At 39.3% G+C, this 105,222-nt stretch overlaps 2 protein-coding genes and 1 non-coding gene across 5 annotated transcripts; 2 read left to right on the top strand and 1 right to left on the bottom strand.

Moving 5' to 3' along the window:
- Positions 1-725: 725 nt before the first annotated feature.
- On the bottom strand, positions 726-98,732 carry LOC127369419 (contactin-associated protein-like 4). 2 transcript variants are annotated; one of them, XM_051410791.1, is made up of 24 exons: positions 98,497-98,731; positions 75,330-75,440; positions 59,912-60,105; positions 55,610-55,757; positions 52,858-53,064; positions 47,521-47,690; positions 47,202-47,348; positions 45,052-45,319; positions 43,512-43,661; positions 43,208-43,379; positions 35,467-35,573; positions 33,733-33,852; positions 32,831-33,031; positions 30,638-30,800; positions 28,987-29,114; positions 28,062-28,232; positions 25,119-25,337; positions 18,495-18,734; positions 15,289-15,513; positions 13,498-13,631; positions 10,117-10,204; positions 7,033-7,251; positions 5,444-5,515; positions 726-4,572 (listed from the first exon to the last, which is right to left on the bottom strand). In XM_051410791.1, the coding sequence occupies exons 1-24, from the start codon at positions 98,579-98,581 to the stop codon at positions 4,376-4,378; spliced, it is 3,936 nt and encodes a 1,311-aa protein (XP_051266751.1). In that variant the 5' UTR covers positions 98,582-98,731; the 3' UTR covers positions 726-4,375. The 2 variants fall into 2 exon arrangements, with proteins under 2 accessions (XP_051266751.1, XP_051266760.1); XM_051410800.1 differs by lacking the exon at positions 5,444-5,515 and having other exon boundaries at positions 98,497-98,732.
- On the top strand, positions 41,009-41,091 carry trnal-uaa (transfer RNA leucine (anticodon UAA)). The gene has a single exon. It is a non-coding gene; the product is annotated as a tRNA-Leu (tRNA).
- LOC127369543 (DNA polymerase III PolC-type-like) lies at positions 62,652-66,846 on the top strand. 2 transcript variants are annotated; one of them, XM_051411018.1, is made up of 4 exons: positions 62,652-62,988; positions 64,069-64,308; positions 64,451-64,502; positions 66,097-66,846. In XM_051411018.1, exons 3-4 carry the CDS (start codon positions 64,451-64,453, stop codon positions 66,627-66,629), a joined length of 585 nt encoding a protein of 194 aa, XP_051266978.1. In that variant the 5' UTR covers positions 62,652-62,988; positions 64,069-64,308; the 3' UTR covers positions 66,630-66,846. The 2 variants fall into 2 exon arrangements, with proteins under 2 accessions (XP_051266978.1, XP_051266987.1); XM_051411027.1 differs by having other exon boundaries at positions 62,652-62,835.
- Positions 98,733-105,222: the final 6,490 nt, after the last annotated feature.

The raw sequence follows: 105,222 nt of genomic DNA on the forward strand, positions 1-105,222 counted from the left end.
TGACATTTAAATGAAGAAGGCACCTCTTCTTCTAAGATGTGTGTTTGTAGTTGTGGAACTAAACAATGCAAGAATAACGGATCAAGTTTGGCTTTGTCATATTTAAGATACAGATACAACATATAAACACATCACTAGATCATAATCAATCCTGCTAGGGTGGTGGAGATCAGGATCCTGTGTGGCTGCTGCTTTATAGACAGAGTTGTGCTGCCATATTCAAGCTTTGCAACTCAACAACCCTGAAGCCGATTAGTTAGAGTGAAGGCATCTACGATGTCAGCTAAACATCTGGTCTCTGCCCTCAACCATAAAGAAGAGATTTAAATGAATCAAGCAGAGATCACTGATCTGAGTCAGTTGAATCATCTTATAACCTTGAGTGTTTAAACAGACAGTTTAGTGTGTGCCTATGACATTTCTCTCTGATAGTGAGCAACAGTAAGGAGATAAGACCTGGGAAATAACGGACAAACAACACAAACACAGAGGCAAGCACAGCATGGTTTAAAAATGAACAAATAATAAAGAACAAATGCCAGCCAGTTGGTTTTGACTGACTGCCACACTCTGATCCCAATACGACACCACAAGATTTTCAGTGGCCCCATCTGGCTACCCAATTGTGTTGGTATAATCAAATGAGGAGTATGTAACCACTTTATTGTATCTACATTTATACTTTAGGGTAAGAATCAACAGAATAAAACGAAAATCATACTCAGTCTCTGAAAAAACATTTTAATTTCATTAAACAGGATTTTGTCTGTAACCAAACAACCAGAATATGGTTAAAATCATCTTTTTCCATGGCATGTCACTCAAAGTCACTGACATCACTGTTATTCACCAATGACCAATACAAAGTACCATTACATTATTATAGTTACACTGAAAACCCTTAACTACGCAACCTTGCCAGAAAATAAACCAAACCACTATCAGAAAAACCTCAGTTCTAAAACTTTTTGGCAAAATGATTTTCGGTGTACAGGTGCACTCTGCAGGTCGAAATGATTCCATCTCTATATCACTGAAACAGTACCACATGATTTTATACGATGTTTTCTTCACTTTTGTATCAAGCAACCATTTATCAGAAGCAGGGTCAGATTAGAGAAATATTTAAGGGGTTGCAAGAGAGGGTGGCATGGAGACTTTAATGGGTGGCTGAAATATATACTGATTTAATCAATCACATATATGAATATTTGCTTGGAAACACCCCACAATAAAGACATTTGAACTCAAAAACTTATATTATTGTGGTATATTAATAAAGCATTGAACAGAAATATCAAAAAGTGGCATTAGAAATCAAAAAATTGTTTTATTTTGTAATCTTAAGACATTTTTCCAAATATGTGTCTTTTTTTTACTGAACTTAGTCAAAAATGTGGGCATAACAGATCATTAAATCTATTTCTGTTTTTAAAACATTATTTTCTGTGTTAAATTTGACAGCATTTCTTTGGCAGCTCCAGTGGCCAGACATTTGGATATAGATCTTTCCCTAAACAGAAGATGACAGAAGTAAATATAATTGGTTAGTTAGTCGAATTTGTTGCCACCCATCCCCTTTTGTAAAGCAAAAATTTGCTGACCCAACTGCATTGTTATCTGTGTTGGCATGGTTACTTCCTCACATTTGATGCAGCTGAGATGCACAGCACTTTCAGGTTCTTGTTAACACCAGTGACAGAAACACAGCAGAAAACAATGCCTGTCATCAGCTGTTTACTTGTTGAGGGGTGAAAATATATATATATATATATAAAAAAAATACACAAAGAGATTAAGTTTAAAGACACACTTTAAAGTTTTAACAATTTTTGTCATTAAAATCCCATCTGTGCGTTGGGGTCCTGCAGAGAGACGGTGGTGTGTGTGTTTGATGAACAGCTGCTGTCGATCCTCTTTCTGCTTCTCAGCCTCCCACTATCAGCAGCACTCTTTACACAATGAGTGATTCACTTCATTTTCAGTGTTAATATCAGAATAGTGGTTTTCATTACACCTATGTCTGCTTGACTCGGATTATCTGTTTGTCTCATTCTGATCATCTCATCTTTCCATGGAGTCGCAATCCACCTGAAATACTGAACCAGTATAGTATTTAAAAAACACATTAACTGCCTCTGCGTGCAGTGAACGAGGTGACAGACAGCCACACTGTTACAGAGCCTGTGTTCTGCCAGTGTTAAAAGCTTTACTCTTCAGAGACATTTACAGAGCTGGCAAAGGAAGCTCCCAGCAGGCGGCATACAGCAGGGGAGGAGACAACTTTGAAGTTGGGGTAGAAAGAAAACGCAAAGTGATCAGGATGGTGAAGGGTTTTAAGCGAACCACACGTGTGATAGACATGATCAGAGTTCATGGATGAGACTGGGTTTCCTGCCAATGCCACCATGTTTAGAAAAGAAAGAAGGGGGAAAGAATAAAGTGAATGTGTCAGTCTACCACTTCCCTGATTGTGGCTCAGATATTTCAAACCTTCACATACAAGATTCCTTATACATGAACCCAGACTCCGACTAGGAGCCTAGTTTAGTTGTTTGAATGGTCTGAACAATGGGAAGGGAAGAAGTTGCACTTTTTTTTTTTCTTTGGGAGAAACCGCTTGACAGCCTATGATAATTTTCAAAAAGCACTTCTCAGGTCACATTACATTATAATAATGATAAATAAACTTCTTTAATTCCTTGCTAAGAGAGGTCATTTTGATATTTTTTTAATAAACGTAGATGTCTGTGCAGTTTTATTGGAACATTTTTTGGTGATTTGTGCAGGGTAAAGGTTAATTAACTGACATTCTCTAGTATTTCTCTGAGGCCTCTCCGTGTTAGCTTCATGCAACAGTTTAAATGAAAATGTCTATTGACCCCGCTTTGCTTATAAATTACTTGATTATTTGTACGATTGGATTGTGTATATATAGTTCACTGATGTGTATCCAAAAATGCTATGTGGTTAAAGTAATATTCCTATCTTTTATTAATTGATATTATTCATAGTGGGCTTTTTCCAGAAATAGCCTTTCAATGTATTTACAATCTGTACCTTTCTTTTAAAGCAGCTTTGTGAGTGTCGGAGTCTGCCATTCCCGCCCTGGACTCAAATTGCCTCCCTATGCTTACCTACAGCGTACGTTTGTTTGGCTGCACTGTAAACAAATACACCAGTGAACAACATTGACATATCATCACCTTTTTAAGCTGATTCAGAGAACTTGTTAGCAAACAATTGCTTATTTACACATCTAGCAGTTATATAACAACATTATCATTCAGTCATGTTCCATTGTTCATTCTTCTTTTAGCTATGATTTTGGTCTCTATGCACTCTGAAGGAAATATCTGGCTCTTTAGCTGGTGAACATAGTGGAGCACTCAGCAGCAGCTGGTCTCTTAACTGTTGGTGTGGAGCAGGTAGTGTAAAGAGGGTTATTAGAGCTTTTATGCTGGCAAACAACTGCTTGCTGCAGCTGAAAATATGAACTAAAACAGTAAACTTGCAGGCAACACAGCTGAAATGTGTTAGAAAGCTGGAGGGAACTGCAGATTTGGGGGATAAATCATCACGAGCGACACCTTTTCACATTGTCGTTTGATACATTATTATTAAAAACACTAATTATAGCAGCTTTAAGGATTAAACTTTAAAACTTGGTAAATCCATGACTAAGCTTATAAATTTGGAATGTTTTTTGTAATATAGTGACAGAAAATTCTCCCTAACACTTCTTCTTCTAAAAACTGCAAGTAAGTGGGAGGGAGGGAAGTTGAAGACAAGAAATATCCCTAGAGGCATAGTGGGTGACCTTGTGAAAGGTGGGTGAAACCATATCATCTTAACTAAGGATCTGATGACTGAACTTCCAGGGCACATCCTGCCAATTACAAGTCCTCTCCTGTCTCTACATGCAAGTATCCATCTCTCTCCAAGAGAAACCCAACCACAAGGGGGCGTAGTTTCACATTTTCCCTACCCGTTCGCTATAAAAACACTAATACAGCCAGTATTTCCAACATTTCAATATAACAAAGTGATGTTATCCAGAGATTGTTACAAAGACATCAATTAAACATTTACATTTTTTTTTTATATTTACAGTTGAAACAAGGATATCAACACCTCATAAGTCCAACACTGTTGCCTGTTTGTATCAGTATATTCAAAATTTACAGTAAAGCAACAGAAAGACATCACTGTGTGAATTGTTCTTTAATGCCTCCACATGCTGTGGAGCCACTTCGGCCGGTAAAGTCTCTGAGGGGCTCTGAGAGCAGTGTAAAGTCCTGAGGCGTGACAGGACACCCCTGTGTGCACCCTCTGCTCCTAAATCCTCCAGTTCATCAGGTCATCAGGCCTCCGGTTAAATGAAATACTCCTTTGGGTTTTCACAGGAGACATTCTGCGAGTCGGCCTGGTTGTTGAAAGGGAAATCTGGGCTGTCCTCCTGTTTGACTCCCTTCACTTCCTGGTTCCGATATGTCTCTTTTTTCCGGTAGAGGAATCTGGCAGTTATCGCCAGGCCAGTCACAATCACAAAGATGACCACTGCTATGACACCTGTGAGGTAGAGGAGTTAGAAGATTTAAAAGGCTGAGATACCACATAATTATCTTTTCAAATTTCAATATGCCTGAATGCTTCAAAGACTACCCCAAAATCAGAACAAATGACATGCCTATTTTTCGTCAATTGTACTGCCATTTTATTTCCCAATGTTTTGATTATCTTGCTAGTCTAACTTTCAAGTACATTAAACACCATTTTAAGTCTTTTGAATCGATCAAGCTCCTCAGTTCTGTTGAGCGCACTTGGGAATACGAGAGCAGGTTTCCTTTAATTGGAATTCCAAAATACATCTGAAATCAATTTAATACCACATTACATTATGAAGAGACGGCGCTTTTTAAGATAACAGCAAAAAAGTTTTCCCATCAGCAAGTCATTCCTGCATACGTTTAATTAGGTGAGCTGCCCTTTGTGCACTGAGACAGAGTCAGGCCAGTTTAATGGACAGTTTTAAACGACTTTTCTCTGTCTCACCTTTTCTATCTACGCGATTATAGATTGAACCTTTTCAGTCTTCACTTTGAATCAATCTGTGCTGGCAGAGCAACAAAGTTTTAAATGAGTTTTAAATGGACTCTTGTCTGGCACATCACTCTTCTCTTTCTTGGAGCTCAACATCTGTCCACAACTTTGTTCACCCGAGCAAAGGTAACTTTTAAACTTTGGTCACTTTGTTAAAAAAAAACAAATAGGTTAATATCAATATTTGATAGATGAAATTTGATAGATGAAATCAGAATGGCTGACTTACAAATGATTGTCAAAAGGGTACCAAAACACAAAGGATCCTGGTTTGATACCGTTAAAACGAGACACATGTTCTTGTTTCAGTGCAGTGCAACACAGTGAAAAGGCTGAGTACCTCCAATCAGAGCTGAGTCAGTCCTGATGGCATTGACTAAAGGTTGACCTGAACCCACTGAACCAGACTGGTCTACAGCAGAGAAAGAGAAGAGAATAGTGGAGGAGAAGAGGAGGAAGACAGAGGGGAAAAAGAAACCACCAAGACACAGGTCAGATCAGAAAGAGACACAGAAGAAACATCTAGAGACAAAATCAGAACATCGTCATTCAGAGTGGATAGGGAATATTACATAAACTCACTACAAATAACTCCACTAAAGCATCTCAAACTGGATGAGAACGAGCCCAGAGGACAGCAATCCCAAAGGAAACGTTCCCCTCTGTGGTCCAAATTAATTAAAGCATTGATCACACTGTCATTAGTCTCAAAAAAACAGGGAGGTTACTGGATGCGATTAATGAGCTGGAAAAGCAGCTTTCATGCAATTTCGACACACAGAAATGGAAAGACAACAGGAGAGGCACGCTACTTTACTGTAGATTAAAGGACCACTCTTTCCAAACATGAAGGAGAAACTATGGTAGCTGAGGAAATAAGAAATATACATTTGTGTTTGATAATTTTTTTTGTTATTGTGGTTTCCATGGCAACTATAAAAGCTCCTGGCCAATTGCGCAGCCAGGTGAGTTCTTTGTGTAAGTACAGTAAAGAAATAGGTGTGCAAATTGAGCATTGACTGTTAAGTGTTAAGAAAAGCAAACACCATGGCAAGCCTGAATGAGTTGGGCAGTGTAGCTTGTCATGCTACATAATGAGGACTTCAGGCTTGACAAGTTAACCAAAGATACTGTAATGACTCCCAATCGAGCATACACCACTGCACCATTGTTGTTACTGTCAGCTGCACTTCTCACTGTGGCTTTTTCTTTAGTATGTAAAGATGTAGAATATTGTCGGCTTTATCCCTTGTTAACAATCCAAACGAAAAGTATAAATACTCAATCTTTCTGATTTCTCAACGCTTTCTGTGTTCAAACTGAAGAAGTAAATCTTTTAAAAACTGTTCACAAATATAAAGTTTCGCTTTAAAAAGAAAAGCTACTTTAAATGCATTTTTGGGGGATTATATTCACTGGCACGTCTTTAAACCTTCGGTGCTTTAGTGAGTATTTTTGGCAGCAGGATGGCGTCTGTGGGATTGAGTTAAAATAAACTGCAGTATGGGTGGTCATGGTAATGAAGGAACATGTCACCCGGTGCAACAGTGAGTTTTAACTGTATTTAGACAACAATTGAGCTCTATGGCACAGAAGAGTAAGCTATGTCAGGCTTTGGCTACACAGGCAACACTTAATAATATGATAATTTCATTGATAGTTTTGGGCTTTTCATGAAATTTGATCACCATATTTTCAGACTAAACATCATTCAGTTCTGAGCTTCTAAAACAGTCTTGTATCACTAACTTTTTAAATTCACAGGACCACATCTATTGGAAGTTTCTATGCAACAAATAAACAGTCAAAACACATAATGGACCTCACTTTTGATATGTGGCACTTAAACTTAACCCTAAATAGTATCCTTACCATCATATGAAGTTTGATTATTGAATTTTGAAAATCTTACCAACTTCCCTCTCCTACCTGACAGGTGGTGTGTGTTCTCTGCTGCATAGGGATTGGCCGAAGCCGAGGAGCCGCAGTTGGACTGGACTAAAGGTCCGGTGATGATGACAGGGCTGGTGTCCGGGTGGAGCAGAGCAGCTTTCAGAGGGCTGATGGAGTTAAACTGGACCACAGAGAGACAGCCGGCAAAACCGACAGACCCCAACCTGGCCAGGTCTGGATCTAAATCATCAGACCCTGTAGAAGGAAAATGAAAGAGAGAGTTGAATCCATTCATACAGATTAGAGCAAATGGAAATGACCTATACTGAAATGAAAGAGGCATAATTGCACATTTTCTGTCAGCTATGATTTTAATACTCATGGGCCATTCATTCAAGTAAAATACCATTTTTTTTTTTTTTCAAATCAAGCATATATTTTGCTGGATGGAGAGGTTTGACTTCTACCTTGTACACTTTATTGTGTTGTGAAATAGCATCACATTAGCGGAGGAGAATCACAATGCATTAAATATTACTATAATAATAGTACCATTATTGTATCAGACCTAATAACACATGAATTAAATTAGCATTTGTTTAAAAAAAAAATCAAAATTTACAGCTGCTAGCAGGCCGGCAATGGCACATGTTGACGCAGTTGTAACTTTTTCTATGGTGACTCATTGAATGATGCTGTAGTGCTAATGCAGTCACATCTTATTATACACGAGAATGAAGAAATTCACAGAAATGTTCCACCTATTCATATCCTGGCATGTCTTTCCATTATCCTGCAAGACATACACTGAATGAGTCGGGAAGGATTTTTGTGTCTTGCTCAAAACAACTCTGAGTCAGCAGTCCTTTGGGGAACAGTATCTTTCTAAGGTCCCTCCACTACCTCACTTTAACTCAATACATACCCATGGCCATGACGTTCATTCACTAACCGGTTCACTGACTCAGCTGCAGATTCCCGTTATCTCTCATTGTGGGAATGTCTGGTGGCAGTGCATTGACCTGAACTGATTAAGTACCTCTAAACATGTCATTCATTCATTATGCTGAGTACAATCCTTTTTATATGTTTCTAGGTTTGTTTGTTTACTCCACTGAGTGCAGCAGATGGACACAAACTGACACCAAGTCAGGATCCATAATGCTCATCATCATCGAATCAGAAAGAATGCCAAACAGACGCTCACCACGCTCATTACAGTAGACAAACTGTCAATGATTCAGTTTCCAGTCTGCGTCTATCACTCCTCAAGACAGATGTGCACTCTCACCTCTATCTGTTCACTTTATTGACTTAAATCCCTTCATCATTCACCTGCCCTCCTTCACAGCATTGTAAACAGCAGCTGCGAAAGCCGACATTAGCGCTGTAAACAGCTGCATCAGTGTCTGTTCAGATGACTGAGAGGTGACTGTGCTTTCACCAGAACACATCTGCATGTTGATGAGAGCAACAGGAAACATTACTGCAGCCTGTTTCAGCTGAAACATGCTTTACTCCATCACCTCTCTCCCTCTCTCTGCCTCTCTGTATTCCTTCCGGGTCCATTAGTTAGGCTGATGGATAACAGGGTTGGCAGGAAATGACAGAAAATCCACTTTCCTGCTGCTTTTCTGATCTTGATCTGACTCTCCACCTCCTCTAGGTTGACAGAGGGGAAGACCGGTCACATACTGACATAACGGGGTTAAAACCCACTGAGCTGAGTTACACCATCCTGCAGCTTTACATCCAAAAAGGCAAAAGATCTTGGAGAATTTGTATTAGTTACTCCATAAGATGTAGTGTGCTTGCCTCACATTAAATGTAGATTTTATTATTTTTGTTCGGTTGTTTTATTACAATATTTTCTAATAAAGCCTAGAAATGCAGGTAATTCGTTTTTGAGCACTAATGGACTTTTAGAAAAAAGCCTCTGAAACATTAATTACAGCCTGAGACACAAAAACTCTGTGTCGAATTGAATCAGAAAAATAATGCTTGCTTGTGTTGAATTCAACCACTGCAATGCTGAACACTCACATAAGAAATATGTAACAACAAAAGCTTCTGCATGTTTTCTTAAACTGCACTCTGTTACAAGACTCTAGTAAAGAGCCACTTGAGTAAGAAACTACTAAATTAAATATTATTAAATGAATAAAAACAACATTTTGTTGGGATATATCATTTTCTTGGTCTTGCTTGATAGTACTGATACAAGTCATTTCAGGTAGCTGACTCATGTTTTACTACTAATAGCCAGAATGTTTCCTTTTAAACTGACAGAGCAGTTAATGTGTCTCGGGCTTGTCAGAGCACTGCGATTGCAGCCTGCAGCCTCTCAGAACCTTGTGTTATTAACAGCTTATATCTCCGTCCGTCTCTGATGGAGCCATGACGGAGCCAATTACTGTCTCACCCCGACTCTGTTACAGGTCCCTGTCCAGGACTACACAGCTAAATGGATAAAGCATGGCACTAACATAACCCGGGTTAGTGACACTTTGCAATGAAGCATTCATTAAATGGACCTCTGTTCACTTCTGTAACAGGACTGAGGAGAAGAGTGTATATGAAGGCAGAGAGACCTTTGACCAAACAGTCTGACCTTTTGAAAAGAATAAAGGAATAAAGGTTTTAGTTAAACTGCAGTCTCTTCTCATAACCATTAGTATTAACTTTCACTTTAACATTTGTTTCTAGTAGGGCAGTCTGAAGTCATCTCTTTATCAGAAAGGCAGTAAAACAGGAAGAAATAAACTAGTCACCTTACTTCATACTTAAATAATCCAAACATTTTTGTGTGCAAATTCTGTATGACCTAATTAATAACTGGTTAACTTAGTGATCTGGATGCTAGAGAGAACATAACAAAGTCCAAGATGTGGTTCCTGCTGTGATTGTGCACGTGTCCAACAATGTTATCGTCAGTTCTACACCTGCTCACATGTTGTTCTAGATTTGAGTTTACATCAATTTATTTCTGTAGATTAAGAAAGCACATGCCGAGTGTCGGATGAGACCAAACATTTCAGAGCTGTTGTTCAAATGAGTGTAAGTCCAAGAGCTCTTTAACTAAAAAGGCCTTGTCTCTGCTTTTACTGCCTCCTCACTTACCTTGCACTTTGCCCAACACCAGTGACTTGATGGCATTGAATTCTCCGTCAGATGTCAGGTTGAAGTCTTCTCTGGCATTTTGGTCAATCTGAAACAACCAATAAATGTCTCTTATTATTTGTGGGTAAAAACTTAAAAACTACTCAGTAAATCTGACTTTTGTGCCACTACTTTTCATTATTATTCATTATGTAGAAGTCAAACACTGTGGTGATATCTGAATTTGGAACTCCATTCGTTTATTGTTGAATTTTTAGAACAGTTTTCCCTTTGTTTCATCTCGCCAGCTCAGTGGGAGACATGAGTGACAGAGTCCATACTTTCAGAGAAAAACATTCAGTCATCTGGGGTGAAATTCTCCACTGGAGATTATTTTAATGAGTGCTTCTCTACAGAGAGTCTCACAATGTGGCTGTGGAGAAGAAAGTAAGTCAGAGTCAAAACTGAAGTTTAAAACTACACTTCAGCATTTAAAGTCCATTTAACACCAAAGCTTGAAGAAATACCTTATTCTGCTTTAATATTTTACTTTTAGCTCTGTTTGACTTTTTAAGTGGGACTTTTAAATACTGATTACTTCATTGAGATATCTCTTGACTTGAAACTCTGGTTGACAGGAATGTCTGAATCCAATTTCATGGCAATCCATCTGATAGATGTCAAGACATTTCACTACAAACCACAAATGTCACCCTGTTACTGGCGCTAGAAGAAAAATCAGAGGATCACAGAAGTCAGTAGGATAAATCTGATGGACCTGTACAGTCCGGACCAAAGTGGTTGCCTGACAGACCGGCCAAAAGACCGGCATTACCATCCCTAAAGCCATGCCACTAGCATGGCTAAAAATTACATTTAACCCGAGGCTATATGACTGCAATTAATAAATGGAAAGAGAGGAGAGGAAAAAGTAGAGAAGGTCTGGAGTATAATAGAGCTGGCATTCCCTCAAGTACAGTTGGTGCATGTTGCAAGAACAGAACCCAGAACAGCAGTTAAATTCATGTGTAAGAACGGGAAATATAAGGAAAACTAGAGACACTGAATCTGAACACACCTTAAAAAGCAGCTTAACACTGTGAATGGTACATTGTGTCATCACTTTTGGGTGTGGTTGAAGGTGCAAAAGGGCAAAACTTCCAACCAGAGAGGGCAGTGAAATGCTGCATTACAGCCCGGTATTAAGTTACTTGAACAGTGGGGTGTGAAAGTGAGTTGAATGCACCTTTTGATAGAACTAAAGTGTTTCCTTTTTAAAGATGGATATCTACTATCCAAAAAAACTGACACATACACACACACACCTATAAATGCACATAATGAATATGGAAAATGGGTTTAAGTCCTGTTCCTGCTGATACTGAAAGATAACACCAACTTTTTTTTGCCTCAGATTGATATGATTTATTTTAGTTTCCACATTTTGGAACCTTTGTTTCTCCCGGGTCTTATGTTCTCCAGTTCTAGCGTAAAGATAAGGTTAAGGTTATGGGCTCACGGAACTTAGGACCCTGGGAAAATAGGTACGCTGCTGTGTCTCCTGCAGTGTCTGAACAGAGTGGACTAACTGGAGCATGCTGTGAGATCAACAGAAATCCCCGGAGGAAAAACACTGGCCACAGTACAAAAACAGAGGACAACAGTGTATTGGCAGCCCCAAGTGATTTAGGCTTCATTGAGTAATTTTTCAAAGGGACATCTGCACAGGGGATGGGATATGATACTGTCCACTTGTGTGGACTAGTGTGGAGGCTGCCGGCCATCGGGAAGCAACACACCGAAACTCTCGCCGAGGTTCACCCGATGTCTCCAGAGTATGTTATTAACGATATAATGATTCAAGATGATGGAAACTGGCAAGATGAGATGCACCTCATATTTCACTGGAGCCACACAACACAGTGAATCAGGAGGCTGCAGCCATGCAAGACGAGGTCACCTTGTATTTCCTCTCAGTGTTGATAATTATACAGACATTCAGGCTGCTGGCTCAGATGAAGTTAACCTCATATATCATCCGAGGCTGTTGTTAACAAGATAAGACATTCAGTAGATCTATATATGATTAAGACACTTCATATTTCATCTGAAGCTCTTTTAATGTCTAGTTTGTCCCTGCCGCCCTGCCGTAGCTCTGCTGTTATCACTGGGGCTGTATTTTTGCTAAGAGGAACAACACAGTACTGTAGAGAAGATGCTCCATTTTAAAATTATACACAAACACCCACACATGTGACGTGCCTCATGTGGATCATTAGTTCTGTTTTTCTAACATTTTAGTGTGTGCTATCTTGAGTGACAGCCAGCAACTCATTATCTCAAAAGTGGTAAAACAAATTATTTTAAATGTCATGTGCCCAAAACTGTCACTTTTTGGTCAAATTGGTCAAATTTGGACAAAAATAGCACATTATCTTCATCAATTAGGAACTAGTGTCCCTGTTTTCACAATAATGAATAGTAAGAGACCTCTATAGGCTTCAAGTGAACTTGGCTACAATAACATTTTAGCACAAAACTTGGGTCAACATCAGATCCAAGATCAGGTCAGAAACTTTAACACCCCACTGTGTTAGTAACAAAAGCATTTAGCCATACTTTGGAGCAGAGCATATGGACGGAAAACTGGCTTATGGTGCAGCAGTGGTTGGGTTGTTGCTTCTTTAGCTGCGACCAGCAGCTCTATAGCTCGCTTGGATTATCGGTCGGTCCACAACATATTGTTAGAACATACTGTAACTGACATCAACTCAAGCTATAAACTTTTTAAAGCCAGATCTTAAATACCAAAGTTCGTTTTGGAAGTGCATTTCTGCTCTCGTGCACATTTGTTTTCTGAGTTTTATATATTTTTTAAAATGTTTTGTGCTCTAGAGATTGCAAGAGGGAGGCTTTCTGATAAACCAGCTGCCACAGGACACATCTGGTTTTTAAGGGGATGTCATTTTGTCTGCACAGTGACAGCAACTAAGAGCAATAAGGGTTTCTATGTCTCCATCCGGTGGTTAAAAATGTCACAGCTTTGATTTTGAAAGTAGGAGAAGTTGTCTAACAGGATGTTGTTCTTTGTACTGCAAAAATTAAGCTCAGTTTGAGAAAGTGAGAGTGAGCAGCCTTGATAATTACAAGCAAGAAAAGTCTTATTGAGCTCTAAAATGTAGTTTCACAACTTTGTCAGGCTCAAATCGTCTGCTGATCTAATTCTGCTCTAATAATCTTGGCCTGCGCTCCTTAAAATGTTAGTATTTTTGTGCTCTTTCAAACATTGAATTTAAAGCCAACGTCTCCCAAAATATGGTATAGTGTATTTATTTTACTCTCTGTACATAGGTACATGGTGTAGATAATAACTATATGGTGAGTGTGTGCGTGTATTTTTACCTGCACTGACACAGAGTCTGTCAGTCTCCGGATGGTAACAGTGTGTAGTTGTCCATTGGCCAGGCTCCTCACTCTGCTTCTCAACACTTCAACATCTCTGCTGCTGTCCAGTTTGTATCTCACCTCCAGCTTATCTTCACACACACACACACACACACACACACACACACACACACGTACACACAAAGTTTTTCCAATTTAAACTTTTTCTCTTGATGTAAACACCCAGGTTGTCTTCTCTAATCTTATCTTTTTTAAGGATGTATTTTTTCACTTCAATGATGAATCCAAATGATGAGCATCTTAGTCAATAAAGCTTTGCATATTAAGAGGATTAGTAGTTAATTCCCTATCAATAACACAACTCAGAATCTAATTAATTTTACTAATATTCTGAGGATTAAGAGCAGATTTAATAAAAGCCCTGTGATGTCTGTGGGCTTTTAAGATTGAAATTACACATTGTCCTTCAAATGCATGTTAACATTTATTATACTTTTCAAGTATAGTAACTAATCACACAAAGAACATTTCATGATTACAATTCATTATATTCTTATTTTTATAACAAAGTTTTATTTATCACAAGGTAATAATTATTCGGTGTAAGAGCTCAACTAATTGCTGTTACAGATAATAAATGTGAGTGATTGACGAGGAATTGTTTTGTTTGAGCAAAGGAGGTTTAACTGCAGGAAATAAAAAAACTGAGGCAAACAAGAGAGAGCTTTAGATATTTAATTGGACACTTCAGTATGAGTGCATTTACCTGACAACTTCACGGTCAGCATGAAAACCGTCCATTTACAGCTAATCTATCAGCAAAGTGCTGATTTTATTAGACTCCTGGATGCTGAAAATGTAATTTTAAATTCTCCTACTACTCTTAAAAGCCAAACTCACAACATTATTATTTCACACAAAAGTGTATAAAACACATCAGCAAGTTTTCAGCTGTTTTATTCAGCGGCACACTGACCTCCCACCCATTAGCAGACCACCAAACTTTTATTCCCGCAGCATCTCTCATCAGGTCTTTTTTTTTTAGCCTGAGACAAAACATAATAGCCGGTCCGGCTGGACGGATTAAAAGCAGTAGAGGCTGACTGGGTGAATCCAGAGAGAGGAAAGATCTGACAGATCCTGATAGATCTGGTAAAGCTGAAGAGCACAGCAGAGGAGGAGGAGAGAGGAGGAGAAGGAAACGAGGAGAGGTCGATATCAGGAGAAAATGACAGGAATGAGAGCGAGGACGAGAGGAAGAAGGGAGGAGAGGTAAGATCAGAGGATGGGAGGAAATGCGAAGAGAGAAAAGTAATTGAAAAAAGATGAAGAGAGGCGAAAAGGAGAAGATTTTTGATTTTAGGTTTGAAAATGTGGACAGAATAATATAAGGGAGAGCAAGAACCAAGAGGGAGAAAACTGAAAAAAATTACTAGAAGGGGAGGGGGGGAGTAAGAATTTGAAAAAGGTGTTAAAGAGGAAGGAAGTTGCAAGTGAGAGGGAGGCAAACAGGAAAAGAAGCTTTTCAGAAATAACATTCAGCCTCAAATCTGAATGACCTGGAGCAGAGGAGACAAAGAAAAGGGATGTGATAATGGCACGAGAGAGGGAAGCAGATAGGAGGAGAGGTGTTTAAGAGGCGTTTAATAAAAAATATTGTTTAAAAATAATTTAAATCAATAAAAGCGGCAGGATAGAGAAGTCAAGATGATTTAAAAAGACAATATGACACTCCAGCTCAAGCTTGAGCAACAGTGAAACAAACAAATAAAATAAAAGCATCCTCACCATGCTTGTTGATGAGCAGGGCCAGGTACTCTCTGTAGTAAGAGCTGACGTAGAACAGCACAGCCGGACTCTGGTTGGTCCTGAAGCTCAGGGAGACGTTCTCTCCTCTCAGAGTCATGTCAGAGTAGATGGAGGACGGCAGGGCGCTGCTGTTCCTGCTCAACTCGTACGGCTCCTTGAAGGTGTAGCTGACAGACGTCCCCGACTTGAAGCTGGCTGACACCTCTGAAGAAGGAGAGACGAGCCACAGAGAGGTTACAGTGCAGGCTTTTATTTCGCAATGTCAGAAATGGAAAGAAAAAATGAAAGATGATTTCGTAAGATAGATAGAAACACAGTGTTCTTTGAAAACAATAAGTCACACTGGCAAAACATTAAAGATATCCCAGAAAATGCATACTTTCATTTTTGGCAACTGACTCATGCAGACCACAAACTTAAAACTCTTGATCCTTAAAAGACAAATGAAGGCTTTTTTTGATGTTTTCAGATCAAGAGTACTGCCATTGATTTTTCACCAATGAGGATACTTGATTCTTGTTTTTAGGGATTCAACTCCCCCTTTAAAGAAGTGGACCAAGACCTTTTCAGGTGGTCTTGATTGTCTTGACTTCATTTGAACAATACCAAACAGGTATTAAGGCACCTTTTATACCTGTGAATATGTGGTTACAGGAAAATGTCTGTAAATAGGCCAACCTCAAGGTGGAAGAACTGGTCTTCTGCTTATCCCCCATTTGAGCTCCCCCAGTCCAATTGCAGTGTCCTTGGACAAGATACTGAACCACAAATTGCTCCTGATGGCTGCGCCGTTAGTGTGTAAGTCTGTGTGTATGGGTGAGCTTAGTATCATTGTGTGCTGTATCGCTCCTGTTGAGCAGTTGGAAAGTCTCTGCCATCACTGTATGAATGTGTGAGTGAATGGGTGAATGTGACAAGCGTTGTAAAGTACTTTGAGTGGTGTGTACACCAGAAAAGCTCATTTACCATTTAAAAAGAAATGGCTACAAAACAATAAGAACAAGAAAATGTACTGAGGGTAAAAAACACTTTGTATCATAAAAAATTAAACTAGTCTTTTTGTACCGTTCGTGTGTGAGCAGTTGGTTGAGTCAGCCGAGACAGACTGTAATGCACAGGCTTTATTGGCCCAAAAAACAGTATTATGCAATCCAAAATAACATCCCCATAACTTTACAGATATAAATCAACGCCTCTCTGACACCGTCTCATCATGCAGGGTTATTGTATTGGATTGGTTATGTTGTATGAGTGTTAATAATATTGTGTTCAACCCCTGTAATTCTAACTTTCAGGAACCGTTTCTGAACGAAAACAGAAATTCAGTAGGATTAAACTGCTGCTGTGATTCACAACCCCAATAGCAGCAAAGTATTTTGCCGCTGTTTATTACTTTAGTTTAGTTTTATTGATAGATTTCTTGGAAGTGGAATGCATTGACTTTTTTTATATACTGCATGAACACCATTTATTTCAATTTGTAGCATCTCTGTTGTTTTTCCTCCAGTAGAATAATTGTTTCCCTAGCAGAGCACAATTCATATATTTGCAGTAACTTCTCACTTTGTTTTAATATTGTAATAATGAATAATGAAATGCTCAGGGTTACTTTAGTTCAATACCATATTTACAGCATCTAAACAACTCTGGCACCACCATGCAGTTCTCAATATACCAGCACAGAAGCAAGAGAAAAACCCTGAAACAATGTTTAACAAGTTTATATCCATTTCCTGACATTAAACACAACTACAGTATATCCATGCAGGATTTCACAAATGCTTCAAAGCAAATCACTTTCTGTGCCTCAGCCTACTGACGTAGATGCAGTAAGTACAGTAGATACCAACAGTGGTTGGGGAGAGGGCGAAGAGAGTGCTCTAAGTTATTGAACCCGGACAAGTTAAATGTGATGACGCATTATTAATGCAATTAATTTAATATCAAACGAATGACATAAACAGACTCCAACACATCAAACGGACACTATTTGCATGAAACCTTTTATGTCACATGTACTTCTTGGTGAGTGAATACACTTAGTTAAGTGTAGTAAAAGGTACAAGGAATTATATAGATTCTTAAACTTTAAAAAGTAGCAGTAGTAGTAGTCTCTTATGTTTATTTGCATTTATATTTCCCTCCTTTGAGTTTTGTAAAGGACATCATGAGAATAAATCCTATAAGGGTCTTATAGAAATATCTGCCTTTATGCACTCAATGACTTATTAGACGTTATCTGTATGGAGATACAGACGTTCAGGGTCAATCTCCAGAGTGAAGGACTCTGCTCAGACAATTTCCTGTGTCAACTCTTTCATTCTGCTCCTAAAGGAAGCCGACGCCATACATTGAAGCAACTTTAACCTCGGATGTTGAGATATATGAGTCAGCTACAGTAAATGTGAAGCAAAGCGGAGGGGATGGAGGCATGAGGTGACACTGCGCAGCATGTTGTAAAGTGGGTAGACGGGTCTCATAGAGAGAGGTCAAGGTAGGTGGTACCATTAATGTTTGAGCCAAAGAAAAAAAATCTAACAGAATAAACCCTCTTTAATAGCATCAGCTTTATAAAAGCTGAGGCAACTTTGTCCATACAATTTAAAGATACCCTGTGGAGTCTTTCACCACTATAGATGCACTATAGAGCAAGGGTGTGTTTGTAACATGAAGAAGGTCACACAATTGTGCGAGCAGGCTGGCAACGTGATACACATGGGATATGTTGTAGTATATTCTGCACATTGACAACTGGTTGTCGTAAGATGCAAAGAAATGTAGCCAAAAGGCAACAAAGGGGGTGAAGAAGATGACTGCTAGCAAGTAAACATGGATGTAAACGATGTAAAGGATTTAAAATATTTTTAGCTTTACAAATTTTATGAGGAAGTAAATGCATTCAACACATTTCTCAATGATAGAGACAATACATTTTAGTGAGTAACACTGAATACAAACTGAAAACTGAACAGGGCACCTTTAAGCTTAACTTATAAATCCTTAGAAAAAGTGATATTTCATTACATTTCTCTTTCAAATAGATTTTTAAAAAATTCTAAATACCTCAAAATCACCTACAAAGTGAGATGATTCTCCAGCCAAAGGAAATCTTTACCAACATATAGACATTGGTTATTATGACAGTATTACTTGCCTACGCCTCTACAGTGTGTATATGTGTGTACCTGTATGGCAGAAGACCCCAGTGTACGCCGACAGGCCGCAGTCACAGTGGAAGCCGTTGGCTCTCTCCACACAGCGGCCCCCGTTCTGGCAGAACGAGCCGTAGCTGCTGCAGTGACCCGGGCAGCCGGGTCGAACCCCGGGTGTGATCCTCGCCCTCTCCTCCAGGTCCAGGGTGATGCCATTCAGCTGCAGAGAGCGAATACAGCCCCGGAAGCCCTTCTGTCTGGACGCTGTGCCTCCTGAAAACAAATAAATGTTGCACGGCATTTGTTTTTTTTACATCTCAAGTTTGCGTGCTATGTCGCCAATATCACAAGCAATCAGTGTCAAAGCATGTGGGAATCAAAGCTAACACTCTCAGAACAAATATTCCTGTGCCTGTCCTCTTTGTCCCAGTCTTTTTTTTTTATTTCTTTGTGTGTTGACAAGTCTGTACATTTTCTTTCTCTCTAGTTCTTCATTTCTCCTCCTCCTGTCATCTACAGCAGATCCACATGTCGCCTCTGCTCCCCTAGAAGCTTCAAACTGTCAGCACTCTTCTTATACAATGACACAAGGATGAAACAGCAATAAGGCAACATGCTGTTGGTGGAAAACAGTTTTGGGGACATAACTTTGATCAGCTGTTTTTAGGTCTGTCTGTACAGCATCATTCTTGGTGTTTGAGTGCTTTGGTGAATTTCTGTCTGACTGTGTGTCCTGTCATGTCTGTCTGCATGCAGCTGAAAGGTATATTTCCTTCCCCTTCAATCACTTTTCCTTGCACCATGTCCAGCACCTCGCCAGCAATTTGTTACAAAGTGGCTACAAACCTGAGGTCAATGAAAGTATATCAAAAATACATGTCCAGCTGCAGCCCCCACATGAGATGGCACAGCAAGAGTTTGAACCTGACAACCTGTAACTTCTGCAAAGATCACAGATTGAAATTGTTATTGTCCTCAGAGTTCAGGCATGCCGGCACTTTGCTCTCCGCCTTCAAAGCTAACAACTTCCTACTGTTCAGCAGCAGCAGCTTTTCACATTAATAAATCACTGAGCTCTACTTGGCCCCTTTTTGCTCTGATACAAGTCGCTACCTGTAAATCACTGAAATAGGTGGGTAATGCAGAGTGCAAAATGACCCAATGAGAAAAGTATTTTAATTCAGTTGATAGCTCAGAGTTACCATTTTAGATAAAACCTATGCCTTAACACTGGCTGACTGCAATCATTAGCACTCAGTATGTTTTCTCAGAGACCAGAATCTGTCTGACTGGGAATTCATTTACAATTAGTAATCTGAGAGTCTTAATGAAGCAAAAGTTTGACTGCATCTAGATAACTTGGGTGAATGGGATGTGAGGCAGTGATTCCAAAGTAGTACATAGTGCCTTTTTGTTTTACTTCAAAAAAATGATAATAACTTCCACTGTTTTAAAGTTGAATCCTTTATTCAAAGACAAACTATAACACAGCACTTCACTTCAACTTGTGAGTGACAGCAGTTTCCAATACTGAAGTAAAGAAAATATAAATTATTTCTGGGGAGTGAAATGTTGGCTGCTACTTGTCTTTAAATGCCAGACTCTTGACTATCAGCTACACACAGGGCAATTTAATGTATTAAAAAGTTTTTCTGTCACAGTCAAAACATCAAATGACAGGCTGCTGCTTTGGCTTAGCATTGTATATTGGTAAAATGTTTCCACTCTGGGGAAAAAAAAAAAGGATGTAAAGCTAAAATGGATAGGTTCGCATAGGTCTGGTCATGATTTCCAGGATAACTATTGCTTTCAGGAATGAGAAAACACACAGAAAATAGCCGTCATTCTTAATGGTCTAAGGAGTATGTTTTGATGCTTCTTGGGTTCCTTTCACATAACCCAGGAACACTTAACATACAAAAAAGAAGCTAAACACTAATGACAACCACTGTGCACGTTGCAGTGTCTATGCACTCCTAGATGAAAACAACCATTAAGAGTGAAACCTTTAGAACCTGGAAACTTTGAACAGCTACCAACTGCATATCTATGCATGCCCATTTTTGTACAGCCTTTTCTCAAACACAGACAATGAAGTGAAGACATAGAAGCAATCACATCTGGGAAGGTTAGATCATTTAAAAAAGCATAATGAGGGATCTGTGGAGTAAAGATTAAAGCAAAGATCAAAGAATCCTAAAGTAGATAAACTCCACCTCTGACCAAATGAGCAAAGTTACCAGTGAGACCTTCAAGATCAGTGGGAATTTCAACCTCATATACAAACTCAGCTCTAACAAGGTGATTACAGTCTCTCTAAGTGAGATCATACTGTGAGAGCGCACTGATGAAGCATACAGTATCAGAGTGAATGGAAAAACAATTAGTGAAATGACGATCAAAGCAATCATCAAAGGAAAAGTGCGTGGCTCAAAATACAAAGAACATCATCCTGCAGGCCCAAAAAGCAAAGTGTAGAAAGAGAGAACAAAGTCAAAACCGGGGAGTTTGGGAAAGGAAAACTCTGGAGCTGAGAGAGCTTCAACCACGTATCCAACGGTAGGCTACAGCCTCTGCTCTGAGGGGAGAGGAGCAGGGATGACATGAAAGCAAGATATTATGCAAAACACAAACAGAGTAGAATTAATGATCAAGGAGTCCAGTAGGTCTGCAACTAATTATTTTTTAATCATCAAAATTATGCTAAAATATTTAAGACTAGCAGCAGGGCTCTAGTGATGGCAATGTCGGTCTGAAGGTCAAATCAGAACCTTGGTCCAGTAGTGAATGTCTTAACTACTATTGCAAGACATTCATGTTCCCAGAGGATGACTCATACTGACTTTTGTGATCAGACTTTCACTTTTTCCATTACTTCTGTTTCTGACCAAATATCTGCAAAACTAATGACAGTCCTATCATCACCTTCAGCTGTAGCAAAAGGTAGCATGATAATGCGCTAAATTAAGATTGATGATGAACATGGTGAACATAATCCCTGCGTAACCTCAGTCTGTTAGCACTGTCATTGTGAGCATGTTAACATCACATCGCAGCTCCACTAGCCTGGCTGTAGACTCACATTATTTGATTAGAAGACTAAGAACAAGTACACATTCAAACTGCTTGTGTATTTACTTTACAGTTAGATACCAGAGAAAAAAGCAAGAAATTCTCTGAAACCAGACATTTTTGAATGACCCTCCCCTCTAAAATGAGTCCCGTACACTCCGCACAAGGCTCCAACATATCACACGGACAGGCAAAGCAATTTTCAAGGTCAAAACACTGTGTGCTTGAAAATAAGGCCCGATATGAGGATTTGATTTAGCCTCTGCTGCAGTAACATTGAGGGTTTGCGAAGTTGAAGTCAAGCGATATCTCAGAAGCAGTCTAAAAACAGTCGCTTTACTTTTAAAATAAACACAAATTCTGTGTCTGCTGGCACCATTCACAAGATGCAGAAAAACAAATATCTTGACACACCAGCCAACACGGAGGCCAATAAACTACTGCTTATCTATCCAAGCCAGGCAATACAACAAGTAAAGTGAAATGCTGCTTGCAATGAATGAGAAACTCTTTCAAATACAACTGCTGTGTGTGGATATTTTTTTACAAATATCAGGCAATAAAGAAACTTGAAAAGCAATACTATGGTTTATAAATCCATACCGGGCAATAAAACGGGTTATTAATCGAAACAATGTAATTCACTGCCATATAAAGGAATAATTAAGGCTTATAAATACACTGTTTATGGAATTATGGCTTAATAATTCACAGAAGACAACACTGCTTTATTTATTTATTCAAATAAGTAAGTGACTTATAAATCTGCGGAGGTCTCATTAATGCACTGTATGTGATAATGTATCTATTCAAAATGCAAACATGGATTAGAAATCCAAACAAAAGCAAACATTTTTCCTTATAAAATTGTCGAAGGCAGGATTATGGCACATGGAATGAGATGTGAGATACATAATCTCACATCTTGTACAGCAATGTTGTGGCTTATGATTGCATACAAGCTGAGCTGATAATAATAATAATAATAATAATAACAATATAATAATAATAATAACAATAATAATAATAATAATAATAATAATAATAATAATTATTATTATTATTATTATTATTATTATTTATTTATATATTGTGTACTTTACTTTTACATTTTGGACACTTTAACAGAAAATATATTATATGTAACCATCCTGGGAAATAACACCAGCACATTTCCATTCAAACACACATATCAGACTTATTCCAGTGAGTTGTACTGCTACTTCAAACATACAAGTTAAGGCTGATGGTGGTGACCTCAGAGTAGATTATCGACTAAACGCATTCAGCCAATCAATATTCAGCTCGATATCCCTGCTGCTGCTGCTGCTGCTGCCTTCTTCCAATCTCATCACTGTTTGTTGGTTTGTTTTCCCTCCACAGTGTGTGTTTACTGATATGAAGTGACATAAATAATATTTGCAGAATGATGAGACCTGATAATAAATTGATTTTTTTCCCTGTCCTGTAGGTCTGCAGATGGAGAGTAAACAGATAATTTAAAATGTAGAATTGAACTGATGAAGTTGTAATAAGCATGGACGCAGTATTGATAACGTTTGTATTAGAGATGGATAATTACACGACTTCCTAATGAATAATTCACAGGTTTACAGATTATTTAAAGACTCTCACTGCAAGAAACCACATCACACATTACAGTATATAATACTGCTCCCTGATGCATGCTTTATTTATTAAATGTGATTATTCAGTGGTCAGAAATCATCGACTCAGCACATTCATATTCGATAGTGCTGGGCACCTGATGGCATTTGGCCAATATCTGTTTAGCACTTTGAAACAGAATATTTATTTTCCTTTTAGAGTATGTAAATTCATAGGATGAGGTCAGACTTGCTTTCTTGGGGCTTGGATCTCAGTCTATTAAGAGTTTACACTGTAGGGCTGTGCATAAAGAAGTAGCAGAAGCCCCATATGTGCAGACTCGGCACCTTTCATATCCAATACAGCTGAGCAGACAACAAGAGTCAGCCAACAGTAGATTAACGTGAAAGAACAGAATATTTTCAGCCCTTTTAATCCCAGTCCGGGGGGAATGCACAGCGCTCTGCAGGATCACAACGGAAGTACCTGCTAATGATCTGTAAACTTTACTTTTCGATTAGGTTTAGCTGTTGAGGGAGAGTAGCAGACAGTACTGGGTAACCTATACTGTATATTTAAAAGTGTCATATTGTCATCCTCTGTATTTATCACCACTTTGCGGAAATTAGTCAATAACAGTTTAGCATGTGTGAAACAGTTTCGATTAGACAAAATTTACTAGACAAAATGATTATTTTAGTTGATATTTTCAAATCTAAAGTCGTATCCTTTAACTTTTAAAAAACACAAATGATCTACTTCTTTCGGAGGTTGTCATGTCTTCCCAGCCTGATAATATATTGTTTGAATAGTGCTATGGATCAGTGTTTTTTTGAGTGAGTGCCCGATTTGGTAGCATCATGTGCACGCAAATTAGGAGAACACAGTCTAATGTTCCAATAATGGAAAGTTGGTGATAAAAAAACAAATGTTTTTTAACTTAAAATATTGAATAATTTAAACAAATGTGTGTCATCAATCATTATTGATTGCTGAATGAGCCAACACAATGGTGATTGAGCCTTTGGGAAACTGATGAAAGTATTGCAATAGTTAAATAGTTGCAGTATTACTAACAGTTCTGGCAAAAAATACTGTATTAACTTACTGCTAATGCAAACCAAACATATCCAACTGCTACAGCTGCACATTAAAAGCATTTAATTGTTTTTTATGAAGTAGTCAGGAAATGTTCACCACCATTCACCTGTCACCATTGTTCTTCCAAATGCCTTTATAAACTAAGTCAATGGTAATTTTCTGCATTTTTGACAGATTTGTTTTAAATATTGCAAAGAATAACGGAACAAGAAGGAGCAGCCGCTGTGAAATGAAGTGCTGCAGGCGACAGGCTGCATAGGTAACCAGCTGCTTTCATTGTGCCCGGCGATTCGCAGACTCATGCCATGTGCAGTGTAAAATTAGATCACGGTTGCTTGCTGAACGTTAGAAAAAAGGCCAATTATTGCCTGAGCTCTTTATTAAAATGATAATAGTTTGTTTGGCTGCCCCCAGAATTGGGACCTGTAGTATTAAACTGCACTTGCTGTTACCACCACTAACTACTTGTGTCAACCAGGAGTGAAATCTTACGCCTTGTAACTAAGAGAGTTTTTCTGCCGGGGGAGACTAAACAAACATTTGACTAAAAGTTCTGTGATCAAGCTGCCGACTTCAAGATGAGCTGCAGAGACAGACACTACTGGTTCTCTTGAGAGCAAAGAGGATATGAGAAACAAGGCAAGTGTGTGAATGTGGAGAGATATGGAAAGCCAGAAAGAGATTGTGATTCCAATCCCACAAGACTTGAGACAGGGCCTTGAACCAGCACAGAGACTAATGAGGCCAGAATTCACAACTCACACACACATTTATACTATTGTAATAGTCTGTGTTATATTCGTAAATAGTCCCTTTATAGAAGAAACAAATTAACCAGATCATTTAAAATGCATCTGAGTGCATCACACTCCTCACCTATGAACAGCTGGCTGTTCAGCTGCAGGTGGAAGTGTCCGTCAGTAGGAGCCTCCTGTGTGGCAGCAGGCAGTTCATCCAATCGAAGCGACGCTTCTTTGATGTTCCGCTCGGCTCGGACTCGATGCCACCGGTTGTCATTCAGCAGGATGCTCGACTCCACGCGAACCTCCAACGGCCCGTTACCCACATCGAAGGAGAAAACCACCTGAGTGGAGGCTGACGGAGGGGAAAAGAAAGGGGTGACAGAGAAGAAAGGTGGATAGCAAGTAGGGTGATTGATGTAGATAATGGAGAAAGAGAGGGAGATGGAAGGAAGGAAGGGAGCATAGGGAAGTATCAAAAGAGAAAAAACATGATTAATGGACTGTGGGAGTCATATTAGGATGAGATTATTGATTGTCGAACCAACCAATTTCATTAGACATCTTACCATTTGTTTGCCAAACGTTATAAAATGACTCTGTTGTCTGATGAAGCCAATGTATTTTATTGTGTAAATATAATTTTGAATTATTATTCTACAAATAAAACAACCATAATACAGCGCTTTCATTCAACTGCCACACAGAACCAAATACAATCAAGCGAAAATTAAGTCTGTCAATCAACATTTTCTTTCAAGTTTTTTCTAGGAAAAGAAAAATTTATCTGATATTGATGAGTCCGGCTTTTGTTGGGATAGAGAACTCATTCATTAAGCCCACAGACTACACATCATCATTTCATTTATGCAAACCAGATACACCCACAGTGTCAAGATTAATGAAAATGTATTTTTAAATAAAAAGCTGGTATGAATCTTCACTTCATAGCTGCATATTTTCACACAGCCCCTACAGTCCATCTAAGACCTGCCAATGCCACAACTGGGAATAGAAACAGGGGCTTTAACAAGCAGGTAGGTTGGACCAAACAAGCAGATGTGGGGGGGGGATGTAAGGCTCCCTGGGATGTGGTTTAATTACTTTTTCACAGCAAAACAACAAACACAAAAGCCAACAGAGCTCCTAACTAAGCAGACTGGGTATAGTTCTCACAGGACAACAACAAACACAAGACTAGAGAGTCTGGCAAGAAGTTATGAACTGATTACGTGGAAGAACTTGCAATCTGAAAGGAAAAAAGCAACACAAGCAACCTCCCAAGTAGAGGCAGGTGCAGATTCTATTCTGGGCTTCTTGCTCTCAGGCAGTATTCATTCAAGTACTGCACTTGTACAGTTTTTAGGTACTTAATGGACAAAAGGATTATTTTATACTACTTCATATATATAGTCCACTTCATGTCAGGGAAATATTGTACTCTTGTGAACAGATATTTTATAAAAACAAATGATGATGATGATCCATAAAATATACTGTATTGTTACAGATTAAAAATGCTGGCTCTGCAATTACGGCTACAAACAGGGTATAATACAATAATAGTACAGTATTAAGAAATAACCCAGAAATAGTACTTTGCTTTAAGTACTAAAGTACTAGAGTATAGTTTTAAGGTTTACTTTTACTACAGCTGCACTGGGTAAAGTTTCTCTCTGAGCAGCAGCATCATGAATCAGGACCACGGCCAGCTCCTAGGCTCTGTTGGCACTGGCCTGTTTCAGCACCACGGACAGCTCCTCCGTGCCGAGCGTCTGTAATAGCTCCCTATCAGGATGTCTGCTCAGCTTTCTCTTTGTTCTCTCCACCAGCAGCAAAAAGATTTAAGAGAATGCAGGCCAAGCTAACCATCATCCTTCATGTTGTGCTGGTGGAAGGTGGGGATGTATTACTATGGGAGAACAAAACAAGATGAAACAATATCCCAGCATCCTATAGTAACTTCATTTTTGAAATTGTTCTCAGGCTCAGCCACAGTGTTACAGAGCGATCTGAGGAAGCCGGCAACAGAGCAGCAGTATTCAGAGCTGGAACAACCACGCTGACAATGATTTCCCCCGAGGAGAGAGGCAGTTGGTGCAGCAGTGTCCCTGTATTAGATTCTCTGTGTGTCCCTTCAAATCCCATTTCTACAACAACTCCCTCCGAAATGCAACATAACATAAAAAGAAACAGAAAACAACAAACTAAACTAAACTAAATAGGTAAAGTGAATGATCTTTAGAAGGGCTCTAATAACTGCTTTAAGGCATTTATATAACCTGCCCTTAATGACACACACCACTGCTGCCCATAAATGTGAACCTCATACCATCCGCAATACTGTCATAACCATATACGCACAAGGACACCTTGTTGGGTATTAAAGCTATATTTTAAATGACACAATATATGGTAGGCTATAAACATACATCTCACAGCCGGCCACATTTCCATGGCACCCATAAACTAAATAACACCCTGTTGGTTATTGCTGTCATAATCTAAATGAGGCACTATAGCACCCGTAAATGCGTGAATCCCACAAGAGACAGGAATTAATGAAGGGTCACAGCTAAAATGTCCCTGAGAGTTCATAAAACTGTAAAATTAAAAACGAGGGCGCAAAAAGAAACCTGCAAGGATCATGAGTTCCCTTTTTATGGATTTCTTCTTTGGTACATTTTTAATTTGTTGTGTTGTGAATACAGTGTTGTCCCATGTGGGCAAGCATACATTATGCACAACGGCGTATAACATGCAGTACATTCAACTGAGGCCTGTGGCGGGAGAATATTGATTGGAAAACAACATACAATGCAACATAAAGCAGCTTAAAATGATGGAAACATGCAAGCAGCACCAGAAGAAAACACAAACTCCATACAAACCAGCCTGTCAATAAAAAATGTAACTGCCAGTTTCATACAACCTCAAGAGTTAAAGGATAAATGAATGTTTTTATGAAGTGTTCACAGTTTAACAAAGCAAAAAGAAACTTTTCTATAATAGAAACACATATATTCCCTTTAACTGTGTTCGATTTAGATTCAGTCCTCATCCTCTAGCTCCTACTTACAGCTCAGTTCGATCCGGATGAAATCTTTGATGCCCAGGTTTTCCAGGAACACACCAGACGAGGCTGTGGTTTTAAACAGGAAGGAGATATCTGCGCTCAGTTCTCCGTGGAAGGTGGGGAAGTGGAGGTATGACGTCTCCTTGTCGAAAAACGCAGCGTTCCAGAAGTTCTCTGAGAAACATGTCAAACACTCGCCGTCAAGATTTTTTATATGGAAATCACGTAGCAAACAAATGAGGCAACCTGTTAAGTTAATTAGGGAATTTGCGATTTAAACAGGTAATTAGAAACTGCAATTATGAAATAATTTAAGAGGAAAGACAGAATGTTCACTTTGATTGGTAAACAACAACAAATAATGCTTAGTCAGGTTACCAGCTGTATTAAAATCCTTAAGGACTCCTAGGGTTTTATATGATTTAGCTTTTGATTATTGTTTTTTCCCCATTCACACATTACTAAAAATGAATAGTTCGATATTTTATACACATTTTAAATAAACAAGATATAACATATTAATTCATGAACTTAAGAGATGTTTGAAAGCTGCTTTTTTTTTAACCATTTACCTTTAGACAGAGCCAGGCTACTGTTAGCCCTCTGTTTCCAGTCTTTCTGTTATGCTAAGCTAATCAGCTGCTGGCAGTAGCTTCACAACATCAACCGTCTCATTTCACTTTCCACCAAAAGAGCAAATAAAATGTGATTAACTATTATTTTATAAGAATTTCTTGGCCAGAAGTAACTGAATTAGAAAGTTACGATGTGGTGAAAACTGAAGACTGATTTGTTCGATTAGGATTTAGTTTTTCGTTTGACCGAAGCTCTTATATCAGCCATGCAACAGTGATTTCCATAATAGGAAGATTTCTGTCATCTTATTATCATGTGTAACTAGGCAACTGGAGAACTGGACCGGACTTACTGTCTCCATGACAACGCAGTGGTCCCACCCTATAGGCGGCCTCTGACCCCGGCCTCTGGATGTCACCCAGCACCAGAGACTTGACTGGGAGGCTCTCCTTATGGGTGAGCAGGCCAGAGTCTTCAGTCCTGCGGGCAAAAAAGAAGAGAAGGGGGAAGGTGGTGAGCAGGTGAGGTGATGGAGGATGATGGTGGAGAAGTTCAACAAAAAGCAGGAGGAGAGGCAAAGCAAAAAGAAAGATAGATGAGACCAAAGAAAAAAGTAGAGAAGGAGGGAGGAAGATCAACAGAATATTAATATGTGGAAGAAGAAAGGTTGATGTGGATAATCAACATAACTCACAAACATCAAACTATGATATTTTGCATACATAGAGTTATTGGTGTGTTTGTTTTTAATGTTACATCACCCTTGTGACAATATTACACGTCGTAACTAGCTGATGTAAACATTGCAGCGTGTAGGTGCAATCTCTTGGGGACCTATTTATTCCAAAACTGAATTATACCCATGCTGAGAGTCAAAATCCATCCCTGGCACTTTTTGGAACAGCTCCCAAAACAAGACACCTCCTGTCCATTTACGCCCACGTGGAGCTTTATGCACTTAAGATAATCCGCCTGTTAGCCTTGTTGCTGAGGAAAGTTGTGTATAAAAATACATCCAGAGGACTGGAAGGACTGGAAACGAGGAGTGTACACAGCACTTTGTGAGTCTGATGAAATATTGAAGAGCAGCAGTGGTAGCTCCGGTCTGTAAAAATAGAGCCGGTGTTGCACAGTTAGGACTGGGAAATGATGGAAGGAAGGAGGCAAAGGTAGGATTGCCTACAACATGAGGAAAGGTTAAAACTGTTATGTATTTTTTTTGCTCTGCTCAATTTATCCCAGACAATTTTTTGTTTGCTTAACCGCCAAAGTTACAAGTCAAACTGGGACAGTTTGCTAAAAATGTCTGTTGGTATACAGTCATCAGTCAGATGTAGCATCCTATAAAAAGGTGAAAAAAGACTACTTCTCAATTAGGGATTCACGATATGGTATAAACATAATATTGCGATTGTTCTGACAGATATTGAGATATATAGATATGATTTACAATTATTGTGGGAATAATGTTTTCATCACAGATTTAATTTTCAAACAAAAAAAAACTTTTTGGGAGGGTCTGTACCAAACTTTCAACAAGAGCACAACAGTTCTTCATTTTAATGTTATTTTGTCACACAGTTTACCTTAATTAAAACATAGCAATTCTTGCGATTTGCATATTGATTTTACAATTTGCATATTGTACTTGGCCATATTGCGATATTAATATTCATATCATCTCCAGATCTGCAGCACCAACAGCGTCCAACACCCATCAGGGGAATTTCTTATTCTGGCCTTATATTAGGGGTTGCCACTGCATGCAAGTAATACATTAATGATGAGGTCTAACTGCAACAAATGTCTCTTCCTATACCTCTTCAACATGTTCTTTTTAATGAATATGGTAAATGTATAAGGCAGATTGGATACAAATGTTCAAAATGAGAAGAAACAGAGCATTTAGACTTTCTGTCACACTCTACTCTGAAACAGCCTTTACTTTGTGACTATAAGAGAAAAATACATAAGAACATGTATGTGTTCATTCATTTCAGTACCACTCCACTCGGTCGGCATCGCAGTTGCAGTAGTGTTGTGGGTCCAAACAGTCGCCCTGCAGCCCGCAGGCACACTGTTGGCTGCCCGGTTGAGCTCCACCCCAATAAGTCTGGACATGACCACGACCGGGACCTCCGAGCCACCAGCTTAATGGCGAGCCCTCTGAAACACACATACAACCAACAACAACTGATGTTTATGCCATATAAGAGAGAAATATTTGGTTCAGTTAGATTCTGCCTTTTACACCAGAGTCTTACTTTTTTGTTTAACAGTGTGAACTGTGTGTTTTCTCTCTTTATTCTCACACAAAAGCACTTTTTGGAAAATAAACATTACAGTATCCCAAATGTTTCCAACAATGTTCAAAACCAGGGAAATCTTATTTTTTTTGTTTCACCGCTGGCCTGTCAATGCCTCAGTGTTGTTGTCATAAATTGACTTTTTACCCAGTTTTCAGCCAGATTTGTACACTACACTTTTTAGATCTTGGTCGTTTAAAGGAAAGGATAAAGGATTGCAGTCACCCAACGCCTGGATCTTAAGTTATCAGAAAAACATGCTGAATTAATGTTAGCAGCAGCTCGGCTAGCAGACCATCCAGGACATTGTTTGTCAGCATCGGAGAAACACAGATTTTTAAGGTGAATCTGCTTTATTCAGTGTTTTAATCACCGGGTCAGTTTATTTTGGAGAGGAGGAGGCCTGCGCTGATAATTTGGCTCCGGTAAAAAAAAAAACGCCACCGTAGTTCGTCCTACACACTTGGAAGGCTGAGCTGTATTCAAAAGTGTTCAATTTCCACTAGATGCCACTTAATCCTACACACCTTTAATGGACATCATACGATCTGATACTGAAACAGCACATACACATTAAGCATTCAGCGATGAAACACAAAAACAAATACATGATTCCTTTTTGTTGTAGTGTTGATTTCTCTTCACTTCCCCTGGGAAAGCTATGAGTATATCTTGGCTCTTACAATCAAACTGAAAACACTCAAGTAAGTAAGAAGTAAGAATGTCTTCTATTGATATGAAAACATTGTGAGTTAGGGTCAGGAAAGGTCCCTCCATTCCCTCATTCCAAAAAATCAATGATATCCATCTATGTTGCTTTTATTTCATCTATTTTACTGGAACTTCTGCACAACAACACCACAGCTATAAAGACTGCTTTTGCATTGTTGCTCTGGGTATATGTAGGTTACTGCTCTTTTCTTGTCATGTTGATGTACAGACTGAAGCTTTTTCAACAATAACACTTTGTAAGCCACTTTAAAAGTATTTACTAAATGTCAAGAAAGTAAAACATCCATCCACATGTGCCCTCCCCTTCTCTGTTTTCAGTTTGTCTGCTTTTCCTGTCTTGTTTTCTCTCTCTCTCTCTCTCTCTCTCTCTCTCTCTCTCTCTCTTTACTGCAACCAGACTCTCTGAGGAGTATAATTAACAAGATAAATGTTGAATTTATGTTTGTATAATGATAATCATGAACAGTTTACTGCTCACTTTCTCACAGCCATTATTACCACACGTAAAGTAGTATAAACATTGCTCTTGGTTGTTGACGCTGACTCTCAGCATCATGGTCAAATTACCAGTACAACCACACAAGAAAAACACAGACAAACTAATTGGACTCATTCTAAAAGAAGGAGACATTTAAACAAATCGTACACGATCCATTCTTCTGGCTCACTGGTAGATACGAGAAAAAAAAACCTTAGAGCTTGATTAAGTTTGCAGCAATGAGCATAACAGTCATTTTGTTTTGTCTGGTAGAGCGAGGAAGATGTGTGGCGCCACAGGGAGTTAGATTGTTTTCTCCAGAGCTTTTGGTTTCCTTTTTTACATAATGATATATGCCACATAACTCACTATGATAAAATTAAAGTCAAAGCAAAAAATGTAAAACAAATATCTGTATCATTCAATGGTTACAAGTCGAGTAAATCAAGTCCCTGATAGAAAGAAAAACAATATTTTACTATCTTAATGATGATCATTTGTTTTTCCCTTATTTAGTCTGAGTTAAAGCGTTGGAGGTAAATGAAACAGAGCAGATATTTCAGCAGCCTACATCAAGAATCTTCAAGTTAGAAAAGACAGCAGCTTACCCTTTCTGGTTTGAATCCCTGCAAAGAAAATTTGACAGTAAAAGAGCAAGTACCAAAGAAACAGATGCTTACCTGGAGTGTTGAGGAGGCGGGACTTCCTGCACTGGTAGGACAGTTCCTGCTCGCAGTGCTCTGATTGGCTGATGGCGGCCGATAGCTGCTCCTCTTCAGTGGAGTAGTTGAAGTGGACTAAATGCTGGTTTCTGCCTGAAGACGATCGGACTCTGGTGAGCTCTGTGTTGTTGTGCTGGATCACCATCCACGTGTTCTCCTCTGCAGATGGACAGACAGACACAAGAAAACAAACATTACCATGAAGACACTTTGTGGTCCTTGTATTTTGGCTTCTGCTTGTAAAATCAGGGAAAATCAGAACTTTCGCACCAAAAGAGTAACTTTAATCTCCTCTTTCTATTTTACTTTTGCATTATTTTTGTATAAAAGTGAAAAAAAACTACTGCACACTGTCTCACTTACTACTGGTATGTAGGTCCACGTACATTTGGCCATGTAATTAATGTGATAAACAAAGAGACTGAGAGAGAGAAAAAATCTAAAGACAGCCACAGTACCACAAAATCACTATTCAAATGTACGCAATTATGTAAATCGTGAGCACTGATACAGATGGCACGAAAGCTATACATGAAGAAAGGAGAGACAAATAAAATCAACAGAGTTCTATATCATCATGATGCTAATGATATGAAGGAACAAGACATACAGACAGGGAGGAATCTGGGAGAGCGAGATTGAACCAGATTAGGAACAGAGCGAGAGACCCTTGTAGAAAAAGGAGGATGGAAGATAAAAGTGGATCAGAGCCTGATGACAGGAGCGTCCTCATTTACAATTATGTAAATGTTAATCATGGAAAATGTTGAGTGATGATCAGAAGAAGAAGAGTGAAAGTGTGTGTGTGTGTGTGTGTGTGTGTGTGTGTGTGTGTGTGTGTGTGTGTGTGTGTGTGTCACCTGTCATGTTGCAGTAGACCAGCTGCGGTTTGATTGGTCCGCTGCCGTCCACGTCGATATAAAAATGTCCCGACGTGTTGCCGTTGTGTTTGTACGCCTCGCAGGACTGTTCGTACACAGCTTGAAGGAAAATAATGAGATCAGCTCCAGCATGAATCACATCAACATCAACATCAACACATCAGCTGGCAGACACACACAGGGGCTGTGAGGGAATGAAGATCACACACTGTGGAGGATTATGGGTAGTGCTTCATACGTATGTATCACCAGTGAATCACCGACTCATAACCAGACTGAAGACAATCATCTTAAGTTTCATTTCTGCAGTAGCGTCCCATAAAGTAAAGAATAAGAGGACAGCAATGACTGATGGGAGTACGAAGACTCAGTAAATAAAACTTTAGACCTTTATCAGCCCTGCATCTTCCTCTCTATCTCCATAAGTCTTCCTCCCTCCTCTCTCTGTCTCTCACACACACACCAGTGCATCCTCTGCAGTCAAAGTATCGAGCCCTTCGAGTCAGATCCATAAATTTCCCACACTCTGCTCACCTGTTTATCTCTCTTCTTCTCTGCAGCCAAAGGCCTTTTATTCCTCACATTCCCTCAGTGTGGTTGGAAACATCAGCAATAAAAATGAGACCAGAGATGAATCGTGTGGGAAACTCTCCTCTTTTGGTCTCGAGGATTCGTCTTGAGGGAATCGGCACAGAACCGGGAAATCTCACCTGTAAGCTCACCTCACTGTTGCAGTTTACATTTATTCATTCAGTATTTTGCAGTTTAGTCACGGCTACATTCTCACCCTCATATCACTCATATACAAACAGGTTTTATAAATATTCCACCGTGGGGGCAAAAATACTGGGCAGGCATCACATGAAGCTCACAAAGCGGTCAGTTTATTTGAAAAATGTCCCCTGTGTGCATCCAAAACAACAACCAAGAAACACTCTTTCCTTTTTTTTTGTTCTGTCTTAACTAACAATTGGCAGCAGCTACACTAAAGGGGAAAAACCTGTACAGCTGTAATCACTGAACAATATGGCTGGTAAGTGCATCTGTGATTGGCAACTCCAGAATAACACATTTTCTGCCTTTTGAAGTTTCAAACCATAAACTACGCTTCTTTTGCCACTTGGAGCTGCCAACTTGAAAAGTCTCTTAAATACATGAATGACCGAGAGAGCTGACACGTCCACCCTCTACCCTCCATCCTCCACACCAACCACCTCCCTACGTGGTACTTTGCAACCAACAGAAATCAGGCAGCAAAATACAGTTTCCCTGAAAAAGTGTTTGGCAAACAAATATAGTAGTGTATAACCTTTGTGTCATTATCAAGTGTTGATGCCCTGTCTGTTGTCACAATCTACTTTTTTATTTGATATTATGCTTATTTGGTGCATATTTCTACAGTAAACATTTAACATACAGCAATCCTGGAAGCAAAATGCTAAGGAGTACTGGTTGGTTTCTGTGATTTGAACCATATTATATATATATATATATATATATATATATATATATATATAATGCTATGTGCCATCTGCTGAGTGCTCTGTGCCTGACAGGTACATAGAGGCAACACACACAATGCAAAGAGAGTGGGAGGAACTGGTGGGTCTTTAGGGGCTAACAGCGCTCACAATTAGAGCCTCCAATGGTTCAGTCTGGCCCTACTGCCCATTGGTTACCTAAGTGCCGCTGTTTGACTGACGGGTGACTTACAGCTGTGGCAGGTCGCTCCACTGTAGCCGCTGTCAGAGCAGTTGCAGTGGAAGATGGTCCAGGACTGACTGCAGAGGCCGCCATGTTCACAGCGACTGGGAGAACACCTGAGACAGACAGAGAGAGAGAGAGAGAGAGAGAGAGAGAGAGAGAGAGAGAGAGAGAGAGAGAGAGAGAAGAAGTCAGCAAAGTTTGTCGCAAAGTTTCTCAAGGATTTTTATTTTGAGTCCCCAACAATATCTTGATAGACGTGTGCATGGGAGGAACTTGAAGGATTTATGTTTACTGTCAAGACGAGAAAAAGAGAGAGAAAACTCTATGATTATATATTCTTTCGATATACTGAGACAGCAGAATTTAAAAATCCATTTGCTTGTTTTGGCAGCTTGAATATTTGGAAACAATTCTGCAGATTTTACTGCCAAAAACCTTTCAAAGGGGACAAAAGCAGTCGATGGCAATAAACACCTTTCATCCGTTGTTGTCGAGAGGTACACTTTCTTTTGTTAGTTTGTTTGAAAAAGCAGCTGAAGCATCTTTTATGTTTTAGCTGAGTCGTTTATCTTACAGGCTCGGTGTGTTTGTGGATGCACTGAAAGGACGAACTGTCAGGCCTTGACCTTTTGGGGTTACTTTATAAATGATATACCACAGATTGCCAAACAATCCTATCAAACTCACCATGCTCGCGAAAAAAGTGTGTGCTTGAAGCAAATTTTCAAAATGAGTTTGTTACATAAAGCTTTTTTCCTTACATGGACAGAAAGCATTTCAAATTATGTTTACCCAAGCATGTTATTCGTTTCGTGGCCAAATGTGTGTAGGAGTATCAGGAAAAATGTAACTAGTGGAAAGAGAAAATATTTCATTTTTAACATTTGAAGGAGGTCATATTTTCCATTGAGGCAACGTGTTGTGGGAGGTTGTTGAATTGTATAAAAAATCTCTGAAACATTTTGTCAGTTTGTCTAATGCTGAAGAATCATTCAGTAGATGTTATCAAGAGAAAACTTTTCTTCAGAAACATTAAACATATCTTGGCTTTTTTTAAAATAAGAGTACACAAACTGAAGTTTCCATCCTCTTTCTAGAAAAGATGTTTCAGGGACTTTTAAATGAATCAGTCTGTCAAATTCTGTGAATCAGTCAAATATTGCCCAAAATCAAGATAAATGGATCAGTGTGGGATTTTTTGAAAACCTTCCTTCTGGACTTTGGACAAAGAACTTATACATTATAAACAGTCCACTGTTACTCTGACCTTTTTTAGATCTGATTGTTAATATTTGTTGCTATATATTGTTTGCTTACGTTTCTCCAAACCTCTTTCAAATTGACAAGACAGAAGTCGACCTCTGATCAAGCTCTTAGAGATCTGACTGACGTGTTTTTTCACCTAGACCAGAAATAGTCATGTTTCAGTTACACTATTTATAGCTTTTTTAGTTCTAATACTATTATTTGATGCATATTATGATAATACCATTACTGTCTTGTTCTAAAAATAAGATGCAAAAAAAATAAATATATAAATATGCAAATGGGGGTCAGGTTTTTCTCTTCTTTGATTAAACATTAAACATAGCTCTGGTCCACACTGTCACTGGGAAGTTACCTCATTCTGCTGAACTGAGAAAGAGAAAAACAAACATACAGAGATGATGAAAAAAGCTAACTAACTGTAACTTAAAGACAGTTGGATGCACGTTGCTTGGTGAGTGTTGATCCGCCTGAGAAAACGTGGTACATTAGAGCCACTCCGTCATTTGCTGAGTGTGCACTGTTGTTGACTTCTGGGCAGTTTTGATAAATATTACATTATTTTTGCAAGCTTGTGCTTGAAAATGTCTTTATATTGACCCTAACCTGACTTGGCCTCTTTTGAAACCACTACTTCTTGTTGCATCTGTCTAAGATAACAGTATTTTTACCTGCGTGTGTTGCTTTCATGACAGATTCGTTCAGCAGGGTTTGATTCACACACACACGCATAAAAAAAACATAATAACCGCTTCACTCCAATCCCATGTCATCATTTCTCAGTTCTACCTCTGTGAGTGTGTACAGTGTGTTTGCGTGTTTGTATATGGGGAGCTGGAAGTCTGCATGCTTCTGTAATATTAAGGAATACATTTTTTTAAATACTAAACGTGAATGTATGTGACAGTGTTTGAGTGTGTGTTTGCCCAAACCCACGCAGGAATATACAGGAAGAGAAAATAGATGACTGTACAGAACCTGTGCGTCTGCAACCTCCCCTGCATTTAGATAAAAGCCCTGACTCAGCAGCCTGTCAGCCTGCTACAGTGTGAATTTTATCTCCATTAATCTCAATACTGCTTTGATCTGAAAGGAGCTAGTTAGTATTCCCATTAAATATTAACCTAAACTGCCTGTTGCTGTCTCATTTTTTGATGTTGGAGTTTGAAGTGTGAGTAGTGAAATCTATCTGTTAGAAACATTACTGATATAATTATTTATATATTATATTATTCCCGACGTGGTGTTCTTCTTTTCTATTTCTTTGTTCAACCGTGGTGATGATAAAAATGGGGACAGATATAAAGAAGCTGCATCCTCTTTTGATAAAACGGCAGTCACAACAATGTTTACCACACAGAAAAATAATATGAGAAATAAAGACGCCAAACCGCCCACCACTCCCCATCCATTCCCACCCGCACACATATATCATGAAAACATAACATTGTTAGGTTCTGAAAACCAGTTTCAGAGACAAAACAATACAGTGTTAAAGATGGATAACATCCATTGAAATGTCATTCACAGGAACACAGCATTCATACTGAGCTCTAAGGCGCCTATAAACACTAACTTTAAACACTAACTCAGGGTCCCATCAGCCCACTATCCCACAGCACCTTCTAATCCATGTGGTCAACTGAGCCCGACACTTTAACTTCCGTCACACAGTGAGAACATTGGTGCTGGTACTGGAGAGAACCCATTCCTATCTTCCTACAGACTGTGCACCATGCTTTTGTTAACAGTGCATAGAGTCAGGTGTGTGTTGTAAAATCCACAGCCCTTATCCACATTCCAACATTACACTGTGTACAGAACAGAGAGAAGAGAAACATTCCTCTTCAGCCCTTAAAAGTTCCCCAGGCTCGAATAGAAGAAGAATAAGAAGAAAGAGAAGAGGTTGGAGAGCGAATACAAAAGCTTTCATAAAGTCAGAAGAGTTTGAGTCCTTATGCTGTCAATGAAAAGACAATTATCAATCTGAAAAAGTAAATAAATTACTGTTGACAGTAATGAATGACACTTAACTCATATTTTTCTTGTGTGTGATTTTCTAACTTTTTTTTTTTTTACGAGGTGACCTAAAATAAGCAGGCAGGTTTGATATAACACAAGGAGTTGAACTGATGTTGCAGAGGGTCCCTGTGGGTTTGAGCTCCATTTGTGCTGTTAATGGAGTGTTTGCTTTGGCTAATAATACTCTTTGCTACAGGCAACAGTCATAAAACACACACACACACATACACACAGCTGTAGATATAATAACCTGCTTTGAAGTATGACCACCGCATTGAAGCTGTGTGAGTCCATTTTCCACCTGACTTTACAGTACAATATATCCCGTGGGCCCAAAATTCAATCAGCAGGATTACAGTGAGAGAGAGAGAGAGAGAGAGAGAGAGAGAGAGAGAGAGGGAGAGAGGGAGAGAGAGAGAGAGAGAGAGAGAGAGAGAGAGAGAGAGAGAGAGTAGATGTGGTAGATGTTTTTTTCTCTTTTTCCAGCAAAACAGGATTTATTGTTTTGTTTCAGTGAGTAGTCAGATATGTGCAGGAACTGTATTCTGCTGAATAATAATCTGACAGGAAGACATTTAATTAAAATCACTCAAGCAGATTCTCCTTATCTGGCAAAGATACGTGGTTGGTTCAATATTTGTGTGTATGTTGGTGTTTACATCCAGTTTACTGTGTGTGTGTGTGTGCTATGCCCTAGAGGGGGGTTTATAATTGCTGTAATTGTCTTATTAATTGTGCTCCTATTTGGCGTGACACCAAAACAGCAAACGATTTGCTCCATGCTCCCTCCCTCCCTCATCTCTCTCTCTCTCTCTCTCTCTCTCTCTCTCTCTCTCTCTCTCTCTCTCTCACCTCCCGAGTTTGAAGTTACTGCTCTAAACCTGCATTGTCACTGATAATATGCGTGTTTAAACTTTGGTTTACTTTGAAAATATTCATCATGAAATCCAAAATTGCTCTAAGTTCAATTAATTTCAGTTCAGCTTATGGTTATACAATCTAAACCCACCTATTATTAAACACACCTTAATCTCTCTTTATGTCGAGGCTTCATTAGAAATGACATTTATATGATGTAAGTTGACATTTTTTATTTTTTTTATTGCTGATGTACTTTGGCTCTGTGTGTCTATCAAAGACACAAAAGAACTTAAACTTGAAAAGTGGAAGACAACAACAGGGCTGTAACAACATGGACGTGGACGTCTAAACATTACACTGACATGAGATTGTTGAACATCTCTTTTCAAAATCATGCTCATTAGTCTGCGGCCTCCACTTGACTGACTGGTAGTGCACCGGGTTCTAGGTAGGAATAGAAACAGACAACTGTAACACATTGGAGACCCTCTGAGTGTGTGTGCATGATTCTTTGTTTGTGTATTTGTTTGTGTCTGGGATGGTTTCTCTCTAAAATGCCACCCAGTTTCACCCCACAAATATCTAGCTCTTCCAGCAAAGAAAATTGAATTTCAAATCAACAAAAAGTTTCCTCTCAAAAAATGTAAGATGATCAAACAATCAAGGCCAGAAGACACATTTCTGCTTAAGAACCAATCAGACTCACTACTGTTTGACAGAACAACAACACTGCTATTGCTCTCTGTCAAATTACCTTTCTGTGTTTTTTGTTTTACCACAACACGCCTTGGTGCACTGTTTATTAAATTCTGCCTGGAAGCTGCAGGAGAAGGAATTTTCACCAGTTTTCTGTCGACATGTGATATCCAAAAAGGTAAAAGACAAAGAAGATGTTGACTTGTTAAATGATACATTGCAAAACAAGACCTAATATAATAGTATGATTCTGTATATAAGTAAATTGTGCCTTATTTTCTTTCAACCACCACTCATGATGACAAGGACTATGACCAACAAGATTTGTTTATCCTCTGCTGACAACACCAGCAAAAGCATGCCTTATATATGGATCTCTACCATGTATTCTCACTATTATGTCTGGGGTCATTGGACATAATATCTGGGGATATACTGACTTTATCCTTGTACTCCTGGATATATTTCAGCAAACAGCAGCAGATCTATACTTTATCAGGATTGTTTTGTGGCCTTTGAAGTGGCTGCTTCTCATCCCACCAGGATGGCCGAGTGGTTAAGGTGTTGGACTTCAGATCCAATGTTAATTAAGACACCTCTTAGAAAAAATGTTCCAATGCTCTTGATAAATGCCTTGAACAACAGCCTGTATTCTGTCTTTACATTATTGCTTTTTTGCTGGCAAAAAGAAACAGCAGAAGTCACCAGGATGGCCGAGTGGTTAAGGCGTTGGACTTAAGATCCAATGGGCAATAGCCCTCGTGGGTTCGAACCCCACTCCTGGTATTTGGGAACACAAGAGTATCTTTGAAATGAAAGGTACATTGTGGAGTTTTAGAATCCAAGAACTGCTCCTTGTGTTCTGCAAAAAGTGCCATTTGTGTAACGGGCATGCGTTGTGCTGTAATTGCCAGTGATTGGTCTCCAATTCCTTGGCTCATATTGACCTCCTTAAGGTCGGCACAGTTTGTGATTGTTATGAAACTTTCTTTTAAAAATATACTCGGATGGACAAATGAGATCAACATCCATCATCATCATCATCCTTGACAAATGTGCCTTTGACCTTTCACACTCAGCATTTCATGTGATTGATTGATTAAATCAGAATGCCGTTAAGACACCTCTTAGAAAAAATTGTATTACAAAAGGATATTTTTTTCACGTGACGTCACATGGCTATGTTTCCAATGAGAGTGTGCATTGTTTTTCACGTCATGTATTCCTGACAAAAGGCTCATTTGATATAAACTGCAACTCCCCTGGAGGGAAAGTGGATGAAATCATGAGGTAGTGACAAAAAGCTGCAGTCAAGTCTGACAAGTTCCAGAAGACAGAGAATATACAGGAAGACACAGTAATCTTTAAACCACACAAAATATGTTTATTAACTCCATGAGCCTAATAGCCTAGAATCTAGCGATAAATATTACAATTACACAGACAATTAGGGTTTTCTACAAAATGTGGTGTTTATGAGCCAGTCAGGTATTTGAGCAGGCAACAGCCAGGCACTGGGTCTTGCTGTTGGTATAGAGCAGCTCCAGTGCCTGGCTCTAAAAACTGTGTAACTTGTGAGATTATAGTCGGACACAAATCTAAATGCCATGTGGCATTGCATCGGTTCTGTGCTGGCCTGGCTCAGAAACCTAACATGCATATTTTTAAGAAGCCATTGATAAAGAAGTCCGTAACTAGTGCCAGCTGACCTCAACACCTTTAGAAAAACCTCTGCATATCACCAGGATGGCCAAGTGGTTAAGGCGTTGCCCTCAAGATGCAATGGACACTAGTCCTCGTGGGTTCTAATCCCACTCCTGCTATATGCTCTTTAATAAAAGGGAATAACTTTGAAGTAATGCCGATCTATAATACAACAGAGGTAGTAGCAAAGCAGAAAAAGTGATTTATGTACTGCCAAGCATGATCAACAACTAGGGCAATGTCTGTTTCCATACTCTGATTGAATTTGTATTCATATGCAAAGGTACTGTGTTTTGGTGCTCTTGACTAACATGTAGGGAAGACAACAACAGAGAATTCCCTCATCACATTCAGACTTTGCCAATGAAGTGAAAAAGCAAAAGTCACAGTTTCAAGTATGTATTCTATTCCTCTCTTTATCTTAACAAGGTTGGTTTTTTGACGTGTGAAAATTTTGGCTCCACTCACCAGGATGGTGGCACTTAAGATGCAATGGACGAGAGTTCTCATTTATCCTCAACAAAAAAAAAAGACACACAATCAATGCCTGATCTGGAAATCGACATCAGCAAATTTAATCGTATATCCCCACAAAATAGGTCAAGCTGGAAGCTTTGTGGCATTATTCCTTCTTAGTTCATACTTTGGATTTCTATTAAATACAACATAGCTAATATAATAGCTTTCTTCATGTTGGACTCACCCTCAAAGGTCAGCACTGTCAAACTTCCCACAAGCAAATACACAGATCATGGTAAATGGTAAATGGACTGTACTTGTATAGCACCTTTCTAGTCTCCCGACCAATCAAAGCACTTTACACTACATGCCACATTCACCCATTTACATACCTTCATACACTGATGGCAGCAGCTGCCATGCAAGGTGCCAACTGCTCATCAGAAACAGAAACATTCATACACCATCAGGAGCAATTAGGGGTTCAGTATCTGGCTCAAGGACACTTCGACATACAACGTGGAACAAACGGCCAACCTTCTTAATAGTGGACAACCCACTCTACCTCCATTCCCCTTGGCAACTGAAAATTGTCCAAAATGGATTAAATAAATAAATGCTGGTGTGATAAAGCTCTACGGCCTCTGCAGAATACCAGGGGAGAGTTACATGAGACATAATAGCAAAACAACAAAAATATACCTTAACAAATATCATAAATTTTTTTTGGGAAACGGACCTGTCCATGATTCCACACATGTCGATCTGCAGGTTGCTGTAGATTCCCAGCTCCTTTTGCTGCACCATGATCAGGTCCACGTTCTTGTTGTCCAGAGTTAGTAGACGCATGCAGCCCTGGAAGACATTAAAGGGGTTTCTGCATTCCTGCCTGTCGTCTTCAGTGGGACAACCTGAAAAGAAAGTCCACATGAGAGTCATTATCCAATCAAATGATATGGTCATAAAATAATTTCTCCATTAGTTGCCACAAACACAATTGTAAACACAATTTCTTTCAACTATTTTATCTGATCCACTCTTACCACCAAAGAAGAGGTGTCTTTCTATGGTGACAGGAGGTGAGGGGCTGGCTTGGGCACTGCCTCCCTCCTCTTTATCCACCGTGATGCTCAGACGACCTCGTCTGGAGTTCAGCTCCACCGAATGCCACTGGCCGTCATTTAAAGCGGAACCTGGGGAACAAATACCCATTAACACGCACTGCTGAAAATGAGATTTTTTCCCTCATGTATTCATGCACATCAAGCCGTTAAGACCTGCAGCAAATGTTGGCGGTGCAAGAGTTTTTTCCAAGGCTGAAGCCAGGCATGAGCACTGATGTCGTAATGACCAAATTAGATATCCTCGTATCCCCCAAAGACCTGCCAAACATGCACCACTACGACTATTTTGAAACAGCTTGAAAATTATATTGTGCTCACACTGAAACAGTACTTAGAAGAATATTATCAGACAAGACTAAAAAACTATTTAGGAGATGAGTAAAGATTGCTTGCTGGTGGGTAGACGTAGTACCAATGGATTGCAAAAAAACACAGGCGTATACTTTACTTCCTGCATCCTCTGTGTGATTGACTTGCGACAAGTATTCGCAGGGCTGTGCCTGCCTTGTGAATCTGTATGTTGTTCAGAATTGAGGAAATAGATCAATACCTCATTATCTCCTCTGTTCTTCTTACTGTCAATACTTTGCTCAAGAACACACCCCATTCATTTGGTAGTGCCATTGGCTGCACAACAATATGTCAGATTGATGTGGACGGGTGAGCAGAGCTTTGGCAATAAGGATAATATGATAGATCACAAGGTAAATATTGGACTTTTGAAGTAAATGCAACTATTAGAGACTTTGTTAAAGAGTGTTTTTTGTTAGTTCAAACCTTAGACTGTATACAAAGATAGAGAATGCATCTTCACTTCCTCCCACTGTATAAAATATGGGCACTGCCATCTTGCACTGGTGACATTACTTGGAGACAGAGTCTGCACAGTAATGATCGGGGTTGGAGCCGTGGTATCGAGATCCCACTCACACACCCAGCCGACTCGATTGCCAGCAGGTCCAAGCTGTCAGTCATGACATGAAGCCCCCTTTTTATAGCATCAAATAACTTATTTAAACTGAACAAATGAACATGTTCTTATATCAGCACACTAAGAACTACCTAAAATGACAGGAACCATCTTTGGAACAAATTTATTATTCAGGTGTTTTGGCTTCACTTTTGGAGAGCTCTTTACATACACTCAAAAGTTTAGAATCGAACATTTGCTTAAACCTCTCCCTGTACTGCAATTGTCCAATAACAGCATGGCAACCGTAACTCACAACGGCAAGCCTGTCAAGCGTTGGATTTTTCCACATACTGAAGCTGTGTGCATGGGGCTTTAGTGGCATTACTTTTAAAGAATTTTTAAAGTTGTATCTGTTTTGTATGTCATTCACATATGGGTTGACACAGTAATGACTCAATATCCATAAAGAGTTACCACTAACGTATCTGTTGGTGGTTAGAAGTGGATCTGAAGCTGTAAGCGTTGAGGGTTTGGGTTCAGACTGACCTGCAGTGAGTTCCAGCAGCGTCCTGCCAGCTTTATGGATCTGTAGCCGGAGTCTGGCCTCACTCAGGTACAGCCAGACCACGCCCCCTTCTTGAGGCAAGGCAAAGGTGACCAGAAGCCCCGCCTTGTTCCACGTCCTGAACTGAAACCCCATGGACACGCCCGCCGAGGTGGACGCCATCGTCCCTGGCAACTTGAGGAAGCTCTGGGGGCCGGTGAACGTCACGGCGATGGAAACTGGCTCAGCACAAGAGAAGGTCACATTGCCCTGAGAAAGAAACATGCAGAGTGGAGAGAGAGAGAGAGGGGAGGGACAGAAAAACTGATTACTAGAGAGATAAAACAACATAAAACATGAATATTAATCAGTTGCAGAGGGCGTGTCGATGTGACCTCTGTCACAATGATCTCATCAGCAAGTCTCCTTAAAGAGGACACTGGTATTACCATAATGATAACAGCAAGGCTTAGAATAAGATTAGGAAAGCAAACTGAAAATACCAAAGTCACCCAGCTTGGAGGTAAAAGAGATAAAGAATGAAAATGAAAGAAAGAGAGCATACAGTAAGCCCAGTACTATAATATCTTGACATCTCTGTTACAGTCTATTGTTTTGAGTAGTGGTAATGACACCAGGTCCATTTCAAAGGCTGCAGCAGCAATATATTATAGTCCCGGCTCTCTGCTGGGAATATCAGTCTGCTATCTTTATAATGCTCCGGAAACACAGATGACATCTAAAAGCCCTTTGTGGTGCAGTTAAAGTGATGTACAATAATTTATGTTGGAGTGGGCTGTGCTACTGTACAACACAAGGTAGAAAGTTACCTTAAATACCCTCAAAACTCTCAGGACAACCGCACTGATACATTAGTCCTCTTTCACCCACCCTCTTATTTTCATTGTATTAATGCCCCCTCACAGTGCCATATGAAGCACCATTTATTCTCTGTATTAAATTTGACCATAACTTTGTGACTAGTACCTTAAGAGCCACAGTACCAACATAAAATTGCCTTTATTACATCTTCAGTCATGCATGTGAAATCGCTGTACCTCTTCACCAAGTATTCATGTTGGTTTTTTTTAGTTGCTTGAGCCTTTAGTATAACGAGAGAGCATTTATTACTCCCTGCAGAAATGCTTCACAGCCTCTCTCTGAGGAGTTTGCTCCACTCATCATGAATATCTGAATGTCCTAATGGCCAAGATGAGAAGGCATTAGTAAGAGTCTAACCACCATCTACATTCCTTTGTCCCTGCTTCATTTAGCACCAGCAGTATCCAGAACAACCAGTATCTGCACTGCCTGAGTGGTAAAGCCAGTTTTTTACCACTAAAATTGAATCCCAATGGGGACAAAGGGAATGTCACACATACATACACACAAAAACACACACCCACACACAGAAGGGGAATGCACACAAGGGTGACCAATAAAAACAACTGAAAAAAACAAAAAAAGAATAATCCTGTTACTTAAAAAAAATAAAACATAAGCAAGAAGAACACTCAAAGATATACATGCTGGTCCGTGGTTATGTATTCACTGTGTTGAATAGTTAGTCACAAAGTCACTAAAAACACCAAGCAGAATATTTCATCAGTGTTTGATTGACCAAAAGGAATTTATGGAGGTAGTTTGGCATATCTTGGTTTCAGTGGCCCTTGAGCCTGGAAGTCCAGAGTGTCAGAAGAACTTTACAGTAAAAACACAAAGCTACAGATGAAGGACACAGACATCACATCACTTTAAGACCTCAGCAGAGACTACTGTGCTTTACTATTGTCCGCACATTGAGTATGTACCGAAATGTGTTACTATCATTGTGTGATCTGGAACATATCAGTGACTATTTTCCACTTCCCTTACTTTCATTACTGTTTCACCCAGTTCAGCAGCATTAGAGTTATTATGTGATGTGTATTTACATTATATTATCACCATCATTTAGGGTTTATGGGAATTCTTTCAGGTCACTTGTGGTTCCTGCTTTTATCATCATTATTTTAACCTCACTACAGTTTCCTATTTTGTTGGCTAATCTTCCATTACCATGTTGCGAGCTGTAAGCTCAGTTGCAGGAAGCAGTAGTTACCAGAAAATTAACTTATTGGTCTTTCTGTTAATAATTGTTTAAATAACTTACCATTACAGTAACTCGGTGGTCTTTGTGTTTTACTAGTTCTATCAGGTTGAGGCCGTTGTACAGAAGGTTTTCCAGACAGCCATGGAAGTTCCTCTTGGAGGCAACTGTTTCCTGAGAATCGGGGCTTTGGACTGCTCCTACCCTCAGCTGTAATGTAGACAAAAAATAGAGACACATACAGGGCGTTGCATGCACATTTAGTAATAGAAATGTGTCATAATTAAACATTTAGTTCTTGTACAGTTTCTGATATCATATAAAGTGCAGGGTGCATTTGGATTACACAATAACGTATTTTCCTGTGTGTGTTTTATCCCACCTGTTTGATGTCCCAGTGGCTGAACTCTGCAGGGATTTGAACCCTCTCTGTGTGTTTGTCCACAGTGAGGTTGAGGTGAGAGCTTCGCCGCTCCACCGCTATATAGTGCCAATGCTGATCATCCAACAGGCTGCCAAGAGAAGCAAGACGCCGGGGTTCAGAGGATGAACCTGGAAGAGAAGATGATGAGGAGAGATTAGTTATCAGGAAGCGGTGACAAGAGGGAGTAAAAAATGGGATCTCAGTGTGAAGATGCATTAGTTGCATCAGATGACCTGGTGTGAAGAGAAGTGAACACCAGGCTAATAAAAGCTTCTTTATTGTGATTAGAATTGTAATTTTCTCAGTGTCCCACAGAGGGGAGCACACCAAGGTCAGCCTGCCTCATCTCATTAAGAACTATAGAATATTCGTATAGTAGAATCTGAGTGTTGAAGCCAAATATGTGATCATCCCAAATATCTCAGCAGAGGAAACATGGTGAGACATCATTAATGATGGATGAGCACCAGCAGGTCCAAATTAGTGGATCCATTTCTGCAACCCCCAAAGTACTGGAAGAGAAACTTTATATTTCTGCTGAGAGAAGGAACTGTAGAAAAAGCTGAATACAGTCGGCCATTAAAAATGTATTAGATATTCTTTAGGGAGAGGCAATTCCAACTTCAAAGAGAGAAACGGAGACAGTTTGAAACATGATGGACAAATGTATTTTTGATATTTCAGCCTAATTTGTGAGATGATTCGACTTCAGCTTTGATGAGAAAAACTGCTTCATCCAGAGAGAGAAAGTTAGGATGTGGACCTCATGATACAGACAAAGTCTGTCCTCTCAACACAGTTTGTGATGAGTTATTTGATGACAGTCTGGATGAGTGGAAAAGAGACAGTGAAATCAATATGAGTGGAACAATGGCAAGACTTAAAAACAAATAAAATGTTGTTGAAGGTAGAGAAAAGACAGACAGGACGTTATGACAGAGGGTTTCATTGAATGGATGATTTGATAACCGGCTAAATTGTTGGAAAGAGAGAGCATGGATCAATATGAGAGGTCTGAGGGGGCAAACAAATAGAAAATGAACTGATATTAATATATATAGCCCTATCTTTTCTTTTTTGGTCGCATTGGTCTTTATTTTCTTTTATCTTGTATTGAGGTCATCAGAGAGATTATTTTTTGGACAAATCCGGTGAAAGAAATCTTGGTGTGGAATTTAAAAAAAAGCCAAAGTGTTAGTAAGCCCTTGAGCAAGATTGTGACATGAATTGTAACAGGGGGTCACCAAAAATCAATAGGTTACTTCCTGATGGAATCATGAATGTGCACTGAAAATATTAACAAGCAACGGGTCAGCAGATATGAAAATTTGAAATATCAGGGTGATGGTAGCACAGAGGAAAGGTCATGAGGGTCTAAAAAAATCATTAAACACATTTTTCATCTTTGGAGAATGTGCAGAATACATTTTAATGTGGTTTGTTTTTCAGGTTGGACATATTAGCTCACATTAAGTATTCGGAGCTCTACAAAAGCCCAGAAAATCAGACTGTGGTTGTGAATCTGTATGAGACTGTATGAGAAACGTCTGATGCTGGAGAGGAGCAAGCATGGTTAGCAAATTCTTTGCATAAATAACAGATATAAAAAACAGCTAATAATAACTGCAGCAGTTTTAATGTCGAGGAGGGTTGGAGTGGATGTGTTTGCCTCATTCCCGCAGCATCTTTTTTTTTTTTTTAAGCTTTTTTCCCCCTCCAAAGTAACATTGTATCATATCCTGTCGGCAATATCATTACAGCTGTTCACTGTGACTCTAAATCTGATTACGCAGGAAGACCACGACAGCGCTTATCAGGAACTGCTGTCACTGTAATCAGCTCCACACATAATTTTCAAACTGTAAACACACTTTGGGAAAGCAAATATGTTCTCACACTGACAGGCCATTAAGATTTACACTCCTGTGTCTTTGTATTGCATAAGAAAGATGGGCTGTTTGCAGGGTTGTCACTGTAAGCTAAATAAACTGTCTGCATGTTCCAGTGTCTGCTGTTGAAGGTGATTTGGAGATTCTGTAAAATGTGTTGTAAGTATCCCAGTATGCACTTTACATCAGCCACAGGCAATGACAGAGGACATGAGCAAGACTGATAAAACTTCTGTTCGTTATTGTGTCAGTTTTTATATTTCTCTAACATCTTGCACTGGAGCAGGAACTACTAATCGTCAGCGTGTTTGTCCGAAATTTACTAAAGTAACAGGAGAAATCTCTGCTGAGTTATGAGCCAACAAAGATACAATGTACCAAACTGACATGATGAATGTGAAGCAGAGGGGAATGGTTTTGGATAGCAGACATAAATCTTGTTAAACCACCATGTTTCAGCTGTTTGGATAGCAGACTTAGTTGAGCAGAATGTCTGCTGTTGGCAGCTTCCGTACATTGGTTTATGAACTGGAATCCCTAAAAATATTACTAAACAAAGACCAGCAAACTAAGATGATTTAATTTGATGTTAACACCATCAGAAAAGAAGACAAAAAAAACTTCCTAGTCCCTTATTTTGAGACCCAGATGGTCTTAATACAAAGCATCTCTCTGTAAAAGAGATGGTGGATAAATAACACTATGAAAGTGACACGAATCAAAACTCAAAAGGCTGAAGTGATGGTGTACAGTGTAATGGAAAATGCTAGATTCCCAAAGTGGGTGATCTGGCTCTGTCATGCCTGAAAACAAGACAAGAAACCGTCTGTCAGTGGAGTCCAATCTGCCGGTTCTGCAACAGCAGGCTCCCATTAAAATGCCCGCAAACCATTTTTTGTTTTGTTTATGAGCCCTTGTACACCTTAAATATAAGATAATTTTATTTGTTGTTCATTCATCTGTAAATCTGCCAAACACCTTAAGTGGTTGAGAATATATTATTACACTTAATGTATGTTTTATATCTAAAATTCTTAGAACCTGGAAGAATCTGTGCACAAATATGCATGTTATATTGGGGTATGGGGGTCTTGAAGGGGTTCCTTTGTCTAACAGAGTTTGGGAACCACTGTTTAACAGTACAGTCTACTGAACTCAGTCTTACCAAATTCAACTTAAAGTCACATAACAGTTTACATTATATGAAAAAAAACATCCAGTTCTAACTGTTTCCTCTGTTATCCAGGACAGAGATGTTGTTTCTGTGCAGGGCTGTTACTCAGAGTTGCCTCATGAAGCAAAATGCAATCCAAGGGGGGGATGTGTTAGTGTTAACAGAGCAGAGCGGACCATGGATGAGCTCAGGGTCAGTGCACACAGCCCATGACCTAAATTACACAAACTGTAACCTAAAAAGGCTGTGTAAAGATAAAGAGAGAGGATGGAAAGGAAATAGAGGGAAAGAAAAGATTGGAAGGAAGACAGAGACAGAACTAATGAGGGAAAGAATGATGAAAGGCACCTGAGGAAAAAAGATTTTAAAAAAGGGTTGAGAACTTTAAGAAAAGTAAGAAGAAAGCCTGTTTGTTGTTTTCAGAAGCAGAGCGCCTCTTATTCTCCCTCATTTCAATGGACGCCTTTAATTTCCTCTTACTGAGCTGCAGTCTCTCTTTACAGTGACACAGTCTCCTTGTAAAGTGACATATTCTTATAATAATGACACTAAGGTAATTTAGCCTTTAAAGTCACAGTGAAATGGCAGTTAGAGTGTCTATATCTTCTGAAATGTGGCCAGGATTTAGTTATGTAGTGATTCAAATCAAATCTTTCAGGTTTGATTAGATCACTCACACATGGGCACGGCCTAATATGGAACATGACAGTGAGGTAAGAAGCTGTGGTGAAAGACTGAGTAGGATCAACAGGAGGTGGGCGAGGGAGGAATTAATAAATTACAGCTAAAATGTAAACCAAATATCCAAACACACAACTCTAACTCAAGTCACTGGTCTGCTAGCTACTAAAATTCGGTGTATTTAGTGATGCATTAATGTGTACATCACTTTGATATTGCAGCTTGTAAAAGTGGGACTAATTTCACTTCTATAATAATATATCACAATTTTAGATGAATTCTATTTTGTATTATTAGTCTGAATCTGAAAAATAACTGGTAACCAATGTCAATTAAATATAGTAGTATAGTATAGTATAGAACAATATTAATATTATTTTATTAGTATAAAGTAGCATAAAATAGAAATAGTCAGGTGAAGCACAAGTAAACCAAAACTGTACTCAAGTACAGTACTTGTAGTTACATTCCACCACTGTGGATGGGGTTATCTCATTGTCCCAAATCATATCTGATTTCAGACATTTCTGTATACAGCCCAAAGTCCAAGATTTCTAAAAAAATCTATTAAAAAATCAAGAATTGCCCCTTGTCTTTGTAGAAGTTGGAGCCAGACAGAGAAAAGGATGGGCGAAAGATGGATGTATAGAAAGATAAGGATGTCTGAGAGTGAAAGATGAAAAGAAAGATTAGGGAATGTAGGAAGGAGTGTTTTGGGAGATGTAAAATGAAGAAAAAGAGGGTGCATGAGGCAAAGAAAAGCAAATGATTAAGGGCGTTAGAGATGGATGGATGGATGGATGGATCCAGGGATATAGAAAGTATTTCAGCAGCCAGATGGGGTTCCTGATGAGAGATGAGCCATATGGTGATGATTCAGCATGGCAGCCTGACAACCTCTGGTTTAACCCCGTTTACACACACACACGCACACACACACACACACACACACACACACACACACACACACACACACACACACACACACACACCCTCTGTACAGACTGTAAGCCATGTATCAAGTCTTGCAGAGTCCGGCCCTAACACATGCTACAGTGAACGGGGACCATCCATCATGGCCGTAACTAGACAGAGATGCAGCAGCATAGCGCGAGCCAAGATTTAAACCAATCAGGCGGCAGCGTGCGTGTCGTCCATCTCACCCAACCACAACCAATCTAAAGTTATTTTAGAGAGTTTATATTGTCCTCCACCTTATACAGATGTTCTGTACCAGTAAGTCCACAACGTGACTCACAAATTACATGTGAAAATGTGTTCTTGTTGAACAAATTGTTGAGCAAATTTTGACTGGAAACACTTGCTTATATTTCTGTTGGATGATGGAAACGTCATGTCCCTTGTCAGAAGAAATGTGTTTACCTGTTACATTTTCATTTTTATTGGAGATGCCAACAATATAAGCTTCTTAAGCCTGCCATTTTATCCAGTAAAGGTCGTTCTGCAGATAAACCTGGTATTTATATAGAATTCTGTGTTATACTCCAATGTAGTAGATATCAGTATCAGTAGATATCTGGTGTGTTGTACCTTGTCTGAGCTGCAGCAGTAGCAGCTTTCCTCTCTCTAACTCCAGACTCAGGCTGAGTCCTCCCTCTCCCTCCGCGTGCAGCAGTGTCCCAGAATTCCTCACGGTTTTAAACTTCAAAGAGACGACATCTCTGGACAACCGCCTCGGCCCGGGACTCAACCTGTACACCAGACTGCTGCTGCCGTCCAAACTCACAACATCAGAGGCTGAAAGACAAAACACAGACAGAAGAGTCAAGGCTTATGGTCAATCCTGGTCACTAAACCACGTCCTTCTAGCACAAAAAGAAGTCCGTGCACAACAAATGGTAAGGAGAAATCTCTCAGGGAGAACTGAATCTGTATTCAATAACATATAGAACCTGCTCTAGTTGGGAATTTGGGCTAATCTGTGTGGCTGAGTTTTGACACAACTCTAAAATCCTTTCAATTTCAGTTAATTAGATTTTGTATAGATGCTGTTGTGGATATACTGTATATATTGTGCTGTTTTAACTCTATCTAGTATTGTTTTCTTGCACTGGCTGGCACTAGTATCTATGTTCTAATTGTTGTATCGACTTTCCTCCTGTAGCTGCCTCTTGGCCAGGTCATTGTAAATGAGAATTGGTTCTCAAATTACTTATCTGGTTAAACAAAGGTAAAATACCCATTTTCAAACAAAACAGACCCTGAAGTATGTTCAGGGATGGGATAAAGAATCACTGAGGTTTTAATGTGTGTGAAATGTGCTCATCCTAGCATTTTTTGAGTAGGAACATTAAACCAAAGGACCTTTCACATAGAAAGCTGGATCATTTCAGTCCACACTCTTTTTTTGCTTACAAGGCCCACGAAGGTGCACATGCGCTGGCACTGGTACACATTTAGCCTACAGCTCCATGATTATTTATTCGGCCCGAATGTTAAAATGTACTGGTAACATAGGTACTTTGGTGAATTTAATTTATTGAATATGAATATTGTATTGTTCAAATTTCCATTGAACTGAATTGAATATTTAATTTGTTTTCAGCAAAAATATCTGTTCTTGTAATAGCCTATAATATCAGTTCAAAGTGACTTCATTGTCAAAATTTGTTGTGGTTACAAATGGTTATTTTATTGTCATTTTCACAGTATATAGAGCATTTACAGCATTTTACATACATGAAATGACACTTGACCTCTGCATTGGACCCATTCTAAATACATTACTATATACATTAGGAGCAGTGGGCAGCCAAGTCCCTACACCCTGAGCTACTGCAGCAGTGACTTGAATCATAAAACACAACATGAATAAAGACCAAAACAGCTGTAGTAGGGCTAGAGTCCGTCTCTGTGGATTTTTTGACTGTATATTAGAAAGATCTATGCAGGCCAGAGAGTCTGGGTTGGTCTCTCCCTCGTCCACTGAAATATCAACTTGCAATAAGAAGCATGGTGGAAGGACATGCAGGGCTCACATCTCCAAGATGTATTCCTCTCATATTGCAAAACTGTATTCAAATAATAGTGACTGTCTTAAATGTGAGTCACAGTAGATGTTTTTCATATTTATTTGTGGAGCACTCTATATAAAAAAGACCTTAATCTATTGTAACCAAACTTAAGTGACAGCAGATGTCTTTATGTTTACAGTAAGAAACACTGTGACAGGAGGTGTTATTATGTATTAATTTTCACTTTAAAAGCAAGTTATATTTCCCCCATGGGAGTAGCAGAAATATTTGAAAAAAAAACTGAAAATATAATGATTATATGGTTACAAACACAGCTTGATGTAGCTTTTATTTTCATTGTGGTAGAGTTAATACAGCAAATCTTGAAATATGACAAAATATGTTTTCCTGGTTAAGTGTGAAAGAAGTGTGAAACATGATGGTTGTCAGTGTTGCAAAGAATTAAAACGTGTAGAGGGTATGAAATAAAATGAAAAAACAAACATAATAAGAAATTGATGTATATGGTGTAAAAACAACAGCATACACAGTATGCTTAAAATAACAAGGTTATACAGGGTGCAAACTGTGAAACGAGAAACATAAGGCACTTTAAATATTATAAAGCAATCAGTAGATACAGTACATCGTTATTATGGTTGAGTGGGAGTGAAAACAATCTGGAAACTCAGCCAGATGAAGGAGAAAGTTCCTGCACACATGCTCACAAACAATTTCCTAGAAGCCTTCCTTCAACATTATAATGTATTACTTTGGATTAGCCATATATATATATATATATATATATATATTATTAACTGAATATATATATTAAGTTTAAACTTACTGCTGTACTTAAGAATCATTTTAAGATACTTGTACTTTCTGCCATTTTTGGCTACTTTCCTCTTCTACTCTACTTTCTTCTTTAGTACATTTATCAGATTGCTGTGTGACTTTGTAGATTCATACTTTGCATAGTTCAACCACTGCAAAAATCTTCATTTTACTAAGTGATTTGTGTCTGTTTTTGAGTCCTTAAAGTAATTTTCTTTTCTTGTTCTTAAAACAAAAGCAAAACTCTGCCATTGCAGGGAGATAATTTCAACCTGTTTTAATGGAAGTAAACTAATTTAAATTTTCTAGAGTAAGATGACTTTTACAGTATATTTTGATTCAATAACTTAAATATAAGGTGCCCCAGAGCAAGTTAGATGTGCAGTCTGCATTGCCATGGTGACATTATGTAGACACCCCCTTAAAATGAGCCGACATCTGTCCGCTCCTAAAACCCAGGACAGTCCGGTCAGGCTGGTAAAAAGACTTACTGTAGGGACATCCGTAGGTCTCCAGTCGGAGTCCGATCCTCCCGCTGGGGTTCCAGTCCAGAGGAATGAGCCGAAGGAAGCGAGCCATCGCCGGCTGCTGCAGCTTGTACTGAACCACGCTGTCTGCATTAGTGTTACCTGGAAAAGACTGAAAATACACAAACATCATGAAAACATGCAAACTGACGACATTTTACTTTTATACACACACAAAGAGAGAGAAGAGTTTATTTAAGCTTTCAGACAAACACAGCATTGTGTTTCTATCCATTACTGCGATGTGAATATTTGTAGGCGTATCAAGATAAACAGTTAACTCTCCAGTTGGTGACTTTAAACCTTTGCAGAAGAAGAAAGGGTAATGACATAATGCAATTAAAAGAACACCACTCAAACCTCTAATGGTGGGAAACAAATTAGAAAAAGTGATAAAAATATGGCATTTATGTTAGTTTAAATTAGTCATTTGATTTAGTTTTCCTCTCATCTTCATCTTCAGACCAGTAATGACTCTTGTGACTTGTGAATGACTCATAATGACACATATTTGTGAAGCTGAAACAACTAATAAAAATAATCATAAGCGTTTTTCAATCATTTTTCAAACATTCTTTGGCTCCAGGAACTTAAGACCCTGGGTTGTGATAATCATGAACTGATAACTAAATGAAATTGATAATAATTGTTAGTTTCAGCCTGCGTCATTTCTAGTGAATTCCTGGAAATATTTACATCTGCCGCCACCATATAGTTGTATGGGTGCACTTACAGTGTGCAAATACTCTCTCACTATTGATGGCATTTTCATAGGTGATGTTATTCCTCTTTGTTAACAATGAAAGTGTCTGCAAAAGAGTGCACTGATTGTTTGTCTCCTTTCTGACTCTGGGCTGAACGCCTGACGGATCGCTCTTTTTATCTCTTTCCATCTCTCCCATCTGGCTATCTATCCTAATTACATTCCTCCCTTGAAGTTGACATGCAGGTTAACTGGCTCTCCCACTGCTGAATAAAAGCTTAGACACACAATTAACTTATTAATTCCTCTGTAATCATGAGAGAGTGGAGTTGGATCTCCTCATATGATGAAAAGAGACGTTGTATTGTGTAATTTTATAGGCCTAATTGCGTATGTTATGTGTGTCTGTGTGTATTTGTGTCTGCATCCCGATTATGCTTTAATTTATCATCAATTATCATTATCTACCATATATTAGTGAATATATTGTACAGCTGTGAGGCGTCAGTTAGACTCGTGGGTCATGTGCCAGCTTTTTTTAAACCAATCAGCTGAACAGAGCTTTTTCTTCAAAGCTGATGATCCACAAGAGCTGTCAGCTCAGCAAATGACTTTGCAGAGAGGACAACATCCCATTTATGTTTAGAAATATGACCTGAGGAGGAGCCACAGACCCAGCTAAATATATCTCACAATGCTCATACTGTTCATTAAACATCCATATTGTTTCAGCGTACAGTAAATCAGTAAATACACACGCCAGAGGTGAGAATTTCTTGTTTTTATTCTGTTGATATTAACATGTATCACATCCTTTACTCGAGATTTCAAAGTTGTCACATTTTACAGCATTTTCTTAACAAAAACATCATAAAAAGGAGATTTATACTGTATTAGTCCTCTCTTCAGTCTTTCCCCATCAAAGTAAGGAAACAAAACAGAGAAAGAGAGAACACATCCACTCCACTGGTCTTCAGCTCTCTAAGCACAAGTTTAACTGGAAATATTTTGTGGTTGATCCAACAGCTCTCAACATTCTCCTGACAGACTCTGTAAGCTCGACTGACTAATGCACAAAAGTTGAGAGACACTTTGAAATGTGACTGCGCTCAGTTTACGTAGAGTGTCACATCAACAAGCTTTCAAGCCGTGAGAATCGTCCTCTTCTCTCTCAAAGAAGATCCTCAGTGCTGAGATTAGCTGGATTCCCTCCATATGATTTGCCAAATTGCCTCGGCTCTACTTCTAATCAAAAGCTTCCTCTCTGGGCCACTGTAACAAATGTGCGTTTACCCTACACAATCGCTCTCAGTGGGTTAAGTGCATGTTTTTCTATATTTATTGCACTTTGATTTGATATACGGTTCATAAGGAGTATGCAGGTGAGAAACTCAAACAGATCAGCCTCTCTGTGCTGACAGGATTCATCACTGTGTTTATTTTCTACACAAACAAGATCAAAATTACTTAGTATTCCTGTGACAGTACACTGAACCATGTACCATCACCACAGTGAGACAAATACGAGTCCAACACGACACTTGTGTGACGGGAAAAACACTGAAGGGGAGTGCTGTGTCTACCAGGAGGTGGGAGGTGACGCCTCACTGCCTCTGCTGTCCATCTGACTGATTTCTTCATTAATCAGTTCTACCGAGACCAGCTGAGTGTCTGACATTAAAGTAAACACAGTTTTAGTATGTTTTTATTTAACCCTAAGACTGCAGCAGGTGTCTTCATTTGTTCCTGAAGCTAAACCAGAGAAAAGGCACATGGCGAAGTATTTGCTCAGCCCTGCTGGTTAATAAGGTTCTGGGACGATGTTCAAACATGTGCATGTGATGTTGTCATTGTTATCTATCTAGCTATCTGAATTGAAATATCCTTGCCTTAAATTTGACACTAAATTAGCAACAAAACTTACATTTTGTGTGCATGACCTCTGATTTGAAGAGACCTTATTGGGATTGGCAGCCAGAAAGCTAACAAGATGCAGATGAAAAGTTTGATGTTTTGAGGAATATGTTTTGCTCTCTTGCTGAGAGTTAGATGAAAGGACTGATGCTACTCTTATGACTGTATGGTAAACTGCTGCCAGTAGCTGGGTAACTTAGCCTAGTATAAGGACTGTAAATTGGTAAAAGCAGCTAGCCTGGCTCCGTCCAATCAGCACCTCTAAAGCTTAGTGCTCAGCATGTTACTGTATATCTTGATTGTTTAGCCTGTACAACATGTGCTGTACAACAACAAATTCAACACATGACACACAATAAATAGCAAATTGATATCTTTACATTTTGGTTTCAACTGTTCCTTTAATATCTAATAAAACTAAACGTGCAATAAAAGGCATCAAGCAAAACGTACTGTATACATCTGTCTTCCATTTCTTATGACTCCATACTATTCTTGAAATGTGGTGCGTACAAGCACCTCATATTGGTTCAGTGGACACACTGGAATTTTTCCTCATTGATTGTAGTGCTTCAGGCTGCACCGCCTGGCCTCATTCAGGAAAGTGACGCTCGGCTGCCTCTCTGTCCTGCTCTGTGTCCATCAACAGCAGCTTAAGTGTTTTGGCAACAGGTCCGCACAGTCAGCAGAGATCTTTCATTGGTTCATCCATTATTAATGTAGAGTCAAAGGCTCCTGATGACTCTGATTATCTCCTCAGGATGGACTGATCCCTGCAGACCAGCACTGCTAAACACCATACCCACTGTAAATATGACTGTGGTTGCCCAGGAAAATGAGCTGTAATGAACCTGAGCAGTGTTCATTTTCACATCTATTACCTGATACTGTATACAGGACTCTTTATGCACTAGTCCAACAGTACTTAAGGTGGTGCCACTGCAACCCAGCCCCAGATAGGTGGCAGAAAACATAGGGATGGATGTAAATTAAAACATAGCTACATGCTGCTTGTCAGAAAAAGTTGAGAATGTGAGAATTGTGTGTCAGAGAAATACTGTAAATATATCTCCAGGGAAAGTCATTATACTGTAGTACATATGTTTATTTGAAATTGTTTTAAGTACTTGTTAAATACATTCGAAACATCATTCTCGTGTTTATTTGTCATTGTCTCGTGCCACCTGTTTTGAATGCCAACGATAATTTGATGTGAAATTTGTGATTTACGAGCATATAAAGAAACTTTACTTTATTTTACATCATTGCACTATTTGGCACAGTCTATGCTAGTCTAATTGTTGAACAACACCCATATTAGACTGTGTTTAGACAGACAACTGAGTGAAAAAAACAATTTTCATAGATTTCAAGAAAACAACTGCTTTGGCACATCAGAGGCTCTCAAGCAGAGGCTTCCAACAAGAAAAGCATGTTTGTTCACCAGAGAAGTTTAACTTTTTTAATTTAGGCACTCGACTGTGCTGTTTTCTGCATGAGCGCCCACTTGATGCCCTGCTAGTGCTGTATCCAACAACACTGGCTGCAATGATCAGACTTACAGATTAACATCAGTATCACTGTTCTCTCTGTTATACTATTTGTTACAATAAACTGTTTTGATACTGTTTACTGCAGTATGGACTCACCCCTATACTGTCCTCCTGTCTGTACTGTTTCCAGTTGTGTCCCGTGTCGCTGAACATCAGCAGGTACGACGTCAGCCAATCAGAGCTGCCGTAGCGGCCCTGAGTAGCGACGGCAGTGATCTTGGTGCGCTCGCCCAGGTCGACCTCCAACCACTGATACCTGTCTGAGGTGACAGGGGACCAACCTCCAGCTCCTGCAGGGAGAGAGAAAATTAAAGAAAGGGTTGATTTATTACATTTCAGCCTACAAGGTAAAATATGTAATAAGCCTTTTAGTCACCAGTGTGTGTGTGTGGGGGGGGAATAAATTGCTTGACCTTTAAGTCTCACATAAAATCACATTTTGTTGTCAGAGGCAAAAAAGAAGCACATTTTTGAGAAACACATACAACCATCTAAACCCATTTCAGTGCAATAATTGAACACAGTGTCTGTATTTCTCTTATTGTGTTAAATGATTGATTTTATTCCAAGACACTGCAGGAGTTTTTTAACGCAGGGAATCAAACTTACTGCTGCGTATTACACAAAATGTTCTCTAATAGCCATTTTAGACACAATACATGATGGAGTCTATTTGTCTTCATAAATCAAAAGAAGACATTCAACAGAATGAAACTTAATTTCTAAACCTGCAGCCTCCACAGCTTTTCATGCAGGTTTGACATTTGTCTTTGGACTGAGATTAGTTTTCCTTTGAGATAATGCAAAGCTGTTCTGACTGACGCACTTCCTTTTTTACTGACTTTCTCAGCACACAACAATGCACCTTTATGACTTCTAACCCGTAATCATTATACAATAAAGGATTGCATGCTGGGATACAATGTAGCCCCCCCGCCTTGCTACTCACACAGAACATTTATAATTAATACAAAGATAATACATATAAAATAATAGTTTTAGAAAAGTAACATCTGTAATTAAACAGAACAATGAATAAGGCTGTATGTATTACTAAAGCACACAAATAGGAACAAGACAACAAACTGTTCACGTCAGCATGCTATAACATGCTCATGAAGATTTCAAGAAAGATAAGAAACTTTCTCACAATTTCAAACAGTGAAACATTTTCTACAACGTCCTCATGGCGAGATCCTATACTAGCATCTTCTTTGACCTCATAGCTGAAATGTTTCATAAGATTTAGTTCATGACAAATCATTTTTACAGTATACATAATTGTGTAGCACCAAATTACATTTTCAAAACAAATACTCATTAATGAGAGACTGCGGTGCATTGATTCTTTGCACAGAATGCCAGACCATCTGCGTACTTTCCCAAATAGAGCATTGCAGGGAGGATGTGGCATGATCTTTTGATTAGTTTTACAGTTTGTTTGCAAATCTGGATCCTTTGCTGTATAGAATATCATCAATAGGAGGATGTAGTGCCAAGCATTGATTAGTTTTACAGTAGTTGTACCCTTTCCCATGTTAAATATCACCAATAAAGAGCAGCATTGTAACATATTGATCAATTGCATTCTAGGTCAATAGACTGAGAAAATAAAAGGGGGTTTGGTGAAATATGCTGATAAGTTTTTAGAAAAAGCTGTATTTTTTCCCAATAGGCTGGTAGCATTTCCTATGTTTTGAATTGCCTAGTTGCACATTATGCAAGTGACAAAGTGTCTTATCCAAAAACACTGTAATAAACTCTGTGGTGTTATTGATAAGCCGAATACAAGCTCATAGTCATTAAATTTGTCTTTGTTTTTAGATACAGAGACAACTGCTACAAGATAAAGAAGGAGCCAGAATGTATATGTGTGTGTGTGTGTGTGTGTGTGTGTGTGTGTGTGTGTGTGTGTGTGTGTGTGTGTGTGTGTGTGTGTTGTAAAGTGCTTTGTCAGGCCAAAGCGACACCTCAGAGCTCAAACGCCAGATGGACGATTTTGAAGGAGGAGGCTACTGACCGGTGTCCCACTGAGCACACACACACACACACACACACACACACAGATAAAGAGGGAACTGCAAAAACATACAAGACTATTAATTCAGAGGACGAGAGAGGAGGAGAGACTGCACACACACAAACACTGGGAGTGGACGAGCTCTTGGAAAGCATTAAAAGAACAAACAGACAACAAACAGTGTAAATGTGGCTTGTCCTCATGTTACCATTCTGTTGGCTTTTTGTTGTGGCAGCAAGAAGCCTTCTGAAACTATTTCCTGCAGAAAATGCAACGTGAATTGCCTTGCAACACACTGCTGAATTGGAAACTGAACTGCATTACCTACAAGATAAATTAGCTAGAAGGGTTTTTCTTCAGCTGGAACGCCACATGGCCCCTGAGAGCTAAGCTCCAGAGCATCCACTCTATGGCGATATTACTGACGACCATAGGGCACTGTCAAGAAAGTTGAGATCCCTGATCCGCTAAAACCAGCAGAACGGTGAAAATCAAAGGACTTTCTATCGTACCTACAGTGGAACATTAGGGACTTTCCATCTGAATTACGCAATGCACATAGATTATAATAACCAAAAACTGTATAATGATTGAAGTGGATTCTATATTACAACATGAAATATATAATAATGAAAGGAAACAGGATTATTTGATTGTAACTGATTGTTTTGATTATTAATGAGTATGAATGCATAACAGTAAGTTAGAACTATGGAAAGTAAGGTCAAGAGAGAGCAAATCATGTTGAAATGTTGAGTCACTAGCTGAAAAGGCATATATTACAACAACACACTAGTGAGGAGCAAAAGGGGAAGTTGTACAGCACAAACAGGACACATGCGGTGAGAAAACTTTAATTCAAGAGACGGAGCAAATGAACAGCCCAACATTGCAGAAAGAGTCGAGCAGAGGAGGATTAACCATTTCCACACGGCTTCAGGATTCCAATTGATTTCCAAGGATTACCCTTTTGTTCACCCTGCCATCAGACACTGAACTGGTTAGAGACTTTTTGGACTTTGGACAAAGTCTGGAGTTTCAACAGCAACCAACAATACAGCAGGCTAGGAAGGACTGTATCGGATGTACACCCCCTTCCCTCTCTCTCTTCAAACTGGACATTTAACCTCTCAGCTACAGCCTTCTCATCAGGGTTTGCAATTGAAATTCTTTTTAATATCAGATAATATATCCACTGAATAATATATATATTATTCAGTGGATATGAATAATCAATTTTGAATCAATTTAAGCTGTATGCTATCTTGCAATAAATATAACAACTGCAGTTATAGAATAAATTGTGGACATTGGATTTATGTTTTTCTCTACAGGCAATAGTTATTAGGTAGTGTGTTCAACATCTTGAAGGTTCTAACAGGTTACTCTATCCAAAGTAAAATTAAACAGACCCTTTGGGCTTTCTGTACCAGCCACTAAAAATAATCCTAGCAACTACCAAGTGCCAAGATTGATGAGAGGAGAGCTGCCGTGAACGGACGTGGCTAGTGTAGTATTTGACTCTATCGCTATTCGGTCAGGTGCTGCACTAGAGTGAGCAGGGTAGGCGTCCGGGTGAAGGCAGTTACAAGTTAGGCGTGTCTCCTCACCATTAAAAAGCGCAACTTCTACTTTAAAGAAGAGCTGCCGCTGTTTTCAGCTCTCAACTTCCTTGTTCAAATGAAACAAGCCTTGGCAATGCATTTGCTTTTCTGTTTTCAAGTTTAAGAAGGAAGTAGAATTACCGCCCTGTGGTTGAATGCCTCTGCCAACCAGCCAAGTTTCAGTTTATATCCATGTCTGTCCAGACGGTGAATACATGAGTAAATATAAGGTGTAAAATATGTATCTTTTGGCTTAATGGGAAATTAAATGGAATCAGTTGGAAAGATAAAAAGCCCACATTGTGCTAGTTATCATATAACTCATTGTGTCATCCTAGTTGACATGTGGTGTGTTTGAAATCTGGAAACAGCCTGTTCATTCTTAAATTATGGATAAAAAACGATTTTGAGGTCACAATGACCTTTGAATCAAAAGTGTCACCAATACATCGTCTGACCAGCTGTGATATTTGTACATTATATCACAAGAATGAGACAGATGGGTGGACAACCTGAAAACATAATGCCTACGGCCACAACTGTCGCCAGCATGGAGGCATAAAAACAATTAAAAGGACGAATATTCCAATTTCCAATTTCCATTTTCCATTTTCCAATTTCCATTTCAGAATTGGAAGTCGATTGAGGCAAAGACACACAGATTACAAGCACAACGAGCACAACGAGCACAACTGAGGAAGGTGACTCATAAGAAGAAACACCTCATGTTTGTCTTCCACCGAAATGGAAATGAAAGTAGAGTAACAGTTGATTGACAGAGGCGTTAGTACTTGAAGATATCTGAGGTTGTTACAGCTGTCTTCACATCTGTCAAACGATTCAGCTAATACCACATCAAACTGTCCACGGTAAGGTATTTTTTTTGTACATTTCTCAGTTTATCAGCTATGTTCAAAAGAACTGTACTTTAACTTGTATTTGTTGTCAGACATCAGACATGGAGAATGGTATCAGCTCATGTTCAAATGTATATCTCTTTAAATCTTACAGATGTCTGATTATATGCCCATCGTTTTCTTTGACCTGGAGACCACTGGATTAGGTAACAACAGCTTTAAATCTGTTTGTCTGCTTTTAAATACTTGTAATTAATATAAAAATATTAAATACTAATCACAATATGATTCATTTACCATTTTATAGTAGTCGATTATATAATGGGCACCTTTTTATGGAGTTTTTTCAGAGCTTTCAGCCACATCCTATTTCCTTCATTCCTAAGAATGTTTTATAATTTATTAATTATGTTCTAAAAATGTATTTTATATTTATACTCAATTACTTTTGACCAGTGTTGGAAGAAGTACTTATACTTTAGCAAAAGTACCATTATCACTGTAAAAAATACTCTGTTCTAACGTAAGTAAAATTACATTAACATAAAATACTTAAATACTGAAAATATTAAATAAAATATTAAAAATAAATAAATAGTAAAGGTGCTCATTAAGCAGAATTCAGAATAATTTCCAGATAATGTATATAAATGGACTGTGATTAGTGATGTATTAATGTGTGAGCATCAGTAATGTTGGTAAAGATGGGGCTAATTTCAGGTTTTATATACCTCAGTTTAGTTTAATCCATAATAATAAATCACAATTCATTCACATCTTCATATATTTGATTTATATGTTGTTGTTCTTTTTAAATTAAAAATCTGAATCTCCAAAGTAACTAATGTTTTTGAACAAGTGTAGAAAAAAGTACATAATTGTCTTTCAATCAACTAACAAACTAACTTCCTAGATAAAAGGGTCTGTAATGTTTTATTTTTATTTTTATTTTTTCACCAGTATGGCTACCTAAAAATACAACTGATATTAGCCAGCGTCATTATTTAATAATTTAATAAAAAATTATACTCATTGTCAGACTTTGATTATGACTCAGAATGTGTCTGCGCTTAACCACAAAGCATCAGAGATGTTCATCCTGTGTCAGGCACAGGATGCCTCTGCTACTAGACAGATTTAATTATCATACAGATTATACACAGAAGACAAAATGTTGACTACAGACCCCTTCCAGAGCTTGGCAAGATTTTTATATATTTTCAGACCAAATGATAAATCAACAAATTGAGAGTAAAAAGTATCAGATTAATCAATAATGGAAAAAAAAAAAAATTGGTTCCAGCCCTGGTTGTTTTATAATTACCCTTCCTGTCAAAGGACGGGGTGTGGAATCTTTGAAGCATCTGAGAATGTGAATCTGTGGTTTTGACACACACACACACGCTTATTTGGTTTCTTGCTGAGAGTTACATGAGAAGATTGATGCCGTCCTCTAGTTTGTCCTGTAAATTTAAAGCTACAGTTTGTTTAGTTCGCTTAGCTTAGCACGAAGAATGGAAACTAGGGAAATAGATAGCTAGCTAAACAGTCCAGCACATAACCCATCATAAAACCACAACTTGATATTTTTACACTTCAGTTTTTGGATTAAACAAATGAGCTATAAGGTAGTAATTAGGGAGCTTTTAAGGTGCGGAAAGGTAGAAGAAAAAGAAGTATACTTACACCTTCTTCACAATTGCTGACAAAAATACAAAGGTTTTATAATATTTCAATATTGTAACTTACATTTATTTATATTTTCTTATTCCCCTTTATCCACCCCATCTCAACTTTCAGACAACGGCTGTGACATCATCCAGTTGTCTGCCACCTGTGGAAATGATGTCTTTGACGTCTTCACCGTCCCCCGCTGCCCCATCTCTAAGAAAGCCGCAGAAGTCACAGGTTTCACTGTCAGTTATGACATCCTGTTTCGCAATGAGACTGAGATAGACACTATCCCTCTTGAAGAAGCTCTCACCTCCTTTATTGAATACCTTGGCTCCTTCGGCAGCCCAGTGGTGCTGGCGGCCCACAATGCAAAAAGGTTTGATGCACGTGTGCTCACCAGAGTGCTGCAAGAGTTCTACCTTGAGGATGAGTTCGATAAGGTGGTGTATGAGTTTCTGGATACCTTACTGCTAAGCAGGAAATGCTTTACTAATCTCCACAAACACTCTCTGATGTCCTTGGCCCTCTGTTTTCTAAAAAATTCCTATGACGCCCATGACGCTTTAGAGAAGGCCAAGGTGCTGCAGAAGCTGTTCAACATATGGAGTAGAAGAACTGAAATCGCAAGATCTACCTTCAAGATGTCCAAAGTGTTTTAAAAAAACTACAGAAAAAAACAAAGAGTCAATCTGGCTGTTTTGTTTTGTTCTCATCATATTCCCTAATATTTTGGACTTTCAGAAACAAATTACGGGTAAAAATTCAAACTCACAGATATGTAATGTTCATTCTGTATAATGCTGTATATTAGTGTTGTCCTCTTTTGTCATTCAGTAAAACACAACCATTAAACTTTGATTTAATTCTTCTAGACAACTTTTCATTACCTGCTTCACCTTGAAGATTTTTTCCAAGTTTGGTATTTTGATTATAATTATCTTATCCCTTTATTTATGTGGCGAACTCATACTAGTTTCTCCTCACCTTGAATGTGGGTAGTGCAAATGTAAAATAACAGTTTCCGTATTCCCTTTTTTTAGCAGTGAAAATGCATGAGTGTCCGCCTGGTAGCTGGTGGAGCCTGATCTTTAAAGAGCTAAAGGCCAAAGTTAATAAGCACTTGACTAACAGACATGTCCAGTGACAGAAGAACCGGCAATAGCAGACACTCTGACCTTTACTCATGAAGATTAGACTGGGGAAGAAAAGAGAAAAAGATCAGAGGGAAACGACTAAGAGACCAAGAGGCGTTACAAAGATTTACTGTGTCCACCCTGTCAGATATAATTAAAGCACAAGTGAACTGATGGCTGATGGTCTGAACACTTCCTGTCACGGCTGTCACTTTAAATCAAAGAGATCTCCCTCGTTTCTTTCCCCTCCCGTGTCTGTCAAGGAACCAATTCTAACCATCCACTGAGAAAAGTAGTTCCACTTAATCCACAGCCGGGAGTGTGACATCACTGCTGTCTTCCAACCAATTAGAACGGCACAAGATCTCCCCAATGCTCTCCTATGCTGATGCTTTACTAATCAGGGAAACAGTTGCCAATGACAATGTAAAGCTCATTATTGCCCATTTATCACTTATGAATTCTCATTTTTTATTTGTGAAATTAGTCATACTGTTGCAGAAGGCTTTATTATCAAGCCTTTATACAAATTACAGCAATAACATCATATCTGACATGTAAGTGGTGCTACTGGGTCATTGGTCTGGAGTTGCTTTGCTGAACTAGCAAACAGAAACTTACAAGCAGCTGTCAAATTCTTGTGAGTCAACTTTTCTGACCCCAAAACCATTGGAGAGCTGTATTTTCTAAACTGTTACAGTCAACCTGACTTTACCACACAGGTTAATTTAAAAAATATATGTTTATCATAAATAAGTGTAGCAAAAAAAGGAAGGCAAATGCTTTTAGCTACTGAAGCCGGATCTATACTTGTTTATTATGGGGGTTATTACGTCATAATGCTGTCATTATGATACCTGCTCTGTCTGCCTTTCTCCCCTATTTATTTTCAAAATCATCCTTTCTTCCCCCCCAGGTCATGGATCTATTATGGATCTCTCTAGATCTTGTTATTCCCCACCTGCCCACCAGATGCCCTCAGAGTCATCTGCACACCTGTCCGTCATTTCCTAATTGAAACACACCTGTGCTTCATTCCGTCATTAAATCTCTGTATACCAGCTGTTGTTTCCTTCTCCCCTCTGTTGACTTTTCTGTGCTGCCAGTGTGTTGAGCCATGTCTTTATGTCTTCTGTCTGTTCCCTGTTTTGCAAAAACTGTTGCCCACTGCGAGAGTGTATTTAAAGACTTCCAGCCTGTCTGTGACCCGCCTTCCAGCTTTTACCATGTCAGACTTTATTTACTATTTCATATTGTCCCCTTGCCAACCATAAACCTGCTGACCACTTAAAGTACTGTACTGTAATTCAACTGCCAGTGTGTCTACATTTGGGTCCTTTGCCCTGTTGTCTGTACGTTGAACTGTGAGAACTGTAGGCTACACAATGGCTAGTATACACCTCCTTAAAAATGTAATCATCACACTGAGACCACAAGAATTACTAGTGGTCCACTTGGAGGTTGTGTTCTCCCAGAAAAGTTTCTAATGCTGGTGGAGATTTATGAATAGCATAGTTAACAATTTAACCAAAGGCACAGTGACACAAGAATATAAATCGACCTTCAAGTCCAACACACATCAGCTGACATAAAAATTGCTATTTTTCTGGAAAGTTGATGCATTGAGGTAGGGAAATCATAATTATATGGTTTCCCAAAGACAAATTTCTCAGTATTGCATGTTCAGCTGATCAGCTGTGCACTCTTAAAGATCCCTCTAGGGAACACTAGCAATTAAGTAATGTATCTTAAGTGGTCTAATTGGGCAATGTCACTAATTGCCCTATAATTAATACCAAATTACATTACTTTTCATAAAATGTACAAAAACATCTAATTATAATGGCAAAATTATGGACCAGTAAAATAAAATAAAACTCCAATAGTCAAATAATTTGTCTGTATGATAATATATAATGTGGTATAAGGTATATTTTCAATTTATCTTGAAAATATAGCACCAATTCTGTTTAACAAAGTAAAAAACTATTATTATATAAATATAACCAAACTAGAGGTGCTATCTTCATCCCCGATACTTCAGGAATCCACTTCTCCTGTAAGAACTCTGACACCTGAAACCAACTCAATTTGTCCCTCTCTTGTTATTAGAGCAGCACAGGTAGTGTATGTAACAGGTGAGGATGAGAGCCGGTCAGGCTGCACGGCTCTCCTTCTGCCTCACTGTTGAAGCGAAACCAAGCTTGACGTGAGTCCGCTCTGGACAGCAGCTTCACTATAAGGAACAGATGGATGGATAAGTAAAGAAAGGCCTGCTGAATCATTAATAATGCACCGATATTCCACCTGACAGGCACAGAGGACGGACAGGGACATACAAAGAGAGAGACATGAGTAAAATGAAGAGTCAAGCAGAATGGAAAAGCCAGGACAGGCAGAGGAAGAGGCGAGCCATTATAGTGAGAGACAGGTAGAAAAGAGAACAGGCAGTTCTATGGACAGACAGGTTGCTGATAGGAATAGAAGAGAGACAGGTAACAGTCAGACTATTTATTGTAGGTCTGGAGTGAGAGCTCATGATTTGCATGAGAATAGCAAGCCTGGATGGTAATTTCAGCAGCCCGATAACATGTCAGACGGACAGAGAGCCTAATGGGCCCGATGCTGCAGGAGGCTGAAAAACACCAAATGTCTCCTGCAAGCAAAGTACAAAACATTTCCACTCAAGTGTAGCATTGGAACTTTAAAGCATACACGGAACACACACATAAATCAATACTTGATTAGTTTTCAATCCATACACACAACCAGAACAGGTTCCAATTAAAGTTTAATTCCACTTTTAAATCTCATTCATTTAGAAAGTGATTACTGTGACACAATAATTCCTTTTAAAGTCTATTCCAGCATAATTGCAGCGGCATCAGTGATAATTGTCAGTGTTGAAAAAGAAAATGTTTAAACACGAAGACCGCTATTAACATTTGGCAAGAAGACAGAGCTGGTTAATTAGTTCTTACCAACGAAAATATGACTGCAGATGGAGTGAAAGTTCTGATAACAATAGAACACAGTCTGTACAGAAGCACAGAAGACAATTTAAAAGATGATACATTTAAAACAAGGAAGACACACGGATGGAAAAAAGGAAGTAGAATAAAAAGAGTCTGCGGGAGAAATGAAAGATAAAAAGTGAAAATGGAAAATGAAAATGAAGAATAAAACAGATTGAGGATCAAAAGAGAGCGGCGTGGAGACCAAAATAGTGAGTCATTCATCCTGTAGGTTCTTGGTGAAAGAGACATTCATCTCCAATCAGCTGCCTGCCAGAGCTTTTCAACCAATTCTGGGCCCAGATGTAAAAATGATGTGCATGCACAAAATATTGAGCGTGTCACCTTTCAAAAGCAACTGCCATGCATTAAAAAGAACATGTGTGTATTTCCATGCAAGCTTTGTGCCACACAAACACATTCATCACTGCTGTGTGATAAAAGAAAAAGGAACCTCAAAGAGAGAATTTGTGGACATTTCAGCCAAAACCATTATCTGTTTAGCACGTCATAACTTGTCATAATCTGTTAAGCACACCATAGGTCTCAACAAAGAAGCCTAACTGGCTATAATTACAGAAAAGCCATTGCCAGATGGAGGAAACAACAACTCTGCTTTATGTTAAGCAAGATAGGATAGTAGGAGTGAGTTAACATCCATTAAAGATAGGGGTAAGGTAGAGTGGGCGTTGGGCTCGTGCATGTGTGTGAATGCGGGTGGGGGATGGACTCCATATGTATATTTTTGTCTTCCTGACCTTGTGCCCTTACGTTTCAGGGCAGAAAATTAGAGCAATAAATAACTACTCAGTAATTTTTTTTACCACTGCTTTTGTCTGAATTTGACTCATTAATGTCTTATTTCCTCATATCTAATAGTCAAAAGACAACTTGCTTTAGAACCAATTGAGTCCACTTGTAGACATCGCCTGGAAGACTGAGAATCTACAGATATATTCTCTTGAAAGTATCTGCCAGTGCAGTTACAATAATTCAACCTTCCCGTTAGTGCCAGGACTTTAAAGTATACTACCATCACTGTTGGTGTTTACCATGTTACAAAAACAATGTACACATTCAACTAATGCATCACTGCCAGTGGCCGCCACTAACCTTCACTACATAATGTCACTCTAATGTAAATGTAATATATGATATGACAAAATACCATAATTTGTTTCAATCAGTTCGCACCTGCTGCACCAGTTCATGTCAAACTTGTTAAATGCGCTTTGATGCTGCAGATAATGATAAAGTTTAGTTTATAATAGTATAATTAGAGGTCTTTATCCACCCACAGTATTATGCAGCAGGCTCCAGTGTCAGCAGCTACATCAGTTTAAAGTCTGAGACAAAATCAGTGTGGTTTTATAGTGTCTGAGGACAAAAGATCCATCGCCTGCTTGTACATCAACCACCACAGTGAAATAAATGATACGATTTTAATCACAGCCCATTGTTACGATTAGAATGGGATGTTAGAAAATCTAGGATGATAAGCCCCATGTATAAAATACCTTTATTTATCTTGTCGGTGGTATTTCAGGGCTTTGATAATCTGTTCATTTAGTGAGTAAATGAACTGAAAGCAAAGCCGCTCCTCTGAGAACAACTGGAGGAGGCAGAGTTAGCGGCAGCAGCGGGAGATGGAAATGAGATGGAGATGTTCATTTATTCATCGATTTTCTCAGCAAACAGCTGGAATTGTGTCAGCTTGCACCCTTAACACAGCTGGGGAGGAAATGTGACACAAACAGCTCTTCTAATCTGCCAACAACTAGAACTAGATTTGAAAAATACAGTTAGGGTTAGGATGTTATCAGCAGTAGCTCGGTCATTCATTACACTCCAACTCCTAATCCCTGTATTTTCTCATATTGACATTATTATTATTAATGAGAGCAAGTCTGTTAAATCTTTGCACAGGCAGTCTGATGGAGTACATCCAATCAACCAACTACTGCAAGTTGGAAAATATGCCAGCACAGATATGGCTATAAAGGGTACTGCTGACTAGAGGCCCACCACGTTGAATCAGCCCAGTCTAACAAGACTGTGTAATAGACCCGCCGGCCCACTAGAGGATATCATGTCAGTGTCATGTTTTTCCATTACCTGGACATGAAAGGTGCATACTTGGCTTGAAGGCGCAGTACCAGCAGTAGTATAAAGAGCAACAAAGTCCATGTTTGGTAGGAGGTGGGGTGGGTGGATGGATGGCTCAAACAAAATACTTTTATCCAGCAGAGTGCTGTTTGTGTCCTGTGTAAAACCAAAAATAAGTGTTGATTTTGTCAGGTACAGCCTTTACCTGAATCTAACCAAGTAGTTTTTGCCTAAATCTAACCAAAATGCGACCAGAGCAAGCTTTATTATGTCTAACAGGATGTTGTATCTCTGCACTGGCTACCTGTCAAATACTGTTTGTATTTAGTCTTTTTAATCTTTTATTTTACATTGTTCTTACAAGTCTTGTTCTGTCTCTGTTTTACATGTGTGTCCATATTTGTTATTGCCTTATATTTATACATATAGTTCTTTTCATTATTTATTGGTGTTATTTATGTCCCTTTTCAATGTCCTATATCTGCTATTGATGTGCAGTGCACTTTCATTTGTACAGCACTTTGGTCAACTCTAGTTGTTTTAAATGTGCTACATAAATAAACTTCACTTCTCTCAGTTGGTTGGTCACTACAAGCATCACTATTTACATCACAGATAATCATTAATAAGTGTAGCATGTAAGCATCATAACCCACAAAGAATATGTCCAGAAAAAAGTCTGTACCATATAGCCTACCTAACAAAAATACCAAAATTGTGCACTTGATCCACAAATCAGTCAGTAAAAAGTCAGTGATGTCACTCCTTTAAAAACATTAAAAAGGAAATGCATTTTTAAATAATCTTGCTTGTTTAATTTATTTAATAGAAGATGGCAAAAAGTACATTAAATATGTAATAAAAAGCAGCTTTTGAGAGCCTGGTTGTTCATGTGCAGATCAGCAAACTAAAACAGCAGAATGATAGCATTTAGCAGCAGAAACAATGTGCTTGAACTTGACGATCAAACTAACTGAGGACTGAGCAGTGCTCTGCCTCCTTTAGCTTCCCCAGGTGGTGGAAATCATTTAGATCCAGATTAAACCCATCTCACCCTCCCAGCTGATTCTGAGCTTTGATGTCCGGATAAGGCGGGTGATGCTCGTTCCCTGCAGAAAGCTCCACAACAAACCATGATCATCATTTTGTCAAAGCCTCACATCAGCATCCAGCATAGGACTCCCTGCTGGGTTTTCATGTTGGATGAACAAACAACATTCACATTTATCCTTCAGGCAACACATACAGCATCAATAGAGAATAAAGACGAGACAAAGCAGCTATTGCTTGTTCTCTCTTTCCTTTTGTCGTGTCTCTCAGACATTATTCTGATCCTCTGTCTCCCTCTAAACTATTCACTGGTGAGTCGTCTGTTAGCCTTTGTGAAAACTTTCCTGTTTGTTTGGTTTTGTGCCTTGTGTCCCGAGCTTAAACAAAGTCTCTCTTGCACTGATCTCAACTGCTGCAGAGAAACAGTAACATTTGATGTAGACAAAAGGATCCCAGGGATAATTGGGATAACCTTTAATCCACATTTAGTCGTATGCATAATACCCTGAAGCAGCAGCAAGAATGCCTGCTATTCCCTGGCTGAAAGTGGAAATGGAAAATGATAAATCTTTCAAATATCTTTCAAAGGCAGACAAACCGAACAAAAAACAACAAGTTTCAAGGCATCCTGGTGGACTAGGTTCCTTCCACATAACTGCAACATCACCAACCGCAGACAATTTTTTCTTTATTTTGTTGTGTTTCCTGTCTTTCTTCACTGTCAGCTATTGAATAAAGCCATAAAAAAATACCTAATAAAACTGACAGCAACAGAAAACAAAACATATGTTAAAGTCAGCAAATAAGTAACGACTACAAGAGTGCACTCAGGAGACTGCAGATCTCCTTCAGGCAACAGATGGTGAAACACCTACTGCAAAGCCACCACAGCTGCCAGATGTAACCAGCTGAGATTTCTGTTTTTGTATAGCATAGTCTCAGCTTTCTTTAAGATGCACAGAATAGTGTAGTGGCATTGTAACCGTATGTTGTGGGTTTGCCTAAGTGTATACATTGAATAAGGAAACAATAGACAAGACAATGAGTTCAAACGTCTTAATTTAAACATTGTTATTCATTCAGAACATCATGTTATTTATTTAGAACATTACAAGCAAACAGGCGGCTTTATAATAAAATAATAGATGTATAAATCTAGACTCATAAAGGTGAGATTATAAATGATTTACACTTGATGTTGCCTATTAATAAATTGGAGCCTGCAGGTCCCAGTGGAAGTTGTGGCTCTTCAGAAGGTTAATGTTTTGGCATAAAGCTGATTATGTCTTGAAAAAATCTTGAAAATCTATTCAGAATTAAGCTAGTTGGAGTTGACATCTCTCAATACACAAATATTTGTTTACCAGCGGATGTTGACCTCCAGCTCCTGCAGTAAAGATGGGGGTATGATTTATCCATCTCATATAAGGCCTAACTTTAGTCGATCATAACATATCAGGTATGGAATTGATGCTCCAGTTCAAGATGACTTTTCTATGGATGTCAAAATATAGAGCCACAACACCTGGCCTAACAGTTGTTGATCACTTGTGGCCCATACTGGCCAGTTAAGAGCAAAATTGTGAAATACCACAACCACAACAGGTCCTTAACCATACAGTCATAAATGTGCACAAAAAATATGAGGCTCATTGGTCCAGTAGTATGCAAGATTATCTGCAGACAGATACACACATGGACACACACAGGACCAAACTCATAACTTCCTGGAGGCTTTAGTTTTGGTGACATTCAAAATGCCCACTTCAGTCTCCATTGACCAATAATCCTGAAGAAATCTCTACACAAGCTCGACACACAAGCTTATTGCAAATAATACTTGTCAATATTAGCAACAGTTTGTACCCGTAAACCAGCTACACTTCTGCAATGAGCGAGTCAGTGTCAGCGAGTTCAGTCTTGACAATGTCGTCTGATATTCAACCAAATCATGCCGTGCGTTTCTTGTCAGATCCAGTGTTTAGGTCTTACTCATCCAACACAACATCTATCTGTCATTCATTAGTCACTCTCAGCAGCAGAAACTCTTCCTCACCTTCTCTCCTGTTCAGTTTGGCAAAGCCTGGCGCGTGACTGCTGGACAGCTGGGAGGAGCTTCTGAAGGACGATGGCGGCAGATTGGACACCAGCGTGCTGTCGCACACCTCTGTCAACCAATCACAAAGCAGAAAAAAACATACAAGGTTAGAGCAGAGTTGCAGTTTGAGCAAACAAGATGGCATTGAATCATTTAATAACACCTTTAGTGGCTGTTCAATTTCCTATAACATATGCTGGTTTTTAGGTTCAAGGATCCTCTTTCCTGCTGTAACTATAACCGTGCCTCTGACCTTTGCCCTCTTTATGATTGGCTTAGTATAGTGTTGCTGCAAAATGAATCAAATATTGCACTGCAGCTGATCTTGTTGAGACACTACAAATGTTGATTTTTATTACAAACAAATGTCTATAACATGACTATTAGACTGCTCAGTGATTTGTTTTTGTCCAAAGTAATCATCAGCAAATAACCATCATATCATTAGATACATGATAGGATCACACACACAAACATGATGATGAATATTATTTTTAATATCCCTATTACAGCTGACAATTGACATGCAGTCTTGTGGCCTAAGTAAGAGTAATAAGAGTAAAGTTTTAGAAAGTTTTCACCTAACATCCATTCATCTTTCCAGAGGCTCACAATAGTGCAGATGGTTAAACAGAACAACACTTATCTTGAGTGATTCAGCACTTTGAGTTCAGAAAAGCAAAATACCAGAAGTAACTGGGCATGAGGATCACATTTTTTAGCCTCAATAAACACCATTGAGCAGCTGAAGAGGAGTGGAGTTTTGTCATTGAGCTGCAGGTTTAATGTTGACATTCCACTCAAGTCTCTCAATGAACAGAAAACATTTCACATCAGCAGGTTGAGACAGGAATGTCTCCTCTCTCAGCATGAGTATAACTAGCTTTGTGGTTCAAAATCATAAAAAAAATAGCTACAAAGAAGCGTCCAAACTCTTCTCCAGAGCGAAAAAGATAGCTGAGTGGTTCAGAGAGCAGAGATCAATAGTAAAAACCACACTCGGGATATCAAAATATCAGACGCAGCTGGAGTTGGATAAGTCTCCATCTTTTAGCCTGAGTGAAAAACTGTTGAAATGTTAAAAACAGCAGGACAGGAGCTGATGCTGAGAGGTGAAAGCCTTGCATCTCAAAATGATCAGCACAAAATAAAAAATGCTGAGTTACTTTTAACTTTCAGCATCTATCCACTGTAGATGATGTAATACTTTTGAATCAAAAGACCTAAACCAGATTTATGACATATTCAAATGACCAGAGGTTGATCATCACTCCTATTGAGTCTGTGGACATTAATACGAGTGGCAGAGTAAAGTCTAATCACTGAAAAGCAGGTTTAATGTTCCCCAGGTGGAAACAGGTCTGTTCAGCTGTAATGGCACTATATTAGATGAATGAACGGTGTAATAATGTCCAGTTGGATGAATAAATGGTTTAATTCTCCCGAGATGGATAAATGAATGTTGTAATCATGTCATGTTGTGAAGATGAAAGGCATGCTGACTGGCTCATTACAGGCTGGATACTGATGGAGACGAATCAGCGTTGTCAGAAGCAAAATGTTTTACACTTCAATGGTTGATCGGCTGCAATAAAAACGTCAAATACTTTACATAATGTGCAATAATCATCCTTTTAATTGGCTTATCTCTCCACAGAGCACATCTTCTGTCCCTATCCTACAGCACCCCCTTCACTTTATTCTGCATCTTAACACAAAGCAGAACTACACTAAAGTAAAAAAAAAAGAAACAAAAATACATCATATAAAGTGAAAGTGACAGCTCTTGAGAAATAAAGAATGGGCAGAGTTTTGTAAACAGGAGGCATCATTTTATGTTTCGGCACAAATATATAAAATAAATGCATATATATATATAATATAAATAACTATGCTTTCATTATTTTATAATCACCTGAAAACTTTGTATATATACAGACACCACAGGCGTTGAGTCCGCCATGTTTCTAGCAATGGACAAACCAAACACTGGCTCTAGATAGGGCGTATCTTGACACAACTGTAGTTTCTCATTCGCGCTTGGAAGGGGAGGGTGAAGCAAGGGAGCTTACAAGAAAATTAGGCTATAGCTTTTATTGTATAATGATGCACTGCAGCTGTATTTACATAACTAAATAATGTATGTGGGGAGAAACAGTAAACTGAACAGTAGAAATGCAGTTAAAGTGCAAAGGTATCCCACACACAGAGATTTGTGAACATCAGTGTAGTAAATATTCATGGCGCTCCTCTTCAGCTCCAAACTGTAAGCTAAAGCCAGACTAGCGCGGCCTCCACCTAAAGCCCCTCAGTTAATGGATGTTGTTCTCCACCTCTGAGACAAGAGCCAATTACTATGATTCACGCTGCAGTCCGATCCCAGCCCACAACTCAGGCAACGAGGCTTTAGCTTTGATTATTCTGTAATCATCAGTGTACTTCATCTCAACAACACAAGGTCTTCATCTGCCTCTCAAATCCTCCACAGCCTGATGACTTCACTTTCCACTTTAAAGGGGAATAACACTGCATCTTAAGAGACAGAGATTTTAAAACAGTATTTAATGCAGAGGACTACATATGCTATTTTGAAAATTAACTGTGATACTTTTAGGATTATAGTAGGAGTAGTCATTATATAACTGTAATTTAAACAGTAATAATATTAAATGAACTTCCAAACCCTATTGATTCTATTTTCATCCAAGTGTACCTGGTAATGATTTATTGATATTAAATGCTACAGTTAAACAGGAGATATGGTTGCTTTATAATAACCAACACTCAAACACGTAGTTAAAAACAAGTATATCTCCAGCCTTAGTGCCTTTAAAGGTCCAGTGTGTCCAACATTTAGGAGGGTCAATTGGCAGAAATGGAAAATAATATTCATAGGTATGTTTTCATTGGTGTATAACCACTTGGATATAGGAATCATTGTGTTTTTTTACCTTACATTTTATCTACAGACATTTATCCTTCCATAGTGTCCGCTGAGTTGAACCGCAACGTTTCTACAGTAGCCCAGAAGGGACAAATCAAACAAGTTTCACCACCACATTAGAGTCAATCTTCAATTTTTCTGTTGGTAGTAATAGTGGTTTTGAGCTTCATACATATTTAATTCCACTGATTTAAATGCGGTCTAGCTACTCAACAATCATCAGGAGCCCTCCAGCTCTCTGGTCCCTTGAAGCTCCTCCTGATAGTCGATATACCCGCAGGCATTGGCCTGACAGACACTTGTTACTGTGGGTGGTGGGGGAGCCCTCACTGTGAAAAAGCAGGTGAATTACAGTAGTCTGAAGAGGTGAAATGAGAGGGACGGCTCTCCAATACCGAGTGCTGTAATCCCTGAGGAGATAATGTGTGGTGAGAGCACAGCCTCGCTGAGGTAACACTCAACAGACTGAGAGAGAGAAGAGAGAGAGCAGAGGAGTTTAAAAACACCGGGCCAAGTTTTCCTCGGAGCAGCTTTGGCATTTAAGAGTGGACGTTCCTGACAGTGTGACCAGTGGAGCACAAACACAGACAGCTCAGAGGAAAATGGAGCTAAATGTTGAATACCTGCTGGACTCTGCAGCCACTGAACCTCAACACTGACCCCAGCTGTGTAGAACAGAGAGCTTTCCTGAATATTAAACTACTGCACCTCCTCAGCATGAAAACAAACACGCCTTTCTCTTTCTGTCAGCATCTACGTCTTATGGAGGGTAAATTTGGAAAAAAAACAGTTGTCCTGTGACATTTATATTTTACGGATTCAGGTTAACATTTGAAAAAAATTTGACATTTGTTCAGCCAACGGTAAGGGGAGGTCAAGATCTCGGAGCTTTAACGCACTTACAGAAAAGACAAATAATTCTATAATAATTCCATTTGCTTCAAGATAAGAACACTACAGGAGGAAAATATGGGACCAGGGGTGATTGAGGACAGAGGCAGCTGAGTTGAGATAAGACTTGAAGTGATTCAGTCTTAAATCTAATGTGGTAGAGAATAACTGTATTAACTGATATAATACTGGGCCAAAATACGACGCTGTTTCTTCCTCGGGTGAAAAAATAAAAGGGAAGTACCAGTGTATTGCAGAATTTCACCGACCGTGATATCGACGTTTGAGTGATGGGATATGGGTTTTCATCTCAATAAAATAACCTCCCATCAAATGAATGTTTAATCGTTTCTGGTACCTGAGGAGGATTTAGAGGAAGAGAAAGAGTCAAATCTCTCCTGCAGCCCATCCATCCACACACAGTGTCAGTATTATCATTCAGGGTGAATAAACTGTGAATCTGACAGCAGTAAAAAGTCTCAAAAGATTTTCTTTTTTTTAAATCTCTGAAGTGCCGAGGCCTTGGCACTGTCAAGCACAATTAATCACCACATGATAGGCAGACTAATACTTGGCATAGGAGAGACAGAGAGGGAGACCATGGCTCATTCACCTGTATTGTCCACTTCTGTACTGTTCTGCTGAATAGCAAAGAGTCCATGACAGAGCTGGAGACCCTGAATACCGATGAGCTCCATCCATCACCTCAACAAACAGCAGTAAACAGAAGGTCCTGCACTTCAGAGCTCTATAAGCCCCGCATACCCAGAGTTCAGTGCTTCTCAGTATGAGCCGAGCCGACTTATTTAGCCATTCAGAGCATGTAGCAGTAAGCAGGATAATGAGGCTGCAGCGATGGTTGTTTTTGCTTCGGAGGACTAACAATCATCCTCAAGTAAAAAATGTCAATGTCCATTTCACTAATCCGCCCAAGTTCTACTTCCAGTTTGACCTGAAGAGATCCAGCCTGGAAGTAGCGAAGAAATACATAAACAATGTTGTGTCGTGTAACTTGATGTAGCACAATGGCGTGTCTGAAAAAGTTGACTTCAACTTTTGAGTTCAACTGACATTAGTCAAGATCCTAATAAAAGGAACGAATTGTATAAATTCACAATCACAACATGAGTCTGTGCAGAGAGCAAGGGCATCCATTACTGTAACTAGGGCGGCTATTTACTTCTTTATAGCTGTCAGATACAATGTGCATGTCTTCTTGGTTATTTTCATTACCAATTATTTTTAGGCCTACAGTTAATCAATTAAAACATTAGTTTAAACATGTTGGAAAACAGTGAAAAATAGCTCTAAAAATTTCCAACCCAAGTTAATGGGTGAATGGCTTGACATAACTTTTGTTCAATTTATAGTCCAAAACCCCCAAAAATTCAATTTATATTTATAATACAGAGAAAACACTAAAGTGGCACAGCAAAGTTTATCTGCACGTCCTCGCAAAATAGGGGTTTATATAAGCTTGGTGACTTAAAGATAACCACATACATGCTAGCTGTTTCAGTCATAAGGTTCTCTGAGCTCCATACTGTAATTACTCAGTAATTACTTAGCTTATGAACTGCCAACTTGATTGCTAATGGAACAAAACGTTCACAGAGTTTATTCAGAAAGACACATTCTTATGACTGACTCCTGTCTCATAACTGTCTGTAACCATTTCCATTTTCTGTGTAGCAGTTTATACTCCAACAGGTTTATACACTGTAAAGGTGCAACACAGTTAATAAGCCTCCAAGACTCCACTTTGGAGTCTCAAACTCTCTGTTCCCACAGAAATCAACACTATCAAAACGGCTTGCTGTTGGTTTGCTTCACCAAAGATGAACTTGTGACTCGTGACCGATCACGGCAATTTCATCGAAATTAATTAATTTCCTTGTAAAATTTTGCAATGGTTCGACTGAGTCTTAAAAGTGTTCGGTTTGTTCCCACTTGCCACAAATCCATCACGTCAAAATCTAATTTTTCAAAAAATCTGAAAAACAAAAATAATGACCTCATTAAATAATCTGTGACAACATGTAACAGCTGTAAACTAAACCAGAAATAACAGCCATACATGTTTTTATTTAATTTATATACCATGTTAGATTTATATTCTGGCTGTGATAGATAGAACCAGCTGATTAAAACTGCTGAATTATTCAACAGGAGCAAGTATCTGTTCTAAAGCTGCCTGTGGCCCGACTTGTTAATTGATTAATTGAAATGCGGAGCAGCGTACTGTGCTAACTAATACCCTGAAGGTAAGGACATGGCAGGAGTTCTCCTCTCCTAGTTTAATTAGCATTGCTTTGACACATAATTAATAGCACAGAATGAGAGAATCTGATCAGGCTTCACACCAGCATATGGCACCTACCATAACTGCAACCTGCAACCAAGACCTCACCCAGTCATTTAATGCAGTTTATTCTCATGTGTAACAATCGAGGAATGATTTTACATATCTTAGGATACCACAGTCTAAACATAAATCATCTAATTACCAGGAGCCCCCTCGAATAAAGACTGTTTTCAGTGTTTTACCCTCAGTTTTTGACAGTTATGAAAAGCATTCCTTTATAATCCAAATTCCAGCTGTAAATATAAAACATGTTAAAAAAAAAAAATTAATCAGACAACAAACAATTAAAATCTTTAACATTTTGTTGACATTTTGGGAAATACAGAGGTGGTCAATACCTCTTTCACACTATGGTAAATATGGAGTTATAGTCAGCAGCTGGTTAGCTTAGCTAAGCAGAAAGACTGATAACAGCTCGCCTGGCTCCGTGTAAAGGTGACAAAAACTAACTAGCAGCACCTCTAAAGCTCATAAATCAACAGATTGTATAAAACCGATCTTTTATGGCTGTTTTCACTCACTGATTTTTGTATGGATTCTCCCCAAAATGTTAAACTGTTTTTAGGAGTAACAGCAGCAGTAATTGTTTGCCTTTTTCCAAAGAAAATTGAGTAATTTAGCCTTGTTGACCAAAACAAATCTATAACCTCTGTAATTTGACTGGTCGTACTCTAGGCAGTGTCTCACTGAACACGTCTGCTGAAGTCTTGCTAAGCTAGCAGTTCAAACCATCCATCTTTGAAATCCAGCTCAGGTGAGTGTGACCGAGGTTTTGAATGCATTCTATGAATGTGCAAAGCGGGTTTGTTCAAGCTAAAAATTGGTGTCTCTTTAAAAACCACACACTGTATCATTTTAACACCAACTGACCCACACTGGAACAGCCTTGGTCCATCACTCATGACACCTCAATAATTACTATAATCGGCCAAGCAACTGCAATGTGTGTGTCCCAACCTTTAAGGAGCGTGATGAAAAGGTTATTTTTATGCAGTGAAAAAGGCCCTCTGCAGAGGAGTCAAAGCTTTTCTCTTTGGTATCAAAAGATCTGTCAGCTTCCCATGGCTCATAAATGCACATTAATGCATATGTACAGTGAACAGCCCACACAAGCAGCATCCTAATGCATACAGCTCTCTGCATTAGCTGCCTCTGAAAGGATAGAACAATCAGCCAGCCTCCTCATTGAGGCTCGTCACACTGAGCAGAGATGTGGGTGGCTGTGTGGGAAACAGACATCAACCAAATGAACTGATCAAAACAGTGACGAGCAAAGGCAGCATTTAAAAATCTCTTCATCTTTAAACTACCAGGTTTAACTCACAAAAAAAACACACACACACACACACACACACACACACACACACGGAGGGTTGAAAGAAGCTGCTGAGAAACAAGACTTTCACCGGGGTTCAGTTCATTCACCGTCAATCATAACGCCAGCATTATGCAGACTTAGAGGGAATGCTGCAGGCTACACTACTTGTACTAATGGCTCCAGGAGGAGATATGTTTCAAAAAATATCTAATAATTCACCAGCTAAGTAAATGATTTGAATTTATTTGCCTCTTAATTGAAAATATCAACACATCACACACCGTAGAAAAAAAAGGTAATTTGCTGCTGTCACTCAAAAAGCACATAGATATTCATATATCATCCACACAGCTTAGCAAAATTAATTTATTTCAAAAGTGAGACACTACATTGAATGGGACACTGGGGACTCTGCTTGAGGGAGTTAGAATGCAGAAAATATGGATGCCAGAACAGCATATTACAAACCTTCTGTCCTGTGCAATCAACTGATCTGCGGGTAAAGTAGACTTCTTACAATCTCTTCTACAGGTAACATACTTTTGAGTTTATGCAAAGATTGTGCTCATGGCTAAAAGAAAACAAGTGTTCAATGTTGGTAGGCAAGATAGGAACCCTGGTTCTTAGGTTTTGCAGTGGTTTAACAACATAGAGCCATCTCATATTTTCACAATTAAATGTTATGAAGTCTTAAGAAACAGTTTTTGCTGCCAAGAAGCAACATTTTGAGGTCCCCAAAATGTTTCAATCATTAAGTACAGAGGTGACACGACACAATTCTGCATCAACTGTTGGGCAAGTTACTTGTAAAATGTGATCAATTACATAAATCACATATTATTCACTGGGGAAAATAATAAAATCATACAGTGCAGTGCATACAGTATCTACAGCTGGTGCTGCAGTACAGTTCCATAAAAGCTCTTTTTCTTTGTCTTTTCCTGTGTGTCTGTGTGTGTGTGTGTGTGTGTCTGCAGCCTCTTTACACCTTCACTAAACCACAACAGGAGCTGCAGTCACAGCATCTACTTAGTTTTACTTTACAGCCATCCTCCCTCAGGAGACATTAGAAGATAAGTGCTCCTAAAAAAACTGCAGATAATGTGATGTTCTCCATCTTCTACTGCCTCTGAAACAATCTGAGCTCGGCTTTCCTGAGGCTGGAAACACAAAGGAAGAGACGATTTTCTGTCCTTTCTAGAAGTTGTGGAGACGAGCATTGATGCAGAACTTTTACACCAAACTTTCATGTGACAGTGTAATTGGGAGATAGCTGGGGGAAAAACCCTGACAGACACCAATTAGGGAGGCGGTCAGAAATGTAGGATATTGTGGTGAATATCTTCTGTCATGGACACATCCCTCTGAACAGATTGATCTTGAAAAATGATTCTGATGGAACTGAAACTTTTGTCCAAAGAGATCAGGGCTGCCTGCTGCATGGATAGGCAGCTATTAAAAAATTCGGAATCAACCAGGCTGGAGTGCTTTTGAGCTCACAGGAATAAAAAGAGAAGAACACAACCTTTGAACCAGATAACAGATAAACCACACTCTTCACACCAAAGACGCTCTCCACTATCAGAATGATAGTGAGTGATGGTGGTGGTTAGGGAGCACTGTTGCTCCAGACAAGTATTGCATGCATTTGTTCTCTGTCTGCCTTTAATTTAATCCTTTGCTGAAGCTTGAGGTCAATTTTATCTCAGAGTTGATAATGCACTTCACAGAAATTCAATTTTTTGCTGTTTGACTCCGCGGGTTAGAATTTATCACACTGTTGTGATATGACCAGTCATGACCTGAACAGCTCCTGAAGCTACACTCTGCTTCCAGAGGACCAGCAGAAGACAAAACAGAATGACTTCTCTGTAGGGACATTGTCTTTTCTCTTGCCTCTACTAAAGGAACGGTTAGGGTCAGGTACAGGATGTAGTTGGTGGGGATTTAGTGTCATTATGGACTGGCACTATTGTAATAACATAATGTACTGTACTAAATGGGACATAAGGTCATCTAAACCCTCTAAGCGTCAGTAACAGATGATGTAACCATGTGATACAACTCTGTCTTGAGTCTAATGAAAATCCTTCTTTCATTAAACTACAGGCATTTAAAACATATATGACTGACCAATGCATCATCTTCTTCTTTTGTCCTTTGAAATCTGATGATGGTGAACACTGAACAATCCTATCCTGGACCTACAGGCTCTCTTTCTTCTGGCTATCTTCTGCTGTCTTCTGGTTGTCCTCTCCATCTCCAGTGTACAAACCCCATCCACAGAGCTGTTGCCAAGTGGTACGGTCAGCTGCAGCCTCCTCCAGGTCCTTGGGTCTGATCTTGCACTTCCTTGAGGCGTCTTCATCTGGCCAGGAAGCCAACATTGGGGCATCATTATTATAAGTGCAATAATTACAGCTGTCATATTAATATAGTAATGTAGCCAATAGCAATTCTTTATGTAGCCTTGCAAACCAAACCAAAGCAAAGTAAGCGTGATAAGCGTTTTTCATTGAAGACATTTTCATAGGAGCAGGTGCAACCACAGATTTAATTAATACAATTAATGATGGCTGAATTCCATTTAGTTGCTTCAGTTTCAGGGTCCTGGTATTGTTCATGCTGGCTCACTGTCACACTGACTTGGCTTACTGGAAAGTTCTTAGTTACACTATGTTCTTTTCCTGTTATGACAAATAAAAACGTCTGCTGTGAAAATGTACTGTACATAAAGATAGCCTAGCTAGCTTCAATGCAGACAATATAGTATAGTTTGTCTTATCCATTGTATTCTTACTTTTGTCAAGTTCAAAGTTCAGGGTGCCCAAACCCTGGGTATTGGCACAGGTATTTTCTATTACTCTCAGGTTGAAGTTGGGTTGTTAGTCAACAGAGATCCTATTTACATCCATGAGGCTAACATTAGTCAGAGATGTTTCATGCCAAATTAATTTTGATAAATAATAGATAAATGGAGGTAGTGACTTCCAAATTGTGATCTGACACCTGAGAAATAGGAGCTTCTGATCAGCACATTCACCAAGGAGGTGTGAATATAGAGACCCAATGTAACCTTGACTTAACATAATCTTTTATGTAGCCGGCATGGCCATAGAATTAGCAATGAGAAGTTGACTACAACTTAAAGACGTGATAAGATAAGCCTCTTATTAGCTTCTACTGATAACACTTATCTCTTATTCAGCTGACTTTAGCCATCTGTTGATATTTAATCTAATTATTTGATTAAATGTTCATACCATTGATAAATCATTCTAAGTATGTTATATCTACCATTACTTAAATACCATGGGAGGTACAGCTTTATCATCATTACAGATAAAGTTGGAAAGGATAAATATTCAACATAAGTGCACTGTAGCCTTTACTTTAATAATCACATTCGGTCCTTGTTTAATGGGCTGAGCGAAGCGAGTGAGAAACACGGAGAGACACATGACATCCCAGTTTGAAATAGGCTGTTTCTTCAAATTTCAAATATCACTGGGTTTTTTAGCTACGCATTAATATTAATACCAGTGCAGTCTTGCAAAAACCCATAACTTGCAGGGCTCTGCAAAACTGAGAGCTGAACATGAAAACACACATACACACACACACTGAAAAGCCAGCGGGGGGTGAAATTGTAGATGCAGTTGAGAATGTCACAGCAAGGAAACAGGACAGGTGGAAACTTCTCTAAGCAAAACTATCTCTTCATCCTTCCAGTAGCTTCTTTTCCATGTTCCTCCCTTCACCCCATCTGACCCTTCTAATCGACCCCCTTATCCTTCACCTTTTCCCACCTTATCTCCCTCTCTCTGTCCTAATCCCTCTTTCCTGCTCCCTTCTCTCCTCGCTATCCTTCATACCTGCTGTCCTTCCTTGTCATCCTCCTCCTCTGCCTCCTGCCACGTCTTATGAAGTAAAATCTCAAAGATGTGAGGCTGTGCATCCAGAAAGCAGATGGTGGCCCGTACACATATGCAGCAAAGTCAGTGAGGGATAAAATGGGAAAAGCAGTAGAAAATGTCACTGCAGTTGTGAGAAACACAGAGGGAATACTCTTACCAGACCTTCTGCAGACTCTGACCCCAAAAATGTATCCTCTCATTCTTTTTATTGCTCTTCCTCATCTTCTTTCCTCCTGTCTCACTGTCCACCCTCCTCCTGACTCCTCTGTTTTACCTTAACAGGCTTGGCTGTGAATAAGCTCTGTCTTGTTGTTTTGAAATTCAGCCTTACCCTTTCCTTATTTAATGGCCACTGGCTCAGCTCTGTCCTCCTCTCTAATACAAACTGACCGGCCCTGCTTCGTCTCATCAGCAGTCGCTGCAGAGCAGCAGCCTGCAGAGCTGTGGTCACGCAATACTGACTTCATAAAAAATACACAGCAGTGACAGCATTAAGCTGTGATCAGCATCTATTTCAGTGTGTAACGAGGACACATTAGAGCCGGACTGTGAGGTATGAAGTTATGGAAATGCTGAAGACAGATATTAACCAATTAGCCTTGCAAAACTTTAGAATAATGCAGAGTTCATAAGTAACATATTAGGGGGACGGTTTTCAGATTTTCAAGGTGAAACCTATTATCCTAATGTAAGAAGGTCATATGAAAATGTGACATTAAAATTCCCACAGCAGTGTGTTTCTCCAGAGCTCTGCGACACCACCTGTCTCTCCCTTTGGCTTGATGTGCAGCCTGTATTTCATCACTTTTAGTAGGTTAAAGTGAGAGTAAGATCAATAGCAAACTTGTAGTAGTAGCTTGTTTTGGAAGCTAAACTGATGACAATGGCCAACAGGAACACCACAACATATCAGCAAACCCGACATCTGTGATATAATGTGGGGTGAGATATAGAGAGCAGTTGCCGGATCTATTTTACATAGAAGAGTTATTTTATTAAGCCAACAGGTGACCACAACTGTTAAATGCAAATAAAATAATAACTAAGTAATAGTTTCTGAATAAGTATGAATTAAGGGCAATATAGCAGGTAGTTAAGAATTCTAGCGGGGTTATAAGGGCAACATAAAAGTTAAAAAGCTGTCCCCAAACCAGTCTGAACACTGACTGTAATAAAAGTGAAATAATTTATTACTACATCAAGGTGAGATTGTGACAATAAACTGAAACAATATAATCCAGGGGGAACCAAGGTCAAAACGACAAACAAGAGAATCCACCTCCTCAAAAAGTGCTGACTAACCCTGAGTTAAGCAAACAAACAAGAAGACATTTACTAAACTCCCTAAGAAAACGGATGCAAAAAGTGCAAAAGAATGTGGCACCACTGCAATTTAAGTGCTCTTTACAAAATTTGATTTTACTGATACCAGTAGCATTATCAATACTGCGTATCGGTCCAATTATTTGTCTATTCTCTTATTGATTCCTGATATATTTTTCTGTGTGTGAAAAAAGTAGGCATACACAGGTTTTCAGAGTCTGAAAAAAGTGTAGTTCCTTTGTGAAATGAGGCCATGGTCCCTGTCTGCTGTGACTTGTTGTTGTGCAAGTTTCAAGTTGCAACAACAACACAGATGAAGTTGACAACCCTGTTTTGTCAGAAAAACCTGCTTGCGTTGATAAAAGGAATTGATAAGCTCTGTGGCATACAATTATGATGGATCCGACAATTTGGAACCGGTTTCTACAATTTTGCCTTCATCTTCTTTATTACAAAAAAACTGCATGCAATGATTTTAGAAGTCAGGTCTCAACTCAGCACCAAGCTAAATCTACTCAGATGCGCATTTGTGAAGTTTTTTAAAACTCACACTTGAAACTGAGGAAAAAACCCCAGAGAAAAAATGCTGAGGAAGGTGTTCCCATCAACATCTGCGTGATAGAGTATCATGACGCCCGCGGATGGAAGCAGATCCACCATTCGAGATGATGACAATCTCACATGATGAATGCTTTAATTTTTTAGGGAGCCAGACTTCTTCTGAAGACGGCCTTTAACGAATACAGCAGTCTAGCAGGTCCTAATATCAAATGGATGGACAGCAGTCCTCTGTCAGCTCCTCACTTTAACTACCTGTTCCTGGGTTCATAAATCCAGATTCATGACTGGTGGCTTCTCGTTTGTTCTGTAACCTTGACTTCATCAGATCCCATTCATGGCTCCACTTTGCCCGCACACATTTCCATAAATGACACTAAAGAAGAAATATGAATGGGATTTATCCTCAGCCGCTTTTCCCTTTTCCTCATCCTGGCTCTTACTGATGCTGCCCTCTCATGACTCATAAAGGACCGAGAGGTTTACATTTCACTATATTCACACCCAATAGTTTATATTCACAGGTTCATGTTCTTCTCAGTGCAAACAACCAGCTCACTGAAAAGCAATAAATTCATGCGAGACAGGTCAGTGCCACACCTGAAATAAGCAGCTGAATTTGCACCCACCACAGCATTTTCTTAACCAGATTAATCCAGGAAATGAAAGATATTTCATGAGCTCAGAGATTTAATCAAGCACTCCTAATATTCCCCTGGAGTCCCCACAGCTTAAACAACAACTTTTTTGGAAGAGCCCAAATAGCGTTCATCGGGCAAATAATATGACTTTGCCATTCAGCCTCCGGCACCTTAATAACTCCCTTCAGCTTCAAATATGTGAATAACAAAACAACACTGTCTTTAATTGGATGTAATTAGCAGAACTAGTGACAAGATCAAGGCGTAGAATTTGTGATCACCTGCCTTGACTTTTACCTGACAAAACATTTGACTCCCACACAGCTTTTCAAACTCAACAACTGACTTTGAGGCAGGACAGGACTTTCTCTCTGCAGGGAGAAAATAAACTGACTACTAATAGCAGCTTTAGGTTCAAAATTTCTCTCCTTGAGGACGAGGAACCATCATCGTAACACCCAGGAATGACGAGGAAACTGAAAATCATTACACACAAACTCACACACAGTGGGAGTGCAGTGGTATTATCTGTCATTAGGCTAGGATTAAAGTCATTTAGTGTTCTTGAGATTATCTGTCATTAGGCTATGATTATAGCACACACTCCAGTGGCTCTGAATCAGCTCAGAGGGGAGATAAAAACCTCAGGGAAGACTGATGAGACAGAGAGAGAGAGAGAAGGAAAGCGCAAGACAGAGAGCATATACCTGAAGATGACGGCTGGGAAAGTGAGGGCAACCATCTATCCTTCATGATGAGTAATATGATTAATGGCTTGCTAGAAAAAAACATTCCATTTCTGCCACTGCAGAACCGACCAGAGAAGACAGCATTATATGAATAAATTATAGACTGTGTGTCATCATAGCTGGGTCCACGTATTGATCGTAATGTGACCCCGTTTTGCTCTCAACTTTGCCCAGAACAAGATCTGAAGATTGAGGAGTCCTCTGTCCATAATTTCCAGCTGTAACTGCAAGGTACAGCATAATATGTGAGTTCATTTGAAAGGCAGCGTTATCTAAGCTGTTAAGAGATATTACACACAGTTGAGTTTAGAAATGTGAGTTGAATGTGATTTTATTATTTTATTCTCAAGTCTTTTTGGAAGAAGAGATCTTGATCTCAGTGAGACTTCCTGAATACAAACAAAGCATAATCAGCTGGAGACTATAGAGATCTGTGTGGAGCAATGTGGTATAGGGCCATGGGAGTGACGAGGAGACTGACGGAGTGGAAACAGATGACAGGACCCACCACCATATCCCAGCATCCACCTGTAGGCTCCGGCTAGGGGGTTTAAGGTATTTGCTCATCACTCCCCAATATCTCTATGTAAACATATCAGCGGGGAGTGATGAGGTCAGAGCTCACTTGCTTTCAAACAAAATGTTGGTTGTTGGTTGGAAACAGGAAGCGAACAGCGATCTCTGGGCTTTGTCGCTTCAACATAAATGTGTTTTTTAAAATATGCACTAGTATGCTATATATGCTATACTGTATATGCTATAGTTTTCCCCTGCTGTGAGTAGTAAGTGATAATTTCCTGCATTTTAAACTTGGGACACAAGGACAAGGACAGTTATGCAGTTGATTTCTCCACTAATTACCTTGTTCAATAAAAGCGTCCCTAGTAAAGCTATTAAAAAGTAGCCCATCAATACCTTCAGCTTCCTCTGTTGGTCACACCTCGCAGATTAGAGATGAAGAGTAACAGCAGAAAAAAATTGGGAGGGACTTTATGCCTTTTACGAATTACTAGACTTCATTTTGTTGCTTGAAAAATGCCATCAGGTAATGATTTCCCCGACAACGCTGATCTGTAGGATCTTGGAATAAAACTGTCTTCCCTCATTAATAACGCAATAAATCAGCAAGCTTGTTTGTGCTTGCCATTAAGCAGTGAAACAAGTCGTACACGCCACACAGACACTGAATTATTGTGAAGGAAGAAACGCAAACATTACATCCTCTCAGGACGTATTTTAGCTCCTTCACTTCACTCTGATAAACAGCTTCAGACAGACCTTGCCCCTGGCACTTGCAGAGCACTGAAACAAATGACGTGTGGAGAGAACTCATGGACCATTATTAAGTGAATGATGAACAATAGGTGGGGTATCTCGGGAATAAACGGCTGAAGGACAACATATTGGTTTGAGCGATCTGTAGGTACTTTTTTTTCTTTTGGCTGTGTCTTTTAAATGCCAGATACCTCTCATTTTCCAGGGTAAATTCCTTTGAGGCAGTAAGGTCTTTAATCCAACTGTCGTCTGTCGATAGTAATATGGTAGCCTATATAGTATCTGTCTGTCCATCACTCTTTTCCTTCAGCTGTCCTTCCTTCTCTTTTGGTTTGATCCCTCAATGGTAATTTGATTTCTGAAATATTATAACATGCCTGTTTTGTGATCTTGTGATGTCTATTTATCATCCAGCCCTCATCTTGAATACTATTGATCCATCCGGCATCCCTTGTGCTAGTTTACTAATGCGATCTCATAGGCTACTTATTTTTAACCCTTATTTAACCAGGTATGTTGAGAAATGTGCTTAAATAAGTCTTCATCCCAAAGTTTGTATATATGTTATAATGAGCATTGGCAAATGACACTCTTTTCCATATATATAATTTTTAATTTAAGAATTTAGTAAAGTTTAAATTCCCTTTCCAAACAGCCTGGCTCATCAAACCTTGCAGTTTTAATCATCGTCTAATCGTCCTGTGTAACACTGAGGGGTTTTAACGTGCATTACGTCCTCTCTGACCACTATACTGCACTTAAGCAAGCATTTCCACTGCAGCTTTCTAATTTATAGCCTCAGCTTGAGGGAGAGCTGCAGAGGGAGGGAGAGTCCTCTCCACAGAGATAGATTCGCTACTGTGTTTAGCAGCTGGTCAGATGCGTCTCTTTCACTCAAGGCAACTACATCTTCATATTAATGTGCTTACATAAACCTTAACCTCATGTTTGCTTAAAACACCCAGGGCCAATCCAATTAATTTAAACCCACAGCGGGAAGAGTACCATACATGAATTTATTATACGTACACACTCACAAGGACACACATGTATACACACACACACACGCACACACACACACACACACACACACACACACACACACACACACACACACACACACACACCAGTTCAGTTTGTATCAGCTTCTTACAGCTTGCTATGAATGAGCATCCTGGTTGACAAACTTTAGGTTTGGAGTTTGAATGGCGTTTACCTGGCAGAGAAGGCCAAATGAAAGACAGGATCCAGTGGTTTCGGAGCTTAACCCATATTGGGGATTAAAAGTTAGGATATCTTGGGACTCTGCTGCTTTGATTTTTGATTCTTTTTATACTTGCCTACCTCAGATATATGGAAGTGCAACACTAAACTGGACTACCTCTTCGAGCCGGCAATGTTCATTCATTCTTCTAAAACAAAAACAGCAATAATGTTTTTTTTATTATCCTTTCATCTGTGTGCCTATGTTTATCTATCCCTTTTTGCCAAAAGCATGCTTTTATAATGATAATGGGATGATTGACATTAACATGACCACATCACAGCATACACTACAGCAATGACAATGATATTTTAAAGGGAAAATAACTAATCTAACTTTGCAACACAAAATGCCCTTTCAAAAACACACATATATAAAATATGGGACAATTTCAGATATGTGCTCTGGGGATTGCCTTGACATTTCTTGGAAAACATAGGAAATTATGAATTCACACAATGACTGCTGAAATGGACTGAACATCACACATCAATGATTATCTAACACTTTAATTGGAGTTATCTTGTTCTTTGAATATTAAATCCACTTTTAAATAAAGGCCTGTCAATCAGTAATAGAGTTTGTCCCCACAAGCTGATATTAAACTTTACATATGAGCATGACACTGTCCTTCATGGTACAGTTGACAACTGACAACAATAGTGTGGAATAGCCAAACCTGACATGTCTCGAATGCAGTTGAATTATCCAGAAGCAGAATTAGTATCAGGAGACAACTACAGCCTAACAATACAGCAGAACTGATTAAATAATCCACTAATTAATGTAGAAATACATCCAAGGCAGTGTTGTACCTACTCGGATTATGCTTGGAGAAACATCAAAATAAAGCAGAACAAAATAACCCACAAGAGATCAAAACTTTCTGAGGGTACAATTAGAAACAGCAGAATACCAATAAAGAGCAGGAAGAAGAAACAATCTGTACTGGTGTATTCCTTCTCTGTAAGAAGGATGGTAAAAGCATTATTATTATTGATATCTGTATTACGCAGGGAAGGTCAGCAAAAAATGTTGCTGTTTTTCAGCTTCATTTTGCATCACTGGCAAACATTCACACTTTTAGCAGCATGACTCTATCGACAGCCGGTCCAGCACTTTGGTCCAGACTGAGTAGATCGATTGCCTTGAAATAAAGTAAATCCCGAGAGGATGAATCCTGACTTTGCTGATCCCTGACTTTTCCTCAAACACCACCATTGACATTTGGGGTTTCAATGAAATGTCTCAAGAACTATTGGATGGATTTCCACAATATTTGGTAGACACATTCATATCTACCTCAGGATTAACTGTAATAACTTTAATCATCCTTTGACTTTTCATCCAACGCCATTGTCAAGACAGCTTTTAATTTGTCCAATACTTTGGTTTATAAGGATTAGGGTTAGACTAACATGCTAAACCATGATGGCAATCTTGGTTAACATAATATCAGCCCAGCATCAGAGTCTAAGCATTGTCATTTTAAGCATGTTAGCATACTAAAGTTGATATTTATATCAAAACAGCTTCACATAGCCACTAGCATGGCTGTAGACTCGCAGTCTTGGCGCTAATGGAAACACAATTTTCTACTGCCAGGATCTTGGCAACTCATTTTCAAACTGGCAACCTTGCACTCATTAGCTAACCACTTTGGTCTAAAGCTGTCCAATAATCTAAATTTAAACAGAAGGAAAAAAAAGTATTTTACAACCTCAAGCTGTGGGTATGTGATTCATGTGCAGCTGTGGATCTGCAAGAATAGCTTTTATACTATTTACAAAATTGGCTCCAAAATGGACCCATAGGCCAAAGTTGTCCTGCCGCAAGATTTGATTTGGCCCGCCAGTTGTTTCTAGCAAAAAAATGTAAAATGTATTTCTCAATCAATCTATCAATCTTAGTATATGCTGATCTATTGTTTGTTGGGGGGAAATGCTCTGTAAATATACAGATTCTGTTATCTTTCATCATCTGATCAGAAACTTTGCTATGTCAAAGGAACTTAGGATCCTAGTAACAGTTTGCATCTTAATGATACAATACAATTAGGTCTTTGCTTTTGGTCAATGGCCCACCGTTAAATTTCAGTACCTCCCTCTAAGGGAAAAACATTGGGCACCCCTACTTTAAGGTGTCCTACAGACAGTCTGCAGTCAGACTTCCTGAAGCTTTCCCTGTTCAGCTGCTGGAAAACAACTTGCATCTCTCAGCAGGCTGACAAAGTCTTAGTTTACAGGAGCAAAACTGAAAAGGAACAACCTGCCGTGTGATACTCAGTTAGATCTGATTGGTCTGTGATGTTCAAAAAATTGTAGCTTATGCTTTTACTGCTACATTTAGTGCTACAGTTTTCTGAATTCCTTTACACAGCAGCCAGACTTCAAGAGATAATTTGTTGTTTTCAATGAAAGCTGAGTGTGTGAGTACATAAACAAGTTTAAGCTGGCTGGCCTGTTTGTGGACCATATCTATGATGACAGCCACATGCTTTATTCAGAGTACCACATGCCCAGAGGCTGCATTAGATTCTGCAGTTTTCTGCGACTAACTAACTGGAATAATTGGTCTCTCTGCCCTTTTACGGTGGATTTCTCAGTGTATTTTTGAACATAAGTTGGAGTCAAGACAGTCCTTTCTGATGAAGAAGAAGTTGCTCTCTTCAAAGCCAGCAGACTCCAAAACCAGTAAACTTACCTCACAGAATTCAGGAGTTGCTGGTCTACCGCCGCCTCGATCAGTCAGTTTGTTTATGTTAATGCGTGACTGAAGTGTTTTAACCAAGCAACAACTTCTGTGGTTGAAAAAGTAGAAGAATATGCCATAATATGGCCCTTGAGGCTGGCTCCAAAAGTGAGTCAATCACCATAAGGCCCCATGTTAAAATGTCCAAAGTTACAGCAGGAATAAACACAGCCTGGTACAAAAAACGGTTTTGGTCTCTTTAGCTAAATTCCCTGTTCATGACAACTGCATGGGGGGTTTTCATTTAAATGATATTAAGGCTTGAAGTTATGCACATTTAAGAGCGTGTCTGCTTCAAGTGACAGGCAGATGCCGTCACAACCATCGTCTGGATCACCATTAGAGACAATGGCTCCTATCTGATCGCACCTTTCAGTTAAATTATGGTCTCTGTAAACTTGAGGCTGACCTGCCCTATTCCACTACCTTCATGTTAAGAACACACAGTGACTCTATCATGCTGTTAATATCAGAAAGCGATTAAACGCACAGTGACTTTACTGCCCTGCGGGAAGCTGTTTCACATTCTGACTTCCTTGAATCTCATCACATAAGCCCCAGCACTTTTCTACCTCCGGCTAACAAGTCCTTGGGAGATCCATCTGTGGCTGTTAAAACATGTATTCCTACTTTGTTGTCATTTAGTACCACTTCCATAATGAACATTGAGCTGTCTGCAAGGGAATGTGAAGCTGAGTCTGAAACCTGCGGCTGGGATCCATCCACCTCTGCAGCCTTAACTTATTATGCTGCTGTGCTTTATGGTCTGTGCATGATGAGTGTGCTGCTGGGCCAGGCTGGCTGAGACAAACAAGAGATAGACAGAGATAGAGAGAGAGAAACAGAAGGTGGGAGAATGAAAAGGGCAGAAAAATACAAACCAAAACTAAAGAGGAAAATGAGAGATAGAGCCACTGATTGCAACAAAGCTGGACCAAAAGGAAACTGAGCTAATATCAGTTTCTCCCTGAACACAACTGAATGAGAGCAAATTGTAAAATATGCAGATATAATTGACTTTAAATGTGAAATTGCTAACATGTTTTTGTAAATGAATTCAATACATCCAAGACTCTCTCAATCCCTAAAAGGTGTGGTGGGTAAAATTGCTTTGAGGAGCTGCAAACCCTGAAACAATGCCATCACTGAGTCTCAGTGGAGGGTTTTAATGTCCTGTTAGAGTGGGCTAAATGCTGTTTCAGACACTTTTACTTTTTCACTGACAGGGGAAAAAAACAGTGTGGGAAAACAGAGGCATTAGCATTGGTTGAAATCCCCTTATGAGCGAACTCGTAACAGCTCAGCACAGAAGGAGGTGATGACAGAAACAGAAAATCACCTGAAGAAAGAAAACAGCAGGAGAGGGTATATATGCAGAGGGACAAGTGAAGAGATGTAGCCAAGAAACAGGAAGAAAACATGCAGGAGGGAGGGGAGGAAGAGAGGAGGAATTATGGAGGAGCGATCCAGCGACACAGTGGCACCTCTCTGATTCAGATAAAGCAGGAGGGCAGAGATCCAGGTAGAGGACAGACATAAAGACACAGCAAGCCTGGGTGGAGAAACAGAAAGACAGGAGGGGACAGGACAGGAGACAGGACGCAACCAGGAGAAAGAAATATGCTGACAGGAGAACGTAGGAGGACAGAAACTGACAGAGAACAGCAGGAAGAAAGCACAGAAAGAAAAGAGCAACGAGCAGAAAGAAGAGTCGGGGAGGAGAGGACGAAGACTATAGCAGCACATCTGAGTCAGAAAGAGTCATAAAAAAGGAGAGAAGCGGCTAAAGGAGAGAGACAGCAGGAGGTAAAGACAGAAGGTAGGACGAGATAGAGAGGAGGAGGCTTCTATGGGAAAAACACTGAAAAATGAAGATATTTTAGACAAGCTGTAGATATTTTTTACAGGAGGGAAGGTAGAAGAACACTAGAAGGATGGGTGAAGAAGAAGCAGGTTAAAAATCATCAGGAAGCCAAAAAGGAGAAGATGGTTGATGCTGACAAGGAGCAAATCAAAACACAAAAAGGAGATTAAATAAAATGCAGAAAAGAAGAATCGTCAAAGGTGGCATATCAAAAGAAGAGAATAAAACCGAGGGATGGAGAACATTTACAGCCATCTGCTTCAATTACATACAAGCATGTCTCATTACACACTGAGATTCAGATTCAATTCATCTCCATTTCTAGCCTCCCTTTATCCAGATTCTCTCGGCTTGGATTTCTTTCTCTCACCTCCCCTCCTCATGCAGGGGAGCAGACATGCCGCCACATTCACAGCTGAGGCAAACTGCATATTCACAGGACAGTATGTTGGTATGAAATAACTTAACAAGGACAGGAGAACAGACAGTTTCTCCTTCATTTATCCATCACCGAAGTCAAACATTCAAACCAGCAACCTCCTTTAGCCCCCAACCTGCACTACCTTTTCCTGGCACACACCTTTACACTCTAGCTGCTCTCTGGAGTGTGTGAGCACAAACGTGGCTGAGTCCCAGGATGCTCATCGTGCTGCGCTGAGCACCACATTAACCAGAAAATAGAGCGATAACGTTGTTTTACGCACACAGTGGATGAACTGGAAATGGAAATGAAATGTTGCTTTTGACTGGGAGATATGGTCTCAAAGTCTCTTTGAGCATTTGCAACTGCGACACCATAGTTATGCAAAGTTCTCCATGAGGGATTGTAATCATTTAAACCCTGGAAGTAAATAAACAGATAATTAAAATGCAGAATGCAAAATAGCTGAGATAGCTATAACCGCCAGCCACTGTAAAAACTGATCAAGTTCTCCCAAATAACAGAAATATAATCATTATCATTCACATCAAACCGCTTAAACTCTTTATTTCTCTCTTACAACTGAGCGCTGGTGCGTAACTGAGACGCGCAAAAACACACAGTCTTACAAAAAACATCTCTATACTTTAACCAGTTAAGACAGCAAGTAAACGAGTCAAACAGCTGAATATTACTATATCCAAAAAGCAGAAGCCTTGTGTTTTCCCAGGTGTTTTGACAGAAGGATAAATCCCCGTTTTTAAAGCCGCCTCCCCGGGTCTGCGCTGCCCGGACTCGCTCAGTCTCCTCCGGGGAAAAGTAAAAAAGCGCACAGCCTGCTCACCTTCTCCGGTTGTCCCGTACGAGCTGGACAGAAGCAGGACGACCTGAGCGATAATCCCAGCGACTCTTTTAGTCCCCATGTCCATGATGAAGCGACGGGAGGCTGCAGAGAAGCCCGGCGGCTGCTGGAGGAGAGAGACGGCCAACCTCTCCTCTCCAGCTCCAAGAGAGGTCTCCTCAAACCCGACTGAGGGAGCAGAGGAGAGGCAGAGAGACCGAGAGAGAGAGAGAGAGAGAGAGAGAGAGAGAGAGAGAGAGAGGTCAATGAAGTCTGCTGTGCAGTATGTTGTTTTCTTCGGCAGCTCTGTGTTTGGAGCCAAACTGATATGCGCGCAGTCTCTCTCATTCACACACACTCACGCACATACACACACACACACACACACACACACACACACACACACACACATACACACGCAGCTCTCAGTTATATGTATAAGTTGTCATTTCAAAGGCTCTAGTTAGAATTTCCTCTTTGGGGATGATATAGTTCCTCTTTAGTGTCACCACATGGGATGGCTGCCACCTCCAGGAGCCTGGTGGGAGTCAGGTCATCAAAGAGATTCATCTCACCTGATCTGGTGGCAAGACTCTATAAGCTGGAGGCAGTCAGCCAGCCTTTTCTCTCTCCCCTGGCTTCCACCCTGTTTGTTTTTGTTGTATTTAGTTGGTCTTTAGCTTCATTTATCTTTTAATTATGTAAAATAAACTTATTTGTAGTTATAATTCATGTGTGTTTTTCCCTCCTTTGTAAGCACATGTTGGATGCAAAAGAAGTTGGATATCTTATTAATATTTGGACAGAAATATTAGGCTAAAGTGAAACCATGGAAGTAAGTAGGACTGTCCCAAAATAGTCGAGTGAACTGTCGTCGATGCATTTTTCATTAGTTGGATAGTCACAGAAAAACAAAACTACCACTAGCATAGGAGCGGAGTGGAATGAGACCAGAGTGGCGTGAAGGGAGAGTAGTGAGTTTGTAGTGTGATGGAAGTTATTTATTCCATCAGATCAGTTTTGAACAATGAGACTTGTATGATATTATATTCGGCTATTATACATCGTTAATAAATAATTAAATTAATATCATAAACGTTTGATGACTAGTTGACAAGGAAAAACCAGAGAACAGCCATGTTGCTGCACCTATCATGCTACGCTATCTGTTAATAATACAAATGTTTTGCATTTACGCTAATTGCTTACTTTAAGGCAAAACAATTGGCTGGAAATCAGGCACTGAAAATAGACATCAGATTTATTTAAAAAGAGGCAAGGCAGCTGGACTTCATCATGCAAGGTTTCATCTGGCCAGGTTTCAGTCGATGCATTTGTTGCCCAACTACAGTGGTTCTGGACCAATCAGCATCCTTATTGAAGTACTGGCAGCTACCGGGGTGGGCGCTAGGTGTGACACAGTGAGTAGACGCTGTTTGTTAAACAACAATGGCGGCTCACATGGAGGCTGCCAGCATCAGTTACATCAGAACTGGAGAGTATCTCTTCATTGCAAGAAGTGCAAAGAAAGACACTGAAGGCTATATACCACCCCAATTAAGATAAAATAATTGGGGGATAAAGCTTTGTATTAAGAGTTGTGCTACAATTTGGATGGACAAAGCTAAACATGTAAAAAAAAAATCATATCGGCACAAAGGATCAGGACAGATATGAGTTACAGCCCTAGGGGGCTCAGAAATCAAGTACTGTACAGATTGTTAGCTGTAAAACAGAAATAAATGAGTAAGACAGGATGAAAGATGATAAAAAAACAAGAATAGAAATCAGTGGGAGGCAGATCATAAAGACCCAACGGGAAACGTGAACCCAGAATAGATATGAGAAGACTTATGTGAGCCTATCCAGGTCATAAGAGAGTCGTGCTGTCTTATCGTACTGTATGAATCTGAATGAAATAGACCAGATGGGTACAAATGGATTCCCACTAACCAACTTTGCAGCTAAACCGTTTTTAAGAGGATAGGCATTTAAATTTAGTGTAGAATTGTGTGAATTCAACCAATAAGTAATTTCAGCAGCGAGGAGGAGGTGTCAAGTCAACTTTAACCAACTTTTATTCTCTTCTTCAGATTGACTTTCTTACAAATGAAGAACAGAAAGGATGAATTAGAGTAACTGTCCATCAGTACAGAGATTAACTGAATCAGGCTTCATGATTTTTTCAGCGTGAATGTTGTCAAACCAATGATTTGGCTGAACTTTGTCAAAAACAATCTGGCTGACTTGGGGAAAAAGAGATTTGACGTTACACTATTCATGCTAATACCATGATCATCTGTAATACTAACTTTGATTGGCTAACATGTGTCCATTGAAATTGTCTAACCTCTATTATACAATAAAGGACGCTGGTTGAACTATGTTCTAAATGAAGTATCTTAAAAATAAATCGAAGTGGCTGTTAAAGGTTTTAATTGGTTTGATTCCAATTTTGAGACATTTTTTTCACAGTGGAAAAAACATGAGCAAAACATCCAAAGAAACCTCTCAAAGCACTCCTGCAGCATAATCCACTTCTAGCTATAAATTCAGTATGTTGTTAAGTCACAAACATATGGTTCTATACACTTCCAGCAGAGCTGCAGAGCTACAGAGCTTTAACAAAAGCACAGCAGCATCTCAACAAAGCAGTGTGTTTAAGTAGATGCATTTTTGTGACATTATGTCATCTTGGAACAGCAAAAAAAAAAAAAAGGATTGCGCAAGATTTCTTTGGCATGAAAGCCTGTCAACATTGGAATCCATTGTGTCGTGTGAATTAATGCTTTCTGCAGCATTGTTGTAATTTTGTGAATTCAAGGTCATAGCCAGCCTTTAGGAGGTGAGTGTTTGATACTCAAAATATGGATTTTTGGTGATTTTTTACTTTGAATTACAGATAACTATAGCAGCAATTTCTATGTATCACACTTAAAACTACGAAACACTTTAAAAAGACCTAACAATTCAAACACAAACTTTTCTTTGGTAAGTGGCCATTGTATGAACATGAGAATGCACTCTGAGGGTTCCCACCAGAGAAGAAACACTATGTGCTTTGCATCAAGGCTTCCATCCTCTCTATTGTTTGCTTATATGGGGACAGCATGTCTTACATTACCCATTCAAAAAAGAGTTTTATACACAATTCAGAATTAATGAGAGGTGCACTTAGCGGCATTAATTAATGAATGTAATAATGAATACTGGGCATTCAGCACTGGTGGACCCCTGGTGTACCCATGTTCAAAAAAGAGGACAAAAGTGCCCTTTCGGAGGCTCCCTGTGGTAGATAAACCATGATAAAGTTCCCTCTAGGGTTCTAATCCTAACTCTGACTTAGCTGTTTCACCATAAATGCATCACAACTTTATGTGCGCCTGTGCCCTTTATATTTCTTCGCCCCCCCCGTCCCTCAAACAGCTCGAGTCCACCATTGGCATTCAATGTAAAAATAGTGGAGCAGCAAGAAAAAAAAAAGTAGCACGCCCATTTTTCATGCATGTCACGTAGCTGGCCATGGAAACCTGAGTAAAACAGCTCCGTGTTAGCTCACATGCACATCACTGGTAGTGGACAAGAGGGGTAACTGTGAACCCACATGGGAGAGGGGCTCTTGTTTGCATTCAGCAGTGTTTGTACATTAAAAAAAAGGCAAAGCCCTGAAAACAGTGAGGGGAAAGCGAGCAGAGAAAGTCAGCGGGGGAATCTGATAATGAAAACCTACTGAGAGTATAGACAGCAGGGGAATCAGATGATAATAAACCTGTTGAGAGCAAACACAGCGGGGGAATCAGATAACACTGCAGCCAGAGTCTGCGAGAAACAGGGGATCACACCGTGCACTGACACACACACTCAGCGTGAGCGTCACACACACTCCGGTGGCCCACAGACACGCCTCACACGGAGAAAGCAGCTGGCTGCTTAATGTTCAAATCAGACGGGTGAGAGATTTTAAAACTATGCAAACCTGGGGTATGCAACAGGCTATTTATGGAGGCCATGAAGATTTTTCTGTCAGCTTTAATGTCTGAAGCTCAGAGCTTCCCCCTTTCCTCCCGAAAACCCTCCAGTTCAGGAAAAAGCATCACAGTAGAGTGATGGCACAAAGTCCCTTTTTGTTATGTGGCTTTTGTTCACGCTTTCATTGTTTGAAAAATCATTTCACCGTCTTCAGCTTTAGCTCCTGTGGAAAAGTAGAATGATGCTATTTCTGTTTTGTTAGGGGAAGATTACTTGTTGATGGTCTCAAAGGTTTGATAAAATCTCTTGGCAGTCAAGAGTGAAACTGGGCCACAGTGGCAAATGTGGGAAAAGCAATTTGTTTCATTTCAAAGAGAAACATGCTTTCACAGATATGTGTGTAAAATGGCAATCGTAACCAGAGGAATTAATAGTCACCATTAGGCGTTATGACCAGGGCTGGGCGATTGTTTGTGTTTTCATATCATCCAATCGTGGTTTCTCGAGATTGTGTGGTGGCAGTAGGAGGGGGTGGGGGGAGTTACGTCACAGCATGCCAGTGAAATACGAGCATGGACGACTTAGTCTTGGTGTTAAAGAAAAATAAAATAACTGTTGTATTTGGGGATATAATGGGTTTTACGTAGATGCAAAAGAAGAGCCTATATTACACAGCCCATTTGCAAACTATGTAAAAGGTGTGTGCCAGTGAGGGACCCTTTTAAAAGTCTGTGTCTGTGGTGGTGCGACAATATCAATTTCCGTTTAACGTTATTATCTTATCGCTAATGTCCAAAATTCCAGTTTATATCCATTAGTTAACTAGTCTTAACTGAGCGCAGAGCAAAGTTTTAGTGAGCAGGGCATATTGTTAGCCTTTCCTGCTCAGCTTCCAGACAGTAATTGGGAAGCACAGGGGAGATGTTTGATTTCCTCCTGGGCTGAAGTCTGTTCTCACTTTGGGGAAAATCCCTTTCACTTTTCCCCAAGCTGTGAAACTACCAGCGAGACTTTTCTTTTTCCTGAAAAGCTGCTGCATTTATTAACTGACAGACCTACACTGTACATTTACTGCCAGATTGACAACTTACTGCTGACCTTTTTCCTCCGCTACACAAGCATTTACCCTCATTTTTTCTGCTGCTCACTCTCACTGACTGAACTATACACACCCTATCCCTCTGTGTGTCTTCAAATCCCGCCAAGAGCGTTTCAGTAGCGACTTGCCTACCCGACATTGTTGGCTTGTGTGTTTTGTCCTTTTTCCTAGATATCAAAAGGATAAATAAGTAAGTAAGTAATCAGGTTAAATCGTTGGTACATGGTACAATTGTTATTTTGATCAGTTTATGAAAAGGTTTAAAATAACCCTGTGCAGTCGGTTTGGACCTGTTGATTCTGAATGAGTCTATATGGAGCCTTTTTATTCTGTTTGGGCTTTTAAACCAATAATAATTGTAATAAAAGGTTCCATGTAAACAGCTAACAATATATTTGTCTAAGCAGGACAACTTTGCTTTGTACCTCCAAGAGTGAGGGCACAATTCTCTGTGGGAAAACATGGCATTAGTGGCTTGTTTCCCCAGTGAAGAAGTTTAATAATCTTGCAGTCCTATTTACAAGGCATGAGCGTGACAGGTGGATGAACGACACCAGTCTTGGTGAACCATTGAGGTCAAGAAGGGAGCAGAGCCTGAGGGGGAAGCTCTGGATTACAAAGTGCCAGTAAAGGTCACAAGCTTTGAGTGGTGACAGAAAAGATAAGATCACAGATACAAGCAGTCGAAATAAATTTCCTTCACACAATGTCTGGGCACATCCTTAGGGAAAGGGTGAAGAGCTTGGATATCCAAGAAGAGTAAAAGGAGCTTGTTGAGGTGGTTCAAGAATCTGCTCGGCATGTACGAGATATTTCACTTGCAGTAAAAACAGGAAATATTGGTTAAATAAAAATGTAACAAAATCAGTGAGTGTATCTTTTTATCCTGAATTCATTTTGCTCTGGTCAGATGTCGAAGCTTGCTGGCTCACAGATATTCTCACCTGTCTCTGAATTTTGTTTCTCACCCCTGACAAAACATGCAGCAGTTCAGTCAGAAGAGGAAATGAACTCCAGGTTTTTCTGTTAATTAGTGCCCCTAGAGTCCAGACGACTTCATTCTCACTGGGCCAAATGAGCAACACTAAATGAGTAAAGGATGAAATTAACTGTTGTTAACATTTATGTGATTGAGCACTTAATCAGGAATTGACTCCCAATAGCTAAATAAACATGTTAAATGGTCTTTTAAGAGGAATGAGGGACTGCAGCAGAGAGCAGGTTGGAGAGGCACGTTCACTTTAAGTGAGTGAATTTTTCCTGGTTGCATCTTTCATTTGTAGTTAGAGCAATGTCACACATAGTTATTTCTTACAGTCTATAACTGTGAATTTGGGAAGACTTTTCTTCATTTATAATGAAAGAGCTGAATATTGCACAAACAGTGTGGATATTTGAGAAAACATTGACTAGATTTGTTAGTCTGTTAGTTAGTCTTTTTCATTCAGTGGATAAATATTGATAAGAAACAGAATCTCCTCTCTGATCTGAATTACGTCAATAATCATATTTGTAGCTATGGTCATGCCTAATAATGAAGTTTGGAGTTTTCTTTAACAGCATGAATGGGTGTATTCTTACAGCAAATCAGTGTTTTCTGCATACAGTTTCATGTTATTTTGATTTATGTACTTGAAAAAGTACTGAAGGCAATACAGTCA

The sequence above is a fragment of the Dicentrarchus labrax genome, unplaced genomic scaffold, assembly GCF_905237075.1.
Source record: "Dicentrarchus labrax unplaced genomic scaffold, dlabrax2021, whole genome shotgun sequence".
NCBI classification, from domain to species: domain Eukaryota; kingdom Metazoa; phylum Chordata; class Actinopteri; family Moronidae; genus Dicentrarchus; species Dicentrarchus labrax.

What these genes read in the sequence shown, in the direction of transcription:
- LOC127369543 (XM_051411018.1), top strand. Translation starts at nt 64,451, where the DNA reads ATGTCTGATTATATGCCCATCGTTTTCTTTGACCTGGAGACCACTGGA. An exon ending in CCTGGAGACCACTGGATTAG is followed by an intron (nt 64,503 to 66,096) that starts GTAACAACAGCT and finishes CTCAACTTTCAG; the next exon opens with ACAACGGCTGTGACATCATC.
- LOC127369419 (XM_051410791.1), bottom strand. Translation starts at nt 98,581, where the DNA reads ATGGACATGGGGACTAAAAGAGTCGCTGGGATTATCGCTCAGGTCGTC. An exon ending in GACAGGAGGACAGTATAGGG is followed by an intron (nt 55,758 to 59,911) that starts GTGAGTCCATAC and finishes GTGTATTTTCAG; the next exon opens with TCTTTTCCAGGTAACACTAA. An exon ending in ACCACCGAGTTACTGTAATG is followed by an intron (nt 45,320 to 47,201) that starts GTAAGTTATTTA and finishes TTTCTTTCTCAG; the next exon opens with GGCAATGTGACCTTCTCTTG.